The sequence below is a fragment of the Dermacentor variabilis genome, chromosome 6, assembly GCF_050947875.1.
Source record: "Dermacentor variabilis isolate Ectoservices chromosome 6, ASM5094787v1, whole genome shotgun sequence".
NCBI lineage: Eukaryota > Metazoa > Arthropoda > Arachnida > Ixodida > Ixodidae > Dermacentor > Dermacentor variabilis.
In genome coordinates this window covers 146,094,608-146,238,786 of record NC_134573.1, presented here as the reverse complement: position 1 = coordinate 146,238,786, position 144,179 = coordinate 146,094,608, and the positions used below count along the sequence as shown (strand labels likewise).

General features: G+C 46.5%; 3 protein-coding genes, 1 long non-coding RNA gene and 2 other non-coding genes across 7 annotated transcripts; 1 reads left to right on the top strand and 5 right to left on the bottom strand.

Moving 5' to 3' along the window:
- The first annotated feature begins 71,183 nt into the window (after positions 1-71,183).
- Positions 71,184-124,227, top strand: LOC142585413 (uncharacterized). Its single transcript, XR_012829083.1, has 3 exons — positions 71,184-71,293; positions 93,337-93,560; positions 124,003-124,227. It is a non-coding gene; the product is annotated as an uncharacterized LOC142585413 (long non-coding RNA).
- Positions 81,115-81,196, bottom strand: TRNAS-AGA (transfer RNA serine (anticodon AGA)). Its single transcript has one exon. It is a non-coding gene; the product is annotated as a tRNA-Ser (tRNA).
- Positions 81,700-81,781, bottom strand: TRNAS-CGA (transfer RNA serine (anticodon CGA)). The gene has a single exon. It is a non-coding gene; the product is annotated as a tRNA-Ser (tRNA).
- On the bottom strand, positions 87,071-120,453 carry LOC142585410 (uncharacterized). Of its 2 annotated transcripts, none has more exons than XM_075696166.1 (12): positions 120,330-120,453; positions 110,547-110,711; positions 109,261-109,351; positions 108,062-108,378; positions 106,958-107,203; positions 102,314-102,437; positions 98,258-98,335; positions 95,075-95,279; positions 93,344-93,546; positions 91,031-91,212; positions 90,502-90,570; positions 87,071-89,848 (listed from the first exon to the last, which is right to left on the bottom strand). In XM_075696166.1, the coding sequence occupies exons 2-12, from the start codon at positions 110,679-110,681 to the stop codon at positions 89,588-89,590; spliced, it is 1,911 nt and encodes a 636-aa protein (XP_075552281.1). In that variant the 5' UTR covers positions 110,682-110,711; positions 120,330-120,453; the 3' UTR covers positions 87,071-89,587. The 2 variants fall into 2 exon arrangements, with proteins under 2 accessions (XP_075552281.1, XP_075552279.1); XM_075696164.1 differs by lacking the exon at positions 120,330-120,453 and adding an exon at positions 111,368-111,504.
- On the bottom strand, positions 112,011-127,467 carry LOC142585411 (uncharacterized). Its single transcript, XM_075696167.1, has 6 exons — positions 127,019-127,467; positions 126,254-126,310; positions 125,119-125,714; positions 122,693-122,827; positions 121,319-121,567; positions 112,011-120,610 (listed from the first exon to the last, which is right to left on the bottom strand). Exons 1-6 carry the CDS (start codon positions 127,284-127,286, stop codon positions 120,326-120,328), a joined length of 1,590 nt encoding a protein of 529 aa, XP_075552282.1. The 5' UTR covers positions 127,287-127,467; the 3' UTR covers positions 112,011-120,325.
- A 905-nt stretch (positions 127,468-128,372) lies between these two features.
- LOC142585412 (traB domain-containing protein) lies at positions 128,373-143,583 on the bottom strand. The gene is made up of 9 exons (XM_075696168.1): positions 143,439-143,583; positions 140,330-140,677; positions 137,495-137,721; positions 136,630-136,770; positions 135,097-135,207; positions 133,762-133,901; positions 133,081-133,253; positions 132,265-132,370; positions 128,373-129,261 (listed from the first exon to the last, which is right to left on the bottom strand). The coding sequence occupies exons 1-9, from the start codon at positions 143,473-143,475 to the stop codon at positions 129,111-129,113; spliced, it is 1,434 nt and encodes a 477-aa protein (XP_075552283.1). The 5' UTR covers positions 143,476-143,583; the 3' UTR covers positions 128,373-129,110.
- Between the last annotated feature and the right edge of the window lie 596 nt (positions 143,584-144,179).

The window sequence follows — 144,179 nt, the reverse complement described above, 5'->3', positions numbered from 1 at the left end:
CCAGCACAGAAGAAGGTAGATTTGATGTCATTTAGGTCGTCGACCATGTACCCTGAAAACATACGTGGCCTGTGGCCAAAAACGGAGTTGCAGGGAGAAAAAAAAAAAAACGCTTTCTGCTTTAAAAAATTCGATGGCGATTTAGCGATAAATGCGAGAGAAATGCGTTAGCATTGAGTCGCACCTCTTTGAGGTTCTGAGCCCACGATTTCAATCATGTTCAACACGTTGTAAAGTGTTGTTCAGGGGCTCACTCGACACACCTCCTGCCTCTTCGAGGAGCGAAGTGCAACTGACGGTTGCACTTCGCTCTTCTAAGCTCTCCGAGCCCCTCTCTACGTCGACCATGTGACCAGCTTCCCACAATAACACATTTTTCTACTTGGACACTCCTAATGCTAATCCATTAGAAATGTATTACAAAACAACAACATCATAGCTTTATACTAAACATACATGTCTTCTAATACATAAGAGTGATTGTTACATGTGGTCTACGCGTCAGGAAAGTTATACGCTTTAACGCAATTACTTAGTATGCTGCGTAATTAAGGTCCAATCGCGGAAAATTTCAAGTACCTTCATTTTAGTAATTAGTGCATGTTTGTCCATGAGGCACGTATTCTTGTGCGTATGGAGAATACGCAGAAGAATACACATAAGGATACGATTACTTATGCGTATTCCTGTGCTACCTTCAGTGGCTTCACGGACTCGTGCGTAGAACTTGGTATATGTCGGTCCGCATTTGCTGTGTTTAGTGCTTTTCGGTGTTTTTTTTTTTTTTTGCTTTTTCGCTCAGTTTGCCATGCGACGACGAGTAGCCAACCTTTCCTCATGTTATTTAAAAAAAATAAGCTGGCATTTAGTTTGCATTTCTGTAGGTGCACATTTTCTGCGTCCTTGTGATGAATGTGTTTGGCTAACCCGACTGAATGTTGCGCAATAGAAGGCAAGAGCAAGAGAAGCAGGCACGTCGCCAGGCATTTGACTGCATTTTCGCCAGCATGCTATATAGACCACTGCAGGTTTCCTCCTTTCTTTACTGATCGCCCGAATAAACGAGTTTGTGAGATATCCTTGACGACCCTACGACGTCATTTGCGCCGCAGTTCGGCTTGTGAAGCTTAAAAAGAAAATGGAAAGAAGTCCCAGTCTCCGCTTTCTCCACAATTAATCAAACTTTTTTTCTTTTAAACTGGGGGATTGAGGATACGAGCAAGGGCTCAAGGGAAGCACTAATACGTAATACTCTCTAAGTGTCTGTGTGTGCGTGTGCGTGCGTGCGTGTGTTTGTGTAAGGTTGGTCGATGTATTTTGAAGACACCAACCAGATGCCATACAGGCAAATACGCAGTGTAATGCCTTATCATTACATCAAGCTTATACACCGCATCTTTAAGACGCGGCGACCATATAGACTCGGCAAATTGAAGAGATTAGCTGCTAACGATCCAGCAGCGATGGGCCCGCGGTTTCTCCCCAGCAGTGCTTATCGTCCAGCCGCTAAAGCTGCGAGCGTGACATCAAGAGGCCTTGTGCGGAGAGCATCGGATTCGCGTCGACGTCAGCCCACGAGACCTTGCGCCTCTACGCGAGCAGGGATCATCCAAGGACTCCCACCGCGCCACGCCTCTCGATTTTGCGCGCCAGTGACCATGAGTGAAGAACCGGCTTCCTGTTTGCACTGTACATACGGCTTCCGGCGGGACCCCGGCCGGTGCTTCAAAAAGTTTGAAAACTGGGCTCAGCGCAGTTCGGTTGGTTCGCGCGCGAGCCGCATGAACAGTGTTGTGCATACGTTGCATATACAGCGCGCTGGCCCACTCGCGCCCTCGTGGGGAAAGAAAAGGAAAAAGAAATGCAGCGGCGGCGCTCGCTCCGCAAGTCGTATAGCTATCCGTAAACACAGAGGTCCTCCCGCCAGGGGTCGTATAGTGTCGCATCTATTGGAATGCATCCCCTTCATTCATCACAATGTGTTACATTTGTGTACTTTTGGCAAATGGAAAAAACAAAAAACGGGTGTTGTTGGGCTTCGGGTAAATTGAACTCACTGCTTATAATTTATGTGGTTTCCGTAACTGCTAAACGCGACCGCTTTGTTGAAAGGCGCTGCCGGGCTTGGCGGGACGCGTGTCGCATTGCGTTAGCAATTTTTCCTTTCTCATGAGGCCTGCAGTCGATATTTAATTTTTCATGTATTAATACTTTCGGCCAGTAATTGAATACTTGTTTATGAAAAAGCAACACACACACAACACGTCTACCTGTAGTTACTCCCTAATATATGACTACTCTCTAAGTGTGAAAGCTCACTATAGAGAAGGCACCAAGCATCACTTCACTACTTTTACTCAATTTCAATGAAACGCATGGCGCCTCGGAATAAAATCGCGTAAATTTAATGCATTTGTCGGATACTCATCATAATTCCGGACTGAATAGTTATAGGTATTTCGTCAGTGTAGCTCGCCGCCTCATAGGAGCAACACTCTGAAAAGAAAAGGAGTACTGGAGACTCCTTTTTTGCTGGAGTAAATGCTTGTTTTCATATATGACTCCATTAGAGTTTTTTTATACTCCGTGATGAGAGTAAATCCACCATCTGAGAGCTCAAGAAGAGTGAACGTACCTTATGCATCCAACAGTACATACCAAGAATACTTTGCAACCTTTGAGGCTTATCTTGACCACTAACAATTATCGCCATCTCTCTTGCCTGTATTTTCGTCGTTTAACGTGACGCTTCCGATATTCTCATGTCACGAAAGACATACGCGTATTTTCTTGCCAGTAAGTCTCATTAGCCCTTTCTAATGCAAAAGAAAATGTAATATTGTTAGCACAGGACTATTTTTGTTCAACGCACTTTCAGATTGCTGGAGACCACTCGAAAGACATCACTTTATCAGCGTAAGAATAAAAGTATTGTTATAAAAAAAGCGCAGGAACGCCTGTGAACATTTTATTGCCCCTTCGACTTCGTACGTCTCCCCCACCTGCCCTCCCCCCCCACCTTTATTTTTATAGCGTGTTTAGCGCTGCAGCTACTTATTCGGCTAGTACCAGCAAATCTGCACTTCTCAGTTTTCTTGTTTTAGTTTTAAATACGCATGACGCTTTTACTGGACATATTATATTGAAAACAGTGATCTAAGGTAAAACTATCGCCTGTTTTTATAGTACTAATTGTCATCGCCGGACGAACCTCGCCTGCCCCTTACAAATTTTTTTATAGAAAGTCTATAGACAGTCTATAGACGTCTATAGACTGTCTATAGACTTTCTATAAAAATTTTTGTAAGGGCGAAATGTGCTCGCTACCCATAGCAAAAGCAAAAAAAGAAAGGGTTGCGCTGAGCCGACTAAGACACGCCAGCAAGCTGTGTCACGGTGAAAGTGATCAGGTTTAATTAAAATTATCTTGCTAAGGTCAGCCCCGCAGCGCAAGACTGGGTAACTTCCTTTTGCCCACTAATCTTGTCCGCCCTTTGTATCAGACGTCCCAGACAGCATATTGCGTCAATTATCCTAAAGCAGTGCATGCATCAGCACACCGCATCACCCACCTTGTCACCTGAGAATTACATCAAACGTCTTTTGTGATATGCTTAACGCGCTGGGCAACCACAGAATTTGAATGTCTTTGGCTAACGGAGCGGGCGACCAAACACGATCAAAGATACGCATCAATGCATATCAAAGACCAATGCATCAGCAAGCCATCGCTATCTTTGTCCGCGATAGAGTTAGATTATTCGCGCATGGCATGAAGGCTGACCTGCATTTGCAATATGTGACTTGGGCTTTCTTGTGTTTTCCTGATATACTGGTTTTAGATTGTTTTCGTACCGTCATGTACGTAAGTGTATCTTCATGATTGATATCATCGCAGTGCACGTGGCCGTTTGGTGATATAAGTACGAGCGATCTCGGAAGTAAATTTGCGTTGTTGTTAGCGCTTCTCTTCGTCTTCGTTTCTTCTTGTGTCCTTGTGTTGTACCGCCACACAGATACCTTTCAATGATCACATTATTGCAGCGCTGACACGGTAGCTGAAGGCCAAACGCTGCAGTTCATCGGCGGAAACGGGCCGGCATGTTATGAGTGCACCACGACAACGGAACCGCAATGACGAGAAAGCAATGCCATACTCGCACATGCACATGCTGAAGACTAGCATACGACGCTGGGAGCAATCCGCACTAAGTGTGTTGACGACGGCGACTCCGGTCGATATTTCGCAGGAAATAGTGTCCTGGAACACTCCGTATATGCTGTTCTACAACCCCTCGGATCCGCATGCCAAAAACTCGAGCAGAGCAGGTCGCACGAAGGCGCCAAGTTGCCTAGCGAGCGCCCACGCGGAGCGTCAGCGGAGGCCCCCGCTGTGACGTCACACGCGGGAGGGTACCACTCAAAGATCTCGGGGCCAAGGGCACTTTTTGCCTAAGAGAGTGAAGCATTGTAAACGAGCCAGTAACGGCTTGACAATGCGATGCTCAACAATGCAATACTTGGCAACGAAGGGTTACCACTTCCCTATAACTGTGATATCAGAGGCATAGGCGGTAACTGCTGCGTTGGCGACGACATCTCACGACGCCATCCTTAACCGAAGTGCTCAGAACCATTATTGGATTGATTGGTGACGTAAAGGTGCCCCGGGCGACGACGTAAACTTGTTGAACCCGATCCTTGCTCCCCCTCTGGTTTTCTTTTTTTTTCCCGTTGAGAATTGTAGTGGAACGTGGGAATGTTTTAATGCAATCATGCTTCAGCCCCCACCTTCGCAAGACGTCGGGGACAAGTTTATAGCTCTCCCCCACCGTCCTCGGCATCGCGGTTCACGGACTACCGGGTTACCGGTAGTCCGCAAACGGAAGCAGACGGGAGCAGCCACTACGTAGACGGGAGCAGCCTAGGGTGTCTCGATGGTGCTGCTCTAGCATGCATCGAGGCACCTTAGAGATGGATGGATGGATGGATGGATGGATGGATGGACGGATGGACGTTATGAGCGTCCCATTTGGAAAGGAAGGTGGGTTGCGCCACCAAGCTCTTGCTATTACACTGCCTAATGTCCTACCTGCCTAATGTCCGCCATCTTGTGACTCAGAGTTTAACCACAGATGAGACAGCTATTGCTGCAGTGACTAACCACATATTCTACTGAGCTGGCGGTGCAAATAGTTGGCAGCAACGAAATCATTAACATGCAGTTCACTGTTTGTTTGTTCTCAGTTTACCGAGAATACGAATGTAGCAAGAAAACATTTCTATCAAGTTGCCGCAAGATGTCGCTAACGTCGTTATACTGCCATCCACGTCTGTGGTGACCCGATATTCTGCGATAGGTAACGCGTCATGCAGGCAACCTAAACCAATTTAACAGCAAAACATTTCGATGGCCGGTCCCAAGAATTCGGAGTGCTGGGATACGTGTCCAACCTGTTCGTTTTCGTTCACAGCCAGAAACTGAACGCTTATTTGGCACCCTCGCCTTGTCGCATTCACTATAGTCACTATATCACTACCATTTCTGAACATGCTGCTTCAGATACGTCTCCGCCTCCAAAAGGTATCACGAAACACGTACTTCCCATTTACCTCACAATCCCTGACATGCAGAAAAAGTCTGATATGGCTGTTTCGGCAATATTCCAATTGGCTCAGTCTCACATGTTCGAAAAGTTTCCAGATTATCTTCAAGTTTTCACAGATGCATCTGTACACAACGACGGTCAAGGCGCCTCTGCAGCTTTTTTCTGCCCTTCAACTAAAGTACGACGTATATTTCAAATACCTCATCCAGCTTCGTCAACAACTGCAGAACTAGCAGCGATTAATGTTGCATTGAAATACGTGCAAGAGGAGTTAACTACATCGAAAGTTGTCATCTTTACGGACTCCCGTGCTGCCCTTAGCAGGTTACAACGCAGTGAGCTTGATTGCCCACTTGTGCGCAGCATTACTGACTCTGCGAGCAAAATTACATCACGTGAGGTATCTGTCGTCGCTCAATGGATACCTTCACACGTAGGAATCGCCGGAAATGAAGAAGCTGATCGGCTCGCTTCAAGTTGCGCTCATAACAACTGTGACTGCCCAGAAATTCTGTGCAAGCTTGATGACGCTCGTCTCCTGATACGTCGCCACCTACTTAAGCAGCATCCAGATCAGCGTGTCGCAAATGGAACGTTCCCGCCCCGTGTTCGTGGTCGAGGCTTGCCTCGTCGCGCTAGAGCACAACTGCTCAAGCTGAGGGTTGGTTGCGTGAACGTGCACGAACGTTTATACAGACAAGGGCGTGTGGCAAGTCCATTCTGTGCGTCTTGTGGCTGCTACGAGACACTTCAGCACCTTATATTTGAGTGTCCCGCTTTCAGTGCGCAGCGCATGTCGCTAGTGAGAAACTATCACCTCCTTGGCCTGCGGTGTGCGACACTCGAGGAATGCTTATACCCCAGTGGTTGTGCATCTAAACGTGATCAGGCCCATCGCGCCCTACTAACCTTTCTAGAGCTAACTAACTTAAGTTCACGTTTGTAGCGTGAACGTTCAACATTCTGTAGTAGCGTGACCTTCAGTGACCGGCCCTAATGTGTGTGATCTGTACTGTGTCCTAACGCTTCTTCCTTCGAAGATGGGAAGTGGCGGGTTCAAACACCTTGTAGTGTATATTGTGAACCGACTACCAGTGAAACGGTGATTGCGTGCAGCTATACTTAGCGTCTCATCGTGGAGCGCACAATTAGCCGCGTAGCAAACTAGCCATGGATGTGATAGATAATTGTGGAGGCTGTTCGATGCGGCGTCACTTTAATTCCGGCTGCAGAGTCGAAACTCGGCGGAACAACGTGCTAGTGTACTGTGTTCTACTTTAGTCTTTAGATTTGTCCTGTTGCTCTTCCTTTCCTCTTTCCTCCCTTCCTTCCTATCTTCCATTTCTGTGTTGCTGTCACCTCCCTTCAGAAGAGTAGGCAGGCGTTGTGCCCCTTCCGGTGGCAGTTGCCAGCCTGCTCCTCGCTTTCCCTTTCCTGTTAACTGTATATATGTGTATATGTGTTCAAAACAAATAATAATAATAATCCTACTTTACGACTACATCCGCGGAAAAACAAGCGTCGACTCATGTGCGAATAAACACGGTACATAGCGACGCAGCTCATAGCGAGGCATATTGGAATGGAGACCAATCACTCCGGTGGGAACGGCAAACGCCAACGCTGAGGACGCGCCGTGTTTTGCTCTGCACGCGGTGCGCGGACTCGGCCCGAACGAAACTCCTCCGCGAATCGAACAACAAAGCCAAGGTCGGATAGCGAGCTCACTGCGCTACCGTTACGGCCTTGGAAATACAAGCCGTGGTGGATGCGTGAGGCGCCCGAATGTGCCGGTGTTTACAAAACACGGGAGACGTAAAAAAAAAAAAGAAAAAGAAAGAACGCATATGTCGTCAGCATACGATAGATGCCGCGTACAGACATCCCTACTGAAACCAGTATGTACGCCTCCGCAGCGAGGAAAGTCAACCACGGCAGCCCCTTTAAAAGGGGTAGCAGTGGTGAAAATGGTACATGTGGTTGAAGATTCATTTATTTATTTATTTATTTATTTATTTAACCTCTTATATGTAACTTAGTTATTGTGTTCAGTGAGTACTCATAAAAGATTAGCACGTGTTTCCTTGCGCGTGACTGCCGCTTGTGTTTCAATTGGTTGTGCCTCTTCATCGGTCCTCGTTCATCAGCGTTAGCGCGCTTATAGCTGTGTTCAAAATACTCTAGCACAGTACACTTTAAAATTAAATTATTGGGTTTTACGTGCCAAAACCACTTTCTGATTATGAGGCACGCCGTAGTGGGGGACTCCGGAAATTTTGACCACCTGGGGTTCTTTAACGTGCACCTAAATCTAAGTACACGGGTGTTTTCGCATTTCGCCCCCAATCGAAATGCGGCCGCCGTGGCCGGGATTCGATCCCGCGACCTCGTGTTCAGCAGCCTAACACCATAGCCACTGAGCAACCGCGGCGGGTCACATGTTTAGTGTTTAGTGGTCACATTTAGTGTTTCGACGCTTTATCTCAGGAAAACAATTTCGTGAAAGTTGAAACGTTGAACCTTAATTGGCTCGCTTTGGAAAGCAATGCCACGTCGTGTTTATACACTGTTAACTATTCACACATAAGCGCTATATAAGTTAGGAGCTTATCAGAGAGATATGGTGCGTGAACTTCAAGGTATAGTGTCGTCACCCGCAATTCGTTAATCTGTCCGCTCTGGTTCACTAAGCCTCCGCTTCCAGCATAACCGAACCGCTTGAAATTCCACGACAATACTCTATACCAACGTATCTTAGCTTAATTAATGGCCAGCCGCTTCCTTCTCACGGTTCTGCAAATCATTATTACGGATGCAGAAAGGTGAAAGTTCAGAGCATCTCATCAAGGTAGAATTTATGTCTTCGTCATTGCGGTTTTCGTAATAAAAGCACTGTACAGGCACGTAGACGCCGCATGGTGGTGCGATAATGTTAGATGGAATTTCGAATTTACGGAAGCCAGTAGGATCGAGCACCGTGCCTTTTTGTGACGCTGTGTTTGTGTATCATGCGACACTGATCGTGTCGGAAAAGCAATAAATAAATAAATAAATAAATAAATAAATAAATAAATAAATAAATAAATAAATAAATAAACTTTAAAAAGGACTAGTCAGTGACGTGATACCGCACCTGTCCGTTTATCGACCGCAACGAAAAGGGGCCTCGCCGGAACACTCTCTTGAGATTGCGTTGGAACGCGATTAAATGCGGTGGCCATTCCCACGAGCGAGAGTCTGGTGGCCGGGGAGTGAATGGCCCTCGCCGGTTTCACGCCACAGTAATCCGCTGCGGCCGTTTCGAGACGGTGGTGTACGATTCGAGCGAAGCTCTTACCGCGGGTAAGGAAGAAATAGAAAGGAAAGGCGTACATTGCGCGAAATAGAACCTGTTTTATCTGTCAGGGAGAAACTGATAGGCGCCTACAGGTTATAACTTCCAATGGTTGCGTAAGGCCTACAAACTAAAAAAGAAAAAAAAAAAGAACGAGTTTCGCTTGAATAACGACAGCGACGCTAACGGCCTTCGCAATGCACCCCGGGGGCCAAACTTAAGCTTGCGTCGGAAACTGCCTCCGCCATTACCGTGGTCCGTGCTGCAGACCAAACGTTGCTGAAGACGTCGCGATACAAGCTACCGCTATGTAGGTGGCTGTGCTTGTTCTCAACAACTTATATAGGCACTACAACCCAGTGACGTTGCATTTCATTAAACATACGAAATATCAGAATGCATGGAAGAAGGAGTTTGGCATTCATAGGCGCACGTAGAACAAACTTCGTAGCTAGTTGACGATAAACTTCGTGTTTTCTTACCCGGGAGCCGAACCCGGGATAGCTACGAAAAGAGGACAACCGCTCTGCCGTCTGGACTAAATATGCAGGTGGCTTAGTAGACGGCTGAGTGAGACGTAATTAATAAACTCGAATCGAGAGCTCTAATCGACATCTAGAAACGGTATTTCGAGCCGAGCGTCCGAATCCAAAAGCAGAATCGACTACTACTCAGAACTTGACAACTCAAATTGAAAACTTGGCAACGGCCAAGTCGAAGGGACGAACTGACTATCAATGCGACTACGCCTGTTAATCGACTGGACAGAGGTGTGGTTACTTCAGTTCGTAGCGTAGCTGCCATATGTATAGCATGGCAACGGACTCGATTTTAGTACCCAGGCAATGAAAGAGTTTTTCCTCAACTACGAAGTGTGCTCCCTGAGGAAACGATATGGGTTTTCCTTCGCACCGCTATACGACGCAGGCTGCTGCCAGACGACGCAAAGTTTCCTTTCTTAAAAAAACTCCCTCGATCATGGATGTTGAACTTGAAATTTATTTGCACCATCACAATGCGGGAATGCTCGGGCAAAAAGTGAAAATCAATTCACTTGAGAAGCGCCCGAGCCCCCAATATACAAGGCATGCAAAAAGGGATACAATATACATTAACAAGGCATTTTAACTGTTTATCATTGGAGGTCAACCTCTACTGTTATACAATGTAATATAATACTAACAGCAGTGGAAAAAGAGTACTGACGTCATGGAATGAAAAGCTCTCGTATGTTACGTATGCTGCACATTTCCACATGAATGTCCTGGAAAATTAGTCTGTTCAACAGAACTGCAAGTGCATGACCTAACATTTGCCGCCCATGCTCAGTACGACAAAAGGGCACGTGCCAATATTCTTTACTGCGGAATGGATATACGATGGTACTCGCTTTCAGTGATGATATGCTAAGAAATACAAGTTCGCAGCTATACATGCAGATTTTTAAAATCTTATGCATAGAAAATACTCGCAAAGTTCGGGCGCGGGAACAATTTCAAACTGACGAAACAGTTCAGCGGTGTGTGCATTGTAATCAGCACTAGCGATATGACGTAAGGCCTTCTTTTGTAGCACGTGCAGTTTGCTAGTGTTAGACGATGTGGTATTTCCCCAAACCAGGAAACAATGTTAAGATGTGATAAGAATTAAGAGTGTGTTATAAATTAACAATTTTACAGATACGGGAAGGTATGCGCGAAATTTTGCTAGAACACCAACACACCTATTTAGGCGAGACATATAGCTGAGCTAACGTGAGGATCCCAGCTCATGTTTTTAATGAAAAGTATTCCTAGCGTTTTTACATTATCAACTATTTCAATGTTGCAGTTATCGAACTTTATCACTAGTTTTACAATAAGCGAACTTTGACACGCATGGAACAACACAGTGGTTTTTTTTTTTTTTGAATTTATTAACAGGCAATTTGCAGCGCTCCATGTACTAAGCTTTTCCATACATTCGTTTATAACCAATATCAGGTGCTGCATCTCGCTGCTTTTAAATAGGAGGCTTGTGTCATCTGCATACAAAATATAACTTGGATCGTTTCTAATAGTTGTTATATCATTAATATGGATGCTGATACCGGCCGGCCTTATTCATTCGGTCGATTAACTTATATACATTTAACTTGGCTATTACTGTAGTTCTATTGCATTTTCTAGCCGAAAGTGATAGCAGTAAACGTTTCTTGCCGCAAAACGATTTCGAAATAAAAGCTAATAAGAAAGAGGTCCGAACTGTATTCTGTCTATCTGACTTCGAGGCTTGATAGACGTAGCTATAAATAAACAGAAAGTTATTCTCCAAAATCGCGGACTTGTCGCTCCTGGTGTTCCGCAGTACGGCCTTCGTTGTCGCCTCAATGCCTTGGCTGTGCCCTCAGGACAAACATGCTCGAAAGCTTAAACGCACGTCTTTATCGATGCTCGACGCCGGTCCTGCGCAAAAACCGTCCTCCGCTTCTAGGGCTCGTGCTCGACGTTACCAGCTAGCTCAGCATGCACGAACGCCCGCGCACGCCCGATGCCAGCGGCCGGCCTTGTCCTCTTTTTCTTTTCTCGCCGTCGTGCTCTCCTCAGAGCAGGACAGGGGACCGCCTTGAGCTATACATGCGCGCATCTCGTCCATACTCCGTGGAGGCATGCGACGAAGCAGCGGCGAGGCAATCAACCAGCGTATAACGGCAACACGGCCGTCGCATGCAGCAGCAGCGGCGGCAGCAGCAGCAGCAGCAAAGGCCACGCACATACGAACAGGCCTGTCCGCACCGTCACAGCGACGGCATGCCCGGCGCCGATAAGCTGGAATCTGCCCTGGCTCGGCCAGCGACTTCAATGTCAGCTCGAATCCCTCCCCCTCCCTCCCTTCTCCTCTGCCGCAACGGCGGCTTTGCGGCGCCTCGAAACCAGCGCGATCGCCCCGGTTTCTTCTCCGAGCAGGCGTCCTTTATTCGTTCGCTTTACTTTACGGTTCTTTTCCTCTTATTTCTTTTTTTTTTCTGTTTCTTTCATCTCCGCAGCTGCGACACACGCAGCGTGCATACATGCTGACCCTGACCAGCTGGCACGACCAACGCCTGCGTAAGCTGTGTGCCTCGCGACTCTGGGGCAAGAAACCGCGACGGTGTCACCTTCGCTCTTTCGAAAGGGCTTTCACGGGCCGCGGTTGTCCGCCAGTCAAGACCGTGGTGTGAAAGGCCGTAAGCCGCTTTACTGTCCGCGTGCCTGCACATAAACGAAAGGACCGAAGGACCCCTGTGCGGTGGCGACGACTCGCGAAAAATACAAAGTGATTGATCCAAGTGAGCCGAAGCTTTCCGACGAGGTCTATATTCGGGATGTCTAACGAGTGCTTCTGCGTGGCCCCTTGATTGAGCTTGCTTGATGATTGCCTTGAACACAGCCTCGAATGCTGCTGTTTGCGAGAATCGGCAGTGGTCACGGAACATCGGCAGTGGTCACGGACAGTGGCGTAGCTAGGTCGTCTGGCACCCGGGGCCCATAGGTCTTCTGTCACCCCCCCCCCCCCCCCCGGGTGTAGCCGGCGGAAAGAGGGGTGTGTTCAGACGTATACTACACCCCCCCACCCCTACTGGCCTCTTGCACCCGGGGCCCACGGCCCCCCGGCCCCCCCTGTTGCTACGCCACTGGTCACGGAACGACAGTGGTCACCTACATGACGTCTCCGGTGTCCACTGTCGAGTAGCTCCTCCTCTAATCTATACAGCAACCGGACTGAAGCAAACGCAGAGTTATCTCCAAAAGGAATTGCACAACAGGAAGTGGATGAAACTGCTCAACAATGCATTCAAATGCAGGCGAGCATGGTTCGTCTAAACGTGAGCAGTAAGAATTTGTGTACTGTAGCGCAAAGTGTTGCGATGTTTGTCGTCTGCGTTCTTCCAAGTCGCTGGGTCGTTGTAGTGCCGTGTGACGGAGCGACACCTCTAGAAGGTGTTGAATGCAGTTAAAAGAGAGCATCTCCTAGTCAACCTCAAATGCACAAGGTTAGCTGGGCTATTCGGAAACTTGACATAAGCGTTTTTTTTTTCCCTGTCCTGTTTCTTTCACGTTCTTTCTTAAGCGTTCAGGAAATATCCAGTTCACTCTCAAGCGGCTTACAGCTGTCACTGTCAGCTGGCGATGCTTTTGATGTATGCCAGATAAAGATTCGCATATATCTATTAAAGTTCTTTATTTTTTTTCTTGTCGTTGTAATCGTCGCCATATCTTTTACACTCTGACTTCTCTAATCTCTAATACAATCTCGAATTGTTTGTCTGACTGGAGTGCGCACTTTCAGTCAGAGCGAAGAGTTAGAGCACGTGAGAAGAAACCTTACCACCACCTTTCCAGTGTTGCGCTCTTTCCTGGTAAAAAAAAAAAAAAAGAGCAGCATGAATAACAAAGTTCAATTAGGCCTCTCATGTGGAAGCCAACAATGTCTCGCTTTGAGCAGCGTCGTTCACAAGCTCCGCGCCATAGCCTTACATAAAGATCTTTACAAACTGCTCCGAGGGCACCTGCAACCTGCAGGCTCGTACTTCGCGTCAAGTGCCTCACAGTATTCGCTTTTTGGGCCCGCCACCAGTCGAGAACCGCGTTCCCGCCAACCTCGCCCGCGGCATTTCGAACTTTCTTTAGCTCGCGCACACGAAAGAGACACGTGCGGGACAGCGATGTTGCATTTCGCTGAGAAACTGAGAGGAGAGAAAGGCAAATAAACGTACCCACGCTCCGTGCAAGAAAAAAAAAATACAAAAAGAAAGAAACGTAAAAGCGCCCAAGAGTGTTTGCGCGTAGCTCCATTTAGACGGTGCCGAGAAACGCGCTCTCTTGCGTGCGTACGCGAGCGCTCCTGCTGACGTCGCGAAAAGAGCGAACACACTGGCAGAAGGCAGCGTAAACAAGCATCATGCCGCCTCCGTCACGTGGGCTTCTGGCCACGGTATACCCGCGCCGCGGTGCAGGGGAGATGAGCCGGTGGTGTGGGGGGGAGGGGGGTTGTAGCGTGGATATTTTTGGGGCGAGGACCCCTCTGTGCACGTGGGCGCGCACCACCGGGCTTCGGCGCATGCCATCCCGAAAAGGAGACCGCGGTGCGCCTTCGCGGAATTCGCCCCCGGGGCCAGAAGACGCGCGTTCGTGTGACGCGAGCTCCTTTACAGCCTCGGTCAGCCTGCGTGTGTGTGGTGTGTCTGTGTGCGTACCGTGGGCGACGTTTTCGCTCTTTGCGGCGTCCGGTAGCAATGGGAAGAAGCGAGATGACGACAGAATGTCGTTTAGAGGACTCGGCTCTTTCTAGAGTTAGAACACATGCGCGCGCGTGAGTGCGCCCACGCACGCGCATGCGCCATATACAACTCGAGCAAACACACCACACGCGCGGGCTCGCACGCACGCACTCACGCTAGCGAAGAAGTAGTGTAGTATAGTAGATTATCAGTAAATGGTTGTTTCGAGAAGTAAACGAAGGAGAAGGTAAATCACTGCTGGCCGCTCTGTAAGTGTCTACAGTTTTAACTGCTGACACCTCAACGACGGTCGGCATGCAGTGCGGTGATGGGAGTATAGAGGAGCGAAAGAACAGGGAGAGGATAGCATCGAGGATAGAGCAAAATGAGGAGACTATTGACATATTATATATATATATATATATATATATATATATATATATATATATATATATATATATATATATATATATACACACAACGCAACGACTAGGTGAAATTTTATCGACGTTTCTTTAGCCAGCGCACAAGGGCTGTTTTCGGGTATACGTTAAGCAACATAAGCGACGAAAACGCGCGCGAAATAGGGGGCGCTGTATAGAGGGGAAAGACAGCTCGGAGCAGACACAGATGGACACCTGAAATTAATCATTACCTATTTTCATTAGCCAGTCCGTAAGCATATTACATAGAGTTTAGTTATAATCGTAAGTAGGCAGTTTTAGAATAGCGTTTGTCGCCTTACGTATACATTAAACGCAAGCACCTTTGCGGGACAGTAGAGTGTTTTAGTTGAGCGCGTTTACGCTCCGCTAAGCAGCTGAGCGGAGCGGAAGCGCGAATGCGCATGCGCCGTCCGCTTAGCCGTAAGCGGGCTAGCGGAGCGAGGAACACGGTCCGCTGAGAAGCTGCCTGAGCGGAGCGTGCTGTGCAGCGCTTTGGCAAGCGCTGGCGACAGAAAGGATTGGATTGGATGCAGAAAGCTAGCGCGCTGGCTATCACGGCGTTCCCCAAGACGGAGCTTTATTTTCCATTGGATAAAATGGACCGGTAACGCATTACAAGCGCACGATTCGATACTTCATGGAGAAAAAGTTTTACTGTATAAGAGTGATCAATAGGTGTTTTTCTTTTCTTTCGCCAGAGGGCGCTGCAACTACGAAAGGTCCGCTCCGCTACGCTAAACGTATAACTAAAGCGTGAAAATCGCCCGCCGCTCCGCTGTGACTTAGCGGGGCAGCTCGGAGCGGAGCGTACCGTAAGGACACTCAACTAAAGCACTCTATTACGGTGCGCGTCCCTTCAAGACTTTTAGTTTTACATACGGGAACGCAAACGTAAACAAAACTTTACCAGACAGAACGTTGTTTAGTGCCTCCTGCCACACATATGCAAGCCAGGACAATCCATTAGCAACCATCCTGTCGTTATATGTCAACGCGTCTCGTTAGGATTACGGACACCGGAATATCGCCAAGCGTCCTCAGAAATCAGGCGCGCTATGCGACCTTAACTAACATTCCAGGTGACTTTCGAGGAAGCGCAAGCTCAACAGTTGCTGGCAGTCAACGATAGCGAGGGTGTAGCCATCACGAGAATTCACGCTGAAGCGGGAGCCATATGTACGTAAACCGTGGAAAAACAATAACACAATGGGCATGCGCAGTGAGGAAAACGCTATTTCTTCACGTACATACTGCGTTTATGCTTGGTTGCAACCGCTATTCTAAAACTCTCTAGCTCGACGAAATGGCACACAAGAACCAAGAAGGGACTCGCGCACGAAACGTTGCATTTGCAACTGAGGTTTATCGGAAAAACAAAGCTTAAGTATGTGCGGGATGCGATATCGAACCGGCAGTCACAATCCGCCCATGCATGCTCAAGCTTCGTGTTTCTCCAGTAAACTTTTTTGTGTCATCAGAACAGAAATCAGTTGCAAGTGTAGCGCGCTCTGTGCGTGTCCCATTCTTCATTCTTGTGTGCTGTTCCGTCGCACTTTACTTACACACACACACACGCCTAGGGTGTGTGTGTGTGTGTCCTGGGGTGTCCAGGACACACACCTGGACACACAATGCGCCTGGGGTGTCCATATAATTGCTGTCCCAACGAAATCTGCTAAGTATGTCGTGCGCTGTTGCGTTTCGCCTGCGACACGTGGTTTTGCCGGCGCGACTGCGGCGGGGCGGCAGACATTTTGGCCCGATCGTCGTCGCCGCAACGCTCATCGGCAGGTGTTTCCAGGCGCGACTGCGGCGATGCGACCGCAAAGGATCACCCTCTCATTCCAGTCATTGTGCCCGAACCAGGCGATGCGAAAGCAGGGATCATCCTCTCATTACAGTCATTGTGCCCGACCGGCAGCGCTACGACAGGGTGCTACGAGATCGTGCTCGACATGGTGCTACGGCAGCGCTACGACAGGGTGCTACGAGATCGTGCTCGACATGGTGCTACGGCAGCGCTACGACAGTGTGCGTCACCATTAGCCCATTGTACATTCACGTGCTCGTCTTTTGAGGGGTTCCTTCTTGCCCTCAACTGCGAGAGTATAAAAACAGCTGCCCCCGGACGCCAAAAGGAGGGCTCCGATTTCTTCTGTTGAGTAAAGTGCTCTCCCGTCTCTCTACTTCGGTCAACCTGACCGCCAACTCTTTGCGATGTTAAAATAAACAAGTTGTTTTGTTGTTACCAGTCGACTCATGCTTTGCCGGGACCTTCGGATGCTTCCAGTTGTACCCCAGGCCGCCAGGCCAACGCTACCCTTGGGGCTTGCGACCCAGGTACAACCACGGGCGTCAGCGCCGAGTTCCCAACAACCCATCGTACCAGCGGTGCGATCCAAAACATGAGGTTGGCAGCGGTGAGATCGCCTCCGATCCAAACAACTGTCTGCCAGCGGTGAGATCGCGACAACGGAGGCCAGCAGCGAAGAGATGCAGTTGACTGTATGCTGAGCAGCTCAACGACGATCCGGGAGCAGTGCAACGAGCCCTGTGTGACGACTGGTTGCCTGCAGCGGAACGACTGCGCGGAATTCCTGCCTGCGAGGTTTGGTGAGTGCGGGACTTTCTTCTTCTGAGCTTTGCCAGGCTTTTGTTAGTGTTAGAAACGGAGCTGGTAATTGTGGTTGTCGTTGCTGCCGGGTTAGTTTGCGGCAAGACAATAGTAAGCAGTAGAGAAAGCAGCATTCAGAGCAGCCATGGATTTGAAGTCGTTGCGCAAACCGAAATTGTTGGAGCTTGCAAGAGAGTTGGGTCTGGATGTCTCAGACAAACTCAGAAAACCAGAACTGCTAAAGGCTATTCTTGAGTTAGAGGCTGAGGATGACGAGCTGTCGGAATGCCTTGAGACCATTGAAGAGAGGGAGACTGCAAAAGAAAAAGAAGAGCGTGAACGTAAAGAACAGAAAGAGCGAGAGCAACAAGAGCGTGACCGTCAACACGCTTTGGAAATGAAGCGTCTTGAGGTAGAGATGGAACGCGCTCGTAATGGAAGTCAGGCACACGGTGCAGGAGAACGCGTATTGTTCAAAATGACTGACCTAATGCGGCCGTTTAAGCTTGGAGAGGACATTGGTTTGTTCCTGGTTAACTTTGAGCGAACGTGCGAGAAGCAGGGGTTCTCTCGGGAAACGTGGCCACAGCGCTTGCTCACTTTGTTACCCGGCGAGGCGGCCGACGTAGTCGCTCGCTTGGATAGAGAGGAAGCAGAGGATTTCGACAAAGTAAAATCGAGTCTGCTAAAAAAGTACCGGCTGTCTGCGGAGGCGTTCCGTCGGAAGTTTCGGGAAAATGAGAAAGGCAGAAGTGAGTCATATACAGAGTTTGCGTATAGGCTTATGTCGAACATGCAGGAGTGGCTCAAAGAAGAGAAAGCGTTTGGTGACCACGATAAAGTTCTGCAGTGTTTCGGGCTAGAACAGTTTTATAGTCGGTTACCGGAGAACGTGCGATACTGGGTCTTGGATAGGCCAGACGTTTGTACGGTGGCTAAAGCCGCTGAGCTAGCCGAGGAGTTTGTGACGCGTCGGGCTCGCGGAGCTAAGGACGGTCAAAAGGGTGAATTTGGCTCGAAGTTTGAGAGGCCGAAGTTCACACCCATGAGAGCAAAGGGGAACACGCGTAGTGCGGATGCGAGTGGAAGCAGTGCGACCGAACCTAAGGAGACGGCAGCAGCCGAAGCCGAACGCAGAAAGCGGTTCGAGATGAGGCAAGCGCGCGTTTGTTATACGTGCCAGAAGCCGGGTCACTTTTCGGCGCAGTGTCCGGAAACAACACCAAAAGTTGTGTTTTTTTCAATAGGCAGCACTGACGAGAACATGAAGCTTCTCGAGCCTTACATGCGAGACCTCCTCGTGAACGGGAAAGAGTGCCGAGTGCTTCGCGATTCCGCAGCTACGATGGATGTAGTTCACCCGTCTTACGTAGAACCCCATATGTTCACGGGCGAGTGCGCATGGATCAAGCAAGCCGTGGAAGCTCATAGCGTGTGTCTGCCGGTAGCAAAAGTGCTTATTGAAGGACCTTTCGGAGCGCTTGAGACGGAGGCGGCAGTGTCATCTATGCTGCCCCCCCAGTACCCGTACCTATTTTCAAACAGGTCCGATCACCTCCTGCGCGGGAAGGGGCTTTTGTTTGGTGAAGCTAGTGTTCAGGCCTTAACCAGATCGAAGGTTCGGGAGCTCGCTGCAAAGGCGGTAGTTGCGGGGCCGACGTTATCAAACAACGAAAAAGGGTCAGAGGCGCAGCAAGCTGATATTCAGAGCACGCCCGAACTGAATAAACTTGAGTCTGTAACGTTAAAGGCGCCAGATACTGGAGAGGAAACGCCCGACGCGGGAAAGTTAGAAGAGCTATCTACTGATTTGCTCATCGCGCCTACGTCAGACGGACTTGATAGGTTGCTAAAAGTCAGCCGGACGGCTTTGATAGCCGAGCAAAAAAAGGATGGCAGCCTGGAAAACGTGCGCTGCAATGTCAAAGAAGGTATCGCCAGGAAAACTGCGCGTTTTGTGGAAAGAGGTGGAGTCCTGTACCGGAAGTATCTAGACCGCAGAGGAGTGGAGTTCGATCAGCTGATCGTGCCTCAATGCTATCGTCAGGATCTGTTGCGCTTGTCACACGGGGGTTCGTGGTCCGGACACCTTGGAGTTAAGAAAACTAAGGACCGTCTCTTGCAAGAGTACTATTGGCCAGGGTGTTTTCGGGACGCAGACCATTTCGTGAGGACATGTGACACTTGTCAGCGGGTGGGCAAACCAGGGGACAAATCGAGGGCGCCGTTGAAATTGGTACCTATCATTACGGAGCCTTTTAGACGGCTCGTTATTGATACTGTGGGACCTCTGCCGGTAACAGCCACGGGGTACAGACACATTTTGACTGTGATCTGCCCAGCGACAAAGTTCCCTGAAGCAGTGCCGCTTAAAGAACTCAGCTCAGTTGAGATAGTTAATGCACTACTGTCCATATTTGCGCGAGTTGGTTTCCCTGCGGAAATCCAATCAGATCAGGGCACAGTGTTTACTAGCGCTTTGACGACAACTTTTCTCGACAGGTGTGGGGTAAAGCTGTTACACAGCTCAGTGTACCACCCACAGTCGAATTCCGTTGAGAAGCTCCACTCCGTCATGAAGCGCGTGTTGAGAGCGTTGTGTTTTGAACATCGAACTGACTGGGAGCTGTGTCTGCCTGGGGTGATGTTTGCTTTAAGGACCGCGCCGCATGCAGCTACGGGGTTTTCGCCAGCTGAACTGGTGTACGGTCGCTCGCTTCGGTCTCCGCTTCGCATGCTTCGAGAATCATGGGAAGGCAGGGGCGACGACCCAGTCGTGGTGGAGTACGTACTTAAGCTCCTCGAACGCTTAAGAAGGGCACAGGAGTTGTCAGGTGAAGCAATGACAAAGGCCCAGCAGAGGGCCAAGGTTTATTATGATCGGACAGCCAGGGCCCGTCGTTTTGAGGTGGGCGATGAGGTCATGATATTGCGCACATCGCTAAACAACAAACTAGACGTGCAGTGGGAGGGCCCAGCGCGAATTGTTCAGAAACTGTCGGACGTTAACTACGTGGTAAGTCTGCCAGGAAAGCGGAAAGCACAGCAAGTTTACCACTGTAATCTGCTCAAACCTTATAGACAAAGGGAAGCAGTGGTGTGCATGATGGTAAACGTTCCTGAAGAGCTTCCGGTCGAGCTTCCGGGACTAGGCTCAGTGACGAACAGGGAAGACACCGGTCAAGTCATTAGTGACCTTATCAGTAAAGCACCGCTGTCGCCCGAGCAGAAAACCGAACTACACCAGCTATTACAAGAGTTTCAAGGTCTGTTCTCTGAGAGGCCTGGTAGGACTTCTGTCCTTACTCATGACATAGAACTTACCTCCCCAGAGCCAGTACGATCCAAGGCGTATCGGGTGTCACCCCGCCAGAGCGATATTATGGAGGCTGAGGTGAAGAAAATGCTACAGCTCGGTGTTATTGAGGCAGGTGAGAGTGATTATACCTCCCCTTTGATTTTAGTTGAGGTACCGGGCAAGGAACCTCGTCCTTGCGTCGACTACCGCAGGCTTAATTCCATCACTAAGGATCAAATTTATCCGATCCCTAACATCGAGGAGCGCCTTGAGAAAGTTAGTAGCGCTCAGTTTATTTCCACCCTAGATCTTGTCAGGGGTTATTGGCAGGTTCCACTTACAGAAGAGGCTAGTAGGTATGCGGCGTTCATTTCACCAATGGGAACATTCCGTCCTAAAGTGTTGAGTTTTGGTTTGAAGAACGCGCCATACTGTTTTTCAAGCCTCATGGATAAAGTGTTGCGGGGACAGCAAGAATTCGCTTTACCGTATCTAGACGACGTAGCGATATTCTCCGCATCCTGGTCTGAGCATATGACACACTTGCGGGCAGTGCTAACCCGCCTGCGCGAAGCGGGCTTGACAGTAAAGGCTCCTAAGTGCCAGTTAGCACAGGCCGAGGTTGTCTACCTCGGTCACGTGATTGGTCAGGGTCGTCGCCGCCCCTCTGAAATAAAAGTGGCCGCTGTGCGAGACTTTCCGCAACCGCGCACCAAGACCGATATTCGGTCGTTCTTGGGTGTCGCCGGCTACTATCAGAGGTACATCCCTAGGTACTCTGATATCGCGGCTCCCCTGACGGATGCTCTAAGAAAAACAGAGCCTCAAACAGTCGTCTGGGACGAGACAAAGGAAAGAGCTTTTAGCGCCCTAAAGAGTGCCCTAACAAACCAGCCTGTGCTACGATCGCCAGACTATACAAAAGGGTTCGTTGTTCAGTGCGATGCTAGTGAGCGAGGCATGGGCGTTGTACTGTGCCAACGGGAAAATGGAGAAGTAGAACACCCCGTCCTGTATGCTAGTCGTAAGCTGTCCAGTCGTGAGCAGGCGTATAGCGCCACCGAGAAAGAGTGTGCGTGTCTCGTGTGGGCCGTTCAGAAATTGTCATGCTATCTAGCCGGCTCGAGGTTTATCATTGAGACGGATCACTGCCCTCTCCAATGGCTGCAGACCATCTCTCCCAAAAATGGCCGCCTCCTGCGCTGGAGCCTCGCTTTACAACAATATTCCTTTGAGGTGCGTTACAAAAAGAGGAGTCTCAACGGTAACGCCGATGGCTTAAGTCGAAGCCCCTAACGTAGGAATCAGCCTCAAAATTGTTTGTTACTGATGTTTTTCTTCCTGAGGCAGGATTTTTTTTAACATATTGCTTTTGTTTAGTGTTTCAAAGTGATGATATGCTTTCTAGTGCAATTTTTCAATTTGTGGACGCGTTCTGAGTGATGCTAGACTACTGTAAGGAAATAGGCAGGGGTATAAAAAGGGGAAAGAGCCTGGCAGGGCTTAGTGAGGGTTGTGCCGTGCTTGCTGACTGAGCGGTTGAGTTTCAGCGTAGTTCTAACGCTTGCCGGGAACGAGAACAAAAATGTGAACTCTCCCGAAGTCACTTTGCAGTGTCCCGTGCGAACCTGAACGAGAGAACGAGGCCTTCTCTGTGCGCTGCGCTCAAGAAACGTCGAGGGACGCCCGACTTCGGTTATGAGCATCATCGAGCGACATCCCTCCGGACAGCGGATGCAGTCCCCTGTCCATCGGGATCTCCTTCCCCCGGCGGGGCGGTCTGTTGCGTTTCGCCTGCGACACGTGGTTTTGCCGGCGCGACTGCGGCGGGGCGGCAGACATTTTGGCCCGATCGTCGTCGCCGCAACGCTCATCGGCAGGTGTTTCCAGGCGCGACTGCGGCGATGCGACCGCAAAGGATCACCCTCTCATTCCAGTCATTGTGCCCGAACCAGGCGATGCGAAAGCAGGGATCATCCTCTCATTACAGTCATTGTGCCCGACCGGCAGCGCTACGACAGGGTGCTACGAGATCGTGCTCGACATGGTGCTACGGCAGCGCTACGACAGGGTGCTACGAGATCGTGCTCGACATGGTGCTACGGCAGCGCTACGACAGTGTGCGTCACCATTAGCCCATTGTACATTCACGTGCTCGTCTTTTGAGGGGTTCCTTCTTGCCCTCAACTGCGAGAGTATAAAAACAGCTGCCCCCGGACGCCAAAAGGAGGGCTCCGATTTCTTCTGTTGAGTAAAGTGCTCTCCCGTCTCTCTACTTCGGTCAACCTGACCGCCAACTCTTTGCGATGTTAAAATAAACAAGTTGTTTTGTTGTTACCAGTCGACTCATGCTTTGCCGGGACCTTCGGATGCTTCCAGTTGTACCCCAGGCCGCCAGGCCAACGCTACCCTTGGGGCTTGCGACCCAGGTACAACCACGGGCGTCAGCGCCGAGTTCCCAACAACCGATCGTACCAACGGTGCGATCCAAAACAGCGCGTACACATTTGAGTAAAAGTATGATTCTTATAGTTCGTGTATCGACAGTTGTGGCACTCTCGCATCAATATTTGTGCTAAAAGTAAAAGCTGATCAGCGCGCATTGTGTTCACAATGAAAAAAGAGACACCCGCCGCGATAGCATCGTGTCTATAGCGTTGCGCTACAGAGCTTGATCGCGGGAGGCGGCCCCGTTTCGATGTGGCGAAATGCAAGAACGCTTGTGCATACTGGAAGTTAGGTGGTCAAAATTAAACCAGAGTCCATCACTACGACGTGCCTCATATTCATATTAAAGTATCCGGCATGAAAACCTCTGAAACTTAGTTTTAACTATATAATTAACTATATACGTGTGGCATATATATATATATATATATATATATATATATATATATATATATATATATATATATATATATATATATATACCTACCTTTGTTATTTGCGCCACAACGTCTGAATAAGATACCAAATCATCATCTAACTCAAACCAAGGTATTGCAGTAGCGTAACAATTTTTTTGTTTGATTAGAGGAAAGGCTCCAGAAAAAATATAGAAAAATGTGATAGACAGACAACAGCGCAAGTTTAGTAGACACTCGCTTGCGCTTGAAAATATTTTTCTGGTCTCCACTAACATTCATCCAGTCCCACTCACTGAAACTCACTAAGACTCATGGTTCCGTATTAGTCAGGACTTCATTCGTTAGAGACTATGTCGACCAATGAGTTATTGACATATGCCACGTAAGAATGATCGAAGCTGAATGCTTTGTCACAAGCCTGCAGCATAAACGAGTGACGAACGACACCACGTCTTTTCTGTAAGCTACTACATAACTTCAAAACGAGGATAAATAAGAAAAATGGGAAATGAGGATAACAAAGAAAAAAAAGAAGCGATATGTGCGAATGACAGTAATGCTGATTTAATACACCGGCTGAACGTTCGTACCACTGTGCCTAGAAAATTAATTTATATACCCTTGCCATCCAGTAAGTAAGCCCACCGTACGGCAGTGATCGTGGCATTTGGACAAGGCGTAATAAACTCAGAAGGATGGATATGCGACATTTACACGTCTTCTGAAGCTTTGATCACAGTTTCGCATCGTTCACGCGCTCATTGTGGGTGACAAAGGCCGTTCACAGCGGCTTGTTGCGCCGCACCGGCGCAACAAGCCGCTCTGGCGCTGGCGCTGCTCTGCTCTGCTCTGGCGCTGTGCATGAGCAGAGGCCGGCAGAGGCAAGCAATGGACGCGTCTCCACGTGATCAAACGTGGCGGCGCCCAATGGAGTGCGATGAAAGGAATCTGTATAACAGGTTTAGAGTCATATTCCGGGCTCACGCACGACCTGTCCGGAATTCCGTGCACGAGCTCTGCGATACGTCTCCCCGTGTTCAGAGAATGTATGAATGCACTCGTTCTGCATGAAACTGACAGTGTACGGGTGAAGTGAATGGCGACGTGCATGCGAATCCACGATGCGCTGGTGTAACGCGAGACGAGGTACCTGAGCACCGTCTAAACCGTAGCTCAGGAAATGCAGCCAATTCGAATGGACTTATGAGAAGAGCTGTTTGTAACGCGGTGAGGGTTCGGCTTCGCAGCCAAAACGAATTCGAAGTTGGCGTCACGATACGGTGACGTCACTATGCATCGTGACGCCGAAGTTACGTATCATTCCGAACACAAGGCCTTAAAGTATAACGTGGGGCGTTACCACGCGGCTATATATATATGTATACAGTGAACTGCAATAACATCGCGGACGATACTCTAAGGATCTAGACGGATGATATATACGTCACGCTAAAGTGAAAGCTTATCGCTGAACGTTTATTGGTCGGAAGTACGGCCTCACAAAACGGCGTGCGCTCGCAGTTCAGCGAGTGAGCGAGTTTGTATGTACGAAAGGACACTTATCTATAACCTTTATCTCGAAATATTGTGCAAGTATAAACGCCCAAAGCACACGCACCATGCGGAGGAAGAGAGGCACAGACGCACACACAAAAAAATAAAGAATGCAAAACCGTGCAAGGCGAGGTCGATCGCACTGCTGAGGAGATGGAAATCATGTAGCTCCATCGCGGTTGTTTGAGAATCACATTTTTGCAGAGGCGTATATATATGTATGTATATATCAAAAGAAAGCGGCGCACGATCTTCAGCTCCTGCATCGGCTCACTCGCCCGTCGCTCTGTCCGTCGAAATTCAAGCGTATCCGCGGTCAGTATATATAATCGAATCAGTGACTTGGAAGCAAGCTTGCCAAACACATAAACGCGTTCTGTGGGATGATCTTATCGCGCGATACGCTTCATGATGCCTCCGCGCTGTACATCCGGCATAGAGAGTGGAAAAACACTCCAACATCTGCTTCCCCTCGAGGACCCACGGCCCTCGACAGCTTTATAAGCAAGCATACAGCGAGTACCCGGTCGGGCTGGAGCTGTATTTTCTGTAAGGGGAAGAAAGTGAAAAATACAAAACAATCTGGAACTGCAGGAAGGCCAGTACATATAGCCTGCAAACCTTTTACACTTTTAGAGGTATACGCTAAATGAGGAACATTAAGTTTAGTAGTATTAGCAAATCTGCCATATAGCAAAGCGGCCACTGTCTCAACGTGACCGGAGGCTTCGCACCGTCTATTCGGTTCTCGCCGCGGTGGTCTCATCAGAACGCGGCCACCGGGATCGAACCCGCTACCTCGAGGTCAGCAACACAACGTCATAGCCACTACGCTACCGCGGCGCGTAAGAGGAAGATGACAAATAGGACACTATTCAAATCAATGAGAATCTATGTATAGATACGATAGACAATCACGTTCACACATTTCCGCGACGTCGCGTCAGAGGTAGACCAGTTAATGACGGAATAGATAAAAAAAGAAAAAAAAGAAAGAAGAAAAAGAAGGCGTGAGAAGAAGTATGTGCAATTTCGTTTCGCAATGCTGGTAGACATACAACCTCAAAAAGAAGCACCAGCGAATGCAGCACTGTCCAATTCAAAGACAATCTGCAAGCAAAATGGAGTTTTGCCGTCGCTTTCTCCGCTACAGATAACTATAGCCTAGCTACGCCGAATGAATAAGCCTAAGCTACTGTATATGTACACGCGCCTAAGGGACGCTGCTCATGAAAGAGCAGAACCCCTAACTTAGCAGCCCAAAATCCTTTAAAATATGTTGAAGTAAAGAACTCGAAGATTGATGAAAGCGTTGCAGCTTGCGTAGATGCTCTTGGATTCTGAGCGCGGGGCGTGCGTGGTCTTCGGACATCCTTGTGAAAAGCTTTGACGTCACAGTAATATCTAACGTCATGGAAGACTCCGAGGACGACTGAGTGTGCTACCGTGAGTGTGCTCACACCGAATCTTAGCAGCGGTGAGAGCGACAGTAGTGAGGGCTAAAGACGGACACCAGCTGTGTGGCGTGTTTGCGGGAACAAATACATATATGCATTATAAAAACAACAGCGTTCGCCCCTTTTTAACCCAAGTAAATCAAGGATATTACACACTGCCAGAAAAATTACACCGCAATGGCCCATCCCCGTGTAAGGGCCGCACCCCCTCAATATTGAAAAAAAAAAAAAGTGCGGCTCCTACACGAGTATATATGGTATTCACTTTTCCTGTCTAAGCCTGGTTCAGACAAATAAAGGTTCTGGGCTGGGCCTCCCGCCGGCGACAAGTTACATTTTCGTCCACTTTCATTTCCCTTCATTATTTTCTACATTCCAGTTTAAACCACAGTTAATTTCCCCGATGCTTTCCTTGACTCTTTGTGTGAGCTTTATGTGGTCATGATTAACAAAAATCGAGCCCCTCAGTTCCCCTTCTTCTCTCGTTTGAACCTGGTTTAGTGTTTCGCATTTTTTATTATTATTAAATGTGTGTGTAGGAGAAGCTCGCATCATGCGTGATGCCCTTTACTTCTCTGTTAGGCAAACAGTACTTAAATAAAATTGGCCGGCCGAAAGAAACAAACGATAAAATAAGAGACAGTACGTAACAAAGATACCCTCTGGCTAAAACAGACACGAAACATTTCCTTTTAGAAAGAAAGATTTATTAAGCAACCGAAGTTTGATCTAGTCGGTAACTTGCTACAGATTCATCATGCGGGATGTGTACCATAGTTCCTATACTGGCGTGTCCGACATTAGCGCCAAACGTAGCAGCAATGTTTTAGGAAGTGGGAAGTACGTAACCGTGTACAACTTTGTTAAGTTTGTTCCCTGTGCTTGTCGGATGGATAGGCAGCTGGTGACAGAGACGCTTTTGAAGTTCTTTGACGATGGTGGCATTTTTGACCAGTGGTATTTACCAGCAACAGTGGTAAACGCCCACTGTGAGCACACTTAACGATGCCAAAGCGGAGCAAATTAATACCAGTAACGAGAGTGGCAAGATCTAAGTAAAAATGTTAATGTAGTGTCTCTGAGCGAGTCTTGTCATTGCAAGAACGACTCGGTGTTTCACTTCAAGTGAATATACCTCTATATGCGCTTTGCAACATCAGAAGTTACTCCGGGGATGGATATTGCTGACTGGTTCGGGTTTCTTGTCTTTCATGGTGACCTGACCCGGCGAGACCCCATACTTCCCCCATGCCCCGCATTCCCGACTTTCCGCACAGGAGAACTATATAGCAATCACATATACTCGTCGGTCAGCCTCAATGATATACACGTGCACTGGCGCAGGTGTGAGTGCACAGTTGCGTGCACCTCGTCACTTCTTTGTTCTTGATAACTATGGCTGCAGGTCTACTTCCCACAGTATTGCACGGCATTTCGTTAAAAGACGCGGCGCTCAATTTCCCTAGAAAGGCATCCGCCCATCGCGGCGCCATCTCCTCCGCACGTATACCTCCTCGTCTATGCTCTCCGAGGCGCCAGGCACGCTATCTGGAACGTCGTCAAACCACGCGCGCTCGCACGTTGGATTCCCATATCCTCCTTGCATCAACGACGGCGAGGACCGAGCCTCGCGGGGGCCAGAGCGGGTCCGCGTTAATCGCATTCGCTCATCGTGCTAAGATTGCGGGACGCTGAGCCCACGCGGCGTTCGATTCACCTCGAGTTATCCAGCCCGTTCCTCTACCTCTCTCACTCTGTTTTGTTCCGCAAGCCAGTGTGGCAGGCGTGGCGGGATTTCCCTGGTGACGTCACAAATGGGCCACGAATCGGTACCCTAGATCTACACGCGCGCCTCGTATAAGCTGTAGGGTCGCTAAGTGCCAGAAGCACACGTGTGTTGGTTGCCCCGTTGTCAACACGCCATATGGCGCGTATGGCCCGATCACGAGGGTCGCACGAGATTCAATGCGATTATGAGGTGCTCCCCAAGACGAAGTTTTGAACTGAAGGCACGTTGGGCTGGATGGCTCTCCGCCGAATGCCCCGCAACGCCACCGCTCGGCTGAGGAAGACACTGCAATTCAAAGAGGAGTCGCTTGACACCCACACCTTCACTCGTGTGTGTTCGGTTAGACGTCGGGAGCACCTGTATTCAAAATTGCCCCTGGGGAAACAGCGTGGAGCGTCACTGAAGTGGACCATCCCTGTCAAAGGGAGCTGCTTCGAAACACGTTCTCGACTCGAGGTGGAAGGCCAAGTAGGAACGGTCAAGAAAGCAGTGGTAAACTTCACGTTTAGCACTGCATAGGGAGTATTCACATGACGTCACGCGCACCGTATAATGCCCCATCCACAGCTGCCATTGTGCTGCTGGAGATGAGTGAATGGAGATGAACCGTAACTTTTCAGCGTGCTGGCTGTTGTTGTAGTCGCACCGCTGGTGCGATTTGTTGGGAACTCGGCGCTGACGCCCGTTGTTGCACCTGGGTCGCAAGCCCCAAGGGTAGCGTTGGCCTGGCGGCCTGGGGTACAACTGGAAGCATCCGAAGGTCCCGGCAAAGCATGAGTCGACTGGTGACAAAACAACTTGTTTATTCTAACATCGCAAAGAGTTGGCGGTCAGGTTGACCGAAGTAGAGAGACGGGAGAGCACTTTACTCAACAGAAGAAATCGGAGCCCTCCCTTTGGCGTCCGGGGGCAGCTGTTTTTATACTCTCGCAGTTGAGGGCAAGAAGGAACCCCTCTATAGACGAGCACGTGACTGTACAATGGGATAAGGTGACGCATACTGTCGTATCGCCGCCGGTCGGGCACAAAGGGGAGGAGCAGGTGGCTCACACTGTCGTGTCGCCTCCGGTCGGGCACAATGGGGAGGAGAAGGTGACTCACACTGTCGTATCGCCGCCGGTCGGGCACAATGGGGAGGAGAAGGTGACTCCTACTGTCGTATCGCCGCCGGTCGGGCACAATGGGGAGGAGAAGGTGACTCCTACTGTCGTATCGCCGCCGGTCGGGCACAATGGGGAGGAGAAGGTGACTCCTACTGTCGTATCGCCGCCGGTCGGGCACCATATGCACATACACTCACACACGCACATGAAGACACGTGGCATCGGAACATGCCTGGACGCGCTTGGCGGGGAGGCGTAGCGGCGACGCCGAACGGGCCAAAATGTCTGCCGCTTTGTTGCAGTGGCGCCGGCTAAACCGCGCGTCGTAGGCGAAACGTAACAGACCGCCCCGCCGGGGGAAGGAGATCCCGATGGACAGGGGACTGCATCCGCTGTCCGGAGGGATGTCGCTCGATGATGCTCATAACCGAAGTCGGGCGTCCCTCGACGTTTCTTGAGCGCAGCGCACAGAGAAGGCCTCGTTCTCTCGTTCAGGTTCGCACAGGACACTGCAAAGTGACTTCGGGAGAGTTCACATTTTTGTTCTCGTTCCCGGCAAGCGTTAGAACTACGCTGAAACTCAACCGCTCAGTCAGCAAGCACGGCACAACCCTCACTAAGCCCTGCCAGGCTCTTTCCCCTTCTATACCACTGCCTAGTTCCTTACAGTAGTCTAGCAGCACTTAGAACGCGTCCACAAATTGGAAAATTGCACTAGAAAGCATGTCATCACTGTGAAACACTAAACAAAAGCAATATGTTAAAAATCCTGCCTCAGGAAGAAAAACATCAGTAACAAACAATTTTGAGGCTGATTCCTACGTTAGGGGCTTCGACTTAAGCCATCGGCGTTACCGTTGAGACTCCCCTTTTTGTAACGCACCTCAAAGGAATATTGTTGCAAAGCGAGGCTCTAGCGCAGGAGGCGGCCATTTTTGGGAGAGATGGTCTGCAGCCATTGGAGAGGGCAGTGATCCGTCTCAATGATAAACCTCGAGCCGGCTAGATAGCATGACAATTTCTGAACGGCCCACACGAGACATGCACACTCTTTCTCGGTGGCGCTATACGCCTGCTCACGACTGGTCAGCTTACGACTAGCATACAGGACGGGGTGTTCTACTTCTCCATTTTCCCGTTGGCACAGTACAACGCCCATGCCTCGCTCACTAGCATCGCACTGAACAACTAACCCTTTTGTATAGTCTGGCGATCGTAGCACAGGCTGGCTTGTTAGGGCACTCTTTAGGGCGCTAAAAGCTCTTTCCTTTGTCTCGTCCCAGACGACTGTTTGAGGCTCTGTTTTTCTTAGAGCATCCGTCAGGGGAGCCGCGATATCAGAGTACCTGGGGATGTACCTCTGATAGTAGCCGGCGACACCTAAGAACGACCGAATATCGGTCTTCGTGCGTGGTTGCGGGAAGTCTCGCACAGCGGCCACCTTTATTTCAGAGGGGCGGCGACGACCCTGACCAATCACGTGACCGAGGTAGACAACCTCGGCCTGTGCTAACTGGCACTTAGGAGCCTTTACTGTCAAGCCCGCTTCGCGCAGGCGGGTTAGCACTGCCCGCAAGTGTGCCATATGCTCAGACCAGGATGCGGAGAATATCGCTACGTCGCCTAGATACGGTAAAGCGAATTCTTGCTGTCCCCGCAACACTTTATCCATGAGGCTTGAAAAACAGTATGGCGCGTTCTTCAAACCAAAACTCAACACTTTAGGACGGAATGTTCCCATTGGTGAAATGAACGCCGCATACCTACTAGCCTCTTCTGTAAGTGGAACCTGCCAATAACCCCTGACAAGATCTAGGGTGGAAATAAACTGAGCGCTACTAACTTTCTCAAGGCGCTCCTCGATGTTAGGGATCGGATAAATTCGATCCTTAGTGATGGAATTAAGCCTGCGGTAGTCGACGCAAGGACGAGGTTCCTTGCCCGGTACCTCAACTAAAATCAAAGGGGAGGTATAATCACTCTCACCTGCCTCAATAACACCGAGCTGTAGCATTTTCTTTACCTCAGCCTCCATAATATCGTTCTGGCGGGGTGACACCCGATACGCCTTGGATCGTACTGGCTCTGGGGAGGTAAGTTCTATGTCATGAGTAAGTACAGATGTCCTACCAGGCCTCTCAGAGAACAGACCTTGAAACTCTTGTAAGAGCTGGTGTAGTTCGGTTTTCTGCTCACGCGACAGCGATGCTCCACTGACTAAGTCACTAATGACTTGACCGGTGTCTTCCCTGTTCGTCACTGAGCCTAGTCCCGGAAGCTCGACCGGAAGCTCTTCAGGAACGTTTACCATCATGCACACCACTGCTTCCCGTTGTTTATAGGGTTTGAGCAGATTACAGTGGTAAACTTGCTGTGCTTTCCGCTTTCCTGGCAGACTCACCACGTAGTTAACGTCCGACAGTTTCTGAACAATTCGTGCTGGGCCCTCCCACTGCACGTCTAGTTTGTTGTTTAGCGATGTGCGCAATATCATGACCTCATCGCCCACCTCAAAACGACGGGCCCTGGCTGTCCGATCATAATAAACCTTGGCCCTCTGCTGGGCCTTTGCCATTGCTTCACCTGACAACTCCTGTGCCCTTCTTAAGCGTTCGAGGAGCTTAAGTACGTACTCCACCACGACTGGGTCGTCGCCCCTGCCTTCCCACGATTCTCGAAGCATGCGAAGCGGAGACCGAAGCGAGCGACCGTACACCAGCTCAGCTGGCGAAAACCCCGTAGCTGCATGCGGCGCGGTCCTTAATGCAAACATCACCCCAGGCAGACACAGCTCCCAGTCAGTTCGATGTTCAAAACACAATGCTCTCAACACGCGCTTCATGACGGAGTGGAGCTTCTCAACGGAATTCGACTGTGGGTGGTACACTGAGCTGTGTAGCAGCTTTACCCCACACCTTTCGAGAAAAGTTGTCGTCAAAGCGCTAGTAAACACTGTGCCCTGATCTGATTGGATTTCCGCAGGAAAACCAACTCGCGCTAATATGGACAGTAGTGCATTGACTATCTCAACTGAGCTGAGTTCTTTAAGCGGCACTGCTTCAGGGAACTTTGTCGCTGGGCAGATCACAGTCAAAATGTGTCTGTACCCCGTGGCTGTTACCGGCAGAGGTCCCACTGTATCAATAACGAGCCGTCTAAAAGGCTCCGTAATGATAGGTACCAACTTCAACGGCGCCCTCGATTTGTCCCCTGGTTTGCCCACCCGCTGACAGGTGTCACATGACCTTACGAAATGGTCTGCGTCCCGAAAACACCCTGGCCAATAGTACTCTTGCAAGAGACGGTCCTTAGTTTTCTTAACTCCAAGGTGTCCGGACCACGAACCCCCATGCGTCAAGCGCAACAGATCCTGACGATAGCATTGAGGAACGATCAGCTGATCGAACTCCACTCCTCTGCGGTCCAGATACTTCCGGTACAGGACTCCACCTCTTTCCACAAAACGCGCATTTTTCCTGGCGATACCTTCCTTGACATTGCAGCGTATGTTTTCTAGGCTACCATCCTTCTTTTGCTCGGCTATCAAAGCCGACCGGCTGACTTTTAGCAACCTATCAAGTCCGTCTGACGTAGGCGCGATGAGCAAATCTGCAGATAGCTCTTCTAACTTTCCCTTATCGGGCATTTCCTCTCCAGTATCTGGCGCCTTCAACGCTACAGGCTCAATTTTATTCAGTTCGTCAGCTTGCTGCACCTCTGACCCTTTTTCATTGTTCGATAACGTCGGCCCCGCAACTACCGCCTTTGCAGCGAGCTCCCGAACCTTCGATCTGGTTAAGGCCTGAACGCTAGCCTCACCAAACAAAAGCCCCTTCTCGCGCAGGAGGTGATCGGACCTGTTTGAAAATAGGTACGGGTACTGGGGGGGCAGCATAGATGACACTGCCGCCTCCGTCTCAAGCGCTCCGAAAGGTCCTTCAATAAGCACCTTTGCTACTGGCAGACACACGCTATGAGCTTCCACGGCTTGCTTGATCCATGCGCACTCGCCCGTGAACATATGGGGTTCTACGTAAGAGGGGTGAACTACATCCATCGTAGCTGCGGAATTGCGAAGCACTCGGCACTCTTTCCCGTTCACGAGGAGGTCTCGCATGTAAGGCTCGAGAAGCTTCATGTTCCCGTCAGTGCTGCATAATGAAAAAAACACAACTTTTGGTGTTGTTTCCGGACACTGCGCCGAAAAGTGACCCGGCCTCTGGCACGTATAACACACGCGCGCTCGCCTCATCTCGAACCGCTTTGTGCGTTTGGCTGCCGCCGTCTCCTTACGTTCTGTCGGACTGCTTTCACTCGCATCCGCACTACGTGTGTTCCCCTTTGCTCTCATGGGTGTGAACTTCGGCCTCTCAAACTTCGAGCCAAATTCACCCTTTCGACCGTCCTTAGCTCCGCGAGCCCGACGCGTCACAAACTCCTCGGCTAGCTCAGCGGCTTTAGCCACCGTACAAACGTCTGGCCTATCCAAGACCCAGTACCTCACGTTCTCAGGTAACCGACTATAAAACTGTTCCAGCCCGAAACACTGCAGAACTTTATCGTGGTCACCAAACGCTTTCTCTTCTTTGAGCCACTCCTGCATGTTTGACATAAGCCTGTACGCAAACTCTGTATATGACTCACTTTTGCCGTTCTCATTTTCCCGAAACTTCCGACGGAACGCCTCCGCTGACAGCCTGTACTTTTTTAGCAGACTCGATTTCACTTTGTCGAAATCCTCTGCCTCCTCTCTATCCAAGCGAGCGACTACGTCGGCCGCCTCGCCGGGTAACAAAGTGAGCAAGCGCTGTGGCCACGTTTCCCGAGAGAACCCCTGCTTCTCGCACGTTCGCTCAAAGTTAACCAGGAACAAACCAATGTCCTCTCCAAGCTTAAACGGCCGCATCAGGTCAGTCATTTTGAACAATACTCGTTCTCCTGCACCGTGTGCCTGACTTCCATTACGAGCGCGTTCCATCTCTACCTCGAGACGCTTCATTTCCAAAGCGTGGTCGCGCTCTTCTTTTTCTTTCTGCTCTTTAAGTTCGCGCTCCTGTTTCTCTTTTTGCTCTTTAAGTTCGCGCTCCTGTCTTTTTGACCTCTCCTCAATAGTCTCAAGGCATTCCGACAGCTCGTCATCCTCAGCCTCTAACTCAAGAATAGCCTTTAGCAGTTCTGGTTTTCTGAGTTTGTCCGAGACATCCAGACCCAACTCTCTTGCAAGCTCCAGCAATTTCGGTTTGCGCAACGACTTCAAATCCATGGCTGCTCTGAATGCTGCTTTCTCTACTGCCTATTATTGTCTTGCCGCAATCTAACCCGGCAGCAACGACAACCACAATTACCAGCTCTGTTTCTGACACTAACAAAAGCCTGGCAAAGCTCAGAAGAAGAAAGTCCCGCACTCACCAAACCTCGCAGGCAGGAATTCAGCGCAGTCGTTCCGCTGCAGGCAACCAGTCATCACACAGGGCTCGTTGCACTGCTCCCGGATCGTTGTTGAGCTGCTCAGCATACAGTCAACTGCATCTCTTTGCTGCTGGCCTCCGTTGTCGCGATCTCACCGCTGGCAGACAGTTGTGGTCGCACCGCTGGTGCGATTTGTTGGGAACTCGGCGCTGACGCCCGTTGTTGCACCTGGGTCGCAAGCCCCAAGGGTAGCGTTGGCCTGGCGGCCTGGGGTACAACTGGAAGCATCCGAAGGTCCCGGCAAAGCATGAGTCGACTGGTGACAACAAAACAACTTGTTTATTCTAACATCGCAAAGAGTTGGCGGTCAGGTTGACCGAAGTAGAGAGACGGGAGAGCACTTTACTCAACAGAAGAAATCGGAGCCCTCCCTTTGGCGTCCGGGGGCAGCTGTTTTTATACTCTCGCAGTTGAGGGCAAGAAGGAACCCCTCTATAGACGAGCACGTGACTGTACAATGGGATAAGGTGACGCATACTGTCGTATCGCCGCCGGTCGGGCACAAAGGGGAGGAGCAGGTGGCTCACACTGTCGTGTCGCCTCCGGTCGGGCACAATGGGGAGGAGAAGGTGACTCACACTGTCGTATCGCCGCCGGTCGGGCACAATGGGGAGGAGAAGGTGACTCCTACTGTCGTATCGCCGCCGGTCGGGCACAATGGGGAGGAGAAGGTGACTCCTACTGTCGTATCGCCGCCGGTCGGGCACCATATGCACATACACTCACACACGCACATGAAGACACGTGGCATCGGAACATGCCTGGACGCGCTTGGCGGGGAGGCGTAGCGGCGACGCCGAACGGGCCAAAATGTCTGCCGCTTTGTTGCAGTCGCGCCGGCTAAACCGCGCGTCGTAGGCGAAACGTAACACTGTACAACACGGCAGCCTCAATGATATCAGTACGCACACATACCCCCTCCAGTATAAATAAGATTACGCTAGCTATAAGTACCGCCACGGAACGTGCAAAAAGAAAGAAAGAAAGAAAGAAAAAAAGAAAGAAAGAAAGAAAGAAAGAAAGAAAGAAAGAAAGAAAGAAAGAAAGAAAGAAAGAAAGAAAGAAAGAAAGAAAGAAAGAAAGAAAGAAAGAAGTATTGACCCAGAGTAAAGTGCCTGAGACCGACTTGCCGATGTTTGTATACGTTCATTTACCTTTACCAAAAGTCGCCTTGTCATGTGGTTCGTGGAATGACGTCACGTGCTTTCGCGTGGTGTCACACGGAGTGGAAGTGAGCTCAAGTGAGGTACACCACAGTTTCAAAACGAAGCCAACCAAGAAGTGAGCAGCCGTAGTTCCCTCCTCCCAAGACATAAGGATCAGCACAGAGAGAAAGCACGGAGACGAAAGGCAAGGAGGTCAACCAGACGAGCGCCTGGTTTGCTATCCCGAACTTCATCATCATCATCAGCCTGGTTACGCCCACTGCAGGGCAAAGGCCTCTCCCATACTTCTCTCCAACAACCCCGGTCATGTACTAATTGTGGCCATGCCATGCCTGCAAACTTCTTAATCTCATCCGCCCAACCAACTTTCTGCCGCCCCCTGCTACGCCTCCCTTCCCTTGGGATCCAGTCCGTAACCCTTAATGACCATCGGTTATCTTCCCTCCTCATTACATGTCCTGCCCATGCCCATTTCTTTTTCTTGATTTCAACTAAGATGTCATTAACTCGCGTTTGTTCCCTCACCCAATCTGCTCTTTTCTTATCCCTTAACGTTACACCTATCATTCTTCTTTCCATAGCTCGTTGCGTCGTCCTCAATTTGAGTAGAACCCTTTTCGTAAGCCTCCAGGTTTCTGCCCCGTAGGTGAGTACGGGTAACACACAGCTGTTATACACTTTCCTTTTGAGGGATAGTGGCAACCTGCTGTTCATGATCTGAGAATGCCTGCCAAGCGCACCCCAGCCCATTCTTATTCTTCTGATTATTTCCGTCTCATGATCCGGTTCCGCCATCACTACCTGCCCTAAGTAGATGTATTCCCTTACGACTTTCAGTGCCTCGCTGCCTATTGTAAATTGCTGTTCTCTTCCGAGACTGTTAAGCATTACTTTAGTTTTCTGCAGATTAATTTTTAGCCCCACTCTTCTGCTTTGCCCCTCCAGGTCAGTGAGCATGCATTACAATTGGTCCCCTGAGTTACTAAGCAAGACAATATCATCAGCGAATCGCAAGTTACTAAGGTATTCTCCATTAACTTTTATCCCCAATTCTTCCCAATCCAGGTCTCTGAATACCTCCTGTAAACACGCTGTGAATAGCATTGGAGATATCGTATCTCCCTGCCTGACGCCTTTCTTTATTGGGATTTTGTTGCTTGCTTTATGGAGAAGGAGAAGGAAAAACTTTATTTGCTCTAATTGGTTAGAAATTAGCGGTGGCAGATGCGGTCGGCCGTCTTCACGGTCTTCTTCCCCATCTGCACAGGGTCGACGCCCCTATTCCAGGGCACCACTGAGGGTGGCTACTCGGCGAGCGTGCCTTACTAGTCCATGCTGGACTTTCGGGTCGCTGCTGGAGAGCACCCTCTCCCACTGCTCCGCACTCGGGTCTTTTATTTGAAGGAATTGTTGATTCTGAACGCATTCCCATGTAATGTGATATAAGGTGGGCTTGGCGCCGCACCAGGGGCAAATGTCTCTATACTGGGTGGGAAACATCTTGCTTGGACTACGGTGGCTGCGGAGCCGCTATAGATATCTTTCAGTATTTTTACATACGGCTCGTCTACACCCTGATTCCGTAATGCCTCTATGACTGCTGAGGTTTCGACAGAATCAAACGCTTTCTCGTAATCAATGAAAGCTATATATAAGGGTTGGTTATATTCCGCACATTTCTCTATCACCTGATTGATAGTGTGAATATGATCTATTGTTGAGTAGCCTTTACGGAATCCTGCCTGGTCCTTTGCTTGACAGAAGTCTAAGGTGTTCCTGATTCTATTTGTGATTACCTTAGTAAGTAGTTTGTAGGCAACGGACAGTAAGCTGATCGGTCTATAATTTTTCAAGTCTTTGGAGTCCCCTTTCTTATGGATTAGGATTATGTTAGCGTTCTTCCAAGATTCCGGTACGCTCGAGGTCATGAGGCATTGCGTATACAGGGTGGCCAGTTTCTCTAGAACAATCTGTCCACCATCCTTCAACAAATCTGTTGTTACCTGATCCTCCCCAGCTGCCTCCCCCCTTTGCATATCACCCAAGGCTTTCTTTACTTCTTCCGGCGTTACCTTTGGGATTTCGAATTCCTCTGGACTAATTTCTCTTCCATTATCGTCGAGGGTGCCACTGGTACTGTATAAATCTCTATAGAAATCCTCAGCCACTTGAACTATCTCATCCATATTAGTAATGATATTGCCGGCTTTGTCTCTTAACGCATACATCTGATTCTTGCCAATTCCTAGTTTCTTGTTCACTGTTTTTAGGCTTCCTCCGTTCCTGAGAGCATGTTCAATTCTATCCATATTATACTTCCTTATGTCAGCTGTCTTACGCTTGTTGATTAACTTTGAAAGTTCTGCCAATTCTATTCTAGCTGTAGGGTTAGATGCTTTCATACATTGGCGTTTCTTGATCAGATCTTTCGTCTCCTGCGATAGTTTGCTGGTATCCTGCCTAACGGAGTTACCACCGACTTCCATTGCACAGTCCTTAATGATGCCCACAAGATTGTCGTTCATTGCTTCAACACCAAGGTCCTCTTCCGGAGTTAAAGCCGAATACCTGTTCTGTAGCTGAGGTAAGGCAAAGCGGGAAATAAAGAGGGAAATAGAAAGATGATGAGCACTGCGCGAGCAGGAAGATGCACAGTACGACTATATAAACGGTCACTCAGGGGGGAGTACTTCAATGACTGCACGCCAACGCGCGAATAGCTGTTTGTTTACGCCAGAGACCGATGGGGTCACATTCCCGGAATTCAGAAAACCTTCCGGACTGCAGCCGCTTTAAAGTTAACCGGAGAGGCGTTGGACGTTATACCGATGGCAAGAATCTGCAGATTTCGCATAAATACTGTAAAACTGTACGAACCACACAAAGATATGTGGATTCCCGGGCATATACATATATCGGCGGATCTCATATGGTGCGAACGTGCCACGTTTCAAGACGCAAGTCAAAAACTAGGAGGTGCTTTTGTGCCAACACACTCTTTTCCTCATTGCCTACGAGCAGCCCTGCAAATTATGCTTACAATAGTGCGCGTGCAGTTCAGATATATACGTTCGACATATACGGATATATCGGCGGAATGGACGAACGCTCTCCGAGGCCCTCTATTATAGAGCTTCCCTCATAGTCCTTCTGTGTTACTTTCAAGCGTTAAAATCAATCAATCAATCAATCAATCAATCAATCAATCAATCAATCAATCAATCAATCAATCAATCAATCAATCAATCAATCAATCAATCCCACACGTTTACCGAGTGCCTGTGCGCGCGCTTGCGTGTGCGTTTGCGCGCGAGTGCGTGAGAACGTGCTCGCTTTCGAGGCACGGGCCTCGTGCACAGACGCGCACGTCTCGTGCAGGGCCTCCGAACGCGTAGGCATTCAGGAAAACGCGATCCCTGCACCGCTCTACCCGCCTCTCTTTCCTTTAACGATAGGCGCCCAAGTGGCGCGTCTCGGAAGCCCGAGGCAAGGGATGATGCGAGTTCCAGCTCGACCAGTTACTACCAATAAAAATAAAAAGGCGTATACTCGAAACGTGTGCGGCAGGCAGTCTTACGTTTGGCGCATGCACCTTCGATCGCACACGCAGCTCGATGAATCGGATACTGTGCGTTTTAGCGAACGTGATTCCAACTCACTTAGCCATAGCGAAGCTTAAGTTGATTGAGTGAGTGATTAATTAGTCAATTGATTAACTGACTAATTCGTTGGTCAATTGATTCAGTGGTTAATTAGTGTTTTGATTGAGTAATTAATTAGTGAATTGGTTGGTTAATTGTGGAAGTAATTGACCAATTGATTGAGTTATGGATCGGTTCAGTAATCACTACTTTGCCAATTTAAGTATTAATTAATTGGTTGTATTTAACGTCGCATGGCAACATATTGGGGCTTTGAAAGAAGCATTTGTGGCGGGCTCTGAACAAATTTGGACCACCTGAGGTTCTCTAGCGCACACCTAAATTATACGTACGCGCGAGCAGCTTTTTTGTTTTCTCTCGCTCTCTCTCTTTCTGTTTTAATTGCCCATTGCCATAGCCATTGAACCACCACGGCGGATGAAGCTCAGAAGAAGAAGAAAACGTGATATTTCCCTACAACGCGTTAGTAGAGACGCCGGATGTCAAGGAAGTTCATGGTGCGTACTTACTACATATGAAAGTATAATAAACTAACGTTCAATAATTACAAACGCATGGACGGTTGGTCGAGTTGGTACGGTAACATATTCCTAAATATCTATTGAAACGACATTATATATATATATATATATATATATATATATATATATATATATATATATATATATATATATATATATATATATATATATATATATATATATATATATATATATATATATATATATATATATAATACATAAAACTAGCCCCCTATTTCTGGTTGCTGTTCTGTACTATGAAGGTTTTCGAAGCAAAGGAGAAAGAAAAATGCGTAACGCACGCTTTGTATTCGGTTTGGCGGCCGGAAGCCTTAATGACAACCTGTAATTCTTGCTTGTAGTCTGTAATTTGGTGTATTCAGCAGTGTAGTCATGTAACAGTTATATCTTTTACACTACAACCGGTGGTTTTTTTTTTTTTCTTGCCGCGAGTACTTTACATGTATCTACGGCACTACAGCAGCGTTTTTTTTTTTTTCCACGTTCTTACCTCTTCTGCAACCATTTCTTCTGCGTTTTTGGAAAGCTAGTCATACAGTAGCCAGTAATTCTCGGAAAGTTTGTTTGCAATCATGCCCTAATGCTGTTGAGAGGCTATTCCTGAATTTATTCAAAAGACAACCACAGTGATGTTGGGTTTCAACTTGGTCCTTTGTCCATGGTAATTAGCTGTCTTTCTTGCACCTGTCAGTACACGCGTGGTACCTAATTACAACGAAATGAATGTTTCCGCGGTAAATATATGCGCCTGCGTATGACTATTCAATATTGGATTCGTATTCGAAAAAAGTTGATATTCACCCACCTCAGTTGTGTTTACTAGCGCAAAAAAAAAAATGGACAGAGGTTTAAGACGTAAGGAGCAAACGCTAGTCTTTAACCTGCGTCAGTTTCTGCGCTAGCAAACATGCATTTCAGCAGAAACCACCTATCCCAACTTATTACCTTTACTCTAATTCTAACACACACACACACACACACACACACACACACACACACACACACACACACACACACACACACACACACACACACACACACACACACACACACACACGCGCGCGCGCGCGCACCACATATCCTACCTATACACTGTGTGTCCCAGCTAACGGTAGCCAAGCTGTTCAACGAAAAAAAAAAGATATACAAAACACGGTGCAAGATACAATTTTAACTGCGGTATTCGATCGTTAGTCCTCCGACGACCGAACACGGCAGGTCGTAAAATCGTACCTCGCACGGTGTCCTCTTAGTATATATTCTTTTCTTTTTTTTCGCTGAACAGCTTGGCTAACATTAGCTGGGACACCCTATACACGTATCTATTCACCCATTGTTCCTCATGTGTGGAAGGATGTCAGAGATGGAGCGCAAACGCTATTGCAGCATCCCCCCTGCGCAGGTCGACATTCTCTGCGCACGCCGTCCATGATAACATCGCGGTAAACATCCATGCTTTGTTAACCCTGCGCCAACATTGCACACCACTGCGCGTGACGGCACAATATGCGCCCTGGAGCCGTGAGGCTGGCTTGTTACCAGGCGCACGGCATTAGCACGTCGACCATGCGTTTTAAGTAAGCTAGCTGCGGCAGTCACCCCCGCCTAATCCTTCGGTCAATTCCCCTTCACGTAGGTATGTTTGCGAGTTGTCCCCCCCCCCCCCCCCAAACCCAAATATAAGAAATAAAGCGCTCCCGACGTGGTTAGTTACGAACTTCCATCGCATCTCTGTCGCGGAGTTCTTTCACATTCGTACACGGTGTTACGATCGGGCAGCTCGGGAAGCTACATTCTAGCCTCTCCTAGCCCACTGCGACGAATCGTTTCGTGAAGCTGGCAATGCGTCCCCCCACGGAAGGACTACCGGCGTCCGCAAGGCGCGACATGTTTGGCGGACCGAGTATTGTTAATTAGCTGGTTCACTGTCGCCTTCACGGACCAGTGGGAGCAAGAAAATCCCGGAAAATGGTGCTCCTTGGCGTTCCTTCACCGACTCCGGTAACCGCCACAGTCGTTCGGCAAACACCCCAGCTAACTTCGGGGTCATCCCAGGAACCAAGACGCGTCAGCTTGAGTCGAGCGCGACAGCCCCTGTCTACGAAGCACCCCTGCTTTCTGTGTGTTCAGTGAAACAAAGGAGCGGGAGTGAGTGCGTAAACCCTCGCCTCGAACGCGGGTCCTTCGACAACTTTGGACCCTCCGGTAGGACGGCAGTTTCCCTTGTCTAGAGATCAAGGGAGGACAGAAGGGGTTTTAAGCAGCCGTTTTCGGTGTGCTTCACTTCAGTCAGGCTAGACTGACCAGATGGAACGTTCTCCACTCTTCATGCAACTATTGTAAATAAACCCTGTACTCCTCGTCCTCGATGAGAACACCTTCCTGTCTTCAAGAGCGTCCTTGGCGTAGATGAGTCGGACGACGCATGAGCCAGCTACCCCTTTTGACATGCCCGACCACTAGTCTTACAACGGGTAGGCGCCTTGCACAAGCATTTGCGTTCGAATTGTCCATACACGCATGCACGCACTCTGCCGTGTTTATATTGCAACACTTTACGACATTCTGTAGCGATGGTATACAAATTTTACTTTGCGATTACGTTAAAGAACCAGAGGCGTCAACGTGAACGTTAGCCCGCGAGGTCCTTTGACACGATAGACCTCGAGTTGGTTTTTGGACGTTAAATACCTTACAATTTAGACATTTCGCGCTCCACCTATAGTTCTACTCTAAATATTTATCTCCGTAGTGTCGAAGCATCCGACTTTGCATTCGGAGGAATCACTCCGTCTCTTTCAGTGCCTCTATCTCTCCGTATCTCTCAGTACGGCGAAATATGCCACTGCAAAAGACGCCAAGCCAGAAAAGAGCTCCGTTACCACCGTAAATTGGGCCAATATCGGGCCGCTGTATAATATACGACCAGATTAATCCAAGATTGGGCCTACATTGGCTAGCTGCTATCACCTTAGCCTTCGCTTTCACTGTTTCATTGAGTTCTTGCAGATAGCAACGTCCATATCCGCACACGAAGCATTTTTGCTTCGCGCGGCGAAGAAAAAATACCAAAAGTAGCGACTCGCGTTGGTAGAATGTGGCTTGGAACAAGCGGAAAGGGGGCAAGGGGAGAAGTTCATCACCTGTAGCCATGAACCGTGTACATGCATATGCAATCGACGACTGCAGCAACGGGTTCTTTCGGAATGCGCGCAAGCAGGCGCTTGACGTTACATGATTGAGGTTTCAATTAACGCCTGCTGCGACGCGGTCACCCGCGCTACGTGGCCCCTCGCCGACAGGGGGTCCCTCATCACATATGCAGCGCCGCATAGTGAGCCACTCTTCACGCTTTTCACACCTGTCTAGGTAGATGCACCCACCCGCCGTTCATTTCTTTTTGTTTTTCCGTCTACACTCCCGCGGCGAGCATCATCTACCCCCCACTCATACACGGCGTACGCAATGCGCAACAACGCGACAAGCGCAAGCGTCGATTTGCATGAGGCGCCTGTTCGTACCGATGGGGGGTTAGCGCGGGGCATATTGTACAGGGGTGCGTCCCGTGCACGCGGTCGCATTTCGTCTGTACACACGCAAGACGTGAAACGAAAGAAACGACCCAATTTGAAACTAGTCTCGTAGCGCGTTTCTTTTTTTCCTCTCTCTGCAAGTTGTCGTTAAGCCTTTGCATTTGGCACGCCGATCTTCCGCTGACATCGCGGGCGGGCGAGCGTGCGAGCGAGCAAACCGACTTCGTCGGCCGGCGCATCTGGGACGCAGATGCTTTGTATTATACGCGCGGTTGTGTCTCACGACGGCGCGCCCGTTAAGTTGTGGGCGGCGTTCCTCTAACTTCACCTCCTCTCCCCTTTGCTTTCCTCGTTTGTTTCCCGTTTTTCCTCTCGCGTTATCTTTATTTTAATCCTTCACGCCGGAGACGCGCTGAGCAGAACGTTGTTTCGCATTCATTAGGGGGGGGGGGGGGAAAGGGGGTCGGTCGCACCACCTGCGTGCGGCTGTGACCCTTTAACTTGAGGAAGGAAAGTATTCACAGCTGCAAAAGGAAGACACCCGGTTGGAGGGGGAGGGGGGGGGGGCGAGCCGCGTTGCCCGTGTCGAAGTTGTCGTTAACGGCCGCCGGCGTTGGCATCCACACAGCGCCGCGTATACAACTGCTGAGCATTGCGAGACAACGTAATTAATATCGACACCACGTGCGTGGCCTAAGTGGCCCATGTTGATTGCTTAACACGTGTCACACGTACACCCGCGGGGCGATGACGATGACGCCTCTCAAATGCGACGTGCGTACCCCCATGTGGGGATAGGCCAGGAATCGGGCATGCCTGTCCCCCTACGCTCGTGTGTGTGCCATGGCTGAGGGTCGTCACCACCTCGCGGGTATATGCCATGAATAAGCAATAAACGTCGTTACGAAGTAGAAGCGGCATGATTCTTTCTCATTGCTCTTTTAATACCTGGAGCAGAACTCAAGGCATATAGTTCAACGGAGCTACATCGCATAGCATGCAAATCGGGGACGTTCGTCGGTCAAGGAATATCATCAGTATGTTAATGAACAGCATACTTATTCAACGGGGATAACGGGACAATCGAATACCCGTGGCGATTGTCGTGTACATGTAACAGTGGTGCTGGCACCCCCGCCAGCAGGAGAAGGCATGCGTATATGGAAGCGCACACGTAAGGTTTTTTAATCAGCTCCGTCTGTTTAACTACGCTTTGTTTGTTTGTAGTTCTTTTATTGCGTTTTTTTTAGTTTGCAGGTTATATCCCACCATCTACATGCGTTACTCGCCACGAATAATTGAACTCGTTGCAGCGTACACGACGGCGCACGTAAAGAGAGAAAGATGTCGCCACAGATGTGATTTGGCATGCAGCCGCGGAACAGCGCAACACCAGAAAGTCATATACCGACTATATCCATATTGCTTTCACGAATTTTGTAACGCCAAGTGCCAGGGTCGCGCATTTCTTCGCGGCTCTGTTACAAATATAAATATTGTGCAGAAATTTATGTGACACACCTATACTGTTTGAAAGTTTGCTTAACACAAGTCAGTAGTACAACTACCGGTTAAGCACTTCTGGGGCCCAAAAAATTTGTTGAAGGATCCCAGCCGATCCTTAAGAAGAAAAAAAAAACGCGTTTACGGCAGCTGCGATACCTACGGTGCAATTACATAAAACAAAAATTGGAGGACGCTTAAGCTTCGCCTTCAAGAGTGGAACGCGACAGCGTTCCCGTCGACCCGCCAAGGGGTGTAAGACAATGGGCTACGGCGCAGCGACTACGCGGCCCGCATCGGACGCGGTGAACGTCGAGCAACGCAGCGTTCGGCGCGACAACGAAATGTGCGCCTGAGCAAGCGACGCACGCCTGAGCCTTAGAAACAGCGCGTTTCTAAGGCAACACCGCGTTCACTAGAGGCGCTTTTGTACCGCTTTGAAGCATCGAACTCGTGGCTCAGTGGTAAAGACTCCGTCTCACACTCCGGAGACCCTGGTTCGATTCCCACCCAGCCCATCTTGGAAGTTGCTTTTTATTTATGAAGTGCCTGCCGTGATTTATCGCTCACGGCCAACGCCGGGGACGCCGACGCCGACATCGACACCGACGCCGACGACACCGGCTTTTCTGCGACACGAGCTCCTTAACGCTATCGCGTTAAAAGCAGCTAACGCAACTGTTCTGCTCAGCACGAGGTCAGCGGCTCGATTCCCAGTGGCCGCATTCCCATGGGCGCACAATGCGAAAGCATTCGGACACTGTTCTTTGGCTGCACGTTAAAGAGCCCCACACAGTCAAAATTAATTTGGAGTCTCTCCATAGCCTCTCGAGCCGCCTTGTGACGTTAAACCTCATAATTGAATCGCTTGTTCGGTGACCGCTGAAGACGCGGGACCCAGCACGGAGCATATCCACTCTTCAGCAAGATTACACCCTTTTGCCACACAACGATAATCGTCATCTGTCTTGTCCGCATTTCCTTTCTTTAACGCGGCGAGCCAGGTATATACTTCCAAGTCGTACGAACGGCATGCCCGTTATCAGCATGACAGAGCATTCTCGACACGAAAGTAGCCAGCGAAGCGTTTTCAAGGAAGCCAGCGCAGCGTTCTCAAGGAAGGAAACGCAAGCAAGACAGATGACGATTATAGTTGTGTGGCAACTATGCACCCCAAAGGGTGTACATTTGTTTAAGAGTGTAGTAGAATCGTGTGCGAATTCGACACAACCCGGTTTGCGTGTTCGCTCCTCTCCGCTTCCAAACGCAACAAGGTTGCAACAATGCAACTATACATCTGGATCAGCCACTGTTTCAGTCGCAGGGAGAAAGAGACCGCCGAACAACTTGCGGAGCAGAGCACTTCAATATGGCGCTTGTGGAACATATAAAAAAAGCAGCGCCAGAAGACGGGGAAAGACAAAGAAAGAGCACACACACACACATGGCGCAGTGTCTATGTGCTCCTTCCCATCTTGTCCCGTATACAGCGCAGCTTTTTCAATGATAATGAACCAACTGGCCTCCCACAAGTAAATTCTGTCAACGGTGCACGTGTCACGTCTAACTTTAGCCACGCTGTTCAACGAAAGAAAAATATTTAAGAAAGAACATGGTGCAAGATACAATCATAAGGCCTATATAGGTCGTTTGGTGGACACATGTAGGTCTGACGACCGAACCCCGCATAGTTGTTAAAATCGTATCTTGCAATGTTTTTTTCTTAAACAATCTTTTTATCTCTCTTTTTTTTTTCCTTTGAACAGCTTGGCTAGCGTTAGCTGGGACACCCCCTACAGTGTTCCCACAAAGGCAGATAGATATATTAGCGCCAGAGAAAGTTTGGAAGCCTGTTTTGTTTATTTCTTTTTCTTATTTTGCAAGTTTTTTTTTTCGCGATTCTGAGTTGGCAAAGAAGTGGAAGCGTACTTTATATCCCCAACAGAGGCGCTCGGGCGGCGCGGTTGAAGGCACTGACTCCCACGAAAGAATCGAAAAAGAACGCAGACAACAGTGGCGCTGACGACACAGACAGTCTTTACGCAGGCTTCCCAAAGATAAGAAAGAAATAAAAACAAAGGATTCGTGAGGCTGGAACAAATTAGACTACCGCAGGGCGGGTTGCACACTTTGTGCATGTCAGTGTATGTAGCAGCTGCAGCGGCAGGCTTTTCTTTCATTAAGCGAGGCCAACGACCCCTCGCCACCCACAGGCTCCGTTTACCCGAGTCCGTCTAACAAGCACATTTAACTGGGTTAAGCTGCCGCATGCAGTCGCCGGTTGTTCCGAGCACAAACGAGAGAATGGATGGCGGCGGCAGCATCAACAAACCGTCCCGGGCCCACAGAGTCTTTCGGCAAGCCCTAACAGCTGGTGCTGCGATAGCGGAGTTAATTTGGGCTCACATTCCGGGCGCTTCTCTCCGTTTCGGAGCAGGGTTCCCGAAAGCTATGAACAATATACACACGCAACAAATTTTTATAGAGTAGTGTTCTGACGCAAACGCAAACTGCTTACGTTCGTAAAGAAATGGCGTTCTCCTCTCTGCGCACGCTCCGTACGTTTTTGGGCTCCTGCGGTTTATTTAACGTACGTGTGGAATACTGACGTCATAAGATTGCGTAGTCAAACGTGGCGGAACCCGCGGCTACCGCTTCAGTGCGAATCGTCCCACGTGCTTCTGCGCTGTCACTGCCGCAATTTATCGCCAATAATTGGCGAAATAAGCTTTCGCATCCTTTCAACTCACTTGAAAGAAGAGCTACGGGCGCCTCGATCGAGCGCGCACTTTGTGATAACGTTCGGCGACTCTGGCATCCGTAGGCCCAACGTGACGCGTCGACATGGAAACGGCGGTAGGTGTGCTTTACTGTATTGTCATAACTTGCACAGGTTTGACAACGAGACAACCAAAATGGCGCCCAGTTTTCTAGCGTTTTCTTCACTGGAAAAGGACACAGCGCAAAAAAAAAAAAAAGACAAAGACACGAGAGAGCGACACGCACACAGCACTGACTTACAACAGTTTATTCTCTCGTGTCCTTGTCTTTCTTGCGCTGTGTATTTTCCCACTGAATCACCAACAAGCCCAAGCTTCCACACTAAGTATTCTTCACGTTCGCGTTCCCCTGCGTTAAGCTACATAAAGAGTCTCGAAGTTAAGCGCGCAGCAGCGGTCCCGCAGCGTTTAACGTAAGTACGTATAAGGCGGCGAATGTTATTCTAAACCCGTCCACTAACATACACAACACCTCGCCAAGTGCGCGGAATGCACCAGCTCATCCGGAAGCTCTGGAGCCTCGCCAGCGGCTGAGTCGAGGGTTCTAACCTCGCGAGCGAGAGTTCGCGTGATGGGCGTCGTCTCGCGCGGGACAAAGGCGACTCGTTGTCGGCCGCATAGGGCCAACCCGGCGGAGTGAGCGTCCGATTAGATGCTGCGCGCTCGTTCTGCGTGGGTTTTCCGTGCAGGCACAGAGAGAGCCGTTATCCTCCAGTTTGGAATCCCTCTCACCCCCCCTCCCTTCTTTGCCAGGTCAGATAAGAGATAGGAGACGAGGTTTGCGTTGGCGCAAAAAAAAAAAAAAAAGAAAAAAAAAAGCCGAGCGCACGTTCGGACAAGCGTGCACGTGGGGAAACTTTGCGTGGTGGCATGATAGCCTGCAGCGCGTACCGCGTTTACGCGCATTTAACCAGCTCCGATGAAACGTTCCCTATGCAGTCGCAATAATACCATATGCTTTCCGCATTATTTCCGCGTAATTTACGGAACGTGTACGGATTCCGTATGGTATCAGTAAAATTCCGGAAATTCCGTGCTCTTACGAAAATTTCGCTTAACTTCCGCAAGAACCACACGGAAAACATGCGGAATTATTGTACTGCAGACGGCCCTTTTTTAATAGCGACCTCGAGTCCATCGCCAATCCTATTTCACAAACTGTTTCGCGAAGCGTTCCTCCACGCGAGCTAATTTGACTGCATGGCAATAAATAAATAAATAAATAAATAAATAAATAAATAAATAAATAAATAAATAAATAAATAAATATTGCGCAAGAGTGACAGTACGTCGTTTTACGGTAAGTTGTAGAGCGTGATAAAAGACTGACGCTTACCGGAAACTTTATTTACTTTTCTTTAGTCGCTCGGCGACTTCTGTGCGACAACTGAGGGCTCCCGCGAAGCTTTTTTGAAGCAAAGAAAATTGACACGCCGGTAAAATAAAAAAAAAATCTACCGTGAGAAGGCTCAGAAAGAACTTCAGCGATTCCTGCTGCTACGAACCCATTTACTGCGGCAACCTCTACTCCCACGACTACTCCCAGGGGCCCAAACTTTGAACATCGCCCTCCATTAGCTAATTCTGCTTCAGGGCAAGATAGATAGCTTCCTGGGAGAAATACTAGCCTTCACCTCTTGCCACCGTCGTTCTTACATTTGCGTTCAAGCTATATGTTTTCTTCTTCCATGATGTTATAACGACCGGGTGGGCGCAGGTTGCGCAGCATATGTTCGAGAAAGATTCGGTAGTTTCGCGAGCGCTATAAGTATGCACCCTTTCCGTCGTAATTGTAGAAGCTAGCTTTTCTGCGAAGCAGTTTGCCCCACTAATGGCGGCGTAGTCATTTTTGGGAACAGCCTGTACAAGCAGAGTTTGCCTGCATTACGACGAGATGAAAACGTAGGACGTTTCTCTCATTATACGGAACTATGCGCAAGAGAGAAACCTCGGCATTTGCAGTTAGAGTATATACGACTCCGTTTCCGGCGAGTTTTCCGGCGAACTCATGAAGAAGTCTTCACGAGGCGGATAGCGAGAAAAAAAGAAACGAAACAGAAGAAACACGAAACGGAAGAGTGCTAGACTTCCTCGCATCAGTCTAGATATGTCGAAGATGAGTTACGAAAATCTCGTAGCCCCGCCTCGCATTCGCTAGACCGTCGTGCGCGAACGCTGTCCACTGTTTGGGATCGCACCGCTGGTACGATCTGTTGGGAACTCGGCGCTGACGCCCGTGGTTGTACCTGGGTCGCAAGCCCCAAGGGTAGCGTTGGCCTGGCGGCCTGGGGTACAACTGGAAGCATCCGAAGGTCCCGGCAAAGCATGAGTCGACTGGTAACAACGAAACAACTTGTTTATTTTAACATCGCAAAGAGTTGGCGGTCAGGTTGACCGAAGTAGAGAGACGGGAGAGCACTTTACTCAACAGAAGAAATCGGAGCCCTCTCTTTTGCGTCCGGGGGCAGCTGTTTTTATACTCTCGCAGTTGAGGGCAAGAAGGAACCCCTCAAAAGACGAGCACGTGAATGTACAATGGGCTAATGGTGACGCACACTGTCGTAGCGATGCCGTAGCACCATGACGAGCACGATCTCGTAGCACCCTGTCGAGCACGATCTCGTAGCACCCTGTTGTAGCGCTGCCGGTCGGGCACAATGACTGTAATGAGAGGATGGTCCCTGCTTTGGCATCGCCTGTTTCGGGCACAATGACTGGAATGAGAGGATGGTCCCTGCTTTGGCATCGCCTGTTTCGGGCACAATGACTGGAATGAGAGGATGGTCCCTGCTTTGGCGTCGCCTGTTTCGGGCACAATGACTGGAATGCGAGGATGATCCCTATGCGGTCGCATCGCCGCAGTCGCGCTTGGAAACACCTGGCGATGAGCGTTGCGGCGACGACGATCGGGCCAAAAATGTCTGCCGCCCCGCCGCAGTCGCGCCGGCAAAACCACGTGTCGCAGGCGAATCGCAACAGACCGCCCCGCCGGGGGAAGGAGATCCCGATGGACAGGGGACTGCATCCGCTGTCCGGAGGGATGTCGCTCGATGATGCACATAACCGAAGTCGGGCGTCCCTCGACGTTTCTTGAGCGCAGCGCACAGAGAAGGCCTCGTTCTCTCGTTCAGGTTCGCACGGGACACTGCAAAGTGACTTCGGGAGAGTTCACATTTTTGTTCTCGTTCCCGGCAAGCGTTAGAACTACGCTGAAACTCAACCGCTCAGTCAGCAAGCACGGCACAACCCTCACTAAGCCCTGCCAGGCTCTTTCCCCTTTTTAGACCACTGCCTAGTTCCTTACAGTAGTCTAGCATCACTCAGAACGCGTCCACAAATTGAAAAATTGCACTAGAAAGCATATCATCACTTTGAAACACTAAACAAAAGCAATATGTTAAAAAAAAATCCTGCCTCAGGAAGAAAAACATCAGTAACAAACAATTTTGAGGCTGATTCCTACGTTAGGGGCTTCGACTTAAGCCATCGGCGTTACCGTTGAGACTCCCCTTTTTGTAACGCACCTCAAAGGAATATTGTTGTAAAGCGAGGCTCCAGCGCAGGAGGCGGCCATTTTTGGGAGAGATGGTCTGCAGCCATTGGAGAGGGCAGTGATCCGTCTCAATGATAAACCTCGAGCCGGCTAGATAGCATGACAATTTCTGAACGGCCCACACGAGACACGCACACTCTTTCTCGGTGGCGCTATACGCCTGCTCACGACTGGACAGCTTACAACTAGCATACAGGACGGGGTGTTCTACTTCTCCATTTTCCCGTTGGCACAGTACAACGCCCATGCCTCGCTCACTAGCATCGCACTGAACAACGAACCCTTTTGTATAGTCTGGCGATCGTAGCACAGGCTGGTTTGTTAGGGCACTCTTTAGGGCGCTAAAAGCTCTTTCCTTTGTCTCGTCCCAGACGACTGTTTGAGGCTCTGTTTTTCTTAGAGCATCCGTTAGGGGAGCCGCGATATCAGAGTACCTAGGGATGTACCTCTGATAGTAGCCGGCGACACCCAAGAACGACCGAATATCGGTCTTGGTGCGCGGTTGCGGAAAGTCTCGCACAGCGGCCACTTTTATTTCAGAGGGGCGGCGACGACCCTGACCAATCACGTGACCGAGGTAGACAACCTCGGCCTGTGCTAACTGGCACTTAGGAGCCTTGACTGTCAAGCCCGCTTCGCGCAGGCGGGTTAGCACTGCCCGCAAGTGTGTCATATGCTCAGACCAGGATGCGGAGAATATCGCTACGTCGTCTAGATACGGTAAAGCGAATTCTTGCTGTCCCCGCAACACTTTATCCATGAGCCTTGAAAAACAGTATGGCGCGTTCTTCAAACCAAAACTCAACACTTTAGGACGGAATGTTCCCATTGGTGAAATGAACGCCGCATACCTACTAGCCTCTTCTGTAAGTGGAACCTGCCAATAACCCCTGACAAGATCTAGGGTGGAAATAAACTGAGCGCTACTAACTTTCTCAAGGCGCTCCTCGATGTTAGGGATCGGATAAATTTGATCCTTAGTGATGGAATTAAGCCTGCGGTAGTCGACGCAAGGACGAGGTTCCTTGCCCGGTACCTCAACTAAAATCAAAGGGGAGGTATAATCACTCTCACCTGCCTCAATAACACCGAGCTGTAGCATTTTCTTTACCTCAGCCTCCATAATATTGCTCTGGCGGGGTGACACCCGATACGCCTTGGATCGTACTGGCTCTGGGGAGGTAAGTTCTATATCATGAGTAAGTACCGAAGTCCTACCAGGCCTCTCAGAGAACAGACCTTGAAACTCTTGTAATAGCTGGTGTAGTTCGGTTTTCTGCTCAGGCGACAGCGGTGCTTTACTGATAAGGTCACTAATGACTTGACCGGTGTCTTCCCTGTTCGTCACTGAGCCTAGTCCCGGAAGCTCGACCGGAAGCTCTTCAGGAACGTTTACCATCATGCACACCACTGCTTCCCTTTGTCTATAAGGTTTGAGCAGATTACAGTGGTAAACTTGCTGTGCTTTCCGCTTTCCTGGCAGACTTACCACGTAGTTAACGTCCGACAGTTTCTGAACAATTCGCGCTGGGCCCTCCCACTGCACGTCTAGTTTGTTGTTTAGCGATGTGCGCAATATCATGACCTCATCGCCAACCTCAAAACGACGGGCCCTGGCTGTCCGATCATAATAAACCTTGGCCCTCTGCTGGGCCTTTGTCATTGCTTCACCTGACAACTCCTGTGCCCTTCTTAAGCGTTCGAGGAGCTTAAGCACGTACTCCACCACGACTGGGTCGTCGCCCCTACCTTCCCATGATTCTCGAAGCATGCGAAGCGGAGACCGAAGCGAGCGACCGTACACCAGTTCAGCTGGCGAAAACCCCGTAGCCGCATGCGGCGCGGTCCTTAAAGCAAACATCACCCCAGGCAGACACAGCTCCCAGTCAGTTCGATGTTCAAAACACAACGCTCTCAACACGCGCTTCATGACGGAGTGGAGCTTCTCAACGGAATTCGACTGTGGGTGGTACACTGAGCTGTGTAACAGCTTTACCCCACACCTTTCGAGAAAAGTTGTCGTCAAAGCGCTAGTAAACACTGTGCCCTGATCTGATTGGATTTCCGCAGGGAAACCAACTCGCGCAAATATGGATAGTAGTGCATTAACTATCTCAACTGAGCTGAGTTCTTTAAGCGGCACTGCTTCAGGGAACTTTGTCGCTGGGCAGATCACAGTCAAAATGTGTCTGTACCCCGTGGCTGTTACCGGCAGAGGTCCCACAGTATCAATAACGAGCCGTCTAAAAGGCTCCGTAATGATAGGTACCAATTTCAACGGCGCCCTCGATTTGTCCCCTGGTTTGCCCACCCGCTGACAAGTGTCACATGTCCTCACGAAATGGTCTGCGTCCCGAAAACACCCTGGCCAATAGTACTCTTGCAAGAGACGGTCCTTAGTTTTCTTAACTCCTAGGTGTCCGGACCACGAACCCCCATGCGACAAGCGCAACAGATCCTGACGATAGCATTGAGGCACGATCAGCTGATCGAACTCCACTCCTCTTCGGTCTAGATACTTCCGGTACAGGACTCCACCTCTTTCCACAAAACGCGCAGTTTTCCTGGCGATACCTTCTTTGACATTGCAGCGCACGTTTTCCAGGCTGCCATCCTTTTTTTGCTCGGCTATCAAAGCCGACCGGCTGACTTTTAGCAACCTATCAAGTCCGTCTGACGTAGGCGCGATGAGCAAATCAGTAGATAGCTCTTCTAACTTTCCCGAATCGGGATTTTCCTCTCCAGTATCTGGCGCCTTCAACGCTACAGACTCAATTTTATTCAGTTCGGGCGTGCTCTGAATATCAGCTTGCTGCGCCTCTGACCCTTTTTCGTTGTTTGATAACGTCGGCCCCGCAACTACCGCCTTTGCAGCGAGCTCCCGAACCTTCGATCTGGTTAAGGCCTGAACACTAGCTTCACCAAACAAAAGCCCCTTCTCGCGCAGGAGGTGATCGGACCTGTTTGAAAATAGGTACGGGTACTGGGGTGGCAGCATAGATGACACTGCCGCCTCTGTCTCAAGCGCTCCGAAAGGTCCTTCAATAAGCACTTTTGCTACCGGCAGACACACGCTATGAGCTTCCACGGCTTGCTTGATCCATGCGCACTCGCCCGTGAACATATGGGGTTCTACGTAAGACGGGTGAACTACATCCATCGTAGCTGCGGAATCGCGAAGCACTCGGCACTCTTTCCCGTTCACGAGGAGGTCTCGCATGTAAGGCTCGAGAAGCTTCATGTTCTCGTCAGTGCTGCCTATTGAAAAAAAAACAACTTTTGGTGTTGTTTCCGGACACTGCGCCGAAAAGTGACCCGGCTTCTGGCACGTATAACAAACGCGCGCTTGCCTCATCTCGAACCGCTTTCTGCGTTCGGCTTCGGCTGCCGCCGTCTCCTTAGGTTCGGTCGCACTGCTTCCACTCGCATCCGCACTACGCGTGTTCCCCTTTGCTCTCATGGGTGTGAACTTCGGCCTCTCAAACTTCGAGCCAAATTCACCCTTTTGACCGTCCTTAGCTCCGCGAGCCCGACGCGTCACAAACTCCTCGGCTAGCTCAGCGGCTTTAGCCACCGTACAAACGTCTGGCCTATCCAAGACCCAGTATCGCACGTTCTCCGGTAACCGACTATAAAACTGTTCTAGCCCGAAACACTGCAGAACTTTATCGTGGTCACCAAACGCTTTCTCTTCTTTGAGCCACTCCTGCATGTTCGACATAAGCCTATACGCAAACTCTGTATATGACTCACTTCTGCCTTTCTCATTTTCCCGAAACTTCCGACGGAACGCCTCCGCAGACAGCCGGTACTTTTTTAGAAGACTCGATTTCACTATGTCGAAATCCTCTGCCTCCTCTCTATCCAAGCGAGCGACTACGTCGGCCGCCTCGCCGGGTAACAAAGTGAGCAAGCGCTGTGGCCACGTTTCCCGAGAGAACCCCTGCTTCTCGCACGTTCGCTCAAAGTTAACCAGGAACAAACCAATGTCCTCTCCAAGCTTAAACGGCCGCATCAGGTCAGTCATTTTGAACAATACGCGTTCTCCTGCACCGTGTGCCTGACTTCCATTACGAGCGCGTTCCATCTCTACCTCAAGACGCTTCATTTCCAAAGCGTGTTGACGGTCACGCTCTTCTTTTTCTTTCTGCTCTTTAAGTTCGCGCTCCTGTTTCTCTTTTTGCTCTTTAAGTTCGCGCTCCTGTTTCTCTTTTTGCTCTTTAAGTTCGCGCTCCTGTCTTTTTGACCTCTCCTCAATAGTCTCAAGGCATTCCGACAGCTCGTCATCCTCAGCCTCTAACTTAAGAATAGCCCTTAACAGTTCAGGTTTTCTTAGTTTGTCTGAGACATCCAGACCAAACTCTCTTGCAAGCTCCAACAATTTCGGTTTGCGCAACGACTTCAAATCCATGGCTGCTCTGAATGCTGCTTTCTCTACTGCTTACTATTGTCTTGCCGCAAACTAACCCGGCAGCAACGACAACCACAATTACCAGCTCTGTTTCTGACACTAACAAAAAGCCTGGCAAAGCTCAGAAGAAGAAAGTCCCGCACTCACCAAACCTCGCAGGCAGGAATTCCGCGCAGTCGTTCCGCTGCAGGCAACCAGTCGTCACACAGGGCTCGTTGCACTGCTCCCGGATCGTCGATGAGCTGCTCAGCATACAGTCAACTGCATCTCTTCGCTGCTGGCCTTCGTTGTCGCGATCTCACCGCTGGCAGACAGTTGTTTGAAGTCGGAGGCGATCCCACCGCTGCCACCAGATGTTTGGGATCGCACCGCTGGTACGATCTGTTGGGAACTCGGCGCTGACGCCCGTGGTTGTACCTGGGTCGCAAGCCCCAAGGGTAGCGTTGGCCTGGCGGCCTGGGGTACAACTGGAAGCATCCGAAGGTCCCGGCAAAGCATGAGTCGACTGGTAACAACGAAACAACTTGTTTATTTTAACATCGCAAAGAGTTGGTGGTCAGGTTGACCGAAGTAGAGAGACGGGAGAGCACTTTACTCAACAGAAGAAATCGGAGCCCTCTCTTTTGCGTCCGGGGGCAGCTGTTTTTATACTCTCGCAGTTGAGGGCAAGAAGGAACCCCTCAAAAGACGAGCACGTGAATGTACAATGGGCTAATGGTGACGCACACTGTCGTAGCGATGCCGTAGCACCATGACGAGCACGATCTCGTAGCACCCTGTCGAGCACGATCTCGTAGCACCCTGTTGTAGCGCTGCCGGTCGGGCACAATGACTGTAATGAGAGGATGGTCCCTGCTTTGGCATCGCCTGTTTCGGGCACAATGACTGGAATGAGAGGATGGTCCCTGCTTTGGCATCGCCTGTTTCGGGCACAATGACTGGAATGAGAGGATGGTCCCTGCTTTGGCATCGCCTGTTTCGGGCACAATGACTGGAATGCGAGGATGATCCCTATGCGGTCGCATCGCCGCAGTCGCGCTTGGAAACACCTGGCGATGAGCGTTGCGGCGACGACGATCGGGCCAAAAATGTCTGCCGCCCCGCCGCAGTCGCGCCGGCAAAACCACGTGTCGCAGGCGAATCGCAACACCACGCTGTCGCGTTTAGTAGCAGACGATGCGAGTATAGTAGCAGACGATACGTTTAGTAGCAGACGATACGCAGCGGATTTGTACGTAACGAATTACATGTGATTAATTACTCGTAATCCATTAAATTCCTGGTAATATTGTGAGTTAACGATCACAGTTTTATTTTTTTACTCGGTAAGGTCCACTGTAATTATATCCCTTTCTTCAGTAAGAAACTACGAGTAATTTGTTATATTATTGGCGAGACACGCTGTGACAGATGACGCAGTTTTGGGAACCTGAATTTGGCGTGAACTACATGCAGTATAGCGCCCAAGATAGTGCTACGCAGCAGCTATATAGTTCAGACAGGCTAACTTGGCCAGAGCTGAATATTTGTTTCTTCGAGTGAACGCACCATCATATGTTGGCCGTTGAATTGAACCGGTGCTGGTATGTCTCGATAGCGACAATCACTTAGGACTTTAATGCCAGGAGGGCACCTATACGGGTTTTTGTTGGCCCAACCGGGAGCGCGTCTTCTTCAAGTCCATGCAAGCAACAGTTAAGAGCAGCGCTTCATGAAGGACTAAGCAATGACAATCTTGCGCGCAAGATGGCCGTGCGTTACTATAGTAACGCACGGGTGGTGTATAGGGTGGTGTATACACCACCCTAGGCTCGGCGATTTATCAGTGTCACTACTCATGTCTACGCGACAATAACGGGGGGCAGATGACCGATGAATTTTTTGAAAGGTAATTGTTAGTAAAGATAAGCAATTATGAAGCCCTGCAGGGGACGCATTGAATGCGACATTGCTTATGGCACATCTGTGCAATGTTATTGAAAGCTTCGAGCAATGTATACAACTTCGAAGTAATACTCTTGAGTCATTTCTCAATTACTTTCGTGGAGCAGTAATTTGTAAACGCAATAAATTACATTTTTAACGAAGTAATTGTAATTGTAATCGGTTACATTTTTTTTCTTTAACGTATACAAATCTGGTATGCAGTGGATGTTACCACAGGCGCCATTTTCGTTGTACGGCTAGCAATGAAGTGCAACAGTGCGCGTTATCACGCTCCACTTATCTCCGGCTATCTCCACCGGCGCTGCGAAAGGTGCGAATACAAGACGACAAAGCGGCGCCCCCTGCCTCGTCAGGTGAATAATCCCTCCAGTGCAGAAATAACGCTGAAGTCAGATCGTGCACAGCAGTCGAGCGCAGGGATATTGGTGTTACAGTGTCCTACGCGCAAAGATCAATCCCTTCTTTATAAGGACACCGCATAAAAATTAAAGAGCAGTTTAGATTGATTGTTTTCTCAAAGCAGCATTTCTCTCAAAACGGTACTACTATTACATTAAACGGTACTTACTAGCGACCACGCGACCACCGTCTATAAGCACGTCATGGAACCTGCTGACGCCAGTGCGACGTCATGAATTTGTTTCTTTTAATCTTACCGTATTTCGGGCGCTCTTCATCCAGGACAATTAAGTTTGTAAAGGGTTGAACTTCGCGTACCTTAAGGCACACTGTAACCCTTCCTTGCCCATAACCACATCGAGAGGAGATGGTGTGTGTGCGTGTACACGCGTGTGCGTGTGCGTGCGTGTGCGTGTGCGTGTGTGCGTGTGCGTGTGCGTGTGCGTGTGCGTGTGCGAGAGAGAGAGAGAGAGAGAGAGAGAGAGAGAGAGAGAGAGAGAGAGAGAGAGAGAGAGAGAGAGAGAGAGAGAGAGAGAGAGAGAACTACAACGTGGCGTCGCCATGAGCCATTAATTTCCGCAGCTTTCATGTCTTCGGCCTACGGTGCTATACCTACCGGTAAGACTTACGCGTACAGTATTTCTAGAAGTGCGGTCTATATTGATCTAACTTACTATTTTACGTTTAGTGTCCCTTTAACCTTCAACGGGACCTCTAACCCGGTGGGATCTTCCGGCGTGCAGTTCAAGCTATTGTAAGGGCTCTTTCCTATATTGATTGTTACAACGAGGAAGTTGGCAACTGTATAGTAAAAATGTTAAAGTAAGGAATCGTGAGATCCACTTCCACTCACTGGTTCGACGTATAGATCGAAGAACTCTGTCCATCCAGCTCCTCTATAGTCAAGGCGCACGTTCGCTACGGTCAGTCCGCTGTGCCCGATCGAATGCTTTCACTGCTGGATTCGAAGCGACTCACTTCGTGGAACTCATGATTTTACACCGCATCGACTGGACGAATGTGCGCCTTTCATCCTCAAGGTAGAACAGATCTGCTCCGAATCGACCTAGGGAATTATCCGTAAAGAGCGTTTTAAGTCGCCCTCTTCTATCGCATGGCCTCTAGCTCCGTGCATTGAGTGTGACCCTATAACATGAGAGAAAGCCTGACTCGGGAATGTGTGTGAGCGTTTCATGCGCTGGCTGCTGCGAAGAAACGCGAATTTTGCGCTCAGAAGTCACAATTCGGAAGCGACCGGAAGCGCTTCGAGATTAGTTCTAAACTTTGCACTCTGCCGATTCGCGTTTGTCCGTATAGTTCCGCTGCGGAAAATTGCAGTTTGCACCCTCGAGAGCAAAAGTAATGGACCTCAGCCCCACCCCCAACCCTCCTTTTTATTTTTCTGCTCTCACTTAGAAGCTTTTTATAAAGTGGTAAAGCTACCGTCACTCTTTCTACTTTAAAATATTTTCGACTACACTATACGCCTAAAACAAGCACTTTATTGTTCGTTCCGTCAAGGGACGTAAAGATGAATCAGCGAACTCGTGTGCACGAGATGCTAAATATATGCTACACATGCATAGAAAGCGAGAACGCCGTTTCTTTCTTTTCGAAGTATGCACGCAATTGTAATAGGTAAGCTTTATAGACACTTCCTATCTCTTTAGCTTATCTGGAAATTTAGTGATCAGAATACGTTTCGGCGACGTGCAGTACGTTCCGCCTGTTGACAAGCAACGCACATCGCCTATCAGAGGCCACAGCGTCCTCGCCTCTATGCACTCGCGCCTTTACAGTCGTGTCTATTTGAACTCAGTCAGACGTACGTAACCGCCACCACACCGTAAAATAATTTATACCCATAAAAGATGAACAAGAACGTAAATAAGTCTATAAGTGACTCTTTTACACTCAGAAATGGCGTAAGGATGCCAGTTATTTACGCCTTTATTCACTTTTGAGGGCGTAAATTATCTTGCGCTGCATGACGCGTATATACTGGCGGCTGTGCATGTATAACGCACACTCGGAAGCAGTTTGCGGTCGACACCCCGGCCACAACTGCTTTCCCACACAAGCCCCTACGTGCGAACACCCACGGCCGCGCGACCAGCTGTTAATATTACTTCCGCCACGCGACTCTCGTCGTCCAGTTATAGTCGCCGTTCCTGGACGCGTGGTGGCCGTCGGTGGGTCTATAAGTGTCGCGCACTCAAAGAAAGGATCGATTCGCATGTTTTTTTCTTTTCCCCCTTCGAGAGAGCCCGCGCGCAGTTTGTGCGACAGGAACCACACACACCGAAAATAACCACTGCAGCGAGCTCGCCTACATATACGTGCTTCGCGTGTGGGTGGGGGCTTCGTAACCGCTTCGCGTTATACGCACCCTCGGCATCCGCGTGCGACGTATATCTGTAATATTATAGCAGCCGGAGCACCCATCACATCAACCCGCATGCTCATACTTGCCGCCATTGTCGTCAACAGCGAGTCCGTTTCTCTCTTGCCCGTTCATTCGCGCAGCTATAGACGTTGCAGGTGGGATATAAACGTTCAATTATTTAAGAGACGTTCACCGTCGATTCCCAAACCTGATCCTTCCCAGCCTTACAACTTGAATACTACTAAGCATGCAGTGGATATAGCGATAGAGATTGTGTCTCCCGTCCTGAATCTTCCTAATCGGTATTTTATATATATATTTTTTCGTTTTCCCGGGACATATATCCGCAACATCGAAGTGGACCGGTACCAAATATAGCACTTGCTGTACGATTGTGCATCTACCATGCGCCCCCCTGTAATCTGCCCTTCACCACCCACTCATCCCTTCTTTCCTTTTTTATCTTCATCCTGTGCCGAGCATAGTAGGCTAGAGACCATCTGCTTCGGTATACTTCCTCTCTGCGTTTCCTTTAATAAAAATCTCTCACACGTTCTCTCTCCACTTTTTCTAGTGAAGAAATTTGATGTACTTGTGGAATTTGCGTAGATGTTTGCTAAAATATATTCACGTGCGCATCCTTCACTCCTTGACCAAGCAATATACCTTCCTATGACTGGTATCACCACAGAATCTAACGCCACGCTTTCGCAATCTACAAAATCCTCGTAGAGATCAACCACGCTCCCTTTTCGTCGTCGTAGATCATCCATTCACGCGCCATTTCACTCCACTAACCCTTTTGTTAATGACATCATTCCCGATGTAATCGAGACAACTCCACTACTATCTGCGACCGGAGTTGCACGTAGGCACTCTTTTTTTTTTCTCTTCTTTATCCGTGTGACGTATAGGAAGGAAGCCTCGTATCACGCATCGTTCGGGCTGCCGCCATCTCTGTACAAGCCTTCTAAGTATATAGAAGACAACTGGCCGTCGAGCAGGCCGCGCAGGCCGAGGTGCGCCGTTGCTTTTAACCCCGCTTGTACCACACGTTGCGCTTAGAAATAACTCCCCCCAAGTAGGGGCGCGGGGTGTTCGCGGTCTTCCTTCCCACTTCCGTATTTCCCATTCTTGTCATTGGCGGCTCACAACACCGACGCCCAAAATGCCGGGAACACGCGAAGGTATCTCTCTCGCTCTCTCTCTCTCTGGGTCTCTCGCCTTCCTCTCAATCTTCAACACTTCCTCACGTATATAACCGTTAGGAGAATGCGAAAGCTCAAAGAGATCGTGTGGGGAAGGGAACCGTGAAAAACAGGGTGAACGGAAAGAAAGAAAGAAAGAAAGAAAGAAAGAAAGAAAGAAAGAAAGAAAGGGGCAAAGAGGAGGTTCATCCGGAAGCGGAACGACGTCGGGATGGCTTCAGTCAACGGAACGGGCAACTTCCTATTTATTTCCACACCCGGACGTTGCTTTGGCTCGGCTCGGCCTGACTGCCTGCTCGCCTCGCGCCCTCTCGATCACCCCGCGTGCAGCATTTTTTTTCTGCGCTTCTATTTGTTTTGTTAGTGTCGTCGTTTCATTGATCGGTTCTATTCTCTATCCTTCGCAATTCTTTCTTCTTTTGCGGCCGCACAATTTTTTTTTTCTTCGTCCTCCTCTTTCGATACGATTCTCATTGTGCAGTTTCCTTTCCTCCACGGCGGCTGTTTCCGACCACTGCCGGCAGCCGCAGTTCAACGGGAATTGAATTTCGCCCCGAGAAAATGCGTGCGTAAGTATACGCGTACGCACGAAACAACAGTTGCTTCTAATCAGTAGTCCCCGCCTTGCAATACAAATGGATCGTTCCCCCCCCCCCTTTTTTTTTCTATATCGGAGATGAAACTGAGATAGAGGAGAAGATGCCAATCGGGCGGCTCTTCTCGTACGAGTATAGCGTATGCCCCAAACCGACGAACACTGCGGCGTTACTATAGTCTTACACTCCGTGTGTGTTCGTAACTTCCGATTCACAGCGCTAATTTCGTACGAGGAAGGAAGGAAGCAAGGAAGGAAGGAAGCGAGTGGAGCTTATTAGAGGAGCAGCAAATGCAACGCCACCGGGAGATGAGTGTATACATAGTATGCACGTACGTCATTCAAGGATACTCCGCGACTTCCGGTTTACGGCGGCGCCATGTTGGGGAACCTATAGGCCTATGCGTGCACCTGCTGATAAGGTTCCCCAAGATGGCGGAAGGTAGAGGAAGCAGACGACAGCAGCGGATGTGACGTCACGTGCATACCATGTATACATTACAAAAAAAAAAAAGCACGGGGAAGCGAGGTGCGCTTAGAATGCATCCTTCGGGCAAAGTACGGTGATGCTTAGAGGGTCTGAGAACACTCAAGGAGGTTATGTGTTTCTTATAGTTTTATATAACCTCCTTGGCGAGTCTGTGCGCAGGCTCGCGTGCGGAGCAGCACATACATAAATCGACAGGGCTGGCTCCGTCACTACGTCGACATGCACTCCCTCACGTAAGCAGAAACAGAGGTTCCACTGTTTTACTTCTCACAACTCTCGTCTAATCGTGTTACAATTGACTGTCATTAAAGAAAAATAAAACAAAAGAGCCGTATGTGACTGGGCGAAAGCATTTGAGTCGTAGCATGTGCAAGCGGGGCAAATGGAAGACAAGAGCACAACGCGATCAGTTGAATTATGCGGTACAACCTTCAGTATAGCACACCGAAAAAAGAAATATCATGGCATATTCATAGTTCCGCAGCAATGCGCAATGTACCGGTTATTTTCGAGCTTCGTTTGCTTCATTCTGCGGAACTAAAATAAACTTTCAGTCAGTCAGAGCATGCGTATACTCGGAATTAGCATTCGCACCGCTCACGATTTACACCACTTTGATTTAATTCGTTTAAATGGCCCACACGCACTCCCCCCCGATAGCCTGTGTGTCATTTAAGTAAATGGAATTTATTTTCTTGGACGTTGAAGAGGAGGCAAAGACTAAATGCACAAATGCCTGGCAGAATTAAGTCGCTGAACCCTCACACAGTTGATTCTGTAATCAGCAGAACAGCTGACGGGACACCCACAGTAAACGTCACTTTCCGAGTCACAGGGGTAGTCTGCACGATGTAGCTCGCCGATTTAAGGTTGGTTTCATTTATTTGAACATGACGCGAGTGGGTCGAGTCAGAAGTCGCGCTGAACGCAAACCGATGCGACCACGTTTGCGTATACCTTTCTCCAAGCTGGTCGGAGACTCAAACCACGGCCTTGTAGTCAGGCTGACTCAGCCAGTCCTGAGGCGCCCTCAGCCCCAATTGCTACTGTGTACGAATTACTAAAATTTGGGTTCTGAGCGCGACAAACCAACTCAACCCGACTTTGTCGGAATCATATAAACGGTTACTTGCGCTGGGAGCAACTCAGTGACAATCATTTCACCTCTATAGACATGAATACTGCGCGCCTGTCATTCAACGTGAACGTGCCTCGACATGTTCAGAGGCGATAGTTCGCAATGACCGTTCAGACAAAACATGCGGCAGCGTTATTAAACGAGATATTACGAAGTACACGACCTCTCATCTGTTTTCGTTTTGTATATTCTACGCGTAAATGAAGCCTTTGTTCCAATCCCCTGTCCCTGACGTTTGTCTCATCATGGTATCTCTACAAACGCCTGAACTTGGAACAATTCTCGATTGTCTCATGACCTCGTATTGGTGGCGATAAGCACTGCCCATATCTGACAGCAATCCTTTCTCATCAGAGTGCTTGGTATTTACCCAAGCCAATTGTTCTTTTGTATGCACCAGTTTCCCGAAGTAAACAGCTTTTTCTTTTCTAGGCTAGCAGCGACCTACCGCACTCATCCGTGTAAAAAATATGTATTCCCTTAGACCTACGCAACCTTTAAGCAAACACGGAATGTCCGTTTGCATTGATTTCGCTGTGTTGTCTTGTTTCCAAAATGCCGAAATTTCTAAAAGCCATCCCTAAGCGACGTCGACGGCGCTCGTCCATCTTGAGGTCCTTTCTTTTCGGCCGCCTGGAGTATGAAGGGCAGCACTGTAGCGACATCGATAGCAAGCGCTATGCTACTTACGTGGCCTCCGCGATCAGCTCCGGCGGCGCTGAACGGAGCTGATCGCGGAGGTCACGCTACTTATAAGCTCAGAAGAGGACCTCCGAAATCTCCGGCACAGAGCAACGCGACGCGCCACAAATTTCGGAGGCGATGGCGCAGGCTCGCAGGTATACAGCTATATACTGATACGTGCGGCACTTTCCGATCCGCGGGATTAGGTTTACGGATCGCATGCTCGGTATATACGTGACACACACGTAAACTGCATTCTCAAGCCGACGTTGCCGTTTAGAATACGAAAAAGTCGCCAAGAGTATATATTGCGAATCCCCGGCTTTCGTTGCAGCGTTATTCTTCAGCACCACCATAGCGGAAGGAGGGCGGCATGGTGGCAGAACGTATATGCGAAGCTTTGATGAGCAGCGCATGCGCGTTGTCCGCAAAAGCAGAGTTACCGTAAGGCTGCGTATACCTTCAACTAAACGTGACTACTATGACCAAGCTTTGCTACCGGACATACCGATGACTATAATATGACAGCCTGTACTCGTCGTCGTCATCGTCAGACTAATTAAGTGAAACTGGAAAACACAAAATCCTCGACAGAAACATCCAGTTACTCGTGTGCTGCGCGAACGTAACCCACCCTGATTCCCGCAAACGTCCTGAGCACCATGAATCTGTAACTCCATCGCACCAACTTCGAGCCGCGCAGAGAAACCTACGTGAGCTAACGATAAAAGAGAACTAGAAGAACGACTCTATTGCCCGTCTCTGAGCGCTCTGCCATTGCAAAATAATTGGGACCCTTTAAAGGGAATAAAGGTGTAGGCTGGTCTGTAACACACATTTACATCCAAAAAGGATGTAAGAGTGAAGGTGTAAGAGGATGTATACGTGAGACCTTAGAGGGATAAAAGGGTGTAAATTATTGTGCTGCGCACGTGATGCTGACTGCTGATATATATATATATATATATATATATATATATATATATATATATATATATATATCACGCTGCCTTATATAGCATAAATTACAATCCTCTGCCACCCTTCGATGCCTCGACTGCTTTCCCCTTGTCGTTACATCCATCCTGATATTCTAATACACGAGCCTGGACCGGTATCATGTAAGGATTCCTTTCGTTAAATTACATTTCTTTAATACTCGTCCATGACAGGCCGATCATACTGATAACGTATATAGGCGGATCGCACCGCCCGGGCCATTGACGAAGCGAGGAAAGAAATGTATATCATTGGAATAATATAGTCGTTACAGTAGGTCGTTTTATATTTTGCGTATACGCGAAGTTAGGGGAGGCAAACCATCGGACTTACAAAAGAAGTCGAAAAGGACGCAAGCCGGGCGTGGCGCTTTGCGAACGCAAAATCTACAGCTCCCCGGTATCTCTGTTCTGCGCCCACTGCGGCAGCACCTATAACCGTACGTTTACATATTGCTTCACCGTTATCTCTACTTCATGCAATCTATACTCGGGCTTGTTCCGGAAGTCAGTATAGGCTGTCTCCGTGTCTCTTAACGTTAGGCCTATCATTTCCCTTTCTATCGCTCGTATGGTAAGCGTATATGTCTGGATTGACGAGGCGGCTTTTATAGGCGCTCGTTACACAGTTTAGTAACATATGATCAGATGCAGGCGCTCGGCACGAGCGTATAGCTCAGTCTGAAGTAGCACGTGTGCGACTTGTTGACACACGCCGCCTCGCTCAGGCTGGCGCAGCTCGCAGTTATCGCGGCAAGTCGTGCGGCCGACGCGCCTTGGAGCACGCGTATACGTGGGTCTGCGAGACAGAAGAGGGGCGACGCGGCGAATCGTACTCGGAAAAGCGAAGAAGAGATGCTGCGGGCGCCGCTGTGTCGCTGATACCGGCGTTCCCCGATACACGAGGAACGGGTCGATCGCACAGCGAGCGCCTTATCGCCCAGTGTCTGCACCACACGACAATGTTGATGCGTATATATATATATATATATATATATATATATATATATATATATATATATATATATATATATATATATATATATATATATACGCTCTTCCTTCTTTTGTGTTTGTTCGAACAACATTGAAAAAAAAAGCCGGCAGATCCCACGCACTGCAGGAATCGATGTTATGCGAAGCAGTGTGCGGGGAGCCTACCAAGTTAACGAAACGACCATGAGAGCACCGAGACGTAGGCAGCTGTTTCATGACCTACGTTACACGTATGTCAGACGTTCATGCCATGACCTATCATTTGTGTTCGTCACACACTCCTGTCATGATATGCAGTGGCGTAGCTAGGTCGTCTGGCACCCGGGGCCCATAGGTCTTCTGTCACCCTCCCCCCCCCCCCCAGGGTGTAGCCGGCGGAAAGAGGGGTGTCTTCAGACGTATATGACACCCCCTCTACCCCCCCCCCCCGCTGGCCCCTTGCGCCCGGGGCCCACGGCCCTCCGCCACCCCCCCCCCCCCCTGTTGCTACGCTACTGATGATATGCCAATTTTGGTACATACCAAGTTCACGAAACGACCACAGACAGACAGACAGACAGACAGACAGATAGATAGATAGATAGATACTTTTACCCTTACCATCGCTTCGTTCTCACCTTCATAGAGGTGAGGGTGCAGGACGTTCTCGGTGTATCCGAAGATAGGTACAGGGCAGGGACATACAATGGTTTTTCAAGTTGTTTCTTACTACTGAATAGTAAGTAGCGTGTTAGGGAATGTGACACACATTTCTTCTTTAGTTGTTTAAATGCCAAGACCAGCACCTCCATGTGCTCAGCATTCAAACGCCGCTAATCATCGGCCCGCATGGCGGCCAGCGCTTTCTGAGCCACCGGTGGGCGCTGGGGACACCGTGCTGACGGAAGCGCGCGATCCTTTGCGACTCATTGCGACTGCATTTGGTCCCCACCAGCAAACGCCCAGCGTTCACCAGTACATGGCACAAGAAAAGTGCTGGCCGCCGTATAAGTGCCGACTATACGGCGTTTAAATCACTGAGCAGTGCGCCTGATCAAAGTGACCATCTTCTCACGTTTTGATTTAGTGAAAACTGCTCTCTCTCTCTCTCTCTCTCTCTCTCTCTTTCATAATCACAGGTGAAGCTACGGCATCGTGTGCTAAGTTTCCGCGTTGACGCTTCATCCTGGATTTTCGCGTAATTTCCTGGTATTCGAAGCACATTTTTCACGGTTTGCGTTTCGTCGTCTTTGACGAAGCGACGAACTATGGGAAACTAGTGTCCATTTTCTCAAAAGCTGCCGGTGAGAACATGATTAAACTACTTTCATACTGTTCCGCATGCATCTGACATCACGTTCGAGGGGTTACGTAATCATTGTCTAATTAATTTTCACAGGGATTCGAGGAAATGTGCAAGATAACGTACGAGGAGTCTCAGTATGATATATACACTTTTCTTTTTTTTGCGTAGAAAGGCAACGTATCCACAGTAATCGCTTCGAGGTTGCTGTTGCGTTCACGCGACGATTTCGCGTTCCGAAGTACACAAATTCACGCGCTCCGATACACAACAACCGCAAAGCTTTCGACGCGCTTTTCTTAAACCCTGTGCAACATACACGTATTTGCTTTCTACTCACCTTTCTTTTTGTTGTTATCTACCACTTGAACGCCAGTCTTGGTATAAGGTGCCTTCGTGGAAAAGCGAAGATGCGCAGCTACATACTGACAACGTTCTGCAGCTTCCCAGAACGCACTGCGACGACGGTGATGATATTGATGGAACACTGCAGATGGATGTTGGTCTGGCAATTTAGGTCCGGCCATTGCGACGCCAGAGCACCTCTTGCATTGTCTCTGCGGCCCGTCACCAAAACACCTCCCACCAACCAGTCTGCACTTAAATGAACAAGGCGTACATATTTCGTTGCGAACTGTATACATGAGCCAGTCATTGCTGGCACCCACGTCGAAACACTGGCCTTCTCGAGATGCGTTTTCCTTCCAGTACACGGCATATGCACGGCAGCCCCAACGGCTGCTTCTCCAAACTTTTCCTTGCACAGGGCGTAAATGCTGTGGCGCAGCTCTCACAGATCCGAAGCCGGTACAGCGATGCACTCGAACTTCTATCCAGCAACTTCGCACGACGGTCACTATAATAGCACTCAGGATTCGGGAGCAAACCATCTATGAGCAAACGATTCAACCACGAGTTCCAGCAAGCCCTCGCGAATTTGACGGCCAGCGCATGTCCCAGGGGGGCAGCAAATCAAAGCAGCAGATACAATTCGCGCCTGCTTCTGCCCCCTGAGTCGGCTTCCGCGTCGAGAGCGTTGCGGGATCGAGCGGTTTTTGAACGAGGTGAAGTCTACCACTAACTCGATCTGATAAGAAATCGGTCGTATTCTCGGTATGCACTCTTAAGAAAAATTACACCCTTTGGGTCGTATACCTTGCCACACAACGATAATCGTCATCTGTCGTCCGCATTTCCTTCCTTTAACACTGCGAGCCCGATATACTTCCAAGTCACGAACGACATGCGCGTTATCAGCACGGCAGAGCATTCTCGACAGGAAAGTAGCGAGCGCAGCGTTTTCAAGAAGGGAAATTCAAGACAGAGGACGATTATCGTTGCGCGGCAAGATAGGACCCAAAGAGTATACATTTGTTTAAGACTGTAGATCCACTTCAGGGATTAAAAATTTCATCCTTTGCGCGACGTAACCGCATGGCGCTATACGGGCATGCTGGCAAATATGGCTGTGGTCACTCAACGGAAGGTGAAAGTATCATCGAAAGTTGGTCAGTCTGTAGCGCGCAAGGCTTCGGGGTCTGACTGGATACGCCCGTTTCAGACGCTGCAGTACGCACGGCAAGTGCAAATTAAATTCTGAGGTTTTACGCATGCCAAAACAACAATTACGAGAAACGCCGTATACAGTGAGGGACTCCGGAATAATGCCGACTGCCCGTTGGTTCTTTAACGTGCATCCGCGATGCACTGTACAATCGGGCGTTTTTTATGCGAAGCATACTAGCCGCACAACCACGCTCTTCCTTGCTGCGCCGCGCGCGGCCGCGTAGCTACCATATGACGTCATAACAGCTGCAAAAGCGGAGGCTCAACTCGTGCGCTCGCTTGCGGCCGCGTAGCTACATAGCCGGGTCCACTCCGTGGCCGGGTCTCAGCTCGTGCGCTCGCCTGCATGAGTTGTTTCTTCGTCTAGCCGAACCAAATATAGCCAAGCAACAGCAGTTCACCAGGCTAAACAGTGGTTCAACAACTAAAATAAAGGCTAGTATGCTTCGCATCCTGGGCTTAACCTTAGCTAAGCCACAGCCATTTTTTTTTTTTTCACCCCCATCGAAATGCGGCCGCCGCGGCCGGGATTCGATCCCGCGCGTCCACAGGCTTAGTAGCCCAACGCCATAGCCACCGCTCGCCAACACGGTTGGTAGTGAAGAAAAGCCATAGCGCTGATGAAAATAATTGTATTTAAAGCTTGTCGCGTACATATTGCTACGGAACATGCATTTCATTAAACAAGAGCGGGCGTATCATGATTGAAAAGACGACGAGGACGACGATGTAATAACCTGGAGCGGGCTGCTCGTTCTGGGCATCTGCATATGACATGCTTGTCAATAAGCATAGTATATAGTCGATCCCGTGCCTCTTTCTACGTAACACTATTGGAACTCTTCTGATTGCACCTGCTCTGTAAACTTGAGTGGCATGTGTAAAATGTTGTAATGTAATTTAATGTAATGTATGTAATGTAAAGCGAGTTGGAAGGCTGGGTGTTTGCTCTCGATGTCCATGTGTCGTGCATGCTGCGGCTACACTTCGTCCATTGGCTGCGGCGGCCTCATCTCGACGAGGGCTAAATGCAAAAGCGCCCGTACATCATGCACTTGGCGCTCGTTAAAGAGCCCCATGGTGGTCAGAATACTCCGGAGTCCCCCGATATGCGGCGTGCCTCATGATCAGGTCGTATAGTTTTGGCACGTAAGACCCCTAACTTCATCCATTGTTACTGCGCAATGTTTTTACATCAGGCGCATTATTCAAGTGGATGGACGCGCGCTTTCCAAATATGCTATATACGTGAAATAGAACAGTTGGCGTTCTCATATCATTTCCATAGAGAGCCAGCGCATGCACAGATTCGATTTCCTGTAAACCTGACAAAACTTACTGAAGAACTTATACTTCTCAATCCGCTCTGCAAGTGCATGGGCTTTATCATGATTTCGAAGGTGAAATAAACGTGGTGAAAATAACTTTGCAATAGACAGCATTAAATGGACGCCTGAAGGCCAGTTGACGTTAGCGCGGTCATTTCGTTTCTCCTTGCTCCCCACGCATGCAAATGAAGCAGAGGCGACATACACTGGCTGCTGGCATGACGTTCACTGCCGCTGAGAACGTCGCCGTGGGTTCGTTCTCGGCCGTATTCAGGTGGGAGCCGTGCGCAGAGGGCGTGCTCCAGCAGCAATTTGACGTTCACTCTTTCCGAACACCTTAACCACGGGTAAGCTTAATCTCACGTGTTGCATATGTGGTAGATAATTATACGTAATTTAGCCGGATAACTCTACAGGCAGCTGTTCTGCTACGCGCAGAGGGCGTGCCCCAGCAGCGTTTTGTCGTTCACTCTGCCTGAACACCTTATAACCTCGAGTATAAGCTTATAATCTGACGTGTTGCATATGTCATAGGTAATTAAACGTAATTTAGCCTGATAACGCTGTAGCTGCAGTTATTCTGCTACCCACGGTAACTGCACACAATAAAATGTTAAGTGTTTCTGGCGACAGCGCGTTATTGCGGTAAATGATAACAACGACTATATTCATAACTGGGCTGTAGGACATATTAATTGCAGTCAGCGCGCCCACGTAACTAGAATACGCAGTCTCTTGAGACCCGAAAGCACGTCAGGGGCATAGCTGATTTTGAAGTGGTTTCTTATATCACCCACAAGTGCATTAAGAATTCGTTTAAACCTCTCAGTTGGCTGCCGAAACCACCATCTCCGTCTGCATGGACAAAGAAATTGACCGTCTCCCAATGCGTGTATAAGGGTTGAAACAGCTTTTGTTTGCCTAAATACAAAAAAAAATGAAGATGCAACATTGTGCAGTGGCTTGGCATGTTGATGGCTGCCTCCTGGATTCTCATGTCATCTCGCGATGTTTGAAACGCACTTCACGAGCACTTTTCGTTGTCTGCGACTAATCAACGGTCTATAGATCAAATCATCGAATTTTCTATGCGGCACTTTACCCCATCGCTTCCGACTTAGTTCTGAAAAATGGTTGAAGGTAATCTGCTATGTACTGTACGCAAGGGAGGTCAGTAGGATAGTCGTCATAATTAATCTGGGCCGGTATACGACGAGCCATATGTCACACCCATGGGTAACTCTATCTGGACGCGGTTGAGAAGTTTCTCGCCTGAGGTTGTCGCGTGACATTTTTTTTTTTTTTTGCTCTTGTGGCATTTTGCGTCCTGAACATATCTGTTGAGCGTATGACAGAACACGATGTATACTACTTTTAGTGCGTCGGCTGTTAGGTGCTCCAAGCTGGGTTTGCCTTTGTCCATCCGTCCATTCCGCTATACGCTCACGACGACCGCCGTCATCGTCCTGTCCAGCTATAGATAGTTTTATGCGACGTTACGGACGCAGCTCTCACTGCGCTAGTACCCAAACATGGCCGCCACGATAACGCGAGTGCATTGTAATATCACGCGCACATTGTTTCGCTTATTGACGGCGACTGTTTTTTACCGGTTTATCACCGTTATCGCTTTGTCGTTCGACACAAGTTGGGCCCATCGTCCTGTCACGCTGTCATGTTTCCTGATTACACTCCTTTCGACGCGCTAGTACCTAAAGATGGCGGCCGCGATGACGTCTGTGCAATTTATACCCGATAGGAATATCGGAAGGTAGTTATTTAATTCGGGTTTAATGGCGCAAAAGCGACTAAGGCCATGCTGCGCCAGCCACAAGATATTAGGAATTCGAATGTTGAAGCAGCGGAAGAAGTGTTACCTTAGAGTCTGTGTAAAAAAAACGGTTTCTTCTAGAAAGTTGAACAAGTCAGTGAAGGGCACTAGCGGTTTATCTCCGAGTATTGAGGCGGGGTGTAAAGGTATATGTAGAATATCGGAAGAGAAAGAAAGCTTGTGCCAGAACCAGCCACTGCTGGGATTCGAGCTCATGTCACTGCTGTCACTGCGCTCTCGCGCAGCGGCAATGCTCAGCAATTAGCGCAATGTTTTGTGGACCTTATGATCCCCAGCTATTCGGCCAAATGTGACAAACACCACTAAAAACACTTCGCCGAAAAAGAAGTTCGTCACTTGGCGCCCGCCCGCAGTGCATATGCGGACGTGGCGTTCTGCTGGCTGGGCACGACGTCGCCGGTTCAATTCCCGACCGTGGCGGCCATCTTTAGACGGGGTCGAAATGACGGGAAAAAAGCTCGTGCACTTTATTGCACCTTAAGGAACCCCCAGGCGTTCGAAAGTAAATCCCTCCATTCACCGCCCCCCCCCCCCCTCTCTCTCTCTCTCTCTCTCTCTCTCTCTCTCCAGTATTGCTTTGGGACGTTAATCCCCGTGAATCAATCACGAGTCAATCGTCTCGTCACGGCTTCCGACCCGCGGCACGCCGACCGTCGTCAGTCACGTGCACATCTTTCCAGACGACCGCAGAGGCTGGAGTGTTTCCCGTTGGCCTGCGTATCTCCCAACCGGCGCACAGCCGATTCCTCGCACGCGCGCTCGCGCGCTATCGTCTGGCCCAGATGACCGCGGCCGCGCGACACTCGATCGGCGGTGACCGGCTAATGGGAGCCGGGGGACCCGCGAATGTTTTGTCCGCTGAGGCAGCCAAGCAGCAGCAGCAGCAGCAACTGCCCGACAGCCATTTGCGGCGCATGACCGTGCGAGCTGCCCGTGACACGGCACGGCCGCGATGCCCGGCTCTCCTGTGGCACGGCTCCCGAGCAGACGACGGCTTGCAGCGGCGGCCGGGGACAACAGGAAACCGCGAACGGTCAAGCGCGAAACTGGCTCCAACCGGTTCGCTAGCGAACCGGTTGCTTGCCGTCGCCGCCTCCGCCGCCCCTCTCCGCGGGTCCCTGGCGGATGACCGGATAAAGCCGCGCAGGCATTGTACTACGTGCGGTGCGAATGCAGTAGGGAAAGGTTTACTTCATCTCAAGTCACCTCTCTCTCTCTCTCTCTCTCTCTCTTCGATCGCACAACTTCAGGATCGTTGAACGCGATCCTTCAAGGGTGTGAGCGTCACCGAGACGCGATTGGTGAAGCCGCGTAAGTTCCCACGTTTCGCTGGTATGGCCGAATAAAACGTATACGTATAGATTAGAATTCTTTTTTTTTTTTTGCCTTTCACATATCGCGGGAGAAAATGCAAAGGCTTGTTGGACCCGTAGCCAGAGGCTATAATGTATGCAGCTTGCGAGGGAAGGGAAAGCAGGCTGCGGATGTCCGACTGCAGACACGTATGAGGTATAGCCGAAACGCCGAGAGTCTTGGACCATGCCTCAGCTGGAAAAGTCTCTTGACCTGTGGAACACCGTCTAACCCTTTGTTGCACTGTCGAGACTGTAAGTGTACTCCGAAAGTTGCAGACAGTTCAGAGGGTAGTCAGAGGGTAGTTTTATGAAATAAAAAAAAAATAGCCTGTTGCAAATAACACAATTCTAGTCAGTGAGCTCGATTATTCAGAGAGGCGGACATGCACAATAAATTGAGACACGTTATCAAATAATTAACAAAAATTCACTAAATATGTCTTCTGAATTCATTACTTTGCAATTACTGCAATTTACGAACGTAGCCGGTGAGTTTACACGGCGCATTTGCTTGGTATGAATGTCCAGAATGACGCCAATTTTGAGATACGCGCCATCAAACTTGCCCTAAAAATACCCAGTTGTTTCACTTACCTTTTTAACAAAACGTTCTTCTATGCATTGAACCACAAAATTAAGGGGAACGCCCACGTATTTCGTTCCACACTTTGGGAAATGATATCTCGAAACTGGTGTCAGCCTGGAAATTCATTTCAAGTGGATACGTCTTGCAAGCTCACCGGCTACCATTCGTAAACTGCAATATGTGCCGCAATGTAATTAACTAAAAAAGTTAATTATTGAATTCTTGCTCATTATTTTATTTATTTATTTATTTATTTTCAATACTGCTGCTCTCAGCTGAGAGCATAGCAGGAGGGCAATACACAATGCGAAGCAATCAAATATGTAAACAAATGTAGGAAATAAGAGGTTACAGTAATGCATTACAACACATGCTGGTTACATTAATACAGAGAGTGAACATCACTCTAGTGTTATTAAAGTTTGACAATATTGATACCATAAAGTAACAATTTCAAACAAAAAATGTATTTTTTGTTGTCTTCAATTTTATTGGCGAATTCCGAGAACGATTTGGTGTTTGTGATAGATGGGCGCAGTTGATTCCATTCTCTTATGGCAAGCGGAAAGAAAGAATTTGAATATGTGTTTCGATTTCTCGTGCTACTGATGTCCGTCTCTTCGAATAATCCAGCTCAAGGACAAGAATTATATGCTGTCTGTCACATGTGATTTCAAAAAAGTCCATAGAATTTAAAAATGATCACCGTGTAGTTCTATTCGGACCTAAAAGCGAAGTTCCCCATATGGACGAGGCTCGGCATATCATTAATAGCGGTACGTAGCACGTGCATAAGTCAGCCTTCGATTATCTTGCACACAGTTATATTTCACGAACGCCCGACGTGTCCATGATTGACAGGTAAGCGCTGCGTCTCTCAAAGGAGATGTTTTGTGTCTTCCTTCTTTTCCGCCATTGTGCGACCTTTCAGTTGATAGTCGGCGTTTGTGTTGTCCGTTTCTTCTTCTTCTTCTTCTTCTTCTTCTTCTTATTATTATTATTATTATTATTATTATTATTATTATTATTATTATTATTATTATTATTATTATTATTATTATTATTATTATTATTTAGATGTAGAAGCATGTTTTGTTCCCTCTTGTGTCCGTGTTTGTACGCCTGGCTTTCAGTAACGTGAAGTCGCGTAAGAGTTCACCACTAATTTTTTTTTTTTCGACTTCACAGCGAGGATATATTTCGCGCGCGAATCCCGGCACCGGCTACTCCTAGTTTCACGAAGACTTAGTGTTGTACCGATATGCTGTTACACACACTTACACATAACCCCGATACTGTTTTTTACATGTAACGCATACATAAAGCATACCGTACGTATATAAGATAGATGTATGCATACTGCATACAACATATTACACGTGCATGCAACTTTTCATGCGTGTCTAAACGACACAATATCGAATTGTTAAAGAGGAGAAGACCACTGTTTTGTCCTCGCAGCTCACCGAGCATTCCATCTAAGGCACCGACAAGTGTTTAAGCTCAGGTCGTGCCACAATCGACGCTGAGCTGCAGCGGTCCCAAATCGAGGCCATCCCGTATATTCGAGTAAACACGGTACTACTCGGCCTACGTCGCTTCCACGCAGACATATATAGTATATACATACGCTGGAGGAAACGCCTTCGCCCCGCGGTGGCATCGCGTTCGAAAAGCTGCGCGCCGTGGTTAAATATATACACACGGGCCCGATTAATTAGGCAGGCAAAATACGGATGGCAGTTTCAGACGCACACTGCGTGCACTGCCGCCAACGAGGTCATGTCGCGAAGCCAGAAGCAGTAAAAAAGAAAGAAAAAAAAAACGGTCGCCAGCTATATAGCGTCGCACTTTCTATACACGAGTGCTCTATACAGCGTATTCAGTAGGAACCCGGTCACACGAGAACAGGTCGAGATTGAGCTGCACAAGCTTGCTCGACAGGAATGTTTACTGCTCGAAAGAAGAAGAAAAAGCTAGCGCTATAACCGTAGACATTGTCTCAAGTCTGAAAGAAAGACGTTGACTTGTTCATAAAGGGCCACCCGCAACGAAATCCTGGACATCAAAAAAAAAAAAAAGAAAGAAAGAAATCCTATAGTTTCCGATAGTGCACACATATTCACGTGTTCCCCGTAAATCATCCGATCATGCCTGATGTCATGTTCGAGGCCAATGGAATCGTAAGCGCCATCGATTCGTTAAAACTGACGTCATTCGCTGCTATATAGATGCCATCGATGCTAAAATATTGGAGAATGAGCAAAGATGTATACCACGCGTGATCCTGCCGCACATATTTGAGCGACCACTTTCACCTGGAGGGGTGCCGCAAGACTGCCCCAAGGTGGGCAAGGTTATTCCAATTTCAGAAAAAGAAAGGCACCACATCTTCGTACAGAAATTGTCGCCCAATATCCTTCGCAAGTGTCTGCTCAAAAGTAATATGCAACGTGTCATCTATTCGCACGTAGTCAAAGTTCTAACCATCTCTGAACTTTCTTAATGGAAATTAAAGTGGTTTCTACAAGGGTGTTTCCTGCGACACTCAACTTTCGCCGTTTATTAACGACATTGACGTAAACGTATACCGGTCGACGCTCCCTTTCTTTAGATTCTGAGAGAGCATTTGACAAAGTTCATCGCAAACGCCTGCTTTCTAAAGCTTTCGTGCTTTAGCCTTGACCCTTTAGTTTTTGAATGAATTCGTGACTTCTTAACCATAACCGCCAGCAGTTCGTTTAGGCAAATGGTCTATCTTCTCCATTACGCCCTGTTATTTCAGGCGTGCCACAGGGCACCGTCCTCGGCCCATTGGTATTTTTAATGTATATCAGCCGCTTACCAAGTAGCATTTATTTTTTTGTTCTATAAGATAAGACTCTTCGCAGATGACTGCGTCATTTATCGTCCAAATAACAGCATATATGTGATGTTCACTCGCGTCAATCTGACCTTCGTGGAATCCAAACCTGGTGCAACAAATGGCTGATGTCGTTAAACATAAACAAAACATCGCTGCTTTTCCTTTCATCGCCGGCAATGCTTCTCAACACCAAAATATATCATCTTGAACTCCGCAGTTTCAACTGCAAGTACATAAAAGTACCTAAGCGTTTATTTGTCGTCAGATTTCACATGGTATCTTCACACAATGCACGCTACTAACGAAGCTAACCGCGTTTTTGGTTGTCTGCGTCGTAACCTTTACCTAGCACCTCCTTCCGGCCAGACTTTAATCAGACCGAAACTTGAATGCGCATGCGCTCTCTGGGAACCTCGCCAATGCAACCTTAATAGAACGCTAAAATATGTACAAAACCGTGCAGCTCGATTCATTTTCTCAGATTACTAACTTATCAGTCAAGTGTCACCTAACTAAAGTCACGTGCTCACCTTGCAAGCCTTTCATTACACCGCAACATTGCTCGTCTGCTCTTGTTCTCCAAGTTTTATCACGCGTCACCTCGTGCTTCAGTCACCAAGCCAGCCCATCGCAATTCAGATGGCATCAATCACGAAAAAAACTGTGCACCCACCATCTGCTCGCACCTCTGCACACCTCTCTTGGTTTTTTTGTCAAGACGTCACAAGATAGGAACGACCTTCGCCCTGACGCTGTGCTCCCCTCCAGTATCATCGACTTTAAAGCAATAATCGAGCAACTATATAACAAGGAACTACTGTAATAGCCCACTCCTCATGTGCAATCCCTTCACTGGGGCCTTTGATGTATTGTAAATAAATAAATAAATAAATAAATAAATAAATAAATAAATAAATCTCGAGCAGCCTACATGCACGATTTTGCGTTTGAAATACGACAGGGTGCATCACGAAACGCGTTCGCAAAATATACGTTCGCAAATATACGAGGCGGAGGCGTAATCGTGGCGTAATGGAGTAATTAAAGGAAATTCGCTAATTAACTTTTTAACTAATTACCTTATGGCACATATTGCATTTTAAAAATTCTGATTGGGGAGTTCGCAAGGCGGATCCACTTGGAACGAATTATCAGGATGACACCAGTTTCGAGATATTAATTTGGGAACTTTGCGGAGAAACGCATTGGCGTCCCAGTTACTTTTGTGCTTCAATGCATAAAACGAAGTTTTGCTAAGGAAGTGAAAAGACAGTGCGTTTTTAGCGCAAGTTTGACGGTTCATATCTCGTAAATGGTGTCATCCACACAGTTATTTTCAAATGGATGTGTTTTTTCAGTCTCACCCGCTAGAATTTGCCACTTGCAATATGTGCATATTAATTAGTGCATTTTTGTTAATTAGTCAATTGTGCATTTCAATTTCTTGCGTTCGCCTCTTCGAGTAAACCAGCTTATTGACTATATAACTGTGCTATTTGCCACAGGCAATCTTTAAAACTTTTTGAAACTGTTCGCTGGAACCACTCTGTGCAAGCTCTTAAACGCAGTAAAATTTGCCCTATTGGGCGCTGTCTTGTTTAATAAGCGTCACATCTATCTAGCCTGCTGCCTGTACACCCACCGTTAGACGAGCTACATATATATTTGGTCCCTTGCATCCATGGTGGCCGTATCTTACAGCATGTCCCACGATCATATCTGGCGAAAGACCGCGCGCGTCGCCCAATCACGGAGCTAGCCACGGACACAGATGCGTGCACAGAGGCCAATGCACACTTCGTGTGGCTGCTTCAACGTCGGAGGTCCCACCACGATCCTTCATACACGGTAGGACGCACAACTTCCCTCTTTTGACCGACCAGCAGGGTTGCGTCACTTAAGGGGCGGTCGATCATTACGGCTCCGTGGCTGTCGCAGCCGCACGCTCTGAATACTCCGCACGAGACAAGTACGGACAGCTTCACGCGGCTCGACGGGCAACGCCCGTGCGTGCAGCGACGACGAGGCCGTATCCGAACACCGTAACGCGTTCTGACGACGGCGTGCACTTAGTGTTGAACTGTACACCCGCGAAAAAGTACACGGACCAAGGATTGCGCGATAAAGCCGATTTTTTCCCTGTGAATGCAACTTGAAATTGAGGAATGCTGCAGTCCAAACTTGGCATTGTCAACTTCCCAGTCTGCTCGCCAATTTCAGTTTATGCACGCTAATTGCAAAGAAATTTAGTTGTTTTTATTTCGGAAGCCTTGTGGTCCGTATGCTTTTGCTCACGGGTGTACATATACACAGTGTGGCGGGCAGCGAATGTCCTATTCGTCGTGGGGGATACGCTGGTATACATTACACCGTTCGAATCGGTAGTCGGCCCTGAGCGCTCTAAGCGAAACCGGAGCTACGAGAAACCCGGGTCATAATAAACGGTACAGTAAGAACAAAGACTCAGTTCAGATACTTCTGCGCTCACTTGCAAACCTCTATTTCCACTCCTCCAGCAAAAAAGGAAAAAAAGAAAAAAAAGAATTTTTATTAGCGGACCACATTGCTCTCACCTTACCACTCTTTCATCCGTTCTCATATTACTTATGGTATAATATGTCGGGGAAACACCTATAATACTCATATTGCGTCTCTACAGACAGTTCAGAACCGAGCCATCAGAACAATTACTTGTAGTTCACGCTTTTCTAATGCCACTTCCTTACCACACGAGAATAACACCGTTACTGTTTCTGGGCTCACTAAATACAACCTAGGTATTTTTTTCTACAGGTTTGTGCATGATGAGCTACCATCGACCACATTTTCACCATCTAACTTGACAATTTATAGTACCACCAGATTCGCGTCGAATAACAATTTTCTTTTACCAAGAATGCGCACTAACTGCGGTAAACAAACCATGGAATTCGCTTCCATATCAGTATGGAACACTCTCCCTTCCATTACGAAAAACTCAAGATCGTTACACCTATTCAAAAGGAAACTAAAATGCATTTATTATTGACAGACTAATGAGAAAATCTACTGTAACCGTCTTTTTGTCCGTTCTTTTCGGCCTTTTTATCTTTTTGTTTGTTTATGTGCTTGTAAATAAACTACTGGTATTTTCTTCCCATACAATTCTTCTGGCTACCATGAGGTAGGCTAAACGTTGTTATTATTTGTAATCAATTCTGTATTTTGCTCTGCTAACGTTCATTTCCTGTTGATTGTATACTACCTTATTATATGCTACTGTAGCTTTGAGATGTCAACTATCATAACTGTTCTTGTACAGGAGGTCCCGATACAGCCTTTGACTATGGGACCTCCTCCTGCATATTAAATACTTGTAATGTTACCGAACTTCTAACGACAAATTTTTATTCTGAAATCGGATTCTTACCTTATAAAAGCCCCCCCCCCCCTCCCAGAAAAGAAAGCACTGATTATGAAACATTAAAATGTGAAAGAGTTATAAAAAAAAAAAAGACGAAAAAAAATTTCGCAGTCGACAGGATTCGAACCTGTGCGGGGAGACCCCAATGGATTTCTAGTCCATCGCCTTAACCACTCGGCCACGACTGCAGACACAACCGCGGTGCCACAAGTGTCGGTATCAACCGTGTGGCAGGCTGGAAAAACTGCGCATCTGTTAAATTTGTGTTGCGGAGAACCGCAAAGGACGTTTGCCTACATAAAAAGTGTTCATACTTTGATGCACCTGCGAAACTAAGCCTACTAAGCCCGATTCAGGTTGAACATACATGCTTTGCTTACTTAGCCACACGGCACCTCTCGTCCGCTCTTGTTTACGCTCCCGATCCAACGACCACATAAAGCAACTTGACTCTTTCTTTGTACTATCCGACGAGCTATTTATACTATTGAGATAATTGTCATAACAGAAAACAAACAGAAGGCGCTCGGCGCCAGAAAGCTTTTGCTGCGATTTTGAAAATAATGACAACTGCAAGCATGCTATATAATTCCATGAAATTGACTTTACGTGTGACAGGGGCATTTCGTGCACTTACTTTGTAAAAAAAGATATGATAAAAGTGATGAGCGAAAAAAAAAAAAAAAAGTTACGCAGCCGACAGGATTCGAACCTGTGCGGGGAAACCCCAATGGATTTCGAGTCCATCGCCTTAACCACTCGGCCACGACTGCGGGACAGAATGCTGGTCGCGAAATACTCAACCCACTCAAGCAACACATTTTCCACTGCGTTGCTCCGTGTTATGCATATTTTCCACATTGCGTTGCTCTGTGTTATATTTGACATTTATTTGTGTCAAGAATGCGGTAGGGGATAACGAGCTTCGCAGATGTATGCCCGCCTGAGACACTATGCACACTATGGACACAAGATGCTTTGCGTCCCCTAACCGAAAACTCCCTATTGTGACGGGTAATACACCCAGAAATACCGCAGAACAGCTGCGGTTGAAACATTTTCGTTCAAGAATCATACAGGAATCACACCGCTACCTGACAGGTATCCTCGGTAGTAATCGTAAACGTCTAGCTGGTGAAGCTGTATTAGCGCAGACATGACAGCTATCTTTTCCAAATATTCCAAGGCATTTGGGTCTCTGCGAAATTACACTGAAATTCGTGACGTTATAATTTGTGTCGGCACCGCGCGCCTTTCGCGAAATTTAAAAAGTGTGACATTGTGGATTTCTCCCCTAATAAGGGAATGAAAAAAAAAAAAGTGGGGTGGCATTTTTGAGTTTTATAATTAAACGTCTTTATTGAGAGAGAGAGAGAGAGAGAGAGAGAGAAATATACGATATTTCAAGAGCAGACCACGATGCTCTACTGTCCACCAGTCGAAGCTGGTCCTCAGAAAAGTTATAGTGAGCAGGTATAATCAGGTCAGGGATAGGGGAAGAAAGTAGTGCGGCACAGGGTCCACAGTAGCAACTCTGTCCTGAATGGGCGCGTGGACGAGTCAGATGTGGTCTACAAACCCTGTTATATAACATAATTCTGCACAGATTTCAGAACATTATTTTAAATTTTTTTTTCTGCTACAGTCGGTCGACCCCCAGAGAGAGATAAAACATGTTTATTGAAACGCCTCTGCTGGGTTTGAAAGGAGAACGTAGGGGCCGGGAGGCTGCGCTTTTCGTCAGACGCAGGCCAGGCCTTGAACCGTAGCGGCGTCCTCCGCCACCCAGACAGCCCAGAGCTCGTCTCCTGGGCATTCGATGAACAGCATAGCCTGCCACTGCTCAGGGGTGCTTATTTTAGTAGTGTGGTTTATGCTGGGGGTGGGGGGGGGGAGGTGTTTGATATTGCCTGGAGCTGATGGGCATGCCCATATAATGTGATGAAAGTCTGCACGTGGTGTATTGCATGCCTTGCAGTGTGACGAGTATGCTTCTTGGTGTATTCGGTGCATGAGTAGTGGTGTAAGGAAGGTGCTTGTTCGTAAAAGTCTCCATATAGTTGTTTGATGTTTAATTATTTGTCAGGAAGATGGCACTTATAGCGAGCATTTCGATAGTATTCGAGGATTTCTCCGTAAGTAGTCATTTGTTCGTAGTGGGAGACTGTTCTCTCTTGATCTGGTTCTGGGGGGCGTAGTCCTGTATGGGTCTCTTCGGAGATTTCTTGACCGTATGGTTTCTAGACTTTCTTGACGGGCGACGCAAGCAATTCTCCCGGCTGATCCTTGCTCGAGCAGCGTTGTTCTCAATTACCCCTGCATGGTATGGCGTCCAGATCAGTCGAACAGTTAGTTCTTCTGCGGGTAGGATCTGTCCCAATGAGAATTCGGTATGCTTGAGGTGATATAAGTCCCTTGGCGTAATTAACTAAGGCTGTTTAAATTTGAAGTTGGTGACGATGCATGAGGCAGTGGTTGATGCGTACGCTAAAGCTATTGCAGCCTCTTCCCATTCGTTTGCATGTTCGGTATGCATGGAGCTAGTTGTGACATCCATTTTTGTACCCGTAACAACTGCCAGGGTCACGGCTGGTTGTGACGGATACTTTTCAGCATCAACATAGGCCACGCGTCTTTGAGCTGTTGCTTTCCGTCGCTCGACGTTAGGGTTAGGGTGAAAAAAAAAAAAAACAATTTATCATAACAAACTCTTGTGCTTCAATGCATAAAACGACGTTTTGTTAACAAAGCAACTGGAACGCGAACGCATTTTCCCGCAAAGTTCGGGAATATCTCGACGAAACTGGTATCATCCTGAGAATTCGTTCCAAGTGGACCCATCGCCTTGCGAATTCCACGGCTAGAATTTGTAAATCGCAATGCGGGCCATAAGGTACCTAGTTAAAAAACTCAATGAGGTTTTGTTAATTAGTCGATTATGTATTTCAATTTTCTTGTGCAATTAAGTAATATCCGCCTCGAGCTTCGAGTAGACCAGCTCATCAACTATAATTGTGCTATCTGCCACTGACAACCTTTAAAGCGTTCGCTGAAACACTTTGATTGTCTACTTGTAAAGGTTTGCCCGTACGTGCTAGTTTCTCTTCTTCTCCCCACCCTAAACCCCGGTTCTTGAGCATGCGTGTATGACACGCGCGCCATACATCCGTTTTCACGCCGCCTGAAAATCAAGCCGGCGCACACAAAACCCGTTTCTTTCTTCGCAGCATCGTCGCTTCCTGGAAGAGGAGTGACTCGATATCATGCGCCCTTCCTCGGCTGCAAGTCGCGTATCCATTACAGAGAAACGAGTTCATTGCAAAACCGCGGGACAGCTGCTCTATCTGGCTCATTGGTGACCGCGCGGTGTTTGTTGCCGCAGCGTGTAGAGGCGCGAGACAATTCATGCACATACATGCACATGACTAAAGAAAAAAAGAAAAAAAGATAGCCGAGCGAAAGGAGGCAGACAGGCGCGACCTGCTGTCAGCTCCTTCCAAAGACATTGGGCGCTGTGGCAATGGGTCGCGTTTCTTTTTTCTGCCGGCAGTTGCTGCCGTACCACGAATTAACAGACGTACGGTGTCGTCAACACGGTGTGCGCGATGATGGCGAATGTCGCAAAGTGAAGAGTGGGGCACTGGGGCGACTACAACTAAACGGGAACACACTTCCAAGACAAAACATAAAGAGGGAGCACGTAAATGCGCAGTGAAAAGCCGCACACAGCAACGTGCCTGTGCCAAAAATATAGAAAACTCGCACGCAGAACCACACTGCAGTTGCGCTTATATAGGCACCCGAGATAGAGAAGTTCGGTGAATCGGTGACGTCGAGGAAACGGGCGAATTGGCTGGCACATCCACAGTCAAACTTCGTTTTAACGAAGCTGGATGTGTAACGGATATAACGAAGTGAAATTCCCCTTAAAATCCCCATAGAGGTTGATATTGCAGCATATGCAATCATGGGTACAATGAAGTAAGCTTGTCTCCCACTTCAACTTCTTTATAAAACGCTGTTACTCTATGATGTTTGAGATGCACAATGGTACTTTGCCTTTGCATCCTTAGGTTGTCGCCGGCTTATTACAGATCTTTTCGTCACAGAAGCGACACGATCATTGATTTTGCAAACACGAGACAGGGAAGAAAACTAAAAAAATTAATCCAGCCTGGTTTATTCTGCGCTTTTACGTACGTTTTCGTCTTGATCTATGAAAAGAAAGTGTACATGACTTTTCACTAAAGCTCATACAGGAACACTCGTGCGAAATGCTCCCGCAAGGAAACAGCGGGTGTAAGTAAATTTTATACTTCTGAAAGATGAAAAGCAGGTAGAAAAACAATGTAATGTATAGCGCGGGTAACAAATTAAGTTGAGAAACTTCCACGCGAATGTATTGATGTAGGGTTCAGTTTCACATTATTTTTGTCTTACAAAAGTATCTCTCGCAGTGCCCAACAGGGCCAAGCACCGTTACCTGCAGGACTTGGAGCATCAATTATTACGGGTGCCCCGACACTCATTTTGTCTTACCAGTTACCAAGACAGTTCGATCCACTAAGAGAGCTGTTGTGAGATGGAACCCCCAAGATCGCGTAACGGAAAAAGAAAAAAAAAGAAAAAAAAAAGGGACTCGTTGTACCATTCTAAAGTTTTTTAAACTGCACTTGAGGATGGTACACATCGAATGCCTGTGGATTGTTACGTTACAACTCTGCAATAGTCCAACGTACCACTGAGTTAGCTGTTCCGACTCTGCTAGATTACTATATCTGGTACCACTGATGAATCCGTCAAGTTGACTCCCAGCTTGAATCGAACGACTTTCAACTGGCCCCAGTAGCAGAGAACGCGCATTACTGTTTTTTAGGTTCCAGCAAGACGAGGATACTCCCCCCCCCCCCCCCCAAAAAAAAAAAAAAGCACGGAACACTGCACGGTGGAGTTAGTGCCGTCTCGTGTTTTATGCAAGTCGTATGTTTTGGTGACGGTGCGATTTGGTCCCGGTACGCGTGGCTGGGTACTGGGAGCAACAGAGTGACCTTTTGGCTGACAGATCCGCATCACACGCCGCCAATACGGACATACGTACGACACGATCGTATACGTTCTCGAAACGCGCGGCAACCCCGACATCACGCCTATACACGTGCACGTGCCTCCCGTACCGCATAATTAGCAGCTGGCCGCGGGTCCGGCGTCGACCTTTCTAATAAATCTGCGCGCGTTGGTTATAACCGCCGCAAGGTACCACGCGAGCGTGACCGGCCAGGTTACATCGCGAGGCCATTGGTATTCCGTCGCAACGCGGGCGCTGCCGCATGGCCGGCCGCTCAAGGGGGGCGCAGAAGCCGAAACGCCCGCTTCGCGCGGCTCTGCGAGATCCGGTTTTGTTTTGCAAAAGCATGCCGGCCCGAAGGTCGGGCGAACGCTTTTTCCGGCCGCCTCGGCATGCCCAGACGCCGCACAGCGTTCGAGGAACCACATGTGCGGTCGTTGTGCAGAGCTCGCGCCTGCAAGAGAAAAAAATAAATGATAACGCCGCTGTAGTGCCAGTGCCCCTGTCGAGTGAAGCAGTTATCCACGACTCTCGCAGCAAAGCCAGCGGGACTCGGAGATAACAGTTGTAACGGGAAGGCACACGCACGCACAGAATGGGAGGAGAGCGTAGAAAAAAAAAAAAAAAACTGAAGCTATTTCTCGACATATTGAATTGGTACAGTGTAATGCAACGTGGGGACATGCATACGAGGAGGAACGACAGACAAGCGACACTGTGTGTGTGTGTGTGTGTGTGTGTCGTCCCTTTTTGTACATGTACATCCATGTTTCACCAGTTCTTAATCCCGATTCAGTGCAACTGACCAACAAGCCATTTTTCACGTGCTTGCACGTTAAGATTGATTGGATTGATTGATTGATTGAGCGATTGAGCGATTGACCGAGTACTCTCGTCATAATGTCACTCGCAACAGCAAACAGCAACCTCACATTAAGCAGCAAGAGCGCTGCAGCCGCCATGCCATGTTACACTACTTGCAGTAAAAGCAGTCTCGCACAAAATAAAGATGGTTTAATAACTCTCCATTTTTTGTAAAAATGTACACAATGAAAATGTAATAATATATGTACACCAGATGCTATCACAGATGAAGGGTCACTAAAACATTAGTTAAATCACTAAAACACATTAGTTAAATGTAAATGAGTTTGCACTGGAATGTATCGGGTAAAATCAGCTCGAACAATCTTATGGTACATTCGACTGGTTCTTGCCACACTCTGAATCGGTTTGAAGTGATGCAGAGGACTCTCGACATTGGATCCATGATTGGAAATTTGTTTGATCTCAAAGAAAAAAAAAAAAAAAAAAAGAAGGGGCTTTACGTGCCAAAACCACTTTCTGATTATGAGGCACGCCGTAGTGGAGGACTCCGGAAATTTCGACCACCTGGGGTTCTTTAACGTGCACCTAAATCTAAGTACACATGTGTTTTCGCATTTCGCCCCCATCAGAATGCGGCCGCCATGGCCGGGATTCAATCCCGCGACCTCGTGCTCAGCAGCTCAACACCATAGCCACTGAGCAACCACGGTGGGTAATGTTGGATCTCGGTCACATTCCCAACTAAGAGGTGAGAGAGCCTCTGAGCATCTCCAAGCGCTCAGAGGCTGCGTGGCTCTCCAAATGATCAAGGCGAACCTGTTCAGAGTGCTCGACTTCAAACGGCCGAATGTAAATCTTACCTTGAGAGTGCCATTAGAGCGCTCGAACGTAACCAGTCGAATGTACTGTTAGTGATGTTTCATTCACTCTACACAAAAACTATGCACATTAGCGCAAGAGATACAAGGCACCGAGTGCTATGTACAGTCAAACCTTGAGTTAACAAGACCCGCTTTACAAAAGCTCACCCTAGGAAAGCATTTTTGATTCTCCAACACGGATTCATACAGTCTAAAGCATCAAAAGCCTCGAAGCAGTGAAGTGAACCCAAACCTCTCAGCTATTAAGACGTTTTTTGTGGGGGAAATATGGGTGCACCAGTTCGCATTCAAGTGACAGAAAATACTGACCTGATAAGAAGGTTTGCCCCTCCTATAAAAGAATGCAACATTTGCTGCCTACGAAAAGTGCAATAAGTGCAAATGCAGGTAAAAAGTACAGCTTTTTAGTTTTTGCTCTTGTCTTAGTATACTGTTATTAGCATGAAGTGTTCCAAGTGTGATTTAACGACGAAGACCTCGATTTATGAACAAAATCATTTTTGGGTCCCATCAGTCTTGCTAAATCAAGGTTCAACTGTACAAGTATCAACATGGCAAGCACCATAAACATACAAATATATGTGCAATGCTCAAACAACAATGCTGCGAATAAAAATGCAGCTGACTAGAGAGGATAGTGAGAATGTGACTTCTTAAAAGACTATAAGTACCTTGGTTCGGCTTACAGCACAAATGAGCACACATAATTATATAGATAACAGAGCAACACTAGCACGGATTAATATAATAGGGTGATGAAGTCCGCAAGCTGGATGCTAGGCATTGCAATCAGCGGGCAGATATATATACAGAGTTCTCGGCTGTGGAGTGATTGTCACCAGTCTTCTTTTGGCAGCATGTTGGTAATCACGAGGCATCGTGATCGGTGTACACGCGAGGGATTGATTGATTCACGGGATTTAATGTCCAAAAGCAAAACTGGGGCTATGAGAGATGCCGTAGCGAAGGGCTCCGGATTTTGACCAACTAAGGTTCTGATAAGAAGGTTTGCCACTCCCATAAAAGAATACAAGATTCGCTGCCTATAATAAGTGCAATAAGTGCATACGCATGCAAAAAGTACAACTTTTTAGTTTTTGCTTTTGTCTTAGTACACAAGATGCATGCACCTAAATCTACGTAGACCAACGTTTTTGCATTCCACCCCCATCGAAATACAGCCGCTGTGGCCGGAAATCGAGCCAGTGACTTAGCGCTCGGAAGGAGAATGACAGAGTTACTGCGCCATTGTGGTGGGTAGCGCACATGTGAAATGGGTGAACCATACAACATTATAAAACACGAAGGCACACGCATCAACTGGGCATTGACAATGTTTTCAAAAGATGGAATGGAATTCATTGGTGGATCACCATTTATCAATACGCTCACGTGACCTTACGAGGACTTCCTTTGTTTGTTCCAAGATTGTTGTGCTTAGATTCACACGCTTTTCTGAATAAATCTTCAGTGGACAGGAAGCGCTTATCCTGTCTTCATGTTGTCCTCTTTTTTTTTTCTTTTTCGTTAGCCTTATACAACTCAACGACAGAAAGCTAGACCCCACCAAGCAATTCATAACTTTCTGGGCATGGATGCTAGTAAATCTCGCAAGCAGACAAACATACCGCATATGAAAACTGTTAGCAGATATATACAATACTAACACAGTGAGTTGGCTTCGGCAATAACTTGCGCTCGTCATTTTCATCATTCTTAGTGTCTCATAAATAAAACAAATGTCCTCGTGGCATACACATATACACACACATGCAGTCCCGCTGTGCTCTCTTCAAATGCCAGCCCTAGAAGCCTGAAGCAGTGGCTAGTAAGTCCATGGCCGAGAGCTCGGGTGGGTGGACCCCACCAGTGACATGCACCGCTCCAGTCACTGCAGACTCATGCGAAGTCAGTGTTTCAGAGCCTTTCAGTGCCCCATTCCTGTTTCCAGCCTCAGATGTCAGTGTTGGCACTATCCTACTAGATTCCGCAGCTGAAGCCACTAACTGCGAGCTCCCCGCAGTCTGCAGGGCAGTCCCGGGGAGTGGTGGAATGCGTGCCTCGGTCTGCGGAAATGCAGACAAGAAATATTGCTGTTAAAAATTAAAACTGTGCGCATTAGCGCCACAGTGGAGGACTCCTGATTAATTGTGACCCCCTTGGAATTCCTTAATGTGCACATTAATTGAAGACAATAATCTAAATTCACAAGCCTTTCCACATTATGCCTCCACTGAAATGCAGCCACTGCAGCCTGCGCCCAAACCCACAACCTTGTACTCGGCAGCAGGGTGCCGTCGCCACTGAGTCATCATAGCTTCGATTCATGTTCGAAACAGCGAGAACAACAACTAGAACAATATCACTTGCAGTAAAAATTACAGAGGTGTGAAAATGACCTGCGCATCACTGTCATACTGAAGCTGGGCTCGGGATGTAGCAGGTCCATCCAATATGAAGCCTTTTGGCCTAAGCTTAGCCTGTGCTTAAGACAAAAGAGTCAGGTCTTGCATCTCCAAAATCTTTGATACGTGAGCATAACACTAGGTTTTGTACTGAATGTTGGCACATCACATTCTCTTGTATGTTTCTCAGCAAGTCTACTGCAGAGTACAATGCTCAACTCATTCTATAGCTAAAAATATCAAATGAGCAACTAATGCAAACAATATTTGTGCTTTCATTCTCAGCTTTAGAAGAATTCAGGAACAGTACGTACCGTTTTCACTGCATTCTGAGCACATCCATTATTCTCCCCATCTTCAGTCTTGGAGTGAAGCTTGATATGCTGCAAGATGTAATGATACAGAAGACAAGGCCAAATTTTTACAGGGTTGTAGTACACATCCATGCAGTCACATGCAGTAGTATAAGCTTGCACTAAAAGAAACAATTCTGCAATAGATCAAGGACCTCTAGGACATACAGATGTCACTCAGCCTCCTTAAGATGTGCATACCTTTCTATTCCCTTTATTTAACATTAGTTTGCCTTTTGGCATCTGATATTTGCTACACCTTATTGCAACCTTTTGAATAATTCTAACCAAATCTTGCGGCACCGCATGGGCCAAATTAACAGTCAAATGTAAATGATAAATGAGGTAAATGTGTCACATCTCTTGGAGCTTAACTTAAAAGAGATTTGAGTGCACATTAAAGTCCCTCAAAGAAAAACTCTGTTATGCTGTTTCCAGATAAGAAGAACAGGTTTCAAGTCATCCGTCACGTCAACATCAGGAGACCCACCTTATAACACGCCGACATCTCAGCAAACGTCTTGTCGCAGTACTTGCACTCGAAAGGCTTGATGCCATAGTGGCGGTTGGTGTGCTCATTGAGTGACTGCTGCCGCGTGAATTTCTTTCCACACAGAGTACACACATAAGGCCGTTCTCCTGTATGTGTCCGCTCATGACGCAGCATGTCAGCTAGAATGTGAAAAAAATACCCAAAAGAAAAAACAAGTTTTCCTTCCTTTGCAATAGCCTCATGCATCAAAGTTTCACACCTTTCAAATAACATTGGCAACAATTGTCAGCGCTATTGGAAACACTAGGTGGGCTATGCAAAAGCACTGTGCACGAGCAAACTCTTGCCTTCAGTTATAAAACTTTGGGGCCAGCCCACACTCAATATTTCTAGCGGCATCGAACAGACGTCGCTGTTTTTGGATGTCGCCTTACTTCACGCTGACACCGAGTGATCTGTAATGCCAGCTGACAGTGGTAGCAACGCTAAATGTGGGTCGGCCTTTACGGCAGCGTGTTCCACACGTATGGGCCCCCTGGTATGCACTTTCTGCCATAAAATTTACACCTTTATTTAAGTTATGCATGCACCTTCTAAATGATGTGACATGGTAATGCTTGTGGGAATAAACATTGCTTAAGTGGTCCGACAGAATAGAAAGCTAGGTGAGCTAGTAAATTCCAGGTATGTTTACAAACTTGCATGAAAGACAAATTCACAAAGAGGACTATGCAGGGTATGTGTGCAAAACATATTTTATCTTGCCAGCTGCCTTAGCATCAGGATACTACATACGGATGTGCCTGCTTAAAGGGACACTAAAGTGAAAAATGATTTCTTCTGCATCAGTAAACTACCATTCTACAATACCAAAAGCACCACTCTTACGACGACGAGACGTTTGGTAAGCCAGAAAAAGCGCAAGAACGAAATACGGGTGGCGACGCCTACTTAAGTTCCCGCACCTGGGGGCTGTGACGTCTTGGATTTTGATGGCATCTTCTAGGGCCTACTAGCGGTACAGATTGACTACACTGTGTTCTAAAGGACCCACATATTAAACATGGCAAGTTTTGGGAACCCTTATTCAGCCAACACGGCCCAAATGCGAAAACATACTTTGGAATCCCTGATGTCACGCTGACGTTCGGGCGCTGGGGTTGTGGCGCGAAATTCAAATACTGATACTTGGACCTTCATTTTCTCATCTAATAATCAAACTATTTTTTTGAAATGACTGCCTGCAGGGTTTTCATACAATACTTCATTAGTCTAAACTGATTTATTGTTTCGCTTTAGTGTCCCTTTAACGTTCCAGGCAAGTTATGTAGAATGTGTAAAGTGTCTGCGTATGTCTAATGTGTAAAGTGCAAGCTGTCCATGTGCACCTGCACATAGGCAGCTTCAAATGACAAAATGTTTTCCACTCCACCTCTCCTGTCTTAACACTCCATCTGAGCAACTTGACAGACATCAACACATGAATTTATAGTAATAATTTTACACTATAGGTATAATATTTTACAGTATTGAGAAAAATGGTCACGTGCCTTGCGAACATTCTTTATCTGATATGCTGATGTCATTTGAAACAAATGAGCAAGACGTCAAAGGTAGGTCTCGATGAGTTTCATGGAGACGTGCTAGCCTTCATTTTACGAGGAATAATTCAGAGCACTGCATGGATGCATAGAATAACAAAAATACAACACAAATAACTGTAACTGTTCTATGTACCCATACAAACCACCAAATTAGTCAACTCAAATATAACAAAAAACAACTAGCTCACTCAAGCAGAATTCTATCTAAGTGCTTTGCAGACAAGAACAAATGAAGAAATACCTGAACACATTTGCCACTAATGGCACGTTTGACTGGTCACTTTCGACCACCCTAGAGTGACCTTGGAACACTTTACATTTGGCTGACCGAAATCAAGTGCTTGAAAAACATTTTCCCAGTTCATACAGAGCACCATGCTTCACCGAAGTGCTCAGAGGTGCTCTCACGAGCTGGAGGCCCAACCAAGACCTGACAAAATTTAGGTCATGCAGCTTCCCCCAATAGCTCTGGGAGCAGCTGACCGTTTGACATGGGCAGGCTTTTTCTGGCTCCAATCCTGAGAGAGCTTCACATCGTTGCAAACCAAGTCAGAGCCAGTATAAACCAGTTCAACTGCGATAAGTGCGTTCAGTTTCTTCTTTCTTTGTCCTTTCTACCACGTGTGCTTTCCGCTCTAATGGATCACTGGCCAGTTCAGGCAGCAACAACTTGAGGTTCATCCTTCTGCACTTTTCCAGGACGTACCCTTGGTGAGGAACTTTGAGGGGCAGATGTTGCAGGAGTAGCGGCGCAGCCCCTGATGCCGCTGCATGTGCAGGTGTAGCTGCGAGCGCTGCCGGAATGCCTTGCCGCAGTGCTCGCACAGGTGCGACTTCTGGCCCAGGTGGACGGCCATGTGCATTCGCAGGACACCCGACTGGGCAAAGCGCCGCTGGCACACCTGGCACCTGGGAAAGTGCAGGTACGAAACACCACAATGCGACCGTGCAGAAGAATGCACAAGCAAATGAGAAGCTGTCTTTACAGCTGCATGTTACACCAGTAAGCGGCGTTAACAAAGTAGCATCCAATGCCAAGCAATCTTAGTGGCCACTCAGAGGAAGTGCTTTGAGTGCAACCCAAAATAGCATGAAAGCTTGCCCAAGAATGACAACGGAAACCATTATGGTGTAAAGGAGGAGAAGCGCAATCATAGCGATGACTACATAAAAGCGTGCACGTGATGGGCGCAGGACCAAGTTTCATTGTAGGGTTTGTGACAGCGCAACACAAGATACGGACAAAAGGAAGGTAAAAACGACAACACAGCGCTGAGTCGTTGTTTCCTTTTGTCCTATTCCTAACCAACTGGCCCAACTCGCCATATTGATACAGGTTCAAGTCTTGAATGGCAACTAAAAAAAAAAATTATGGGGTTTCACGTGCCAAAACCACTTTCAGATTATGAGGCACGCCGTAGTGGAGGACTCCGGAACTTTTGACCACCTGGGGTTCTTTAATGTGCACTTAAATCTAAGTACACGGGTGTTTTCGCATTTCGCCCCCATCGAAATGTGGCCGCCGTGGCTGAATGACAACTCTGACAGTGCTGTGGGCTCTGACTTCGACTATGATGACATAACAGGTGATGTTTTGGCCACATCAGGAGCAGGAAGACAGATAACCACAAGTGTCAATAACAGCCACTGCTGTAAAATGAATGCCTTATTAGTATACAATGTTCATTTCAAAAATGGATATATAATGTAGATAATGCATGTGAGTAGTGTCATATCATTGCAGTGTATGTGGTCATTAAAAAGACCAAGAGGAGAAGCTGGGAGAGGGACAGTTTGTGTGGTCACATATATAGTAATCTTGTCTTATGCCACGACTTAGGTATGAGCAGAAGACACTCACTTTTTACCAGGAACTTTTGTAGCACATGTACTATTGAGAGTATGAATTGCCCGCAAATGCTCATTTCGCACTCCCGGCTAGCAGCACAGCCATTAGCGCTCAGCTGCAGGCTTGGTGCTTAGCATGTACAAAGCTCACACCTGTGCATTCCAATAGATAAGCAGTTTTAATCCCACTGCCAGACAAATACCAAATTTCTTTTGGCATCCACCTCAAGAATGCTACAGACAAGGTTGTAAAACAATCTGACGGTATGAAACTGAGAATACTGCCAAATCAATGCCGTCACATTGAGATAAAAATTCTGGAGTTTTACGTGCCAAAATTTGATTATGAGGTACGCCGTAGCGAGGGACTCCGGGTTAATCTAAACCACCTGAGGTTCTTTAACGTGCACCCAGTGCATGGCACAAGGGCGTTTTTGCATTTCCCCCCCTATCGAAATACAGCCGCCATTGCCGGGATTCAAACCCGCGCCCTCGGACTTAGTAGCGCAACGCCATAACCACTGCACCACCACGGCATGTTGTCACATTGAGAGAATGGATACAGTATGCTACACTGAGACAGACTCACTGGTAGGGCTTCTCGCCGGTGTGTCGTCGCATGTGAGCAACTAAAGTCTTCTTCTCGGTAAAGCACTGCTCACAGTGGCTGCACTTCCACGGCTTCACGCCCGTATGTGTCTTCACATGCCGCTTGAGGTTTCCTCGTGTTGAAAAGCTGGCATTGCATTCATTGCATGCATATGGCTTTTCCCCTGAATGAGTCCTTTGGTGAACTGCAACCCATGCGCAGAATAAAGGAAGGTATTAAGCATTGAATTCTATGTCCTCCAAGAGACAAGAATTGTAATTGTAAGCTGAAGAAAAACAACTATGACGACGACAACAACAACAAAAATTAGTGGGCACGAGGGAGGTGCGTGACAGACTTCTCACCACAAAGGCTCGACATTAAGGACTCAACCAAGGACTGGAAGTGCTTCATTCCACTGCATGGCTGCATATTAGTCACCAACATCAGCAGCCCATTATTTATCCATCACTGGACGAACGCTTTTCCCAGTGACCTCCAGTTATCCCTGTCGGAAACCCCACCATACACTTACAAATTTCCTAGTCTCATCACACCATCGATGCTCTACACCATCGATTGTATTTCACTGCTCTTGGTCCCCGTACCACTACATTTATTAGACCACCGGTTATCTGCCTTATGCGACCTGCCCAGCTCTCCCTCTGCAGCTAAACTAGCAAACGATTAAGTAATGCACACAATAGTTTGTGCTTTCACTTTTTGTCTTACAACATCCTAGGACTCACCGTACTGTTTTTAAAGGGACACTAAAGGAAAATATTAAATCAAGCTAAAGGTGATAGATCAATGCTCAAGCACCAATATTATCGTAAGCAATCTTTTAGTAATCAAGAAATTGAGGTAAATACAGGAAACTATTTGCGACTCAGCAGCGACATTCAAGTACTAGCCCGATGACGAAGGCACTCATTTTACTTCTCTTGCTAGTACTCAACTTCTCGTTATAAAAAGTTAATTGCATTCCATTATGAGACAGAAGAAAATACTGCTTGTCCAGTTCAATTCGATGTTTAAAAAAAAATAACTCATTGACATCACCCTTGACAAAGACGTGGGCGGTTGAAAGGTTTTGTTTTCCCTCGACTTTGTTATCGCTCAGTGCTGCGCTGGTTTTGCTGGCTCGCGAAACTACCACAAAATGCTGGTGGCAGAGATTCCTGCATCTATATGATATCTCAGAATGCCCGAACAGTCCCCGCCAATTGAGCAAGAGCAGCTGCAGTGGTGAAGCCAACTCTCTGTCTTGGCTCGGTTTCTCCATGGCCGCGCATTTGCATTTTGCACAACAAACCGTAGCGCCGTCTGAAGGCGCCGTTTTACTCACAGACAGTTGTAATGGGCAGAGATAGCATATCCAACGTCACCACTCCCCCGCTCGGGGGCGGGCGATTTGAATTATGCTAAAGGTATCCGCAACCTTCAGAGGAGATTCTCTCTTAAACGAAGTCATTTCCTGGCACGAAACAATGAGCTGTGGGGCTTCTGGAATGGTATTTTAACAGGCCACATTGACTTGATATTTGCCTTTAGTGTCCCTTTAATAACGTTCTCAGCACCTCCACATTTTTCTGCGTTCTCATGCTTTGCTTAGAGTATTATTTCACTCTCAGTCTGATGAAGTACTATTAACACTGTTTTTGGCTGGTGCGGTGTCTTCTTTACAGACGGAGAGATATGTATAGGTAAGCAAAAACAAATTTATTTGTATTGGTTGACAGAGATTATGCCTGGCATTACTATTGTTGTCTGTCATCTATGTTTAGGTGCTCACTAAGGCAGCCACATTCCAGGTGCACTGTACACAGGATTATTTTAATTGTACAGCACACCATAGGAAGTTAGTAGCTGTCCACAGGAATTGCACATTACATGACACACTCGACTTGCAATTATATGGTAGATGGCGGCCAGCCTCTCAGGTTATTGGCAGCCAAGAAGGAAGGGCAAAGTATTCCTTTATAAATTTTTGCCTGAATGAACTTAAGTGCTGGCATATCTATTTGATGTCACAAGTTTTGAAATGTATTGGCAAGTTTAGGACGTTCTAGCTGAGCAAATGTTCTCAGAACTCACTATGTTGTGTATTTGGTTCCTTAAGAATGTATCTTTGCTTATCAATAAACTGTTAACCAGTACCAAGCCGACGCAGTCAAAACCTCGAGACACTGTGAGAAACTTAGCTTGGGAACTTCATGACCATCTTTTCAATCTTACCAAGACCCTACTCAAGGCAAGACTTCTCTTTTTGCTATTCCGGAAGCGTAACCTACCCATCCATCTTAGCATTCCTCTTCAGTGTCCCTTCACAAAGGAATAAACAAAACTTGAAGCACAGTTGCGAGCAAAAGTTTGGAGATGACAGCCTTAACCAAGAAAATTGTTTTAGCATAGCTCGAAACTGTGGAATTGTTTCTATACATCGCATTGGTCGAACACGTGCGCGTAGGCTGTACCCCTCAACCTCACCTGGCATGCCCATGCTGTGAAGGAAAAAAAAAATAAAAATGCATGGCACAAGCTTTTGCTCATGACTGCACACCCAATGAGACATGCACGTCAGGCACACACAGGTAAGCACACAAAGGCAAGAAAAACAATGTTGCTGTGATGTTGCTCAGCTCAAACATCGTACTGGCAATATATTTTGCTCTTGGAGTAGTAGCATTTGAGTAGTAGTAAGTAGCAGTTATTAGTGGTAGGTTGAGTGGTAGTACTGGTTTCGCTTATTCTGCACAGTTGGCATTTCCTTTGTGTCTTTGTATACTGCATCATTTAAACTGTGTTCTTTTCCTTTTTTTGCTGCTGCATTTGCCGTGTAGTTGGTATATAACTCAGTGAATGCATCTGTGCAATGCTTATTGCAACAGTATTCATCCATTTATGTGCACTTGCATGCATTTATGTAGACGTATTTTATTACTTGAATTGTTTTGTTGTGTTTCGCCAACCAAATGCTCTCTGATCTATGCCCCAGGGTGCATGCCTCATCAGGCCTGTCTCCTTGCCCGTTTCTTTTTGTCACGCCTTGTTGGCGTGTAGCACTGTGAAGTGTATACACCTCTGAATAAAGACAAGAGAACTCAAAGTAACTTTTCATGTCTAACTTAACCAAAACCTAACTGCAACATAACTGGAACTGGACCAAGTGGCGGCACATACCTACAAGGTTGTTTTTTGTGGAGAAACGAGCACTGCATTCTGCACAAGCAAACGGCCGTTCATGGGTCCACATGTGGGCTGCAAGAAGAAGCCACAAAAAAATGTTTTGACACTCTTTTATGATTCTGAACAAGGTAGACTGAGGCAGCCGCACCCCAGGTGCCCTGCACGCAGGATTGTTGTAATTGTACAGCGCACTAAAGGATGTTGGTAGCCGACTTTAAGAAACTGGCCACCATTGTGCAACTTACTGACCCTCATCGCAGCGATCCCGTGGACGCTGCCATGTTTGATCACATGGTGACGTGTCCATTGCTTGCCTCAATTACCTCTGTTTATATTTTTGCAATTATGTGAAGAGTAGCACGAAAAGAACTGCTAAAATAACAAGTTGTCACTCCTCTAGCGTGCGTGACCACCCTGACTCACACTGCACATCTGTTTATCTCTGAAAGCATCCACAAAACTACTACTCACTCCTGACAGAGCCTGGCATGAGCAGTGACGCTTCACAACACCTTTGCCAGTCTTATCTCAGAGTACCATCAACATTGAATTTGAGTAATTACACATGTTGCGACTCTTGGTTTGGCACTTACGCAACTTGCTTTAGCCAGTCTTTGGGTATGAGCACACCTGCATGCACAGATATAAGAAGACGGCCAAGAATTTGTGCAAACCAGCAGTCCCCGAATAGAGTTACCGAGAACCTCACTCATAAGTGAATGGCCCTCTTGTCTTTTTATTTGTTAACTGGAAAACATGGCAAAATGAGTGTATGGCTACTGCAAACCAGTGAGTGTTTGATGGGGCAGGCAGTGAAAAGTATAATACAGCACACTTCCGTTAATTCAACTCGAGTTAATTCGATTGTTTGGTTAAGTCAATCGCGACCGAAGGACCTGGACAGCATTCATGCATTTCTATGGGCCCAGAGTTTTGTTATTTCGATACTAAAATTGGCCTTCACCGGATAAAAAACGAACTTAACCAGACAGCAGACACGCACCTGACCCTATGGTGACGCCAATAGTGACGCCCCTTTAGTGGCAGCATCTGTGTTTGTGGAGCTTAAAGGGCCCCTGACACGGTTCAGACAAATTTTGCAGACACGTAGGGTACAGCTAAAGTTAATCATGAGCACCACAACTTGTGTGAAGCGTCTCCGATTAAGAGAGCTACGGGCGATTACAAGTTGCCCTCCTCCATAGCAATGTATTTTTTCCTCAACTCGTTCGCCGAGCGATCGGGGCTAAGTACCGCCTTCACTGGCTCCGCGTCAGGATGGCACATCGTGTCGTCTACTTCCGGTTACTGCTACTGTATTTGGTTGAGCTCTGTGCCACCAGGTGGCTGCACCATGCAGATCATTCACATTTGCGCTTCTGCTCATTCTGTGAAACGGCAAGGTCAAGCGGCCAGGCCCTGTCCCCTCGCTTGCGTTTGCCCGAACACCAGACTCGCGAGATGCTATTGTGGTAGTAATCCTCTGGTGTAGAGGGACGGCCACAAACGCGCAAATTCTGGCGCCGATCGATAGCGAGTCAGATGCGCTGCAGCCACTCCGCTCGTCTGCTGCCTTGCAGAGGGACACGATGTTGCAGCTTGACATATTGCCAGTCACTACACTTGCAGCCCACAACGCAACAAAGTCGATTCAGGGTGCTCACGAAAAGACACACTGACCCTGACCGCGACGCTCTCGTCAAGACGGAGCACATTGTAACACAAGCAGACGACGCTTGCTGTGTGCCGGTCGTGCTTAAGTGTAGTGAGAAATTGCTCTTGTGCATTCTGTTTCTGTTACTTTCTTTTTATAGAAACAAATTAACTAACATTCCAACTATTCCGAACATCATTTGTTCACCATAAAGGTGGAAAAATTATCGATGACGCGCCTGGGGCAGCCAATCGGATAGCTCGCCCTAGTGACGTCAACTGGGTGATTTACGTCATATGAGTAGGGGCGGCTGAAAATTCCACCGAGCAGTGTGCTGCGATCAGCAGCGGTATACATTTTTAAAACCTTATAATAAATTACGTGCTTTACGCGGAGCACTTAGATGTGTCAATTAATGATCAGAAGGACCTACTTTAACGACTCAGTATGTTTGTACAAAATCGTCAAAATCGTATCAAGGCCCCTTGGGGGACAGTGAATATGTTGAACACGCATCAACCTACCGTCGAAAACACCTATTTTCAGCCTGCCCTAGGGAGATATTTAAGTAATAACCATAGTTCACAATGTATGATTACAATATTTAATTGCATTTAACATGCACTTTCTTTTTTAGGACCATAAGGCCAAAAATTGTTGCACCGTTCGATCGGATACGAAACCAAAATCACCTTCACAGCATTCACATGCTTTACCGCATAACATGAATTCATTGCGGCAAAGCTGACATTAAGAAACTAGCCATCATTGTTCAACTTGTATTTGAACCTTTCCCATTTTCTTGCTAAAAAATCTGGTGTGCATTAGATTTATACTTTGTTTTGGAGCTTTAATGTCATTTGTACATTAGTTTTCTACTTTGGACACATAGAATATGGGCCCGCATTTCATTCAAGTGCATGTAGAATCTTCTAGAGGCGTGTGTAGAAATATTGCATCTTGTTTAGGTCAACCCACCAGACAATTTGGTCAATTTCATTGGTTCTGTCAGGGTTGAATCAATGGAATCCGACTGTGTATCTCGCCTTCCAGCAAGCTTGCTGGCCAGGTTGCCAGTCTGCTCGCACCAACTTGCTAGAGCAGTGAGAGCAAATATGACACAAAGAATTTCTGGGTAGCCAGTTGTATTATCCCCATATCATAACCTTGCTCAAAAAAAGCAATTAAAAAATTTAAGCTGCCAAATTCAAGGTTTGACATGAATAAAGAGGGGAGATGGTGTACAAATTGCAGCCATCAGCGACGGTTGCCTCAAAGTAGCGGAAATCAATTTTGAAGATCATGCTTTCATGTAGTTCAAGGAGAGAAAGAACATTTATTATAAAAATTCGCAGCTTTGTCTGGTCAGCATGGCCAAGCTATAGGCTCAGGCCCATGGCATCCCGGTGTAGGGACGCTGCCTACCTCGGACGACTCCACCGTCAGCTCATTTTTACAAATAAAGTTTATTCCTCCTCCTCCTCATGCAGAAACTTTTCTGGGAATTGTGTAAGTGTGCATAAGCATTGTGCCGCTTGCTCATCTCCACACAGCCCAGTGTCATTATCAATGTTATAAAAATTGATCCGACCAGCGCCACGGCGACATGAACTGCTGCAGGAGGCGGCGCAAGACGAATTGTTGACGCAAGCAAACTACTGCAGTGGGCAGCACCAGGCATGCTGATGACGTTCCGACCATTATAAGCCATTATCGCTATTTAGTGCCTTATCCATCCTCGTCAAACGATTATCAACTGTAATCAACCGTACTATGGATGCGGCTGCGTATGGTGCAGCCGCGGCCCTATGCTGAAAGCGATCTGCGATGGGGACAGAGTGCGCCAAGTGATGATAGCTTCGTGTGCACTGTGTTCTCACCCGCTTAGTTGGCATGTTTTATACATTGATTTCTTTATAGTGATGCTGCATATGGTACAGCCGCGCGGGCCCTATCTTGAAAGCAATCTGAGATGGGGACAGAGTGCGCCGAATGCTGATAGCTTCGTGTGCGCTGTGTTGTCGCCGCTTTAGTCTTACGTGACAGACAGACGGGTTTGCTCGTTGGGTAGGCACAGAAATGCTACGCATTTAAATATGAATGAATAAATAAAACACCAACCCTGTGGTGATTCTGGCAAGGTGCCTAGATTAGGTGGATCATATCGCTCTTCAAAAGGTGTACCAGCAAACTGTTGTATATGGTGTTCCGGTGGCCACCACGTTTTGGATGCCCCCATAGGCACTTTAAAATGGCCAATTGTTCGCCTACTTGACATTGCATCACAAACAAGCGAAAAGTGGCAATGCTATATGTGATCATTCTAGGCACAGCTCCTGCCTCATTCTTTCTTGCCTTCCGTCTAGCCACATAGAGAGAAACCGAAAAACACTTACTTGTCAACGAAGAATTGTTGGGAAGCTCCTTCAGGCAGACCTTGCACTGCCTGTCCTTCTCCTCCTTGGATTTCTTAGGCCTCTTCCGAGTCTGAATCACAATTACTTCAGTTGTTTCGACACCCTGAAATTAAAACACCATGTTGGTACCACTACAGGAAGCATGCGATTAAGTAACAGGAGTTAAAAAAGAAACAATGAATACAGTAGGAAGTGTTTATACTGTTTACGTCCACTTGCATGTCCCAAGAGTGCAGCTTCAACTTGTGTGTAACAGTTATTTACGGCACTTATGAACAGTGCACAGCAAGCCCCGTGATCAGGGGCGTAGCTGGGGGGGGGGGTGCTTATGGAGCTTCAGCCCCCCCCCCCCCCCCCCCCCCGAAGTATTTTTGTGCTGTCATGCACCACCGATCAAAACAACCCCTGGTGCCGGAAATCATTCTGGATTTTGTCTGGAATTTTTCTTTTTTCACGCATGAAAAGACTTTCGGCATGAACATTGCGAACTCGGACTGGATTTCACGGCAATGCCCATGTACTGGGAGTCACATAACGCAAGGAGCCCCATCCGAGCACAATATTTCAAGGTCGTTTTGATGGCGAGCAGGCTCGTTGTGGCAGCTCGTGGAGGCAGCTCGTGGAGGCCGCAGAATCTACGGAGCGCATGGATTTCAATTCCGAAACTTTATGGGTATAAATTTCGCGTAAACTTTTGATGCGAAAGGTTCGCTGACATTTCCCAAGTCTTGCTTTTGATTTCCAGTTCTGGAACTTTGTGGGTTCAATGTTGTTATAAACATTTGACGCCAAAGGTGCATTGACTTTTCTAATGTTGTACATCGGACCATACAACAAGACAAGCCAAATCAACAGACTAGCAGACAAGTTGACAAAGCACACAGCGAGATCTAATGAGACAAAGCGTTCTGGTACTTCATTTGTGCCGTGATATCACAGAAAATAATATAAAAATTTTTTTCACCTGCGCCAAAGCATCCATGTCAAGACACTAAAGCCGGCAAAGGTAACTACATTTTATTTATTTTTCTACTTTGACTTTTATTTGAATAAACACACTGAGCCTCTTCAATTGCCTTGTTCTTGCTACCTGCAGGTAGTCAGAGCCAGCCAGAGCGCATGCGTTTTTCTCGTGTTGCCCCAACCACCATGTGGCGCACTTTAGTGCGCGTTCGTTTTTCTCTGGCCGAGTGGATTTTCGCCTGGCAGAGTTTTGTACACTTCCTGGCTAGCGGACAAATCAAAAAAAGAAAGAAAAGAGAGAGAGAAAAAATACAATGGTCGCTCGCTGCCACCACTGTAGGGACTTGACGCATTGCAACACGTTTGTTTGAGCGCAACCTTTTCGGAAAGACTTGTCTTGCTGGTGTAGGATACCGAGCAGTATGCGTATGGGCTCTCTGTGGATCAAGCGTCTCAGGTTTTCTTCCGATATTCCTTCGGTAGCCACATTAAGTGCCCAAAGGCATTCGATTGTGGCCAACATGCTTGATTGTGGCCAACGTTGTGGCCAACATGAACACAAAACTGGCAAATTTCAAGTGGAAAACGCTGCAACATCTGCCATACAGCCCAGACCTGTCGCCTTGTGACTTCCGCATTTTGAAAAAACGGCTCAAAGGAACCAGATTCGTGTAGACGATGACGTGAAAGAGTCAGAGACTTTTTGAAGCAACAACCCAAGAAGTTTTATGAGACGGGAATCACGCAACTGGTTAGCGAGTGGGACAAATGTCTAAATATTCATAGAGACTACATTTAAAGAAAGTACCCTGTTTGTCATACATTCGCACTGGCTCTCTTTCATTTGACTCGCCCTTGTATATGTTGAAGAACTCCTGCTTTTTATATGCAGGTGCTCTTTGTTGCAACTAATTTAGGTGCAATTACTCACAATACATGACCAGTGACAGCTGCTTCTGCACAATACATTAGAAGAAAGGACAGCGTCACTGAGATTTTTCTGTGGACGATGCATATGTACAAAAATGTAAACAAGGTTCTTGAATAACAAAGTTTCATTAAAATATGTGTCTTCAACTTGTTCATTTCATGGCCTTTATATTTTTGATATCAGCGGCTTGCAATGCTTTGGTGCTTTCAAACTGATATAGTTTTAAAGTTCATGTGATATTTTCTTTACGTATTAAATAGACAGAAAACATGGAAGCATTGACATCAGTTATTTCGGGCACAATTTTTGAGGCATACGAGTACATTCTTTTATGAAAAAATACATATTTTACTTGCCTTGACAGTGCATAGCATTCAAGAATTCGTTTGAAGCATCTTTGGCAATAGAAATGCAGTTATTATTCATGTATTTGATCCCTCGACAAATTCTATAAGGAGGAAGCCGAGCTGTCGTGAGCCCCCCACCCCCCCTGAACGAAATTTCTGGCTATGCCACTGCCGGTGATACTAGAAAAATAGTACTGGCACGATATTTCTTACTTAATTTTCTTGGGTTAAAATAGTGACAAGCTTCAGAGTGCCGTAAAAAATTTAATGTAGTAATAACTTTTCTACAGACAGTTTCAATTTCATTTCTACTGTGTTGCGACGTCATGACAAAGTATGTGGCCATGTGGGAGCAGTGCACTACGACGTTTTGACACTCGCCCCGGCTCGCTCCGTCACCTCGCATCATGCTACTCGTTGTGGGGACCACTGTAGCAGCACAGCAGATAGCAAAACGTCACAACGCCTTGCTCTCACATGGCGCATGCATCGCCATGACGTAACAACACATAGAAGCAAAACCGAAAGTCGTCGTAGTAAAGCTATTATGTTAAGTTATTTAGGGCACTGCGAGGCTTGAAAGTATTTTGTCCGGGGTTTGGAGGTACTAGACCTTCCTATAAGGCAAAAAAAAAAAGGGGGATAAAAAAAGGAGGACTTGTAAATATTTTCAGTACTCCTTTAAGACTGAAAGCTTCAAGAAACGGGACAGAGACACACAGCAAAAATTCTTCAATACTTTTTCCGGTTTTTGCAAATACAGTACACCTAAAGTAACCTGACAGTCATGCTTTTGGTGATTTAATAGGGAAGGCATCATGGTTGCTTTAGCGATAAAAAAGCATGAGCTATTCTCTGGGCAAATTCTTACGAAAAATATGTATGACTGTTGGCTGAAATGTTTCTTTTTGAAGCAACCCCGCCAAGGACGCAACCCCTTAGTGCCTCCATAAGTCATAGCACAATGAAATCATTTAATATGACAGGAGCTGCCGAAATACTAAGGCAGCAACTTGCAAAATGCAATACCTTTAATCTTAATGCCTAAGCTCTCTCAGCCTTCTCAGTTTTCCCTATGAACAAAGCTATGGTACAGGCACTGGGTAGTCGGGTGAACATACCGTATTTACTTGCATAATGATCGCACTCGTGTGATGATTGTACCCCTGAATTTTGTCGTCAAAACTCGATTTTGTTTCTTTCTCGTGTAATGATAGCACCCCGAACTTGCTGCAGCGATATGTTGTGTGCCAAGCCTAGCTAATGGCAATTGCGCTTACCATCTGTCGAATGCTGTTGAATGCTACGCGAACGACTCTTCAAGACATACCAAGTGGTCTGCACGCACCAAACATTCTTAAGCAGATGCCCCAGTTTATTCCTTTCATCACTTTCCCCACTTCCATTAGAAAAAAAAAAAAAAAGCTACAACCAGACTTGCCTAGACTTTATTATTTGTAGGCTTTATAATGGTTGTGGTCAACAACAACAACAACAAAAAAAGGCACCTTTCGATTCTTCTCGTCTGGACTCGTAGGCATGCAACAAATCGCGAGCGGCAACGATAGTAGCCATGTTTGCACTGATACATTAGAAGTATTCCCTATTCATACGCCAACGCTTGTAACATAGCTAAGATATTCGCCTACCCTTAGTGGAAACGTGCCGTATCAGGATAGTAGCGAAGACAAATGCCGCAATTTCCGCAGCATACCCGCCATGTGTTTCTATGTCACTGGCAGCTAAGCATGCCCATCTCTGTTTCTGTTCCCTCAAAGTGGACATGGCTACGTTATTGCTGCAGACTTGCTGATATTAACAATATTATTCATTACTGATATGGAAGAAACTGTTTCAATGTGCGCAATGCACTTACGAAAAGAAAAAAAAAATCGAGTTTGGTGCGTTCAGTTTGCTCTGCCGGCCGCCATTTTTGTTTTGGTGTACCGCACTGTTACAGTGGCAGCCACCTGTTTGTTGACCTGTTGTCACCCCACAGCAAATGCAAGGGGGAGGGGGATGAACTTTTGTTATAGAACCAGCACTTTATGATGGCTGGGTTTAAGCCTCCCATGAGGGGACATCGAGGGCTTGCCTCATCGCAGCCTCACGGGCGTGCTGGGTCGCCCAGGTTTGGTCGTCGAGGAAAATTACGCAGGAAATTTAGCCCACATAATGATTGCACCCCTGAATTTGCGGCAATTTTTTTAGCAAAAAACTGCTATCACTATGCGAGTAGATAGGGTACTAACTCTAGTGAGAATACAAATTCATCTTGGTTTCACATGAACTTCATTATTTAGAACTTTGTATTGCAGCTCTTCCCTAGATTTAAATCAGGCTAACTCTCAAGAAGGGCTGCAAGGTTTCGTTGAGGCTTACCTGAGTGCTTTCCAACTGAACACTTGATGCTACATCGGAAAGTCTCATATCAGTGGCAGTTGTCACCCCTGCAGCCTTTTTGACACCTGCTGTGGCACTTCTTTTAGCAGAGCTCTTTGCAGTTGCTTTCCTTGCCGAAGGCCGTCGTTTCCTCTGAACCTTCGGCTTGGTGGCATACTCTGGACAGGACTGCCATTGCTCAGAGTCGTCCTTGTTCTGTCCTAGGTTTGCTGTCTTTGCTGGCATCTGCAGAAGTATAATAGGTAAGCAGTATCGCAAAGACCCATGCCATGATGGTTTGTAGTCAAACATCTGCTGGACTCGCATTAGACTCAAGAACTGCAGTAGTTAATCTCACTAAATTACCTATTAGGTGTTCACATTAACAGTGTACTATACTGTAGATGCTGCAAACAAAAGCCATGTGGTCTCACAATTATGCCCAATCTGAAGTAGAGAGCCGACTATAGGTTGACCCCTTACTCTCCGATTCATAATTTTGAAAAGGCACGGTCTCATAGGTAGGTACTTGTTGTGAGACCAATTCTGTTCATTGTACCATAACCACCTACCCAAGAAGTCGTGACCAAACATAGGCAAATACAGAAATCTGAGTGAGGAAAATCACTCAAGGACTTCTCAAATGCTTTTGCATTGGTACACATTGCCACATCTGCCAACCTGTAAACGTTAAAATGAATGCAAATCCTGCAGACATAACAAAGGGTGAGAAAGCAAGCACATTTATGGGATACATATGCACCTTATTTAGGACAATTTAAAAGATGCAGTACACAAGTAGCTAGGAACAGCAGAGCCTGAAAAGACCACAGGGATTTCTTCATTGACTTTGCTGTTGCCACTTTTGCCTGCTTCAGGAACTTGCCTGAATAAACTTGCTCAAAACAAGTACCCTTCTGCTATTGGCGCCTTGCACTTCCGCAGAAGATTGCAGGTACCGTCACAATTTCTCTAAGTCTTTTTCACAAACAGAATACATTTTTCATAAAATTTGAAGCAACATTCGTAAAATTGTAGAATGAGCCTAAATTCTTAAACTTTGCAAAAAATTCCTAAGGGTTCGTTGGTAGCCACATTTCTCACCTGAAGGACTAGACTGCTGCTTGAGCCATACTCATGTTGCGACAAAACCTGAGGATTGTGGCTCTGCTGATGGGCAACATCAAACCTGGCATCTGCAGGGCAGTCCTCTGCTTGAGTTGAAATGAGCAGCACTGTCGAATCCTTGGAAAGTGACCCTTCAGACACATCAAGGCTCCCCTGATCCAGAGGCACGCTGTTGAAATTTCCCTGAGCAGAAGGCTGCGACGAACCCACTTGCTCGAGCTCGGCAGAGAGTGCCAGAAGTTCCTGCTGGTGGCCTTCTGATGCAGCCGTGACATCAAACTCCTCGACGGCTTCTGCAAACACCAGAAATTTGCAGCAATAGCTGTTACACTAACATTTTTTTAAAGCCAAATCTGTACATGTGTATGTATGAACTACAGGGAACATGACCATTCTAAGGACTTTCTATGAGTACTCAAGGGTGTGGTGGGTTAGCTCATTAATAAGTGAAGCATCCCAAGCAAATTAACAATAACTCCCCTAATGGCAAGAACAACCGACTTTGCTTCAACATAAGCATGATTACAGCCACAATTTTGTAACATATCCTTCATTAGATTCTTTAATACTGAACTGTCTACTCAACCATCTCTCAGCACATTCTTTACCTTCCGAGGCGCTTCACTGAAAACTTTAGGTAACCTCGGAGTATACTGCATCCCTTTTCAGTGATGCCCTGCTCACACCAGCAGATGTCAGAAATTGTACAACAATCACTGATAAATCCCATACATGGCTATGGTTCACAAAGCGAACTTATATTTAATTATTTTAGAAAATGTGTTGCACTTTCAGGATTGGAGCCAGTCAGTGATCAATGCATGTCTACACTAGCACTAGGGTCAAGACATGTGTTTGCACAATAGTGATGTAATGCATTGGCATTCACTAAGCAGACATGCCTTCAGCAAATAACTTCATTTTTAATTTTGCAATTGTAACATGTTCTCCAAAAGAATGAATTAGAATGTTAATTAGTATATATTTAAATCTAATCAGTTAATCAGTGATTACTGTGTAATCTCTGATATTCATAGCTGTGAGTAATGTGCTGCCTAATAAAGCTCCTATTTATCTCCACATCATCTCTCTTAAGAACCGCCAGAAGACCTTCCATTGCTGTAATTCCTCATTTCTTTACAAGATGTCTCAACAGGAGACAAAATATTGCTCACCCGTGTACAGGTTTTCCGACCTATAGGCATGGGCTTCAATGTAGGGCTGTGCCATTTTTGCTTGTGATTCTTGTTCATCGTGAAGTGAAGCCTTCAGCCACAATAAACAACACAATGTGAAATGAGCATCACTAAGGGAATGAACTAGCCACTATTACTATTGCAACCAAAGTCGATCAGTGGTTTTACTGTCATAAACTCTTCAAATGAACAAACAAACCAATTATGCATGTAACTTTTTATGAACAGCAATGAGAATAAAGAAAGCATATTTTTACTAAAGCGTTACCAAATGTAACATAACAAATGAGCTTTCTCATTATTATTTTGCTAAGTTGCTTGAACTATGTTTTCTAGCCTTCTTGCAAATATACGAGAGAGTTCTGTTCCACTGCTGTTCGTTCTTTTTTAGCGATATTAAATCTATAATTATGTGAAATGATACTCTAATTATTCATCTCTTTATGCTAATTAAAAAGCTGCAATGGCACACACTAACAGACCACATAACCAAGCGAACATTCCAATATAGATTTGTATTAGCTTAATGAAGTTTTGTATTTGACGTACAATTTGACCTGGATTGCTTGAAAAGGTGGACATTGCTCGCACAATAAATCAAAATGCATAACTGACTAATTAACAAAGTTTCACAAATTAAGTGTTCAGTTACTTTACAGCGCATTTGTAACTGGTGAGCTTGCAAGGAGGATGTACAAATCCTGAGGACGACACTGGCTTCGAGATACGAGCCGTCACACTTGTGGTAAAAATGCACTTATGCACAGTTGTTCCATTTAACTTTGCTAGCAAAATGCCACTTTATGCACTGAAGCATAAGAATTACTTGAATGCTAATGTATTCCGTCGCAGACTTTGGGAAGAAATTAGTACCCTTCTGAGAATTCGTTTAAAGTAGGTATGCATTGCAATTTCACCAACTACAGTTAATAAATTGCAATATGTATGATAAAGTAATCGGTTAAAAACTTAAGTTATTGGAATTTTGTTAATTAGAATATTATAATATGCTTTTCTACTTCTTATGCAAGTTATATCCGCCTCTTCGAGTAATCCAGCTCAAGGACTAGAATTGTGCGCTCTGCCATTGGCGATCTTTAAAAAATCCCGTATAGTCAACCTACGAAAAGGTAGCAAGTGCTACTGGAGCTGGGGATACATTCCACAACTTCACTTTGTGGCAACTGTCTCAGAAATTTCAATGATGCATGACATGTCAAAGGCCGCAATTTGTCGAAGTCAAACCAAAGCCGAAACCTACATACCACATTGATATCCTCGCCATGCATGTTCAGTGCCAACGCGTTGATGTCGGCAGCGCTGTCATTCACAATCTGCTGTAGCCTCTCCGAAACCACATTCCAAAATTGAACAGCTTTCAACTTTTCTTCGGCCACCATGTCGGGAACCAGTGCAACCGACTCTTCAATCTGAAATAAAACCCCGCGCCGACGGTTCGGGGCAAGATTCCGGTACGTCAGTTTTCTGCGTAAGTTCACTCCGAAGCAACTTAAACGCAGCTACCGTGTTCCTGAGCAAAAATATATTTCTGTGTGGCGGCTTTCGCAGTACTACATAGCAGCAGTTTTAATTTTGCCGCCGAAAAGGTCAGGTGCAACTACGTGCGACGTCTTTCGCAAATCAAGAACGCTAGCGCACGCACAAAGCAACACTGGCGCACCTAAAATTCACGGGATAAGATGAGCGCCTCGGCAAGTTCAAAAATGAATTCTTTCGTATGCACGTACGTTTAGGAGACGCGATAAAGTTTACGCAATAAAAGCCAAGGCACCCTGCTGATCCGTTGATCGCGCAAGGCGACCAGGAGCAACTGCTCCATATCGCAAGCGAGTGCTAGGCGCCCCATTACCCAACGGCACAGATCAAGGTATTTCGGCCGCAAACGCCGCAAATCTTTGTATACGCTTTTGATCCACGTATACGAATTACATGCGCAAAATTCAGGTCACTAAAGCGACGCTAAACTTCCCTTCTCGCACAGATCGCAACGTAAGCAGCTGATGGGTGGCAGCGGCCACCTAGCTGAACATTGCTACCGATCACCTCGAAATGCTCCCCCTCTCACCTTTGCTTTGAACGCAAGCAGCAAGGACGACGCTCTCGGTGCAGCCATGTCAGACACACCAGAGACGATCTGTGTCGGTTAAAAGTTTTAACCTGCGGCGTTTGTTTCTGAAACGATGCTACCGCCATGAGAGATCGTCTAGCGTTTGATCCCCCTGGTGGTTTGTTTGTGGTGCTCGATAGTCGGCCGTGAAGAATGTCGCCTGCGTAACGGCACGTGTGGTGTTTCTCAAGTTTGTTGGCGCTCCGCGTGAATGTGCCCCCTGTTTTCTTTTATTTTCTCACGTTGAACGCGTGAATTCGCCGTGTCGGGAGCCTGACGTGTTTTCGTCCCGCGCGAGGAAGCCATGTCGACAATGGCGAAGGTATGTCTTGCCGGTTCTGTTGCGGCGAGCTTAGGAATCGTATTCTACGTCCATTATAAGCAAGAAGTGGACCGCCTGCAACTCCACGAAGGCGTCATCAAGGACTTGGAAAGGCAGAGGATGCGACAGATAGAAAACCTCACCGTTCTCCAAAAGCAAAAGGACTTGGCCAAGCAGTTGTCTGAAAGCAGCGACTCGTGACCGTCATCTCACTGTAGTGTCTGTATAAAACGAGGTTACATGTGTGCAAACAGCGACAAAAAAGTAAAAAAAAAGCCATAACGGTGTAACGGAAATATGTTTATTGTCAACAATGCAATACAGCGACAGGACACAAAATGGGCGTGTTTCGCAAGCGGTCCACTCGATACTCGCTTTTCAAGAACATATTCCCTTTAAATGCACTAGCATTAATGAAGATAACTACACCGACGAGAATGTAAGTTTCACTTGAGGCTGACGGCCAATTGTCGCCGCCTGCATGCCGTGGCTGCTGGATAAGCGCAGTGCACTGAATTACAACTAGGAGAATGGATCACAAAAGCTAGTGCACACAACACTTGCGCAATACACAGTTCAACTTTCCAACAAGGCGAACGCCGTCTCCTGATCCCATGCACGCAGTCAGTCGCTTTCGCAGTCACAAGGTTCGAAGGTAACGTATGCAGTCTAAACAACAATAAGAGGTCAAACGAAATACACAATAGTGATGATGCGCGCACACATACATACACACACATCGAATTATATTTACACGAGGCAATAAATAATGTCCTATGCTAATGGGCACAGCATAACAATTTAGAACAAACTATTTTCGCAAACTAGTTGCATTGCAGATGGTGCCACATTTAGGACCACATGGTATGACAGTATTGAACCTGCTGTTAATAAAAAGCAGCTTATAATTCCATGATTACAAAGACGGCGCCGAATAAAACAACACACGAAGAAGGGACACGAGACAGCACGTAGGCGCACTAACAATAAAGCAACACACGAAGAAGTGACACGAGACAGCACGTGCGCCTACGTGCTGTCTCGTGTCCCTTCTTCGTGTATTGTTTTATTCGGCGCCGTCTTTGTAATCATGCTTAATCAACTAGCCCACCAACACATGCTCAGTTATAATTCCAGTTTACGGTGGAGATTTAAGCAGCATGTTATAATACACTATTACATAAAGGCCAGATAAGCAGCTTGACAAATGTTCTAATGCCTGGCTAGAGAAGTGACTAAGTGATTTTAATAGACATGCAGCTTTCTTGTTATTACAAATGCCATATTCTCACTTCAGGAACATGCTCCTCCCATGCCAGAAGCACAGGTACATACATTAATGTGGAATGCAGCAACTGGTAAAATGTCCAGTTTGAAAAAAATAGCATTCAAGACATAAAAAAAAAGCAAGTAAATATGTAGCATATGCAATCCTTGACACAATACTGACACACCAGCAGACAAAAATACTTTTCTCTTTGTTCTCTTGGAATCCCAAGCTGTTATGCAAGAACCAGTATGTATTGCTGTCACTCATTTTGTACTCTCATTCCTGCACTTGGTGAAATTCAAATGAAGTGAGCTTGGTGCAAGAGCTGCAGTTCCACTATGCAGGAAGTACGCTATACACTTCTGCCATGCATCTGTTTTACAATGCGTGTTGGGTTTGCCCTATCTACAGTGTGCAACATCACTGCAGCTGCTTAAAAGCCTGCATAGAGTTTATGTGCTCACATAGGTGGGGGCAGAGCCTTGGTAATGAAAGCTAATAAGAGGATGTAAACTACAGTAAACCCTCGTTATAACAAAATCACTGGGACAGGAAATGGAGTTTGTTGCAAGCAGCATTTCAATAAAAGCAAGGAGGCTTGAAAATACAAATGCACACACTAACTGTCTGGGGGGCTCATAGAGCATACTATCATGGACAAATGAAATGTGAGAATAAGTTAGGGCTGATTGGAGAGCATTGCTTCATTTACATGGCGAAGCCTTTGCATATTAGCATTACTTCAGCTTGTAGACATAATTTGAGGCCTGCATCATCATTGCCTATGGGATAGCAGAGGGTATACAAAACTGTACTTTCATGGCATTATTCTTAAAGGGACACTAAAGGCAAATATTAAGTCAAGCTAATGTGATAGATCAGCGCTCGAGAATCTCTAAGGCGTCAATATTATCACGAACAGAGCCTTAATAATCGAGAAATTGAGGTAAATGCAGGACATGGTTAGGGACTCCCCTGGGACATCCAAGCACTTGCCTGATGATGAAAGCACTCCTCAGTTAAATTTTGTCACTAGTACTCGACCATCCATTGCAAAAACCATTCTTATATAGTATTATAAGACGAAATAAAATGCTACGTGTGCAGTGCTATCTCATTCTTTAGAAAAAAAAAATTGAAATTACCCTTGACAACGACGCGAGCGGTCGAGAGGGTTAATTTTCGCTCAACTCTGCGCCGTCCACGCTTTCGCGTTTCAGCAGTTTCGTTATCGCGTAGTGCTGTGCTGGTTTTGCTGGCTCATGAAACTCGCACAAACTGCAAGTAGAAGATAATTCAACTTCCAAGTGAGGTCGCGGGGTGCCCGAGCGGCCTACGTCACAAAACAGCTGCAGCAGCGAATCCACCACTCTGTCTTGGCTCAGTACCGCCATCTGTCAGGCGGGGTTTTACTCACTGACGGCAGCAGAGGGTGGTGATAGCGAATGCGACGTCACCACTCTCCCGGGTGGGTGGCAGGAGATTTGAATTTCAAAAAAGGCATTCGGACCCTTCAGATGCAATTTTCTCGTAAACTAAGTCATTTCTTGGCGCCAAACAAGCGTTGTGAGGTTTCTGTAATAGTATTTAAACAGTCCACGTCGACTTAGTATTTGCCTTTAGTGTCCCTTTAAAAGGCGCCCTACTTCATAATTTTCTGTTTGAGTTTGTCCACACAATTCAGTACATTGAAATGAAGTTGCACTGAATGGGGACAACATACAAGCAGTGAGATTATGATGATGCCTATCAGCAGCTACGTTATCTTTCAGTTATGATCACATGATACAACCACTATCCCAAACAGCTGCTGCCAAGGGGTGGAATGGCATTCACAGCAGCATTTGCCTGTCCAGGCTGACACAAAGAAAAGCAAAGGGTAACCACTGCATACTGCACCAAGCTGTCCTGCGCAGGTTTGCTGCTTGGTACTAAACAGACACTGACACTACCCCAATTTGAATGAGCCAGTATAGAATGCGTGCATTGCATTCAGAACTATGCAGAATTCTGACTAAAGTGATTTCATTACACGAAGGTTTACTGTATCTGCTTTTAATATACAGTCGAACCTCCATACAACGAAGTGCATTCAATATGAAAATAACTGCATAATATCTTACCTTTGTTATGAGGATATATTTGCTACATGCTGATATCAACGAGAAATATTTCATATTTACTTGATTATATCTGAATATCAGTTATATCCGTGTTCGCTGTATAGAGGTTCGACTGTATCACACAAAACAAGATGCCACAATTGACGAATAATTTTCATGAGCTGTACATCTGACACCGCCAAGCTTTGTACAGCATTGCACATGTACAAATATTGCACACTTAAACACCTAGAAGCCAGAGGATTAAAAGAAAGCTTTCTGCATCAACTCAAAATCTCTAAAGCACTGCTGTCATGGCTTATCACAATTGTAACACGAGGGGAAAGGGGGGGACACCCTTTCCAAGGCCAACTAGCTATAACAGTCATATCATTTACAGTGGGTCTTACCTTATTTACCTAAAGTACCAGTAAATTAAGAATGCAGGCCAGTTCATTACTTTCCCAGAAATGCCCTGAGAAGTCATCATGCAGTATGACTAAACACATTCTCTCTTTGTTCTTAGTCAAACAACAATAACTAGCATTGCAAGTCTGGTATCTAACTACATTTTAAGTGCAATGCCATCATGGTCTCTATAGGACAAGTACATAACGAGGCTGCTAGTGCCACTGCTGATTATAGTGGCCCTGTAGCAAGCAAAGAATTGTGCGCTTTACTACCAATAAGAGGTTATTTATCAGCTTCCAGTAGTTCCAGTAGAGCCACAGCTCCCAGCAGTGTTTCGTCTAGCTGGCTCACAGTGGAATGAGACAGTGGCACAACAGGGACATTAAAGCACACTGTCTCGTTTCTCTGTGCCTTTCATTCGGTGTTTTGACATGCTGCAGTGTTATTCCAGGGCATGCACTTCCATTTAGGAAATACAGTATGACTAACTTACATTACTTATACCTGCCTAACTGCGAGCTGTCAAATTTGTAAAAATCCAGCGGCGTACTACACAGCAAGGAGGGGATAGATGATATCACTTTTTTTTGTGTTTGTCCTGACTGCACGCCTTCTGCGGGATACATATGCACTGTATTAACGATGATTTACCTTTATACCTGGCACACAAGCAGCAGCAAAATTGGAACGGCACAAATTGACGAGCAGCACGCTGACTTTTTGAGAAACTATGCTGTTGTGTTATGCCGTTGCCGATTTCACTTGCTTCAGGAAATCGTTTGAATTAACTTGCTCAAAGAAGGTACCCCCTTTGGTTTTCTTTCACTGTCGGAATACTTCTAAGAGTACGGTTGGATACCACCGAGGAAAACCTTTTGCAACAGTATTTTTCGTACAACTTGACTAAACATTTGTAAAATTGTTAAATGAGCCCGAATTCGTTAACATCACAGAAAATTCAGGAGAATTGGCAAGTATGCATTACTTCAATGTAAATCAGCCCACTGTTTAACCTTATCATGTTCAAATGCACCGAAAACAGTTAATATAGGTTAAACACTTTTCAAGTAATAGATTGAATAATTTGGATCAAATTTGGATATCATCGCCAGGTTCAATTAAGGGAATTCCGCTGTTTATAGTACAAAAAATTATAACAGTTTCTCCTGCAGACTTTCAGGCATATGCAATTGTATTTCACAGCACTTGCATTCTAAAGCAGTTCAAGAGCTGCTCTAGAAACGTAACACTCACAAACATAGAAGATTGGAGAGGGATTGAGGGGTTTTGGTAAGAAATGCCCAGCAGTTTACAGAATACCAAATGCAACAGCTCAAAAACAAAACCACACGCACAGCTAACAGTGCTGTCAATAAAGGTCTCTGACCAGGTTCTGAGAAGCCACATGTTCATAATGGCCAGATGTGAGAGAACTGTTGGTGTACGTAGCACATTAAAAAAATGTGTTTCTTTATCATGATACACACAGTGCACCAGTGTTCTTTCTCTCAGATGAATGAAAACAATTTTAAATTAAATGAAACAAATTTAACAGAAGCGCACAAGCCCCCATTACAAAGCAATGAAAAGAGCTTTGTCCCAGTCCATTTTGCATCACAACATCCTTGCAGCTCCGAAATGACCAGGATAATCATGCTCTTGGAGAAGCATCCAAGCTCCACTTTTCAGCACACAGGTGATATAGAAAATAAACATAAGAGCTACAAAAGATACTCATGATAATTCTGAAGTGTACAACCTTACCACGGCTTTGCAGAATTACACAAAACTGTGAGGAGCGGCATCAATGTAAATGTTAAATTTAGGAGATTTACAGGGTGTGCCCATTAATACACAAGCTGTTCAGGTCCCAAGACTTGTGTTCATGGGTTATGCCCATTAATACATCAGGCCTTCAAGTCTTAAGACTTTCTCTAATCTGTAATAGCTAAATACAAAGAAAAAAATGTGTTATGACCCAAGATACATAAAAAACTATACGTGATTGCTTACGGTTTCAGTATTCTTTCTTTCGTTAATGTATTGTTTATGGTGCTGCATTACAATAATGTTATCTTAATCTGTAATTAACAAATAAACATACAAAGTTTGGCTGTCAGCTCATTGCAGCATGTGTAGGTGCCTTGCCTTTGTTAAACGAGTGCATCATTCTGAGTAGACATAGGGATTGTATAACACGAGAAATTATCGAGGCCAGAACGGTTGCACATTTAGGCGATGCCTGTTTCAGCGCCCTTCTGGTTGTGTTATCAAAGAAGATTTCCTATACGGGAGTGAAGATACCTCCTCCTTGACATTGGTACAACTTTTCATTGCACACACTGGTACTGTTAATAAAACATAATGGTCTGTTGTATTTAATGCACCTTTCTGAAGAAAACTTGTTGGAAGTTAGTGCTGTGGGACGTCTCATCTGCCTGTTCATCTTGCCTTTCTTGCTGTGCAGAACTTATTGTGAGAACAGCCCAATAATCCAACTTCTTATTCAGAAGCTGCTCTTGTGCATGCATGTAAGGGGCCAGGCTGACCCCCGTTTCCAAATCATTATAATTCAGCGACAAGTTATTACTGTATACGGATGAAATGCAGTGTAACCACAACAGGGACAGACCTAAAAAATAAGCTATGAGTTGATTATTACAAATTCAAGTTACTATAATGTTGCACACAGCAACTAAAGTCACAGATTATGAAAAGCAAGGAAGAGGCATACAAATGCTAGGAAAACTAGTGCCTGTAGGCGTTTGGTTAATCCTGACTGTGACCTACCGTGGTGACTCAGCAGCTACAGTGTTGTGCTGCCAAGCACGAGGTTGCGAGCTCAACTCCATAACGCAACAGCCGGATGCCGACAAGGGTGAAATGCAAAAACACTTATGCAGTGTGCTTTGGATGCAGGTTAAAGAACTCCACGTGGTCAAAATGAATCCAAAACGTGTTCTTCATAAACCACTGTGCATTTTCAAGACGTTAATTAATCCCTGAAGCTTTAATTAAAAGTTTACTCCTGCTCAGCTTTTCCTTATGAGCTCAGAGCAGTATGACCAGTTGTAGAAGTAGAGCCATTGCCAAAGTTGCTCTACTTCTGCCTCGTTCACTTTGCATCCAAGACACCTAGAAAAAAATCTACTCAAGGAATACATTGCTTGATGTTTTGGGCAAGCTTTTTGCAATGGCTCACATACCACACAGTGGCTATGCCCTCCTGCTGTTGACCATGAGGCTGGTGATTCGATCCTCAACTTTGGCGGCCAATTTCTGATGCGGGAACACAAAAACTTGTATACCGAAGTTTGGGTCTCGAGAAACACGAGCAGTCAAAATTATTCTGGAGGCCTCCACTATGTCATTTGTAGCCACTGTATTACTTACTTTCAATCAATCAATCAATCAATCAATCAATCAATCAATCAATCAATCAATCAATCAATCAATCAATCAACACTGGCACAAATACTTGGTGGTCAAACCTAAAGCACTAAAACTGAATTATCTTTCACAATATTCACTGTATGGTTAAGAAATAGTTCCAGCACCTCCAGGCTGAAAATTGCAGAACCAAAACCCTGCCTACTCCACATTTTGAAGTGGATGTAAGCATACAGAGTTTCATTTGAATTGTATGTCTTCTGATTGATGCGTTCAGTGCCACTGTGTGTTTGTCAAGATGTCACAGATGGAATTCTTGCTGCTTCGCCAAACAAGCCTCTTTTGCCTTAACTGCCATAGATGACAGCCAATCTAGATCCCTGCATTCTGTCTTTGTTTTTCTCCTGCCAGACCACAGACTACACCAAAGGCAGAATTCTCAGCCAATTACTTTTGAGGATACCTTCACTTTTGCATGACATAACTAATGTCTACTGTGGTGTCTTAATTAATGGAGTAAAGGGCACCCTGTTCATTGACTAACCAATGGAATGTACACTGAAATTGATGTGATCAAATGTGATCGGCTGAGAATATGGCCCCAGGTCACCATGTTCTGCTATGTTGCAAGTTGTAATATCCTGCATGTGTTTACCATCTTTTTGCTATTGTCCTCGTCACACGTATTACATGAGACAGGCTTCTGAGCCTGTGCGATGCATATTCCAAACACAAACTATCAAGATTGCAAACTAAGCAACAGTTTAGCATTTCGCGTGTTCATCTCACATATGTGCCTCGGTGCAGAGGGCTGAATTTGAAACAAGTTGCCGCAAGACAGCAATTCTTCTTTTTTTCTTTGAGACCTTTGGTTATTTTGGCTCTGGAACGACTTTCACTGGATTTCAAATGGCCTTTATCAATTGTCCAGTGATCTGATAGTGACCTTCAAACTGCTTTTGTTGGGTTTTTGGATTCTGTTGGGCAATCTAGCAAGACGTTCCTGCCACGATATTGACAATTTTCCAGGCGAAAAGGCTACGGGAACAATACCAGTTACTTTTGCACAAGAAAAAGCCATTGGTTCTTCCTGTTCCAACATCGCTGGATGAGGTTGAGAATAATTTTGCATCTGTATAATACAATTCTTTTCACTGAGCACTACTGAACTTTTTAATCTTTAGTGTTGACTAGGCAATCAAGGTGATGATGGCAATGTTTAAGCCAATAAAGATGAAGGGTAATGAGAATCACAGTGAAACAGAAACAGAATAACGCTGTCATCTTATCAAGCAAAGACCACTAGTCTGCGACCCAAAATGGGGCGGCACACACAAACACATGTGCCTGCAGCTGTTGTTACGGCCCGCAACTTAAGAGTGTAGTGCTACCACATTACGCTGCTTCAACACACGGATAAGTTACCTCATCAAAGCATCAAAGATGCGGCCAGCCTGAAAGCTGATGTCTTCGTCTGCTCTGAGAACAAGCGCTCGTGTCTTTGCTTGCAGATGATCCCTGGAAGGGGCACCCCATAGTGCTGCATACAGAGTCTCGGGGGCAGCCGCCCTGTACTCCGAGGGCAAGTCCAATAGGTTGAGCTTCTTCTTGACCGCGTAGCTGACAATGTTTGCCAGGTAGGTCAGCACTCGAAGTGTGACTTCCCGATTTGAGTCCTCCAGCAGTGAAAACAGGTTCTGTGGTGCCTGTCAAGCAACATGTGGCAGTATAAGTAAGAGATTTTTTTTCCATAAACTCATGCACAGAGGTTGCATTTTACTGTGTGCTCCGTGAATAGGAGTGCGAAGTATGCATGGCTCTTCAAGTTAGACCACTGGCTCAGTCACACAGAGTCATCATTTTGTGATGGACTTGATTTAATACCACATTTGTGGGCAATACTTGCCCCTGGTTCACCCACAATAAATCAAAGTTCACCTCATCCGCACCGGTGCTACTAGAAAAACTTCGATTTCACTGAAATGGAATGATAGCGTCCTCTATCACTACTACGGTGGAAGGTGTGGTGGGTTCACTCAATGGCTCAGTTTAATACATTACCTGCACCTTCTGCTGTAGCAGTAACAGATGGCACCACCTTTCCATTGTGGTGAAATCATCATTTTGTAAAGGTATTGCCACAAACACGCATTTCTGATTTATTGGGCAAGAAACAGGCAAGTAATTCCTGCAGAGTAGTACCAAACTAAATCCACTGTGAATCACTAAGATCTGTGCAATATTTCAGTGCAACTGAGCCAGCAGTTTAGCTGGAAGAGTTATGCATACATGACACTCCTATTTAGGCAACACTCGATACGAAAGCTTGATTCTGAAGTTATCATTTTGTAAACAAAATCAGTTGTTGGACAAGAACAAAAGAAGCAGAGAAAGAATGTTTGCTTGTTCACAACCTTGGCTGCCAGCAAGTAGGGGACCATGCGGGAGTTGCAAGACAAGTTGACGAGTAGCTTTAGCGTCTGGAGCCGCACAATGTCGTCCGCGGTCTCCACCAGGATGCACAAGTGATACAGACGGCCACGGAAGGCCTCGTGTGTCTCGTCGCAGAGTGCCAGGTTGGTCAGGCAGAGCAGCGACACTGTCTGCAGGTAACAGCCCCCGTCTCGTGACACGGCAGCTGACAGCAGCAGAGGGATGCATGGCTGCAAACACAGAAGTTCCTAGTTGTTTCACTCCTGTGATCAATGCCCAGAGTAATCTAGGGTGACACATAACCAATTGTTGGCCGAAGGAGTTAGTGACAATCCTTTTCTTCAAATGAGTGTCTTAAGAGGAAGCAGTAGCAGTAACCCTCCATATGTTACAGAGAAGTCTGGAAGGCAGAGGTGTTCTTAGCGAACCACTGAACCTATTTGAATGAGATTTGTTGCATGTAAAAGGAAACGTCAACTTCTAGACACTGTTGGAAGTGCACTCTTTTTCTCAAGCCTTCCTCTTCACAGTTTGGTTACCTGCTTGACTAGAGCAGTGCTGCTTCTTGTTTTGTCTGGCTTTTTTGATTCTCATGCCATTCAGAGACAGTAATATGACTACATGCATTATACAATGCATAAAACAATTTTGGAATCAGCGCTGCCTTTTGATATGATTTTGGTTAACAATGCTGGAATCGGCTAGAGCAATAGACTCTATACAACTGATTCTGGTGTACTAAAAGGTGAGATAACTGTTGAAAACCGCTAATGCAAGAGATTGGCATGCACGCACTCGTTCATGTGAACATATTCAACGAACGTTCGTGAAGGAAAAAGAAGTTGTAGAGGTGCACTAAATGAGCAGCCTTAATTGCCACATAAAGTAGCAATAGCTGCAAAACATTTGCTAGGCTAGCTGGTGGGATACTGCAAGTAAATGCTGTACAAACAGATGGGTGAAAGAGGCAAGAACCAGATGTGATGCAGCACTTCATCTCCCATCTCATTCTTGCCTCAATCCTCATCTGTTTGTGTGTACATACTAGCGATATCTGGCCGGACAACAACAATGAGGAGGGCACAGTGAAAACTGATAACAATGGTACAAGAATAATGATCACAACAATCACATGTGACACTTATGGGACGATGACAACAGTATGGCAGGTGACACATCACAGGCTTGAAATTGGTTCCTAGGTGCAAAAAAAAAATAAAAAATTAAGTTTTCTGTTCTGGCGACTTTGGCTGCCACAGACAGATGTTGACGATACACCTGTGACAGATATTATGAAATCTGGTTGAACTGCCCTTAAATGTCATCGCTGTAGAAGGCACAGCAAAGAATCTTGCCTGCAAAAGCTCTTGGTTTCTCTCATTAACAGCCATATTGGCAATGGCCTGTGTAGCTGCGACTTGTACTGCAAGGCAGTCATGGTCCAAGAGGTCCTTCAGCAATGGTAGGCACCCAACATCGCACAGGTAGTCCTGCAAAGTGAGACATTTGTTGTCATAAAAAGCTCTTTGGAACAGGAAACTATGTGCAATCTCAAAATGGGTCCAATTTAATCCCAGGAAACCATGCCGAAAAGGTTTAATTTACAGCACAGTTATACCACTCGTGCTTCTTACATAAATTCCAGTTTCATGCACAAGCACATATCAGGTAAAATGTCTCTGGTACAACAGAAACGTACCTCCAAGTCAATACCAGATATAAGTGCCAACATCTCATTAATATTATGGTAACTTATTTGTAGTGCGGTCAATCCTATAGTAAGAAAGTGGTTAAACTATTACTAATAAATATAGCCATAAGTGGCTAAAAGGCTAATGTCCTTAAGCCATATCTAATGGCGCACTCTTATTATCGTTGCACATAGGCTTGGACTAAGTGAAAAGTATCTGAACAAATGTTCCACGAACTAAATGAAACCTATGTGAACAAACATCCTTAAACATTCTCTCTTCAATGACGCTTCTTGTCTCTGCTACTGTCGATCATTCCCAGTATTATTTAGGCAGTATCTTGTGATGGATTTAGCTAAAGATTCTTCTCAAAAAAAAAAAAGAAAGAAAGAAAAAAAATTTTTTTTCATTTTTCCACTTAGGATTTTAAAATTTTGGTCAGTAGCAAAGCTTGTGATGCTGATCTTAAATATAATCAGTTTTATTGTAGCTGTAATAGCTCCTAAGTTCCGCCATCTGCAAAACGATATGAAAGGTTTTTTGCAGGCACCATTTTGGCTTATTAAAATTTTTCAGAGTGTCAGGCCATAAGTTATTTTGCTGCATATGAACTGTAGAGTGCTGAAAGCTATCTAAAATGTGCACGTAACATGCTACATTTCCAATAAAGGAATTGAGAGAACCAAATGTATATTTTTCATTCCCTGCAACAGCATCTAAAATTTTTTGTTAAGCATTTTGTAAGAAGTATCAATATTTTCCATAAATATGAGCACTCTACCTTGTCTGAAGAGGCTTTGTGCAAAATTTTGTTGAAGTCTGATAGCTTTAAGTGCCCTAAAGTTTGCAGACAACACATAAAAATTGCCTAAAAAATGCAAATTGAGAAAAACTCATTTCAGAGTTATTTAAATAGCTAGCAGAGAAGCTTAAAACAGGCTACAAAACGATCATTTTACTTTTTTTTTTTCCAGAAATACGAAACTTGAAGGTGTGCAATGGTGGACAACACTGAGGTTCCGAGAGGCAGCTGTTGAAAGATGGTCAACATTTGCGTAAGTTTGTGGCTTCAAGAGCCACAGTGATCGGTTCAGATTAATTTTTTCACCAATTTTTCATTTAATTCAGGCTTACTATTTGGGGAAATAAGGGTTGAATGAGCAAGAATAATTTTGCAATTAATAAACCAAAACTGACAAATTCCGCGAGATTTTGTTTCTTGATGTACACCTGCCCTTCATACCACAATTGTGGGCATTACTTGCTGGCTTCGCCCACAATAAATCTGAAGCGCACACCATCTGCAGTGGTGCAGTTAGAAAATTTTTTTATTTCACTGCAATGGAAGAATGGTTTCACAGCTACAGTGAAAGGTGTGGCGGGTTCACTCAATGGTTCAGTCTGATACGTCACCTACAACTTTTGCCGTAGCGGTGACAGATGGCACCACATTTTCATTACAGCAAAAGCACCATTTTTTGAGAGGCAGAGCCACAGACATGCATTTCAGGTTTAGAGGTTCCACTAATTAAGTCTAACATATTTTCACAAATGTTCCACTTACTTAGTCGAACGCACCTGAAAACAAGATTAACAGTGTACCTTGTAATACTTGAAAATTTTTTTAGAGAGATAGCAGCAGGAAAACAAAACTGTGTCAAGCCACGTTTTGTTGGAAAGTACACACAGCTATAGCAAAACACAAACAAAAGCAGAGAAAATGGTGGCTTATAAAATTGAGGTATACTTCAAGGTCGAGAGGCAGGCATTGTCCCCGGTGCTACTAGTAATCTGACATTGCAATATTTGCTTTTGTGCTTGCTTTCTATACGAAAAGAGAATTGTTTGTCAGAAATCACCACCATATCATGCTGCAACTGGTGCAAGGAATTAATCTGTGATTATAATACAAAGCCGAAGTTTTGTCATCAGAGCTGAGACATCAACAAAAACTACACACTCAACCTGTGTAGCAAGGTCCCTTTAACACAATAATAAAGATCTGCACCATCATAGTCGGCTAAAAGAAATATGTGCCATCAAATTCTTTCATGTCAACAAAACAACTAGGAAAGAATAATGAGACAAACCTGATTAATTGTGAATGCTGCACAATTGGACATTGTAGTCAAGGTCTTTACGAGGACGTCTTCATTTCCCGACATCAACAGAGTCGCAAGACATTTTGCTTCATACAGGGTCATCACCCTCGCCTTGTTGTAGAGCCCGTGAAGCACCTCTTGGAGGAGCTCGTCGGTGTCCTTCACAACTGCACGGTAGAGAGACTTCTCTTTGATGTGATTGGCGCTCAAGTCATTACACTGCCAGTGCTGAGACGCACGAGGAGACAACCTCGCTGAGCGGCCTGAATTCCTCCTCTTTAGTGGTGAAGGTGGGCCCATGTGGACGTTTTCGGCCGAGCGACTCAAGTAGCAGTTGTTGGTGCTGCCATCAGCAACTGGGCTCAGGGCCTTGGGCGAGCCCCAAGGGGAGTTTTGCAAGCTGCGAGGCTTGAAGATGCGAGCAAAGTACTCGTCGTCGAACATTCGAGCCTTGAGGTTCAGTTCACGCACTTTGGCACGCACCGACTTTGGGATGAAGTGCAGCTCGGGTGGGGAGTTTGTGATGTACTCTTCGGGGGGGACGCTAAGATCCGTCTGACTTGAGCGGTGGCTCATGTCACGTTCTGAAATCGAGATTGATGTGGCAAGTCAGGGAAATCGCAGGCCAACACCTCTTGGTCTCATAGAATGTTTACATGAGGAATGAGCACATTATGCAACAGATTCAAGAAATATGCAGCTTAGAACCGACAGATTCCAGAAAGACTAGTTCATTTCAGAGAGGAACAAAGCTATACATAGGTACAGAACAGACGTATGCCCGCAAAATGGTTTTCAGTCTCTTATCAGGCAGTGTGGTTTTAAGATATTACTATACGCCTGCTTTGTAACTATATCCTGCGTGGTTCATCTGAACTGAATATAGGCTAGTCATGATTCTAGCTTACATCCCATCACATCTTTAGTGTCTGTATGTTCTTAAGCTATATTTTTCTTGAATTGTAGAGCTTGTTGTTGGCTTAAGATTCGTAAAAATATCCACAAACTAGAAGCACAGAACATGAGCATTGTTAACATGAGTTATGGTGCTCATGTTGTGATAGTGACAGGAAGGCAACAAATGTGAACACAGGGCAAAATGTATAAAAAGTCTATTACAAACCTGGCTGTTCTCCTTTGAGTTTTCTCTTCTTTTTCAACTTCGCCAATTTCCGAGATCCTGACCAGTACAAAAAGCTGATGTCAGTCAATGGCGCTTACAATGTCGGACGTATATAACAACGGTCAGAATGACAAGTCAAACAATGCAATAACACGAGTTCTCATTGACATGAATTCGATGAGTACGTGCATTATGGCATAAACATTTGCGTTGGCGGCGTGCAAACAATTTTAAAAGCAATCCAGGCGGTTTTCTTTACTTTGTCATTCAAAAGAAGTCTCTGAGAATATATCTGCAAAATGAATAACACCAATTCCATGACAAGGCACCTTAAGCATTTAGAGCTATGAGCTTGACGTCTAGCGCGGTTATCGATCTATAGCAGAGCAAGGTCACTCGTTTACTAGGGCATTAGTTCGCCGTGTACAAGCTGCTGCAGAAAAAAAATCGTTCGCATGTAGGCTCAGTGAAATATATATGGAAGATTGCATGCGAAGGCATTAACAATCGAAAACAGACAGCAAAACATGCAAAGCGCGTTGAACATGACATGCTACATGCAATCTAGAAAAAACAAGTCGGACGCTTTAATTTTAGGTGTCAGTGCTGACTGACAGCCCTGTCTTGATAAAAACATCACTCGTTAATAGGAGGGAATTTCCTTTCGAGGATTTGTTCTCTCTAAAGGCGATTGAACGACTGGATCACCAGATGATGCAGCGCGCCTCGAACGAAACCATTGCGCATGTCGCGGCATCCACTCACCTTTGTCGTCTCTACCATTGCCCTTAAAGCAAAACGCTGTTTTCAAGATCGAGTAACCGACGTAGGCAAAGCCAGCAAACACAGCTGAACATAAGGCTACACGCTTCACGGCTACATCTTCGCTAGCCATCTTCGCAATGCGCGAAAGCAAATCAAAAACGAACAAAAGAAAACTTGAGGTGCTTACGGAAGCTGCTGGCGCCCCCTCTTCGCACTTCCGGCAGTTTCGCTTTCGGATTTTATATTGCGTCACCGCCGTTGAGAGCATAGAAACTCTATCTTTGAGCGTTGCAGTGACGTTATCGAAAAGTTCGCCTGGTTCTCAACTGCTACAAGCCCAGCTAACGTATGCATCTGGTGATGACAACGATGCTTAACTGTAAAAGCCGCTGGGCATAGTAAAAAGCGCTAGCGCGAAAAATACTTTGGCAGCTCGCTCGGTCGAACCAAAAACGACAAGAGCTACAAACTTTTGTGTTAATTAGACGAATTCACTGCCAAGTTAAATACAGTTGATGTATCTGTTGATAAGTACTTCACCCATTCGAGCAGGAAAGAAAGCGAAAACTAGTCGATCGCCGAGATGCTGCTGACCAGCTTCATTTGTCCCGCCATATATTAAAGATAAGATCTTGCAGTCTTCTGCATGGAAACGGCACACGACTACTTGACATTTAACGCTGACACTACACTTAATCATGCATTTAACGTGAGCAAGCTAAGGGCCGCACAGTGCACTCTCGATGCCAGTCTCCTCGCGAGGACGGCAGGCACGACAGTCCCAAGAACGAGGGCATCTCTCGGGGCCTCTCTTGCAGTCTTTCATTAACTACTCTAATGTACTGATTAAAATTAAGTAGTATTGTACACTCAGCATATAGACTGTCGTCAAATAAGAACTCATTTCTTACTCCGTCAGAAAAACGCTTTTAGTTGACCTTACAGACTTGCCTGCAGAAAACTAACAGCGCAACCACTGAAATATGATTCATTTCCTGATCATAGCAAAATAGCCATGAACTTCATTTAAAGTGAACAGCCAAATGATCAAAGTTAAGTGCAAGCTGTTGGTAACGTGTCAAATTAAAATGACCATTCCAGACTGCATTTCGTCAGTGTTCTGTAGTTCCAGCACCAACTTGCTTGAAAGCTCGGTCGTCTCCAAGTGCTCTGGAAGCATTAGGTGTGACGCATGCTCGGGAGCTATTCAGTCACTCTCAAAGACAAGCTTATATAAACATAAAGCCAAATTGTGACAGATCCACTTTGTCATCGTCATCACATTCACGCACTGCTGAGTTTCTTCTTAAAGGACAAGTATATTTTACGGTGAAAGAGAAACCACACCACCAGATAATAAATACAATACACTTTAATATTCATGACATGCCACTTGTGCCATAGTAGGCAGGACAGAAATTCAGATATACGTACAAACACATAAAAATGCCAAACAAGTTCAGAAGAAAATGGGGGGTAGAGGGAGAGGAGTAAGGGGGCTTCTGTGTAGACTTGTGGCTGCCTATCACTGCTTTGACACATGAAACCGCAATAGGCCGTGCAAAAAGGGAAAAAAAAAAAAGAAAAGAAAAAATGGAAAAGGCAATGAAACTACAAGGTATATATAAGCTAAGGTTGCAAGAAGCAGACACTGCAAGTACCACATTTCTCAATGTCATTTATGCTAAAAACCCAGCAACGGACAGCAGTGCTTGACGGAAACAAGATCAGCATAGTGACATATCACAAGCATTTTCTTTAAACGGTTTAATGGAGCACCAACATGATCAACAGTGCTGCTTTGGAACCATGTGGGAGGTCCGCAAATTTGGTGATGCACAATGAACGATTGAGTGCAGGTATAGATCCCCAAAAAAAGAATCAACAACGGTGAAAGTTTCCTCGTTTCCATCATGACCAGTAACAAACTTCGATATGGTCAGCCATGGCACCCCGCTTTCATTCTGCCGTCAGTGACAGGTGATACGGTGAAGCTAGGCAACACATCATTCTCGCACAGTTCTATCGAAAGCAGATAGAGGCCTGCTTTCCACAGCGGTCGCCTGTATTCATATTTAGGGCGGCCTCGCGTCTAGTGAGGGTAGAACGCATAAACCCATTCGATAGGTTTTTGGGTGACGGAGGGAGGCAGTGCTTTCCAACACCCCCATGCGACCAGCGAGATTAGGGAGGCCTTGATGCTGAACTTGAGCATCTTGGACGGTAGTGAAGGTTCCGGAATTCTGCAAGGAATTCAATATGACATGGAAACATTACTATCAATGTACGGAAATGCAAACACAAAATGAAAACATCTTCAGGAGTGTACGCGACAACTCACTCTTGTTCCTAGGGATTTTTGTGCACAATGGCATCAACATTAATACGAGTGCCAGCTGCCATCAACATCGACTTTCCCACAGAGCTTCTTGGGGAAAAACTTTTCGCATTACATTTGGAGCATGGTTTTGAATATAACGCAAGGTCCTTAGTAAGGCTAAAAAGTCTGTAAAAAAATTACCTCGTGCTGTACTCAGCGTCCAAAAAGCAACAATGCAGTGAGAAAATAAACCAAAATATGATAATAATTGTGAGTGACATTCCAGTTTCATGTGCGATATGAGAGCACAACACCTGTAGTTAGTCTGATAATGTCTGTGGGGTGCACTCAAAGGTCAAGTGTATGAGAACAATCCTCACACACTGCAGGAGCTACAGACCACCATTACCCAGAACACTGCACAGATAACTCCAGCAACCGTCCACCAAGTGTTTAACAATGTACAGCATCATGTGCAGACAAGTCTTCAAGACAGTGGTGAACACGGTCAACATTGCTACACTGCGGTAAGAAAACTTCAAATATTAAGACCACCATTTCCACTGCATGATTAATTTTTGGACACCCAGTATTCGTGCAAATACATTATGCAGCTATACTTCATTCTTAACTGGCAGTGATGTGATGTAATGAACAAAACAAGGCAACTATATGGTCATCCAGGTGCTTTTATTATTTATTGCTTGAGCAGTTACTTCATTGACTATTTATGTTAAAGGGGCCAAGAGCCACCCCCGGGCTTGGTGAAATGACATAGTCCACGGGTAGCATACGCTGCTGTGAACATCTCAACCAAGTTTTGCTGTCGTTTTACAAGCAGCTCGCAAGCGGATCGCAAAGTCACCTTTCTATCAAATGATCTCTTTTCAACAGAAGGCCCTGTTCTCACTCTCTTCTGGACGCTTTATTTCATCATTCCCTTAGATGGCTGCTATTGGCCTATAGCTGACATCAAGCTGCGGTCGGCGACATGGCGTAGGTACCGCGGCCACTGCGGGGCACCGCCACAAGTCTACTGGGTGAACGCACTGCGGTTAGCTGAGGACAACCACGTTTGGCTTATGTTTAGCATGTCATAAGCACCAAGGGCGGAAGTCGTGGTGTCTACGTTAACATCAAAAATTAAATTCTAACTGCGCGCCACGGTGACATTTAGAAGACACTCCGGAGTGTTGTGGGCACGCCTAATTGTGCCGTAGCCTTCGCAGTGCAAGGCAGTGAAGAAGGAATGGGAGCACAGCGGAGGCAGAGTTTGATTGCCAATAACTCCACATCTGCTAAATGCATTGAAACACTTTTTGTGGTAGATATTTCTGAAATAGCCTAGTTTCACTTTAAATGCCCTTCTCCATTTTGATAAAAAGTGGTTCAGGGCCCTTTTAAATATTCCAAAGCAAGACAGGAGCTATGAAAGAGATGCCATAGTAAAAGACTTGGAATTATTTTTGATTACTGGTACAGCTTAGATTTCTTAATGTCTATTGAGAGCTCAGTACATGAGCATTTTTCAAATTCAGCCCTCACTGAAATGTGGCCGCCGCAATCGGGAATCAATCCTGCGATATGATCAGAAGTACAACGCCACAGACACCGAGCCACAGCAGTGGGTGTACACCACTTCAGTAACACCACATTCTATTACAGTTTAACCTTGTTATAACGAAGTCACATTTTAGAAAGAAAAAAAAAGCCTTTGTTATATCTGATATTCGTTATAAGCATATATTCACTACACAGTGATATTGGCAGAAAACACTGAAAGGGGCCCTGAAACAATTTCCTAACTAACCGCAGAATGGTTTCACTATTGAAGTATGCCATCCAACGCCTCTAATACCGCAAAAAATTTTTCAAATCCTTCAAGTACAAGTGGAGTTATCGCACCGTAACTGGCTTTCTCTCTCTTTTCGTCTCCACAATTGCACTGGAAGCTACACAGCGGAGAAGCCAAGAGGGCATAGTCACGGAGAAAGTTTAGTGTTGCGGCGGTGAAAGGGATCATCAGGCATCTGCAGTAGACTATGCTAAGCAGCACGCCGCTGTCATCTCCGAGGTCACGTGCAGCAGGCCCAGATATGTGCAGCGCAATGATTTTTCAGTCTTTTCGAGATTGCAGACTGCATATTTCTTTTATTTATTATTAGACATTGCATATGCTTCATTCATTCAACTTAAAATTAGCAATTATGTATTACTGAGAATGTTCTTGCAATCACGAAATGAGCCAATAGCATTGGTCGGCCAGCTGCTTTTGATTAGCTTTCGATGATGACTCTGCAAATGTGAGAGCAAGTGTCTGTTCACTGCTTTTGACATCAGAACTTACGTTTCCTGTTGCATGCAGTACAATAATATTTGGCTCACACGTTTGCAGGAGCCTCATTAACATATTCGCAACGTTTTTAACTACGCTAAAGAAGTGTTTCAGGGGCTGCTTTGCAATCTACTTCGTTATATCTGTTTTCGTTATATTGAGGTTAGACTGTAACTAGGCTATAAGGTATAGCCTATAATGACACAATACCACACACTGTTCGAAGTGCCAAACTAAATGTCAAATGAGCATATTGTTCTAACATTAAGATGAACAAAGTGCTACTGTACAAACATGAATGAATCATGACATTTTAAACAGGAGTGGATGTATTCCCAGTTTATTTTAGCATACTTGTGGTTGCTACAGGTGCAAAATATCCATACAATACTATGTTCATTTTTATTTCGTAATATGGTTGTCTTTCAGAATTTTATAAGCATGTGGTCAATAATATGTGCCTAATGTTTTTTGACAGAAATGAGCCCTGATCAACTAAGACAGTTTGAGGACCAGACTAAGTGTAATTGAAATATGCTGACCAGTTATAGCAGCGATCCTAAGGCACAGCAAATGAGAGAGAGAGCTCACCTCATAATGGGAGGAATGTCAACATCAGACACCTTGTCCCAGTTCTCCACAATGCCAGGAACATGGCCAATGCCCACAACACCAACCACAACCGTTGGCTGCTCACCTGCACACCCCGTTAACCAACAATTTATTCAACAGAATGAAGAGTAACTGTATGCAAGGCACGTACGTACGCATGCACACACACACACACACACACACACACACGAACACATAGATCATGCGCATATTTACTGTGCATAACGAAAGGCTTCTTCATTGCAATCCCTTAAAAACAAAAGATTCAACTAAAAACTGTGCAGCTTACAGTGGGTTATGAGGGGCATTGTATGGAAGGCTCCAGATTATTTTGACTGCCTGAGGTTCTTCAACGTGCACCCAAAGCAGGGTGCACAAGCATTTTTGCATTCCATCCCTGTCGTCAGGCAGCTGCCGTGGGTGGGATTTGAACCCGCGGCCATATGATAAGCAGCAGAACACCATAGCCGCTAAGCCACCACGGTGGCTAGAACTAAAACAAAACAATGCGTGCAACAATGCTAGCATCTTTGTATAAGCAGGCCCACATGTCGCTGCCACAAAGCAAAGCTCTAGAAGCACATTTGTACGCTGTCATTGCCTTTCTCAGCGTTGTTCTCTGTTAAAACACAATCCTGCTTCACAGCAATGCTATTCTTATTGCCGTGAAGCCCACACCACATTTCAACACGAACACTTCGTGGTAATGCCAAACTCACTGCCGTGAAGGAACCGTGCGATAGAAGTAACCACCCACTTAGGGAAATGTGAATTTGAAGGAAACGCTGTGCTCACCAGAAGGGTTGTTCATGCAAGGCATGGGGCTGGCAGCGAGTCGTAGGGAGTACGCCAGGAAGATGTCCCGTTCCCGCACAAACACTTTGCTTAGAGCTGGGAATTCGCCCGTCATCTCAGCCAGCATTTCCTCCAGCAAGTCCTGCTTCTTGCAGCGCTCCACCTCCTCCTTGCTGCATGCAGACAAGAACACGACCATGTCAGAAGCACGGCTCTCCTTTCTTAGAACTTGTTTTTTCCATGAATACGATATAAGAAACAAGAAGAAACCGGGCAATAGATTGCAATGTCTGGCTGAGGTATGGTGGTATAGACACTCTGTTCCGTTTATAATGCAAATTCATCCCCATGTCACCAAGCACAAGCAACTAACATCAACCTTTTCCCTACATATGGATAAGAAACCAATAGAGGAGCAGAGCTTCTAACTTCCTTACACAGAAATGCTCAGAACACTTTTGCTCATTAGCTTGTGTGACACACATAAAAGACTATGAACTCATGACTAGACATTCAAGGGAAAAGTTTCTTAAAATAGACAACTAAAGTTATCAGCTATCGTTGAAAGCATTCGCTGCACCGAAAGACGATTTCCATTTTGGACCAAGTAATAATACAGGAAACAGTGGGATGCGAGAGTTTCACACTTTCAAAACAAAATATTCAGACAGATTTGCTTGCCTGATTGGATCCTTGGCTGTGATCATGTGCCATGCTAAGCGCAGCTTTTGCCAGACACTCAGGGCAGCCAACGCCCTCTGAAGTGTGATCTGCAGCGGACGATCTCCAAGGTGGATCAGGCAGCCTTTCACTTTCTCTGCCTAATGATTGCAATGACCAAAAGGAGGAGGAGACGGCAGAACATGTAGTGCATTTAGTAGCTTCACATGCACAGCATCCCTTCTCAACGAACAAAAAGTGCAAGGTTATCTCTGAATTAAAGTTTATGGAGTTTAACGTCCCAAAGCAACTTGCAAGCAGTGACAGATACAGTAAGCAGTGGAAGGCTGTGGATGGATTTTGACCACAAGGGGTCCTTTAACGTGCACCCAAAGCATGGTACATGAGTGTTCTTGCATTCCACCCCAAATGGAATGCGGCCGCGGCGAGCAGGAATCGGACTCGCAACTTGCGCTGAGTAGGAGAATACTATAGCTACTGAGTTTCCACAGTGGGCAAGGTTATGTCTTCTATGAGAATCACGGATGTTAAAATTTGAATTTACACTATATTCTCAGTCATAATTATGTCTGGTATTCATACTGCACCAGCCATGTAAAACCATAATGCTTGGCAGTAGGTTGAACAGCAAATATCAACAATGAACACACCCACAAACTGTAAAACAGTCAAGCAGCAGCTCTACTGTCTTTCACATTGCTTGGCTTGCAAGTGAGAGCCTCAGTTTCACGGGATTAAAATTTTGGGCAGAAGCAAAGAAACCATTGCACGCAAACTTTTGCAGGCTTTCCACATACGAAAAAAGAAGCACAGATGGCATCAGCAACACATTATCATATTGTGTGTGAAAGCCTAGTGACATCCTTATGGTAATGCTGTTCTCCCTGCCTTGGTCAAAAGAAGGCACAACCTCCTAGACCTGCTAGTCGAGTTTAAGCTTATTATAATGGGTAACGGGCATTTGAAAGTGAGATTAGGTTTTTCAATTTCTTTTTCTTTCTCATGCTGAACTTTATGCATGTGCATTATTCTGTATGCTTTTCCTGCTTGGCTGTGCAACTTCAATAAAGCAGTTGCGAGTGTAGTTCTCGTGGTGTCTTGTCCTCTGTTCTTGGTGCTAGTTTTAAGTGCACTACAATGGCTTCAACAAATATCGACGAACTTGCCCAAGAAGAACCCACTATGATAACCTTAAACTCAGCCGGCAAGTTCGGGAGGTTGTGCCTTCTTTTGACCAAGGCAGGGGGAACAGCATCACCGTAGGGATGCCACTTGGTTACTGCACACATTGGGCAAGTGCTACAAGCTCAGAAGTCACAGTGCAACTAAGCTCACCTCTTGCACTGCTCGGCGAAACTCTCCCCCGGGTGCCATCCCCAGTTGTCGCGTAAGGTGTGCCGACATGCTGAGCAAGAGGATGTACATGATGCCCTGGACGAGGCCGTTCTAAGAGAAGAAGAAAACAAATGTGTTGAACAAGCACCAATCACAGATGGAAAAAGTTGCATTTTCACCCAAAGTTCAAAGCAGCGACAGCAACAAGTGGTTCATTTATTACTCAAAGTAAGATTCGCTTTGTGAAGTAGCAGTTGAAAAAATGAAGACAGAGACACATAGCACAGCAAAAATATCCTGCTCAGAACCACCACAGCTTTTTTCTTTCTCCACTTTCTTATTTTGCACTTAACATCACTAGCTTTAATTGCATTCCTTTGCCTTGCGCCTGGTTTATCAGGATATCAAAAACTGCACTGTAAGCTATTTCTTGCCCTTTATGCTTGGACTCTGTCAACCTCTTGGCAGCATAGTTGGCAAGAAGATTAATTTTTAGAAGGGAAGGTCCCAGGTTCGAAATTGGTTGTTCCTGAAATTGTACGAGGGTGCATCAAAAAGTCTGTTTTCACGTAACATATTTATTTCCACACAAGAAGAAGGCCTAAACATATCACCTTTTCTATATGTGCCCCCTGCAAGGTAATGCACTTTCCAAATCGTTAAATCAGCTTCTGTATCCCATCCGCAAAGAAGAAGCGACGAGTTTAAGGAAATGCTCATACTGCACAATAATACCAGGCCTCATAGAGCAAGGGCAACAATAGACAAGGTGCACTGGCTTGGCTTTGAGTTGCTTCTCCATCCTCATTATAGCTTTGAGCTGGTGCCATTGAATTACCACATTTTTGGTCCTTTGAAGGTGGTATGGCATGGTCATCAGTTCAGGTTAGATGACGAGGTCTAGCAAGCAGCGCATATGAGGCCTTGTGAGCAACCAAACACCTTTTTCGTGCACAACATACAGAAGCTCATTGCACGATACCAAATGTGCATTGCCGTGCAGGGGGCACATGCGGACAACAGTGATACGTGTAGTTCTTCCAGTGTGGAAATACAGATGGCAATGTGAAAATTGCCTTTACTTTTTAATAAGCACATATATATATATATATGCTTTATTTATGGTTGTCTCAACATGATGATAATCATTACAGGGAAGATACCACAGCTGCATCTTATGCTGACAATGTAGGATGAAGATAACAGGGTGAAGAAAATAACGAACTATATAAAAATTAACAAACCAGACTAAAGGTCAATGCCAAACATCTACTACCTATTTAGAAAATGAAAATGACATAACAAAGTCCAAAATCTCACACCAGGTGAAGTGAAAAGCTTACAAACTACAATACGACAGGGTGGTGGCTACACTCTTGAAAGAAAAGAAAAATCCCTATCATACTAACAAGATAAGCATTTCGCTTACAATGAAGCATTCCAAAGGCACCAATGAAATGAACTAATCAAAACCCAAATGCGCAAAAATATGTGATAGCACCACATAACTCCCCCAACTAATCAGACACCAACCTGTTTGATTGTCGTCATCATTTTCTCCATGTTCATGCTCTGCGACTCTTTGAGAATAACCTCCTCATCGAAGGACAATATGTTTAGCCGACTCTTGCACAGTTCTATCAAAACAACATCCGGCTGAGTTTCTTGGATTGTCTGGAAGCAGAAAGCACATGCATGAAACCAGAAAAAAAAAAATCATGTCTTGCAAAGCACTTTTTTTTTTTTACAAAACATTGAACAATATAATCAACAGTTATAGAAAGCAACTGCTATTTTCAGCTGCTTGTATTCAAAGTTGTCACACTTACACTGGACTGCATAGGCAAGCTTTCCATGTAGAGCAAAAGTCACATTCTCTATTTGATTGATTCATGGTGTTTAACATCACAAACAACACTAGGGCTATCAAAGACACCATATCAGAGAGCTCAGAATTAATTCTGACCACCTAAAATTCTTTAATGTATACCTTAATCTAAATAGATTAGTGTATTTGCATTTGAAACGTGGCCACTGTGAGCAGGAACCGAACCCACAACCTCACGATCAGCAGTAAAACACCATAGCCACTGAGCCACTATGGCGAGCATTCCCTTCTCAGTTACAGACGACACTCTACCCCTGCAGGCTACAGCTGACATGAAACTGCCACGTAATCAACTGCTCTGTCCAGAGAAATTTGATTATTATCTTCATTAAAGCATGCCTAACATGTGATAAACCGCTCAGACAATTCAATATTCTAAATTGTTTAAAACACCTGCGCAATTTCAGGCAGCTTGCGATGCTTTCAATGCAACTTTTTTATTTATGCCATACAGCACAAAAAAGATTAGATTGACCAGCCTAACACGATCTAGACTTGACATAAACCTACCTTCGCCACATCTTCCTGGCTCTCGAGACTGAAGTGTGCAGTCCCCACCAGGTAGACCACAGAGCCTTCCTGCGTCTTCAATACAGTTACTGTTTCAGGAAGCTCAGGGTTCTCCTTGCGAACCCTCTTCACAGCCATCGGCATTGCGTGCTTGGCGTCGCCACCAACGTTTCTTAGCTCCAAGCCTTCGCCGACGCCTTCCGACTCTGTATCAGACTGCACATCTTCTGTTTGGGCAAAACAAAGGATTCGTAAATCAACAAATAGAAGCAGTGTAATGTACGCTGCAACATTATGGAAATAAGCGGTTATAATTGCTATCACTACTGATGTGTCACCATTTAAATTCAAGTGTGCGATATTTTTCTATTTGTCCTTAGCTTAATAACATATAACTAAATGAAAGTTTTCAGTTTAGCCCGAAATAAACAACAATTTGCTCGGTTCAATCATTGTTATGTCCCAACACCACAAAGGCGTTAACTGGCCTTTTGCCCCAAGGCAAACACCCGCCCATCCATCAGTGCCTATCCAGACGTCAACACAGCGTCGATATCAACTCTTGATGGGTCCTAAATAAAGGCCACCGCCATACCATTACCTGGCAGCCTGAGCTAAGCGTGAAAGGGGAGGGGGTCCCACCCATTGCTACCAAACAACGAAGGCGACCTGGGAGACGCAGTTAATTAGACGTTTGCCACGAGGCAAACCATCACCCATCCATCAGCACCAATCCAGAGGTCAACGTAGCGTGGACACCGATTCTAGACGGGTCCACAAAAGGCCCCCAAAACCACCATTACCTGACAGCCTGAGCCTGAACTAAGGATGAAAGGGAAGGGGGGGGGGGGGGGCGGCATCCAATGCTACTAAACGACGGAGACCCTGGATTCGCAGGTCCTGCCGCATATCCATACCATCGAGCTTCCGAGGCAGAGTTACTGCAAAGTGTTGCGAGCATGGGCGCAGTATCGCAACGGAGTCGAGGATTGTGGTTTGCTGCTGGACAGTCTTCAGATTCCCTAATCGACTTGCCCAGGGAAAACGACGGTATTAAGAGGAAGCTTTAGCTCGGGCCCAACTCCGACGCGGCCTATTCAAATGCATGTAAAATGCAAAAACGCTTTTTTTGCGATAACTCCTGGACTGATTTTAATGAAATTTGTTGCATTTGAGAGAGAAAGTCCAATTCTGGTGACTGTTGGAAGTGGATTTTCTACTCAGGGCCTGAATTTTGTTGAAAGAATCTTAAAAAATTCGGAAGTTAAAAAAAAAAAGAATAGAAGCGCAAAGTTTACAAATTAATAGCTCACCATCAAGAACAGATATCGCGATTCTGTAAACGGTGTCCATTAGATCATTCAAAGCGGATAAATTCAGTATGTCAATTTATATATTACATGAATTTTTTACATAGTGTACAAGGGTTCTGCAAAAGCTGTATTTCCATATTAATAAATTTTTTTAGATTCACGTGCAACCTATCAATTTTGTCCACTTTAGAAGTACTATCAGATGCAATTCACAGAATTGTGATATCATATTTTCTTGCTCAGTTGGAGTTGTGAACTTGATAGTAGTTTCGTTTTCTGAAAATTATAGATTTTTCATTCATTCATTCAAATAACTTTAGTCAGTGCCCTGCGATATAGTGGGGTGGGCCTGGACCCCGCCTAGGCTTCAGCCAAGGGCTATTGGCCATTGGCAGCTTCCTCGGCTCGCTGGACGGGCCCAGAGTTGGTGCTGCAGGTCCGAGTTGAGCAACGCAAACTCCCAGCGGGTGCAGAGGCTGTCGCTGTTTGAGGCTGCATCACCGTTATCCTGTATTACAGCCGTACATTCCCATAGGATATGCTCCAGGGTGGCTCTAGAGTTGCAATGTCTGCACTTGTCCGTTGGGCATAAATCTGAGTGTATTAGGTGCATAATAGCTGGACTCGGATAGGATCTGGTCTGTAAATGCCACCATTCTACAGACTGGTTTTTGCTACCGATTTTTGCCAATTTTTAATAAAAAATTGACAATATAAATCAAACATTCAAAACCAACAGTCACTAGATTTTAAGTTTTTCTTTTAAATGCAGCAAACCTCGTCAAATTTAACTAATTCTCCTTTTGCACTTATTTAGATAGGAGCAGTCGAGCTAAAGCTTTCTCTTGAAAGCAGAGACTTTAAGAGCAGGACGACAGAGGGTCCTGATGTGAGCTCGGACATTTAACTTGCTCCTGCATAGAGTGGGCTTCCGTAACTGGAGCCGTGTAACTAAGCTAATAAACCCTTTTTCCTTCAGTTCCTACAACCTGACGTAGCAACCGATGGGCTTGGTGGATGCCACGCCCTGAACGCCACCCTAAGCCGCAACACCATGGACAATTCAAGAAGGAACCGACTGTGCTACTCTCGTGCTGAAAACACAGCAATGATGCAGGCACCACAGCCACCTTTTCAAGATACAAAAGGTCATAGTGGCTTGCAGAACACTGTGGTGTTCCTAGGAAGTTCTCACACAACCTCTGAAAACAATGACTTTGACAACAGCAATTATTAATAACAAGCACAATTTCTGAAATTGCTAATTATTGGGCGCACCAGTAAAGAAATGTCAAAACAATGCAGTGCGCTGTGGTGTCGTGTCTGCATCCATTCATGCCCTCACACTAAACACTATAATGTTTTCTATAGTCCTCAAAACGTTGCAGAATGTAGCTGCACCACTTCACTAGCAGGTGCAGCGTAGGCTTTCTGCAACCAAAGTGAAGCATGCATAGCCTATACACAGCTTATGCATTCTTTCTGACTCGTGTGACGTATTGCTAAGAAGTGGTAGTCGTACCCGTCTCCCTTGAAAGAAAGCTGTCCTCCTCAGAGTCGCCATCAGCAGTTTCCTCGCCAATTTCACCTTCGTCAGCAGTGGAGAAGTGCTCTGGTGATGAAACTGCTTTGGACTGGTCTCCCTCACCGTTGGCTGTGAGAAGGGACAAGCTCTTCTCCGAGTCAGATGCGTCCTGGCGCTTCACGGGGCTGCCGTTCACGGAGCCAAGCACGTTGCCTTCCACGTTCGAGTTTCCGTTGCCGTCACCAGTGAGCGAGACACTTGTAAGCGTCTTCAGGGCTCCTGTGGCTGGCCCATTCACTTTGGCATCACCTGTCGCCTTGTCAATGGGTGCCGATAGGCCCGGAGCTGAAACAGGATATAGCGGCAGAACGATGTGGAGCTTCAAGCAATAAAGGTTTCAAGACTCTGTGAAGCTACAGGAAACGGGAAAGCAAGCACTAATTTCCTTGTAACAATGGGTGCAGTGAAGAGGACAAGGACAAGAGAATAAAACACAAACAGGCCCTTCTCTTGTCTTTGTGTTGCACACAGTGCAGACCCCCCTCCCCCCCCCAATCAATGTTAACAATTTGCCCTAGCCTCTACTCTATTGCTTTGGTCTGCAAATGACATATTTGACACGAGAATTGTGTGTTCTGTTCTATAGTTCGTAAAAACTGCACAGGCGGCTGTGCTGGGTGCCTTCTTTTTCATCTACAGCAAGCTAGAAGCACGTAAGCTTCAGCGTTCAGCCAGCCAGAGTACAGAAAATTATTGAGGGCACACAGCAGAAGCACTAAAGGACACTGTCATAAGCATATGCAATGAGTTGAAGCTGTAACTCCACCAGTGCAGTTAGGGCCAAGTGACGTCGCCATACGCTGATCACAGACCTGTGACGTGGCAGCAGACTTCATGTCATTTGTAGGACACAATGCGCAGGCACGTTTCCTACAAAAGCGCCTTTAATATAGATCACAGTAAAATAAGAAATTCAAGAAATATTGCGAAAGAAGTTTTCGTAACAAACCACAACTCTACTTCCATAGCACAATTTTGGCTACAGCACTGTATTTCAACCCTTTCAGCCCAAACAATAGCAGCAAGAGTTTGTTCTCAACAGGGGTAATTGGGAACACATCTACACCTGCTCTGCTTCTTCAACGCTATCTAAAAGGCCATAATAGACAACTTAGGGGCCGCCTGAACAGAGACAACCCACACTGGTATTAAGCATCAGCATAAGATAGGGATAGGGATAACTTTAATAAAGTGCCGGCAAATGACAGTTTAACGTGTCATGACGCTGGCCAAGCGTCAACTCGGGGTTATAGAAATGAAGCTTTTGTTCATTCATTCATTCTAATATTGCTTCCGAACATTAGAATCATTCACATTACAATATATTCAGTAAAACAGCTAAACAATATCTTCAAGGTGCCTACAATGGGCAGTGCCTTGATTAGGTACATGCTAAAATGCACAAGATGTTGTGTCCATGTGAGAGCCAAGTATAAATAGCCTCTTCTGGCTAACCGACTGGATTATTCATCCTCAAATTTCAAACAAATGGGGATTTTCGTGATGCATTGTTTTACACCACATTTGAATGAAGCACTTGCGTATCTTGTCCTGACTGAATACGAAGTACACAGAATCTGTGACAATGCCAGACAAGAAATGTAGATTTTCTCATTGGAAGGAATGCTGCCATTGTCATAGGAAGGCTAAACACCAATTGTGGAGAAGACAGAATGTACAGTAGATTTGCGCTTCTAGTGGCGCCCGTTAAGATAATGTACATTTCTGCCTGGCACTGCTGCAGATGATGCACACTTCTGATTAATTCCATATGAACGGGCAAGCCCTGTTGTCAAACATGAAAAAATGAACAAAATATGTCCCCGAGTATGACCTACACATGAAATTTGGGTGCGAATGAGCAAACCATTTAACTGTTAGAACCATTCATACCTGGCCCCTTTGTCAAAGCAACATTCAATGAAGATATGATGCAAACCTACAAGGCTAAATGGTGAAGTCGCACACACACCTTTTGTTGCTCGTACCCATTTTTGTTGTGTGAACCTGGTTTGTGTACCAAAACAGCATTTATAAAGTGAAAGAATGTACATTACACCTTAAGGTGATATGACAATTACTGCAGTGCCCGAGATGACGAAAGTGATTACCACAACTAGCTCACCAGTGCTTTGTGTGGTCATGCCATTATTCAACATTACTGTACAACGTTTGCAATATATTACCCATGAAACTAGTTTCGCTAGTATAGTTTAAACTAAACTGCCACGAACGCTCTTTTAATTTGCTTCCGTGTCCTGAACGTTTGTACAAATTGGGCAAGTTTAAAACCGATACGAAAATGTCACCTATGTGCGCTTCGGAAACAAGCAAAATAATAATAAAACGAACCTAAACCACACGACGCTGCTTTCTGTAGCGGAAACGTTTGCTCGGTTCCTTGAGCAAATAATATTCGCGCTGAGGCCAGCAGTACAGCCGTGCCCTTTTGCAATTGCCGAGTTAAAACATTGTTAATCCCACATTTAGAACACCGGTGCACAAAGGGGCCCAGCCTCATTGCAATAAACGGCCGCCAACGCATTTCTTTCTCAAAGCCACTTGTGCGATCAATCAGCCAACATTCAGTCTACAAACGCCACCGTCTGCAGTGGCAAACGATCCCTCTGCGCCAGCATTTTAGTGTCAGGAGCATATGGCAATGGTTGCAGCGCACTCCAATCAACTCAGACGATAATAGTCACACGTGGCTGACGTTCACAGCGCTGATCAAACCGCAATGCACGGATCAAATTGCATTGCGCAGCTAATTTCAAACAGCCAGCACACAGGCACGCTTGACATCATGTACACCGGGAGGCTGTAATGACGTGTAGTGTACAACATAAATGAGATTAGATGCGCACACCAACACAAACCAAAAGCTCGTCCTTCTTAAAATATTTCTTGCTTCTGTCAGACTTTACCTCTTACAAAATGTAAGATTAACACAAGTCCTTAGTGTCTCCTGTCATCTCTGAACACCGAATGATGCTCCAACGCTAAAGGGACTTAACATTAGAGAAACAATTGTCGCACTTCTCACCTCCCGCTGCCGTCGAGTCACCCATGTTTTTTCGCATTAAAATATGTAGAGTCGGCCGCTAAGTGGCAAGCCGCAGTTGCTCAAGAAACAAAAACTACATTTAGAAGGTTGACAAAAAAAGCTACACATACTTTCTAGTAACGGCGAAACAATATCTTCGACATAAAGCAACACATTTTACTAAGACATATAGATATAAAACAAAAAAAAAATGTGCCATGTTGTTTTAGTCACTCAATTTCGGTTTCGGTATCTTCTCTGCGAGCGGTCGACATCGAGAAATAGCGATTTCGAAGATATAAAGACAAGGAGGTTCGTGTTCGCTCACAACGACGCGCAAGGTGTATGTCATATCACGTGACATGCGTTTTTACCACGTCATTTGAGCTTATTTTCTTGTTTTACTTACACTGGCTAAGCATTAACTTGGACTGCGCCCTAAATAAAGTTTGGACCCTTTGGGGTGCATATCTGCCACACAACAACAATCGTCATCTGCCTTGATGAGTTTCCTTTCTTTAACGCTGCGAGCCCGGTACTTTCCAGTAACGAACGGCATGCGCGTTATCAGCATGACATAGCATTCCCGACAGGAAAGTAGTGGGCGCGTCGTTTCCAAGAAAGGAAGCGCATCAAGGCAGATGACGATTATCGTTGTGTGGCAGAGATACACTCCAAAGGGTGCAAACTTTTTTTTGTGTGTGTTTTGCTTTGGCACGTCGTTTATAAATGTTACAGCGC

Excerpts from the sequence above, each read along its gene's own strand:
- LOC142585410 (XM_075696164.1), bottom strand. The coding sequence starts at position 111,415 with ATGGCTGCACCGAGAGCGTCGTCCTTGCTGCTTGCGTTCAAAGCAAAG. Across the intron at positions 102,438-106,957 it reads TTCAGTTGGAAAGCACTCAG|GGTGTCGAAACAACTGAAGT; the intron begins GTAAGCCTCAAC and ends TTTTAATTTCAG. Across the intron at positions 91,213-93,343 it reads CTCAAAGTTCCTCACCAAGG|CTGACATGCTGCGTCATGAG; the intron begins GTACGTCCTGGA and ends TTCACATTCTAG.
- LOC142585411 (XM_075696167.1), bottom strand. The coding sequence starts at position 127,286 with ATGCTCTCAACGGCGGTGACGCAATATAAAATCCGAAAGCGAAACTGC. Across the intron at positions 122,828-125,118 it reads CAGCATTCACAATTAATCAG|GACTACCTGTGCGATGTTGG; the intron begins GTTTGTCTCATT and ends CTCACTTTGCAG. Across the intron at positions 121,568-122,692 it reads GAAACCAAGAGCTTTTGCAG|CCATGCATCCCTCTGCTGCT; the intron begins GCAAGATTCTTT and ends CTGTGTTTGCAG.
- LOC142585412 (XM_075696168.1), bottom strand. The coding sequence starts at position 143,475 with ATGCGAAAAAACATGGGTGACTCGACGGCAGCGGGAG. Across the intron at positions 137,722-140,329 it reads CTTTCTTTCAAGGGAGACGG|AAGATGTGCAGTCTGATACA; the intron begins GTACGACTACCA and ends TTGCCCAAACAG. Across the intron at positions 132,371-133,080 it reads TTGCATGAACAACCCTTCTG|GTGAGCAGCCAACGGTTGTG; the intron begins GTGAGCACAGCG and ends CGGGGTGTGCAG.